The sequence below is a fragment of the Cibotium barometz genome, chromosome 39, assembly GCF_041138505.1.
Source record: "Cibotium barometz isolate CiBa-2024 chromosome 39, ASM4113850v1, whole genome shotgun sequence".
NCBI classification, from domain to species: Eukaryota; Viridiplantae; Streptophyta; class Polypodiopsida; order Cyatheales; family Cibotiaceae; genus Cibotium; species Cibotium barometz.
The window spans coordinates 14,608,025-14,752,203 of record NC_141084.1 but is presented as its reverse complement, the minus strand read 5'-3'; the positions used below and the strand labels follow the sequence as shown (position 1 = coordinate 14,752,203).

At 41.2% G+C, this 144,179-nt stretch overlaps 3 protein-coding genes across 3 annotated transcripts; 1 reads left to right on the top strand and 2 right to left on the bottom strand.

Annotated features, from left to right (window-relative positions):
- The first annotated feature begins 23,808 nt into the window (after positions 1-23,808).
- LOC147615763 (vesicle-associated protein 4-2-like) lies at positions 23,809-26,854 on the top strand. Its single transcript, XM_086778356.1, has 7 exons — positions 23,809-24,154; positions 24,774-24,844; positions 24,926-25,007; positions 25,247-25,356; positions 25,458-25,535; positions 26,058-26,180; positions 26,271-26,854. The coding sequence occupies exons 1-7, from the start codon at positions 23,971-23,973 to the stop codon at positions 26,301-26,303; spliced, it is 681 nt and encodes a 226-aa protein (XP_086634482.1). The 5' UTR covers positions 23,809-23,970; the 3' UTR covers positions 26,304-26,854.
- A 48,461-nt stretch (positions 26,855-75,315) lies between these two features.
- On the bottom strand, positions 75,316-78,543 carry LOC147615762 (pentatricopeptide repeat-containing protein At2g33680-like). Its single transcript, XM_086777898.1, has one exon. It carries the CDS (start codon positions 78,541-78,543, stop codon positions 75,316-75,318), a length of 3,228 nt encoding a protein of 1,075 aa, XP_086634024.1.
- A 25,110-nt stretch (positions 78,544-103,653) lies between these two features.
- On the bottom strand, positions 103,654-132,155 carry LOC147615761 (protein DELETION OF SUV3 SUPPRESSOR 1(I)-like). Its single transcript, XM_086778351.1, has 2 exons — positions 131,933-132,155; positions 103,654-104,037 (listed from the first exon to the last, which is right to left on the bottom strand). Exons 1-2 carry the CDS (start codon positions 132,030-132,032, stop codon positions 103,910-103,912), a joined length of 228 nt encoding a protein of 75 aa, XP_086634477.1. The 5' UTR covers positions 132,033-132,155; the 3' UTR covers positions 103,654-103,909.
- Positions 132,156-144,179: the final 12,024 nt, after the last annotated feature.

Genomic DNA, 144,179 nt, shown 5'->3' with positions numbered 1-144,179 from the left:
GGATCTGGGACTAGCTTGACACGTGCTGGATCCACCTATTCGACGTAAAACCAAAGAGAACGTGGAGTGCCAAACGACTCAACTGTGTGTATACTATAGTATAAAAGCTATGTAAATGGGAGGCCAATCCCCATAAGAGAATGAATAGGATAAACTCACCTGTTTTGGGGTGCCCAAAGCATGATAAGCTCGTACGAGCTTCATGTTGGCCCTACAATAGACCAGTCTCTCTAGTTGAGAGGTGCTCAAACGATTGCGTATCTTTGTATGTATGAGCGAGAGCACTCCAGTTGCGCTCACAAGCACCTGATGAACAATCCTGCACTCCAATTCAAAAAAAGGGCTTCATTCATGTGAGCTCGGCAATTCCCAACAAGCTTCACAAGACTAGTTCATATGGCATAGTACATACATGATATACATACCTGAGATAGCACTCGCAGAGCTATATCTGTAAGCTGTGGAAGACCCTGTCTTCCATAGTTTTGCCACCAAGTAAGAGGAAGCTTGGTGGCCTCTGGTCTAAGAGCAACAGTTCTAGCAAATGAGGGTCCCAAGTTGTTGACCCAGCTGCAGAGCTCCGCATCAATCTCCAATTGCTGCTCCACATCATACATACTATTAATGTACCTATCTCGTAAGGTGAGCAACTCCCTATTATGAAAGAGAAGTGGCGTCTTGTAGAAAGGATGGAGGAATGCAGCCATCCCATGAATGGGGCGACTCATATACCCCCATCGATAATCCACAATAGCCAATATATTATCTCAGGGCTACAAGAGTAAAATAAATAGAGAAGTAGAGTAATTAGTAAGTTAAGACTCAAGAATCAAGATTCTGTATAATCGGCCATCAAGAATCAAGATTTTACTTACCAATTCTGTGTTAGGGATGTACAGGCTACAATATGACTCTTCATCTACATGAAGAGGTGGTACACTAAGCCCAAAGTGGAGCCCTCCATGTCTATGACTCACAGAAGTACAAATACTGGCTGCAAAGCCACTAAGAGAGTTTGCACATCCATCCAGAGGGTCTCATCCAGTATCCGTCTTTGTATGTATTTGGTGGGCTCTGTCTGTGGATGATACATATCTCTCCACTTTGGATCCATAACTGTCTGTAATAGTGGATCTCTCAATTTGAAAAGCTTGTGTAGCACCAAATACATATAGGCAAATTTTGTCTTGGATGACCGCACCATATCTAGGTTGCTGTGGCTCCTAAAGATAGCCAATGCCTGCTGCTTCTTTATGAAGAATGTAGTGATCTTCGTGGCATCAGAAACTATGGGTTCACCCAACTCAGCTTGCCTATGTCCTCCATAAGCAAATCAAGGCAATGGGTTGCACACGGAGTCCACACAATGCGAGGAAACTCCGCCTCCACCATGTCTCCCATTGCCTTGTAATTAGCAGCATTGTCTGTTACAACTTGCACCACATTCTCTGGACCAACCTCAACAATTGCCTGGCGAATATGCTCATAGATAATCTCAGCAGTGATGCGTTTGCTTGCCTTCCCAGCATCCATAGCACGTAAGAAATACGTACCAAGACATGAAGAGACAAGAATATTGATGATGTGTCATCACCATGTGTCACTCCAGCCATCCGAAATGATAGTACAACCAAATTGTTGCCAACCTGCTTTCACTGGCACCAATGCCTTGTCTATCAAGGCCTTTTTCTCATCAAGCATCGTGGTGCGCATCTTTTTGTACTCAAGCCATGACCATGACTCCATGTGTCCAACCTGGGCTATAGCTCTAACCATCCTCTTCCATTGGTCAGTCCTCAAAACATTGAAGGAGATATTGCACTCTATGGGAGTGCGAGCAATCTCCATCTTAGCCACCTTTTGCCTTTCTTTGACCCAAGACTGTGCATGCACACGAGAAGGCAAGGTGGTTTGCCTTTCCATATATGTATCACCCTCATCCTCATCTTGCATGACAGAAGGCCTCTTTCTAGGTAGACGATGCCTGCTCAGAAGAGGCAAGCTGAGATTCATCAACCTGCGTGGATGGACCAGCCAAGTCCCCAAGAAGAGCATCATGAAGTGCATCCTGTGTCTCTTACGTGCCTCTTCCTCTTCCAGTTGCCCCCATGCAGGGAAATTTTCAGCAATCAACTGATCTCTCAATGCTTGTGGCACTCTCTTGCACCTTGCACAATTGTTGGTGGTGCCAATGCCTGTGAGGTGCTTGATGACACGAGTAATTGTACTCGTGAGGGTGAAATTGCAGTACTTGCACTGCCATTGTCGAGTGCCACTACCTGCTTGTCCTGGAGTAGTCACAATGCAAATGACGTTTGTGTGCTCCTTCCAGTATGGGTTCTCTCGCTTCGGCATGATTGCTCTGACAATGCACAATGCCATACAATTTCAATTAGGATTCAGCAATCATGCAATGCATAATATTTAGTGGGCAGCTCAGCTGAGAGGGAGAGGGAGAGGGGGAGAGAGAGAGAGAGAGAGAGAAAGAGAGAGAGAGAGAGAGAGAGAGAGAGAGAGAGAGAGAGAGAGAGAGAGAGAGAGAGAGAGAGAGACTTGAAGGAGAGAGAGGCTGAGAGCTCAGTGCACGGTCCACAGATGGTGGGCTAAGGCTCTGAGAGAGAGAGAGAGAGAGAGAGAGAGAGAGAGAGAGAGAGAGAGAGAGAGAGAGAGAGAGAGAGAGAGAGAGAGAGAGAGTTATGTTGCTACTTTGGGGGCCTGAGCAAGGGTGGGTGGGGAAAGGGGGGCGAAAGCAGAGAAGATGGCGAACAGAGTTATGTTGCTACTTTGGGGGCCTGAGCAAGGGTGCATGGGGGAAGGGGGGCGAACAGAGAAGATGGCGAACAGGGCGAGGCGCCGGGAAGGAGGCGAAGCGAAGGGAAGGCGGCGGCAATAGTAGCGAAGAGAGAGAGAGAGTGCGAATGTAGAGGAGAGAGAGTGCGACTGTAGAGGCCCTTACCGGAAGGTGTACGCCGTATGGCTTCCAAAGTCCAGACGCTATCACAGGCGAAACCCAAAAAAAAAACCTTTATCGCAGGCGAAACCCCACCAAAAAAAAACGTACGGATCGATCCATATGTACGGATCCCTGTACGGTACGGATTGGATCCGTACGTACGTTTTGATCCTACCTCAGTATTACTAAATATCTAACAAATCTCCCTGTAGTACGAATGTGAAGTTTATAGAGATTGTAGATTAGTCTCTAAAAGGGAAGAGGCCCAAAGTTTTGTGGAAGGCCTCAAACTTTTTACCTGATAAGGCTTTAGTAGATCTGCCACATTTTCATGTGTACTGTAATAGATAGGATTGATCTCTCCTACATGGAGTCTCTCTCTGACATAGTGATAATACACTTTAATGTGCTTTGTCTTGGCATGAAAGACAATATTCTTTACAACTACCATTACGTTGTGACTATCAGGAGAATAGGAACAGGGGTGTCTGAAGGGACACAAAGATCCTCTATGAATTATACACATTCAACTATCATAGTAAATGTTGCTCTATCTTCAGCTTCATAGGATGATGTTACCACAGTTGGTTGTTTCTTGCTTGGCCAAGAATATACAGAGTGCCAAAGAAAGAAATTGTTTCTAGATGTGGACTATCAAGTATTGTAATCTCCTTGCCCAATCGAAATCACTGAAGGCCTATAGTTTTAAATCACTCCCTTAGCATCAAACAATCCAAGATCTTAAGTACCTTGCAAGTATCTGAAGATACATTTAATTCCCTGCCAATGCTTAGTACTTGGGAAATACATGGACTTTGAAATTTGTGACAAACCATACTGGATGTCTGGCGATGAGATTAGGCATCCAATAGTTAGATCATAAGTGGTTATATTGAATGGTTTACCGACATCCAATAGATTAAGTTTTACACCAGGTTCCATTGGTGTAGAAATTGGTTTATAACTTTCCATGTTGAAACTCTTCACAGCAATGCATTGGTGCATTGATGTACTTGGACTGGTTAATGACTATACCATCATCTTGTTGTATAAATTGCATACCCAAATAGTAGTGTAAAAGACCAAGATTTGACATCTCAAAATTTGAGGCAAGATTAGCTTTAAAAGTTATAATGGAATACTCATTAGTGCATGTCACTAGCATGTCATCTACATAGAGAATGATAACAAACAAATCATGCTTGTCCTTTTTCACATATAAAGTGCTTTATATTGGACTATTTTGAAGTCCCTATCTAGACAAATATAAAGTGCTTTCTATATGACTATTTTGAAGTCCTTGTCTAGTCAAATAGGCATGAATCTTGTGTGGTACCAAGCTCTGGGAGCTTGTTTCAAACCATATAAAGCTTTATTAAGCATGCATACTTCTATTCTTGACTAAGTTATAGGTAAATCCAACTGGTTGACTCACATGAAAAGTCACCATTCAAGACTATTGGGCATAACCTTTTGCCACAAGTCTGGCCTTGTGAATCTATCAATGGATCCATCTGCCTTTCTCTTGATTTTGTGAAAACCCACTTAGTACCAACAATAGCTTTCTTGCCGAGTGGTAGATCTACTAAACCCAAAGTACCATTTTTTTAAATAGCATTAATTTCATCCTGCATGGCCTTTACCCAATTTGGATATTTTTAAGCCTCTTCTCAGGTTCATGTATCTCATGTAGAGAACTAAGAAATACAAACTCAGTAATATCTATTGATTCCAGCACCGGATCTAGTTCTTTTATTCAAAGGAGCAGACAATTTGCTATCCTAGAAGGTACTTCTAACCCACCTAGGCATAATCCTAGATTTATTGATTGCTAATCTTTCAATGTTTACTATATCTTTTAGCTAACTTGAAAGATCCAATAAATGCTGATCTTTCAACATTTACTGTATCTTCCAGGTGACCTAAAGTTGGTGCATCAATTCTTTGAGCATTTTCCCCTTGAAACAAACAAGGATCAGTAAAATAAGCAATAGATACTAGCACAGGTAGTAACCCATCAAACATATTCGAGGAATTGGCATAGGCATGCTTATTGAATTCCATCAATGGCATAGGCATGCCTATTGAATTCCATCAATGGATCTACAGAATCCTCTATAAAAAACAATATCCCTATTAACAATAATCTTCTTTGTGAGAGGATTATAGAGATGATAACCTTTGCTTTTAGCACTATAATAACCAATAAAAATGCATTTCACTGCCTTGTCATCAAGCTTAGTTCTGTTTTATACTGGCACATGTGTATATGCCAAAAAACTAAAAGTATGCACATGTTTTGAAGAATTGGAATAGGCATGCTTATTGAATTCCATCAATGGATAGACAGAATCCTCTTTTTACTAGTTTTTCTCAAAATAGTGAAGGGGATTTGATATTTCTGGTATGTATGCACCTTGGCTGGTGTTAATATGCAACATTGAGCTTGTTCAGGTGTTAATGCAAGTTATCTACACTTGATTGAACCACTATATTTCAATTTGAAGCATTTGGAAGCCTCAAAAAGTGCACTAAAACAGGGTATTTTGGACTGCGTATGCTAGTTCAATTTGAATGCACTCAGTGTGATTTTCTACATCAACACTGAAGTTGGTTGAGTACTTTGGAGTATCTGTGACACTTATAAGAGTGTGGTTGAGCTGAGGAAGGCTCATTTACAAGATTGGATGTGTGCATAAGGTGCATTTGCATTGAGCAAATATGTTAGACAACCCAGTACTATAGATTGTGGGTGAGAAGTTGGATAGAAAGAACTTCCAGGCATGGAAGTACAAGTCAAAAGATTTTTGAAAGGAAAAGGATTTTGGAACCTTGTTACAGGTGCAAAGCCAAAGCCGGATCTACCCTGACAATGGACGGAGAGAGCATACAAAGTTTTGCATTACTTGTCTATATGCATCTCGGATGCTATACTCATACATATACATGATGCTGAGAATCCCAAGGACGCATGGGATACTTTGGTAAAGCTTTTTGATACAGATACTAGTGCTCGTAAGTCTCAATTGAGACAACAGATTCACAATGTGAAGAGGAAAGGAGGGAGTATTTATGATTATGTACAAGAGATTAAGAAGTATGCAGATGCATTGGCAACTATCAATGCCCCCATGCTTGATGATGATTTGGTAGACATTGCCTTGCGTGGTCTGGGCAAGGAGTACAAGTCTTTTGATACATCTATCTTTGTTCGGAGTATAGGTTTACCATATTTTGATGAGTTGAGGAAATCAAACTCAGTGACCCTTTTCATGATGCATCTACTAGCTATGAAGATCATGGCAGGAATCAGGCTTTCTATTCACAAAGGGGATTTAGAGGCAGGGGGATATCTACATCATGAGGTCATGGTGTTGGTTGTGGATGGCAGGATAGGTCACCACAACAAAATTTTTAGCCTTCATATGGTGCTAGAGGTGGTCGTGGATATTCACCTTAAAGAGGTAGAGGTAATTCTCGTGGAAGAGGACGTTGGCAAGGCCAACAAGCATCTATGAAAAATGTGGAATGCCATTACTGTGGAAAGTTTGGTCATATGGCTCATGACTGTTACCGCAAACAGAATGATTTGAGAGGGGGTAGAGCACAACATGGTGGAAATTATGCAAATAGTGGAAATTTTGCATCAAGCAGTCATGATGGTAGTGCAAATCACATGTTTGCCATGAAACATGTCGTGGGGTCTATGATGACACATGGTGTCAGTGAGATGACATTGGTATATGGACTCTGGAGCATCAAACCATATGACTTGTCATGGTGAATGGTTTGAACATATGAAGCCAATGGATGTGAAAGGCTATGTGGAGATAGGTGATGATTCTGAGCATGCCATTGGTGATGCACAATGGTGAAATGAAGTCTATGTCAGACATCTTATATGTGCCTTCTATTACAGTTTGGCCTCAGTTGGTCAAATGGTTGAACAAGGTTTACAGGTTCGTTTCAATGAGCATGGTTGCTTTGTTGAGGATTTTAAAAATGGATGTAGAGTCATTGCCAAAGGCAAGAAAGAAGACAGGTTATTCAAATTGGATGATGCTGGGATTCCTGAGTTGAACTCGGCTATGTTCTCTAAAAGCCAAAATGTGGTACAAGACATTGAAATGTGGCATAAAAGGATTGGACATGTGAACATACAAAAGTTAAAGAACATGCAGCAAGAGGCATTGTTGGTGGGCTGCCTAGATTTAAGTATGATGGGAGTATGCATGTATGTGGTGATGCTTGCCAATTTGGAAATCAAGCAAGGTTACCATTTCCTAAAGAAGGCAACATGAGTAGCAGGTCACTTGAGATTGTTCATAGTGATGTATGGGGTCCTGCACAAAGCCCATCAATTAAAGGCAGCATGTATTATGTGATATTCATTGATGATTTCAGCAGAATGACTTGGATTTAATTTCTCAAAGAGAAGAGTGAAGTGTTGGGAAAGTTTATGGACTTCAAAGCTTTTGCAGAGAAGCAGTATGGCTATTGGATAAAATGTTTGAGGATAGATGGAGGTGGTGAATACACCTCACATTTTGATCTTGAGAAAGAATGGCATAAGAAGGCAACTAACTTGCAGGTACACACCTCAGCAAAATGGTGTTGTTGAGAGGAAAAATAGAGTCATTGGTGATGTGGCTAGGGCAATGCTCAATGAAAAGAGCATGCCAGACTTTTATTGGCAGAAGCGTGTGCCAGAATGGTGTATGTACTTAATAAGACACCCACAGCCGCCATACATGAAAGTACGCTAGAGATGCGTCTTACAGGTTTTAGGCTAGACATTGGACACCTCAAAGTGTTTGGTAGCATAGCTTATGTGCATGTGCCAGATGAGAGAAGGAAGAAGCTAGATCCTAAGGCAGAAAAGTGTAGTTTTATTGAGTATGCACAGGATTGTAAGGCATATAAATGTTACAATCCACATACTAGGCAAGTGCTTATTTTACGAGATGTGGTGTTTGATGAACCTCTTTGGTGAAGCATGTGGAACCTACATGCTATGCAGAAGCTATTGGGAAAGCATGTATGGGAGAAGGCAATGGATGTTGAGATGGACGCATTGGTCCATAATGAAACTTGGGATTTGGTCGCCTTACCCCACAAGGCAAGAATATCATTGGTTGCAAATGGGTTTATAAGGTGAAAACAGATGGTTCCATTGAGCGCTATAAAGCGCGGCTGGTAGGTAAGGGTTATGCACAAACCCAAGGCTTGGACTATGATGAAACATTTAGTTCAGTTACAAAGATGGGAACAGTGAGAGTAGTCATTGCTATGGCTGTAGCAAATGGTTGGGAAATGGATCAAATGGATGTGAAAAATGCATTTCTAAATGGTGATTTACAAGAGGAAGTTTATATGGCACAGCTAGAAGGATATGTACACCCGAGGTACCCTACTCATGTATGTTGGTTAAAGAAAGAATTATATGGTTTGAAACAAGCACCTCGTGCTTGGAGTGATAAGCTGATATCTTATCTCCATTGGATTCCAGGTTTCTTCAGCAGATTCTTCACTCTATGTGAAGAAAACAGATCATGGGATTGTCTTGCTTGTCATCTATGTGGATGACTTGTTGGCACAGGAGATCATGCTACAGATGTTATGCATGTCAAGAAGGCATTGAGTGGGTAGTTTGATATGAAAGTCTTGGGTGAATTGAGATATTTTCTTGGGATTGAAGTGATCAAAGACCATGCAGGAACATGGTTAGTGCAACACTAATATGCATTGGGTATGTTGGTAAGATATGGGATGACAGGGTATAAGCCAATGAGTACACCTTTGGAGAAGAATGTGAAGCTAAAGGCTGATTTTGGTGAAGAGTTGGATGATCCATCTATGTATAGAAAGATGGTTGGCAGTCTTATTTACATGACTATCACACGACCGGATCTAAGTTATGCTTTGGGGCTAGTAAGCCAATTTATGCAAAGTCCCATAAAACCTCATTTGGATGTAGTGAGACACATTATGCGCAATGTAAAGACCACTGCACATTATGGTCTTCTTTATGAGCATGGTAAAGGCTTGGATGTACACGGCTACACAGACGTAGATTGGCCAGGTAGCTCGTATGATAGGAGGTCCACTAGTGGTTATGCCTTTACATTTGGAAGTGTAGTGGTGAGTTGGAGCAGTAAGAAGCAACCTACTATTGCTTTATCCAGTACAGAGGCTAAATACAGGGGTGCAGCCAATAGCTGCATGTGAAGGAGTATGGTTAAAGAGTCTCTTGGCTGACTTGGGTGAGCCTATTGATGGCAAGGTTGTCATTCATTGTGTGTTAACCTATGACGGACATTGAGACGTACTATGTTTTACGTCATTAATTTAAATATTCTGAGTCATGGGCCGGGCTTGTCGGCACCATATGTTAAGGATGAAGGGATTGGGTGATCGTCGATGAGAGGCGCACCTTGAATATCAGTAGGATAAGGGTTAGGATCGGCCGGCCATGTATGGGCGCCCAAGTGTGAACGGCCAAGTCACCTATAAGAGTCAAATGTAACCCTAAAATCCTCATTCTCATGTGTTGTGAATACAAGAGTGCTCTTGCCTTATCTCCTTGGTTTCCTTCTCCTACGTGTGTGTGTGTGAGAGAGAGAGAGAGAGAGTGAGAGAGCGATCGAGCACTGTGTAGCGGCACGGCGGCGGAGAGGCGGTAGAGCGGCGACGGCGGCTCCTCCTTCACGGCTGCGATGCGGGAATCCTTCAAGGCGGCGGCGGTTGAGCGGTGAGTGACACACCCTTGCATTCTGTTTGAGCTTGCTTTTCTGGTTGTATGCTTGTAGCCATTCGTGGCTCGCATACGGTGCTCGGCAAGTCCCCAGCTACGATCTGTGCGGCAAAAGCGCACATTTTTGGCACCGCTGCCGGGGAGTTGCCCTGCACCAAGCTCCAGTTTGCAGCTCGGGCTGCTGTGTGAAGTTTAATTTACACTGTAGGAAAGGCGACTGTGTGTTTGTTGTTGAGGTATTTTCGTGTCTTGCAATCTGTTTCTGCAATTTGTCTTCTGCATTTCTATTTTTTTTGTTATTTTTCCACTCCGCGTGTGGGCGTGCGTTCTGTTCTCTGGTTTTCTGCGTGCGAGGGGGGATTTCTGAATCCTCAGTAGGCCTGCGCTGTGTGTGAACTGCGTCGCGGCAAAGTATGAACCCTAGAAAGAAACCTTAGAAAACTTACCCCCTCCCAAAAAAAGGAGAAAATTAATTTCCAAAAAAATAAAAAATAAAAAATAAAAATTTATTTAAAAAAAACCAAACGTGTGAAGAGAAAAGATTTTTCAATTGGAAAAAAAAATTTGAAAAGAAAAAACTCCCAATTGATCCCGACCCCGGCCTCGGTCTCGATCTTTTGATATATATATATAGGAGAGTGAGCCTCCATAGCTTTCTTTCAAGTGAGAGCTTATGGGAAGTTGTGCTCTATATGTAGCCCACCCCCCAAGGAGTAAAGTGAGCATGTGGGATAAAGCCCTCACCCTTTCCTCCACAAGCAAATAGGCTTTCGCCCCTTCCCCCCAAGGGAAACGGACTGTTTTGAGGACTACAGGAGCTCTAGATAGGCGAACACGGTGCTGTAAAGCACACTAGGACCCTTTGAACGATACGCTCATTTTGAGCTATCACACACCCTAGTCCAGGTTCGACCATAAGTAAGGGGGTCATAAACGGGTTAAAAACAATCTAAAAACAAGTAAAAACGGGGTGCGAAATACCCAAGAAACCACTTGTGTGGACTTCAAGGGTAGTTACCAACGCACGTAGGGTACCCACGTCACATGCATCTACGCTCTGGTCGGGTGCTGGAGTCTGAGCCACTAGAAAGCGTTTCGGTTTACGCAGGCTCACACCATCCCTCCACGTTGGCATCTTGGCCTTCGGCTGGAACCCAAGGGAGTGCAACCCAAGATCCACGAATAGTGGATAGTGACTCGTTCTCTGACTCAGAAGCCATGGAAGGGCACCTTACCAAGAACCCTGAGGAGACAAGCCAAAACATGCGAGGTTGGGCCCCACAACCCGGATCTAGCATGTTTAGTCGTCTAATAGAGACCTTTAGTAGAGCTACACGCTCTGAGCATGCGACAAGTGAAGTAAATGAAGAAGGAGGGGTAGTAGATTCACCATTCACATCTTATGTAGACCCTACCCTCCCAAAGAGTGTCCATGTGGATATTCTACCCACTTTGTTTAATGAGGGCCCTACTGAGCTACCAACTTCCAATGCTCTTCCTAAAGTAGAGGTCCCTAGAATCCAATCCATAAGAAGTGACATTGCGTCCACTTCAAGAGAACCGTTTGGCACACCAAGTCTGGATGGGATATTTCTCAATGAAAATTGGGAATATGATCTACACACAGAGACTCTAACTGACCTATACACGGGTTACACATACCATGTAGGTTGGTTAGAAGTCCTACGATCTACATCTAGCGCCACTAATCTAGAGGAGCAACAACAAATGATATGTGAGGTTATTCATAGAATTATCCAATTTGAGAGGCAAAATAGGGGAGTAAACTTAGTTTCCACTGGCCCTATGAGATTTTTGGATACGGGCAAGGTCAAACAACCAACCCTATCACAATTGGAGACTCCCTTGGTGAGTCCCATAGACCCTTCGTATGTTGTTTCGCCTGGAGTCTCAATGCAGGTTGAGCCCACGAGCAGTAACTTTAGCTTTCCAACCTTGGCTCAACTTTCTATTAAGGAATCCACAATGCCTACCCCAATGATGAGCATGACAGAAAGCGCACTTGTTACCACTGTAGTTAGTACGACACCACTACCTAGTGGAACAGTACCTACAACAGTGCGTGCCAGTGCCTATCGACCCTATGTACCTATCGCTACTCATGCTCATGTAGCTCCTACGCCTCTTAGTATGTCAATGGCGTATGCTCCAAGCTATTGACGCTCATCGGAAGATAATTGGGGACAATACCTCCAAAGTGTCATGTGGTGTATTCCGCAACCTCATGACGTCGCCCAATTAGAAATCGAAGAGAAGCCGAAACTAAGTCGTACTGCAAGAAGGCGGCAAAACCAAGAGTTAGCTCAGCAGCAAAAGGAGGCGAAATTGAAAGAAAAAAGCCTGGCACAACAAGAACCAGTAGACTTACACCCCGCACGCGAGCATTTCAAATCATTTACCACAGGGGAACGTAAAGTGGTCTACACAAAAGCCCAACGAACGCCTACCAATGGGAGTAGCGGTGTCTACGATGGCCCTGCGGTAGTTAAGAAGATAGACTTAGCAGATCCGGGTGAGGAGTCTAAACCAGTTTTTATTGCTCAAGACCTCACCAAGGCGAAAGAAGCTGCACTTACGAAGCTTCTTAAAGAATTCAAGGACATATTTGCTTGGACATATCATGATATGAAGGGTGTTCCACCCTCGGTGGTGCAACACACGATTCCAATGATTAGCACTGCTAAACCAGTCCAGCAATGTCCCTACCCAATGAATCCTAAGTACGCAAAGATTGTACAAGAGGAAATTGAAAAGCTTGTAAAATGTGGATTCATATACCCTATTGAGCACTCAGAATGGGTTTCTCCGATAGTCATCGTACCAAAGAAGAATGGGAAACTCAGAGTGTGTGTTGATCTCAAAAAGGTTAATGCAGCCACCAGAAGGGATCATTACCCCTTGCCATATTCTGAACATGTGCTTGAAAGAGTGGCAGGCAAAGAGGCATTTAGCTTTTTAGATGGGTACCCGGGTTACAATCAGATCACAATTGCAGTCGAGGACCAAGCTAAAACAGCATTTATCATGGAGTTTGGAGTGTTTGGCTTTCGCGTCATGGCTTTTGGCTTGACCAATGCACGTGCAACATTCCAACGATTGATAAACACGGCCTTTAAGGAATATCTAAGGGACTTCTGTGAAGCTTTCTTAGATGATCTTTGTGTTCATTCCTCTTGGGATGAGCACTTGTGTTTACGAAAAATATTTGAAAGGTGTAGATTATATCGCATCTCCTTGAATCCTTTCAAATGCCAATTTTGGGTTAAACACGAAGTTATCTTAGGGCATATAGTGTCCAAAAATGGGATTTCCATGGACGAGAGTAAAATCAAGCTCATTCTGGAACTGCCACCACCCACCAACTACAAGGGAGTCCAACGCTTTATGGGCCACGTTGGTTATTATCGAAGGTTTATTCTCTTCTTCGTCGAGATAGCTCGACCATTGTATAAGCTTCTCATCGAGTTTATTTGGACCGAAGAATGTGACCGTGCCTATGAGCTATTAAAGAAGGCCTTGGCGAGTGCTCCAATCTTGAGAATGCCTAACTGGGATTTACTCTTTCATGTGTATATTGATGCATCAAACTTTGCTATTGGGTGTGTGTTAACTCAACCTGGAGAACACAAGCTAGACTACCCCATTAGCTTTGCCAGTCACCAGTTGAACGATGCTGAGATGAAATACACCACTACGGAGCGAGAAGGGTTGGCAATGATATATGCAGTAAGGAAATTTCATTATTACCTCCTTGCCACCAAGTTTGTTTTTTATGTGGATCATCAAGCGTTGTTGTATCTGGTAAACAAACCATGCTCCACATGAAGAATCACACGATGGCTATTGATTCTTCTTGAGTTTGATTTCACTGTTGTCGTGAGACTTGGCAAGAAACATGTTATGGCTGATCATTTGTCTTGCATACCTAATGGTGAGGCTCCTACGGGGGTTGATGATGACTTACTTGACACTTCCCTGTTCATGGTGGAGACAATGCCTGAATGGAGTGAGAAGATTGTTAACTTTTTGGTTAATGGCTTTCCACCCAAGGAGCTTCGTAAAGATCTAGCTCGAAAGCTGATCAAAGAATGCGAACCCTATTGCCTGATAGCCGGGACTCTTTATAAAAGAGGAAAGGATGACGTTCTTAGGCGTTGTGCCCGAGAGGATGAGTATCTATACATTTTGCAAGAGGCACATATGGGCGTAGCCGGTGGTCACTTATCAGGAGACTTAACTGCGCGAAAGATCTTACAATCAGGGTATTGGTGGCCCACTATGTTCCAAGATGCATCACTCTTTGTGAAGGGTTGCAATGAATGCCAAAGATACAAGAAACCCTAACGGAAAGATCAAATGCCCCTACATCCGATCAAAGTAAACCAACCATTTGAAAAGTGGGGTTTAGACTTTGTAGGTCCAATTAGCCCAGCGGCCCGCAACACACAATCTCGCTATATTATTGTGGCCACTGACTATATGACCAAATGGGCTGAAGCGAAGGCGACACGTAAGGCAGATGCAAGGACAACAACCAAGTTCCTCTTTGAAAATATAATCACACGCTTCGGTTGTCCTTTTGAACTTGTGAGCGACAATGGTACGCATTTTATAAATGAAGTGATTAAGGAGCTCACAATAAATTTCATGGTATCCCATCATAAATCTACTCCTTACTATCCGCAAGCGAATGGCCAAGCCGAGAGTACCAACAAGACTTTAATCTCTGTTTTGACAAAGACAGTTGAAGCTCATCGCACGGATTGGGATCTAAAGCTTACGACAGCTTTATGGGCCTATCGTACTGCGTACAAAGTGGCTATTAATTGCACATCATTCAAAATGGTATATGGCCAAGAAGCAGTCATGCCGTGGGAATTTGTCATTCCTAGTCTTCGTGTTGCTACTCAAGAGGGTTGGGATGGTAATCCCTTAGTAGAGCGACTATATATCCTTGAGCGACTAAACGAAGAAAGACAATTGACTGTGTACAATGCCCTTGTGGAGAAGGATAGAAGGAAAAAATGGTTTGATCGCCACCTAAAGGATAAGGACATTAAGGTTGGGGATAAAGTCCTGATGTATGGAGTGCGAAACGAAAAGAAGAAGCTCAAATATGCTGGTAAGGGATCATATAGAGTATGTGAAATTACCCCGCAAGGTACCATCAGAGTGGAGACTCTCGACGGAGTTGAAACCATTGGATTCCTTAATGGGAGTAAATTCAAAAGATACTATGACCCCCTAAGCCAAGAGGAGTTATATGCAATCCATCAAAGAAGGCAGCTAAAGAACAAGCTGAGCTTAAGAAAATACAAGCGAGAGTTGAAGCCAAAGAACATCAACAGCGTGCTAGGCGCCAACGAGAAGCCAACTTGGGAATTACGCAAGTATTTTTCGAGGAGGCAGAGGAGGATTCACTGGAATCTGGCCCACCTCTAAGATACCCAATTGAGTTACAGAGTCCTTATGGGGAGGTGCTGTATAATGCATACAAGAGCTCAACACAATTTGTTATCATATGGCGTGTGGTGTCAACTTGGAAAACCACCTTTATCCAAGAGTGCTATCCAAGTTCAAGGTATCAACAAGAAGAAAACCCCTGTCTCAGGAATTTTGTACACTCCAGTTGCCTATGACAAGGGGACCGTAATTCAAAGCTTTTTGGTTATGCCTGCTAGTACCATGGAAGGCACTATAAACTTAGGGCGCAAATGGATGTTGGCCACCAAGTGCAATATCGATTGGGCAACCAGACGAGTCACAACGCAAGAACCAACACTCAGTATGACCGCGCAAAATCCCGCTCCTAAGCCATCGACTCTGGACAAAATGCTGGATAACGAAAAATCACAAAGTCCGGTGGCAAAACCATCTTTGATTGTTTGCCACCCCTCTAACGCTTCAACGCCAAGAGTGGAAACATGCAGGGTGGTCTCTAAAGCTCCGCTTACTATGCCAAAAAACACATACAAATGGGTCCCAAAAGCTTCGTTAATAGCTACTTCCCCTGCTCAATCTCGTTCAGCCACCAAGAAGCCTCGTAAAAGGAAAGCAGCTACCCACCCAAGAAAGGGCAATGTAACATCGCGATGGATCCCTAAAAAATTATTAGTAGCCCAAGGGTACTACGAGGGGAATGACCAGATTTGGGTCCCTAAACATAAGCTGAATCCCTCTACATCACCTGTAAAACCTTGCAAACCAATTGTTGCCACCCCAATGACAATTCAAGACCGCCGTGGTAAGGGAAAGGTAACAGAGTGCTCCGCACCACTTCTTCCAGAGTTAGTTTGGATTCCCAAACGATATCGATCATTACCACCTAGCTCAGGAAGGGGGGAGCCACATGAAGCTTCTAGCTCCTCATGCCAAGCACAAGCTGATATAGAAGTTTCTACATGCTCTACACCTACTCTTGTCAACACCCAACAAAAGACCAACAAAAGACCGATGAGTCTACGTCTCCCTTTGTAAAAGTATCATTGGAAACCATTTCCTCCATTCATCAATGGGAGCGTACACTAACATCTCTGCAATTGGATGTGGCCACAAGGGTCATAAAAAGCTATCTGCCCACATCACAACCTATGACCCGCTGGACAAATTGGTTCCAAGAGACTGCAACATCATTGCAAAAAATATGATCTACCCAAGGAAAGGGGGAGCATGTATTGACGCTCGACATTCTATTGCTTCCTCCCTAACCTTCTCCCCTGACCATGTAATTGCCAAATTCAAGGGGATGTATATATATAGCTTCATACATAGAAAAGAAAAGAGAAAAACAAAAAATAGTAAAAAGAGCAAGAGCACAAAAAGAGGAGAAATATCCGTATCTAATCAAGAACTAGATTGACCTGTCATAAACCTACTGATGCTATATCTGTGGTTGCAGATATGGCAGATGCATGATCATCATATACTTCATCCACTCCCACCTTTGATGAGAGGTATCATCTGTACCTTTCTCAGATATTTCACATGTGCTATTCTGTAATTGAAACTGAATGGGATTATATAGATGTACTAGCTAGAGAGGAAAATGTTGAGGAATTAGAATGGCTAATTCGCCTATTGACCATGACTGACCCCTACTCCGTAGAGGAAATATCCCCGATAGCCCAATGCTTTCCTTTTCCACAAGATGACTATCCTCGCATGGTTACATTCTTGATGAGTTTATGTGGATGGGAAAATGGAAATATCTGACAATGATGAATGGATGGATGAAACTCATGGCACTACTGAGGTTGACTTTATTTATTTGGATGATGCGGATAGAGGCTTAGCCTTAGGGCTAGAGCCAGGACTCTACAACATCCTCTTACCGTATCCTCAGTAGTAGTGTGGTGACTGGTAGGTAGGTTAGTGTTTTCAAGTTTTTTCTAGTTTGGATTCCTTAAACGAGTCTTTAATTTTTCACACTGATGTGCCTCTCGAGGTATAGTGCTTGTTAGTTGATTGTACAGGTTAAAAAGTTTGAGGTGGGTTCGCCTTCAAGTCCTGAGACTGCCGCAACGTTCATCAAAATATATCTACATCAAATTGCAAGCTGTCTCGTCAAATCAAGGAGATCTCTAATTTCAGGTGTAATTCTTCCATGCCCACTCTCTTTAATTTTTTACTGTTCAATTAATTGCATGAACTATAATGCATGACCACATGGAAATTGTCAATGTACTACTTAGTTTTTGAAGTTGCCTGACGTCCTAGTGTGAATCATTAATGGGTTTAACCTTATTGGATATATTCTTGAGAATGCATGCAGTCTTTAGTTAACCTTGGAATACGATTGTCTTAGGTCTAGGGTCAAACCATCTTAATGTTTGACACCTGGCCATGTGTGTGTTGACCTCTAGGACATAGCTTTTACCCCTTTGTCGAAAGGATGCAAGACAAATTATAGTTCAGGAGCGAAGATCAAAAGAAATAAATTAAAAAAAAAGCCTACAATAAATGGCAATACAAGTCTATGATGTGCTTTAATGTTGGCCTATCGCCTTATTGATACTTGGTAGGCGAGGAGTATTCTACTCCAGACCGATGCCTTGGGTGGTTGGTAGGGGGTAGCCTTGCCTAAGGTGAACTAATAGATTCTTGGAGAATGCTTTGTGTTAAACATGGTACCAGGATCGATGTTAGTTTTGCCTTAGGAAGGTCGCCATTGTGTTTCAAAATTGTCACGTGCATAAAGAAATAAAGGCAAAAGGCTCCTGTAACTCTGATGTTTCTTGTGTCCCTAGGCTCGTGGTATTAACTTGTTCTTAGAGTAGACACAGTGTGGTCATCTGTTTATTTATTAAGCTTGGTTATTTTCTTTGACTTAGGCTAGTTATAAACCTTGATTAACCTTTGACACCTTGCCAACTCTTGATTTACTTTCAATAATTTTAAACTCCTGTTAATTTGCTACACTAGCTCATTCATGTGACCCCTTAAACTAAGTTCTCATAGCAGCATCCATTGTGGTCTAACATGCTTGAATTTATACACTTTATATCTTTTGAATTCCAGCATACTTTCACTCTACTTCCCTGTTTTGCAGACGGTCTACCACAACAACCCTATCGAGCTTACCATACCATAGCTTCCGAGGACGGAATCTACATCAGGAAGGGGGGCATGTTAACCTATGACGGACATTGAGACGTTCTATGTTTTACGTCATTAATTTAAATATTCTGAGTCATGGGCCGAGCTTGTCGGCACCATATGTTAAGGACGATGAAGGGATTGGGTGATCGCCGATGAGAGGCGCACCTTGAATATCAGTAGGATAAGGGTTAGGATCGGTCGGCCATATATGGGCGTCCAAGTGTGAACGGCCAAGTCACCTATAAGAGTCAAATGTAACCCTAAAATCCTCATTCTCATGTGTTGTGAATACAAGAGTGCTCTTGCCTTATCTCCTTGGTTTCCTTCTCCTACGTGTGAGAGAGAGAGAGAGAGAGAGAGAGAGAGAGAGTGAGAGAGCGATCGAGCACTGTGTAGCGGCACGACGGCGGAGAGGCGGTAGAGCGGCGATGGCAGCTCCTCCTTCACGGCTGCGACGCGGGAATCCGTCAAGGCGACGGTTGAGCGGTGAGTGACACACCCTTGCATTCTGTTTGAGCTTGCTTTTTTGGTTGTATGCTTGTAGCCATTCGTGGCTCGCATACGGTGCTCGGCAAGTCCCCAGCTACGATCTGTGCGGCAAAAGCACACATTGTGACAACATGAGCAGCATACAGTTGGCCAGGAATTCGGTCTTTCATGCGCGGACCAAACATATAGAGGTCCACTATCATTTTGTCAGAGAGAAAGTGTTGGATGATAAAGTGGATTTGCAGTATGTGAAGACTGAAGAGCAGGTGGCCGACATCTTTACAAAGCCACTTAGCAAGGAGAAGTTTGAGTACTTACGTACTATGTTGGGAGTACATGGGATGAGCTTGAGGGGGAGTGTTGAGAGCTTTGATAGCCCAAGCTCATCTACATCTTCATCTATGGTAGTTTATGAGCTTGAGAGGGGCTGTTGAGATTCAAGCTTGATGACAGCTTATGCCAGTTGCATTATGTGCTGGCGTGTTAGGTAGTAGCATGTGTGAGACATAAATGACCACGTCCAGCTGGTCATAGTGGTGTGGATAGTAGCTAGGGTTAGCAGTGTGTGGACACAACACAAGTAGTGTGTTGTAGCTTTTCTATTATGGCTTTATGCATTGTGTGATATGGGACATGGCTTCCCTCTATGGTTAGGGTTTCAGTAATACATTAGCGTTTGCTCCTCTGTGTGTGTGCTCTCTCCCTCTACCTGTTTTTCATTATCTATGAGGTCAAGACCTCTACCAAGCGCATGTCTTTGGAGGTGCAACAACTTGCGAAGATATTATGTACTGATTCGACTTCCATGCGAGATCACATCAACCAGATGGCATTGTTGCGGAGTCAGATAGCATCTTGTGGCAAGAACATTGCCTCAATGGATATGGCAATCAAGCTACTTGCTTAGTTGCCTCCCAAGTTTGACAACCTGAACTCTTCACTTCTTGCCTCCAATAGGACAGAGGACATCACATGGGAGGATCTTGTTCCTATGATCTTGGAGCAGGAGGCCCGGTTCCTACAAAGAGATGGTGGTAGCAGCAAAGGCTCCAAGGCGTTTACCGCTCAGAAGGGTCGCTGAGTGATTTGTGGCATGGACTACCGAAGTCCATTATATGTGATAGGGATTCAAAGTTTATCGGTCCATTTTGGCAATATGTCTTTAACAAGCTCAGAGTTACTCTTTGTATGAGTAGTGGGGATCATCTAGAGACTGATGGTCAAGAGGGTTAATCAAATATTGGAAGGTATGCTTAGGTTAGGGCCTATGTTTCAGAGACGCAAACAGATTGGGAGAAGTTCCTACCACTCCTTGAATTTGCCTACAACAATCGACCTCATACTGTTATAGGTTTCTCTCCTTTTGAAATGAATTATGGGTGTACACCAATTACTCTAGGTACAATTGGTATTCCCACCAAATGCCCAAGTGCGGCTGAATTTTTAGACATGTTGCAAATGGCTCAAGGAAAAATTCGAAGAGTAGCAGATAGAGTCAAACATTATGTAGATAAGAAAAGATCTTTTAGATCTTTTAAGGAGGCAGATGAGGTATTTTTACTCGTTCCACCTAAATCTACTTCCTTGAGAATAGGAAAGTGTCCAAAGCTCCGAGATACTATGGGAAATCTTAAAAAAGATCGGTGACATAGCTTACAGATGGACTTACCCAGTGGCTATCATGTCCACCTAGTTTTTCATGTTAGTACTGCTAAAGCAATATTTACATGACACTGACAATTTAATTTGATGGTATTGTTTCTTTATAGGAGTAAGAGACTACAGACCATGCCCCCAATTGTATACTAGATCATAGGGAGAAAAGGCTTAGAAATCACATTCTCCAAGAGGAGTATCTGGTTGCATGGAAGGGCCTGCCATTGACAAATGCTACATGGGAGCTAGCTAGTTGCTTATGTCAACATTTCCCTACCTTTATCATCGAGGGTGATGATTCCTATAAAGGGGAGAGAATGTGATACTCATAGTAAAACCTCACACAATCACAAGGATAAGTGTACCAAGGTGAAAGGTAGCAAGTAAACAAATGTAAGCACCCGTGATGACCAAGCATGGCTGGCCAGCATGCAGGGCCATAAGTCAAAGAGGGATGTGGAGCTATGGCAAGTGGCTAGGGGGACTCATGTTCGTGCTCACAGGATCCCAAGGAGGGCTAGGGTCAATTGGGGCTTGGGCTTGGACGAAAAAAGAAGATCCTCAAGGGGATAAAGATTGGGTGGAAGAAAGAAAACTTGCCAAGGAATGTTTCATTTTTGGGGTCTCTACTTTGCGAGATTACGGGGACCTGCACCACCTTGGAAAAGGGTTGTTACAATCCCAATGGAGAGATCATTACTCTCCATTGAGGTCTCTCCATGAAGCCTTGCTTTAGGATAGAAAAATTACATACTTTGATGGGGCTTAAGAAGAGCTTGAGGGTTTTTAACAATCTCTCTCTCTCTCTCTCTCTCTCTCTCTCTCACACACACACACACACACACACACACACACACACACACACACTTGTTGTACATGATTAAAGTTGCTTTTACTTGAAACGTGTAGAGCTTCTTGAAATTGATAGAATTCTTTAAGCATGTAACATGTTTTTTTTCAAAGGCTTGCTTTAGGATAGAAAAAGTACATACTTTGACGGGGCTTAAGAAGAGCTTGAGGGTTTTTAACAAGCTCTCTCTCTCTCTCTCTCTCTCTCTCTCACACACACACACACACACACACACATGTGCGCGTGCGCGTGCGCACACACACACGCACGCATTTGTTGTGCGTGATTAAAGTTGCTTCTACTGGAAACGTATAGAGCTCCTTGAAATTGATATATAATTCTTCAAGCATGTAACATGTAACATGTTTTTTCTTTGTCAAGGTTTGTGGTTTTAATCAATAGATGAACCTTGCATATTTATAGCTTGGTTAATTAACTAGGTCAATAATTTATTAGGTTGGGTGGAAGAAAGAAAACTTGCCAAGGAATGTTTCATTTTTGGGGTCTTCACTTCACTAGATTGGCACCTCCTTAGAAAAGGGTTCTTACAATCCCAATGGAGAGATCATGACTCTCCATTGAGGCCTCTCCACAAAGCCTTGCTTTAGGATAGAAAAAGTACATACTTTGATGGGGCTTAAGAAGAGCTTGAGGGTTTTTAACAAGCTCTCTCTGTCTCTCTCTGTCTCTGTCTCTGTCTCTGTCTCTCTCTCTCTCTCTCTCTCTCTCTCTCACACACACACACACTCATGCACACATTCGTTGTACATGATTAAAGTTGCTTCTACGTGAAATGTGTAGAGCTCCTTGGAATTGATAGAATTCTTCAAGCATGTAACATGTTTTTTTTGTCAAGGTTTGTGGTTTGATTCAATAGATGAACCTTAAATATTTATAGGTTGGTTAATTAACTAGGTCAATAATTTATCACTCTATGTAGCTAATTAACTACTCCCCTCACATGCTAATCTACTTCATTAATTGATTAATGACTTTGATTAGTTATCAACAAATACAACTAATCTTGTCAAGTGACCTATGAATGCCTTGCATTGCCATGCCAACTAAGAAGAAGATAATTACACTAAATTCAAATTAGATATATTTGTTTCACCACCCCCTCCCCAATTACCCCCTCCCTCTCCCTCTCCCATATCTCAACATCCACAAACTCAAACCTTGGCAAAATTAATGTCCATAAAAAAACCTTTGCAAAAGTAAGGTCCACAAAAAAACTACATATTTTTCTTAAAACACATTTTTAAGAATTTTGACCACAACCATAGTAGACCTAGTTAGTAGTGATGTTTGAACCTTATTGACCACTTAGGGTGGTATGATATATATGGTGTGTGTGCCTCTGTGTTTTGAAGTGCACTTGCACCTCAAATATCCCTTACAAAGCTAGCTGTACCTGTTGAGCTTGTTGCTCTTCAATCCATAGTGAAAAGGATTAATGCAATGCTCAATAATAAAAATAAATGTCCAAACACTAATTATGTATAGGCCCAAGATAAGGTACGGGAAAAGATAGGTTTAGCTTAGCCTAGGATTTGTTCAATGTTTAAAAAGGCTTTCTCAATTTGATGGGAGAAGAAAAACGTAGCCTAAAAACTCAAGATTTAGTTTATAAATAGATAGGTTTAGTAAGGCCTAGAAAACTTGAGATTTAGATTAAAGTGGGAAGAAAATGTTCGTTCAAAATTACTCGGGAGATTACTTTATATGAAGCATTATACCAATCCTTTTCACCATGGATTAAAGATGGTTGGAACTTGGACTTAACTTGTCTTGATGTGGGGGTTGAGACAAAAGCTGAGCTCTACGTGCTGGGATGTGAGTTTGATTTGCAAGCGCACCCTCCCCCCAAATGTGGGTTGAAAAGTGTGTGTGAGTCAGTTTGAGTAAAAATCATGGTAATTAAAAAAGAACTTGTCAAAAATCATGGCCAAAAAATAAAAAACTTGTCTTGATGTCGGAGGTCAGAATGTGGCATGTGCCCACTGAGGCTTGATTTTTGATGGGAGTTTTGAACATTTTCAGGTATATTGTGAGTAAGTGTAAGTAAAAAACATGGTAATTAAAAAAGAAGTTATTAAAAATCATGGCCAAAAATGAAAAACTTGTCTTGATGTCAGTGGTCAGAATGTGGCATGTGCCTACTAAGGCTTGATTTCTGACGGGAGCATTGAACGTTTTCGGGTATATTGTGAGTCAGTGTGAGTAAAAATCATGGTAATTAAAAAAGAACTTGTAAAAAAAATCAGGGCAAAAAAGAAAAACTTGTCTTGATGTGAGTGGTGGGAATGCGGCATGTGCCACACTGAGGCTTGAATTTCGACGGGGGTGGTGAACGTTTTCGGGTATTTTGGACGTAAAAAAGGACTCTTGAAAATTATGTGACAGCCCATAAATTACATGTAAATGGTGAAATACTTGCAAAGTTTGTGTGAAGCTCCATGTAGTCCACTAGTTACCACGTCCGCCCAAAGGGGACGGACGCTTCAGTTGACTCTGTTTCAATCACGCAAATTTTCTGTCAAGATCCAAAATTTAGTGTATTGGGTCCCTCTTTTCCCGTCCCAAAGCCCACCAATCCAGTCTTTGTGGGCGCCCAGATTTGTGCAGGAGCAGCCGCAGTAGCAGAGAATGGCCAGGTCCGCCCACGACGCCCATGGCCTCTTTCAGCAGCAGCAAGATCAACAACAGAGCCAGCATGAAGGTGCGCCCAATCCATCCTCCAAGCTCCCCTCCATCGCCGCCATCGCCAAGGCCATGCTGGTCACCAGACGCCGCTTGCGCCTCACTCCGGACAACAGACTCTTCTTTCTCTGTAAGCCCTCCATCGCACTTTGCTACATTATTGAAGGTCTTTCAAGGCCTCGATTGCTTTAACAAAAGCCCCCCAAGGTCTCTGACATGAATTTCAAGAGTTTTCCTAAGGTCTTTATAGCCCACAAATTTTTAAAAGAAAATAATACCATGCCCATGTGATCACATCCCTGTTATTGCAACTGGGATTTGGCAACCCACCTTACCTCACTCCACATATGTTAGTGAGACCACAATCTATCTGTCTGCACATGCAAACGCATGTGTGCGCGCACATATATATGTATGCATGTATGTATATATGTGCATACATGTGTGTCTGCATGAAATAAAAGCAATGTAAGTGAGACCACATATATATATATGTATGTATATGCATAGATACATACATGTGTATATGGATAAAATATAAGCAAGGTAAGTGAGACCACCTCTCTATTGCATAGCTAGCACAACAAGCTTCTGAAGGCAACAAGTTCTCCTGATGCGACAGGATCCAATCCCCTCACAACATTAGCATTTCATGGTTGAGAAGACATAAAGTTTGTGAAAATGGTTGTCTTATTCATGACTGAAGCTGAGCAATGTTCCAGCTCTCACTGCATCTTCTGTCTTACCAGATGAACCTGGCAAGCAGGTATCGAGTGCTGTAAGGATCAAGAATACAAGTGGATCGCCGGTTGCTTTCAAGGTTTGCCAAGGAGTAGACATTTTGGGGGTTTTTCTAATGAGTTTATGTTGATTGGCCTGACAATGGTGGGGTTACTTGCAGTTTCAAACAAATGCTCCAAAGAGCTGTTTCATGCGCCCTCCCAATGGCATCCTTGCACCCGGAGAGGCAATCATTGCCACTGGTAAGGCCACCATCAAAACCATCATCATTGGAATAAGTGAGGCTACGTTTAAAGAATGTTTAATCATCTACATATGAGTTGTCTATGAGTCCCCATGATGTTGCATGTAGTGTAAGGTCAAATCCCTTACAACAACATTTAGGATCCGGTTTCAACAGGCTGCGTCGTGGCCAGTTTTGAAAGAATAACTTGACACTTTCCTGTGTTGAACAGTCCCTATTGGTTGATAATTATTGCAGTGGTGAAGTTTATTGAGATGCCTGAACAAAACCAAGAGAAGAAAAGCAAGGAAAAGTTCAAGATAGTCAGTCTAAAAATAAAGCAAGGAACAGAGTTCACTCCCGAGCTGGTAAGATCAAAGATGCTGTGTTAGAGATTTGTGAAGTTTTCATAAGGATACTTGTGTTGAGTCCTTTTTGGTTTTTATGGGGCTTGGCCATTGGGTTGCAGTTTGAGGAACGAAAGGAGTTTGTGGCAGTAGAGCGAGTGCTACAAGTAGCGTTTTTGGATCCGCAAGGCCAATCTCCGGTGAGCATGCCGTCGATATACTGTCTTAAAAGATTTGTAGATATAAATAAAGACTTCAATTTGCAGCTAGACAAGTTCTTTTAGGGGCACTTCACAACTATCCAAGGACATGTGAAGTGCCCAGGCAACCAGTCTGCATCAAATCAAGGTGGCCATGTGGAGATGTCGGCTTCTTCTTTCACAAAGAGTAAACATACACAACAAATCATGGTGGGCCAATTGGTTAAAGGACTTCCTTTTAAGGCTTAGGCCATAGGTACCATTCTGGTTTGTGCCTACAATCAAAAGTGTCCAGCCTGTCCGCGGCAGACGGGTGTTCCTTTTTTGCTGTCTGTGACTGGGCAACAAGGTGCTGCAGACCATGTAAAGAGAGGTGGAGGTGGACAACAGCTATTTGCCAATTAGTTTGTGCTGTATAGGCAGGGGATGGTGTCTGGGTGGATGCTTGTGAACTCCCCCCTTTGTTTCATTGAGAAAAACCCACAATCTAAAGTGGATTACTTTCCGTGTTTGCTTGTGAAGGAGATTGACAAGTTGAAGAAACGCTTGGCGGAGGCAGAAGCAGCTCAGCAGGCTAGCAAGAAGACCCCCGAGGAAAAGGGTCAGAAGGTTGCAGCTGCAGTTGGAGGCGTTCTAGATGAATGGGTATATGAGATTTGAGTTCTTAAGTTCTCTTTCAGCTGTTGGTTTGGATATGCATTCTCTCACAAAAAAGAGGCTCTCTTGCTGTGGCAGAAGGAACAACAAAAGGAAAAGCGTACAAGGTGATGGTGGAGACTCTTGTTAGTGGCAAGGCTAACCCCTTCTTCCATCATGATCGTTGCCAACAATCTGCTTGATCTGCATGACTTTCTAGCGATTTGACCCAAGTTAGTTTGTGATCAAAAAAGTTCACGATCACTATTGTACAAAAAGACTAGTCATGTTAACAGCTCAAATTGTATAAGGGCCCAGGGGGCTTTAACTGACCCAGAGTGAGTTTTAGCTCCCAAAACCAGTGTAAGTTGGTACTTGCTGCAGCATCTTGGTGAAACAGAGGCTGTAATGTGGTGCTGGCTCACGTGCACATAAGAATTGAAGGAGAGGATTGGTTGACAACTAATATACTCATTCATGTACATGCCAGGAGTGCTTCCAATGTGGCTCTGGTTCACTTTGCTTGAAACGGTGGTTTTCAGCATCAGTAACTTCCTTGATGTTTGTGCAAGGAGTGTGTGCTAGCTCCAGCATGTCCATGTTGGTATTAAAAAACTGAAACAACACTCTTCTTGTGGAAATGGTGTTGATTCTGAGTTTTATTTGGAAGGATTATGTTTCTGAGAGAGTGGAGTCAAGAATGTAAAGGTTGTTAGGCTATTTTAGTGTTTTTTGCATGGAAGTGTGACAGATTTGTACTAGGGCTATTGATGAAAGTACACGCTTTTGAGGCTTTCTACATTATGTAGAGAAAAGATGGTGTGGTGGGCTACCTACTTGGAACTTTGGAAGGATTCGTTTGTTGCATCTTTGTCTGTTCTGACCTTTGCATGTAAGTCATTCTCTTCTGGCTTGAATTTGGAAGTTTCTTGCATGTTGCCACAAGATTGGGCTAAGCACAGGTGCTCTAGATGGTAGTGTAGTAGTCCACATAACAATGGTGGAATTGTGATGATTTGCAAGCTTAAGGTAAGCTATACACGGTGGTGTGTACAATCCCAATACCCCTTCAAGCTAGGCAGGTGATGGCGGGAGGACAGAAGAGCATCACAGATCTCTTCAGCCAGGCTCTGGTCAAGTTTATTGACTTCCGGGTCACAAAGCAGACATGCCCCTACATTCAGGCACACCATAGTTTTTTTGATGGCACCTGTGAGACAGCTCTAAACATGAGGATGCACCATAGTTTTTTTGATGGCACCTGTGAGACGGCTCTAAACATGAGGATGCTTTGAAAGAGAATGGTGGGTCAAGTTCTAGTCAAGTTAGAACTTGCCCAATCTCAGAGAAAGATTCAGGCAACCAACCCCAAATGTTACCCAAAACGAGGTATGGGGAAAGATAAGGTGTTCACTGAAGGCAATATGAATATGAATTCCGAATGTGTCACCGAAACCACCCAAAGATGAATCAGACAGGCAGGAAGTAGAGCCTAACCACATTGCAAGGAGTTAGAGTGTATGCACGTGAGGCTGTGTAGCATCGACCACCCGGATACTCCAGCATTGCCTTCCCCGTTGCCTTCTCACTGGATTCGTAACTGCTGGCTCCACTCACCACTACCACAGGGATGGTTTAGCATTTCGATGTTAAGTGTCCCGGTCATGAAAAGAAGATTATTAACTCAAGGGGTATCAAGAAAGAGTAGATTGTCATACTCCAAGGAAGATGGTTCTAGCAGTGTTCTCACTATGGAGTTTTGTCCGTACTCGGGACTAACGATTCTTGGAAACCCACCAAATCTTGCATAGGCCTGTAAACCTGACCATTCCAGATAGATTGTTTTCTTCTTCAGTTGGGTCTAGAGACCTTTCCAGTAGCCAATTAGACCAGGAGGCACTATATTGCAAGAGCCCTTGCACCCATCTAATAATCTGAGCCCACATTCCTCTCAAGGTTGGGCAGCCCAAAAGCAATGTAGTAGATGATCTTCCAGAGTGGCTTTGAGTCCGCTGCATGTGCGAGCCATATTCATCTCTCTTTTCTAAATTCTCTCTTTTATTTTCCAATAATTTCTAATATATATTTTGTGTATTTATCTAATTAACTATAGTGTACTGTTTTTTTACATTTAAGATAATAAGGAAAAACTATGTGGTGAGGAAAGGCATAGAAAACAAAGATAAGTACAATGTTTCATGTTATGCAACATGGTTTAAAATAAGAATATCAACACTGAAAGTGTTTTTCTAAGATGGGAAAGAGCATGTTCCTTAATGTTTATAAATTTAAAGAGAGAAGTGAGCGACTTCTTTGTAGTATACTTTATATGCTCTCTTTTTTCCATACAATTTATAGAGAGTGTATATATAACTTTTTCTATGTTGATAGTAGTTGATATGAGTTGATAATTTTCTTGATGCACATCTCTTTTCCATGCGCACGATTTTCGTGGCAATCTCCATTGTCTTACACATGGGAGTTGTTCCAGCCATGGTGTTTATGAATGGGCATGATACCTTTGTGCATGGACCTCTATGCGGGCTGTTCTAGCCACGTTGTTTATGAAGGGATCTTTGATATATATTTCCCAATTGCAAATCAGAGCATGAACCCACCCAGGCAATGAGGTGAAAGTATCATACTTCTCAATACCAAGCTTGAGATTACAGAGTAAGTTGATAATGTTGGGCAAGAGTAAGAAGCAAAGAGCCACCATGTACAATTTTGTAATATATGTATACTTTTTTCATATCATGTGTAATATGAACAATAAGTTTATATACTCAATTATTAGATTTACAAACTTAAGAAAGAGATTTAACAATAAAAACTTAGATATTCTAAGGTTACATAAAAACACTACGATCACTAAACACACATAGAATGTTAGACTGATGGTTAAAGTGGGTATAAGAGCTTAGATTTAAGAAAAGCATAATAGTAAGGCAAAGCTAAACCCTCCGTCTCTCTCTCTCTCTCTCTCTCTCTCTCTCTCAAGCATTAGTTGAGTTGGATAGGGTGTTAACCTAATTTTGGATTAAGAAAAGCACTCTCTACCATATACAAGAGTAGCAATAAGTGTCGTGAATACACTATAAAAGTTGTAAACATTGTGAGAAAAGTTGGCCAATGACCACGCTTATTAATTAGTTTTGGGTACCCAAATGCGAATAAAGCTGAGTTGTATATGAGATACCTTTCTCATAATGAAAAGACACAATACCCCTTTGTGCTAAATAAGTTCTTGCCATCTCCTTGCTCTTATTCTTGTGTATGTATGTGTGTGTATAAGAGAGAGAGTTGAGAAGAGATGCTTGCTTGCTTCTAGTACATGTGCCTTTCTATGCTTTGTGAGAGACAGTGTAGAGAGAGAGAGAGAGAGAGAGAGAGAGAGAGAGAGGTAGTTGTTACAGCAAGAGGGAGGCTTGGAAGCTTGGAGATAGAAACCACTGATGGAGCTTGGAGGTCATAGAGATCCTAAGCTCGGAAGCAAGGCAAGTATTCCCATGATGGTTGTTATTTGTTTTTATATGTGCATGAACGAGAGAGTTCTTTACGGGGCAAAAAGCCATAGCATTTTTGAAACCTTTGTCAGGGACTAATCTTGCTTCTTCCTTCATCTTAGAGTACTTAGCTTCTTCCTTGCATGGATAAAAATATATATTTTTAATTTTGTTGGGAACTAATCTTGCTTCTTTCTTCTTCTTAGAGTACTCATCTCCTTCCTTGCATGCATAAAAATCTACATTTTTAATTTTGTTGAGGTTTTGTGTGAAGACTTGAGTGGATATGATTGTTGTAGAATGATGAAATGTATGGTAGAAGTTTAATTTTTTGTTATTTTTAGTTGAAGGATTAGTTTGTGAGTACTTGGGAAGCTTGGAGGAAAGTAATCCAATCAAAATTTTTGTTGATTTTCTTTGTATTTGTAGCATTTTCGCTTTTCCACATGGGGTGTGTTTTTTAAAATTTTTTACAAAATAAAAAAAATATTAAAAATCTTGTTGTTTGAGTCTTACTAAACATTTACTTACCTTATCTATGTTAAACAGACTTAAACTGCACCTTTTGAGCAGGTAAAAGCAGGTTTGGGACTTCCAAAAATTAGATCAAAGACAAAATCGATTTCAAGAAATTTATGCCACAAAAAAGTCTCAGAAATTATGCCGTGATTTGAGGGACTACCTTGCCAAAAACATGAATTCTTATTCTTGAAACTTTATCCTCTTATCTTGAAAAACATTTGATGTGAAAAACCAGAGTTTTTCACGATTGTGACTATCCATAGTTTTTCACGCGTGACTATCTCCTCTAGATACTCTTGCCATGAATTTCTTAAGAAAATCATGCTAAAATAATTTCATCTACTGAGGTTGTTAAGGTGGTTACATGATCTAAAGTGATTTTTTAAGTTTATTGCAAGTGAATTTGATCCCAAAAGATGAAAAATTTGGTGTAAAAAATTTGGTGAATTTAAGTTTATTGCAAGTGAATTTGATCCCAAAAGATGAAAAATTTGGTGTAAAAAACAGAGTTTTTAACGACTGTGAATCAATTGAGAAAATCATGTTACAATTATGTGATCTATTTGGATTGCTAAGGTGACTAAAAGTCAAAGCCTGGCTATTAAAGTCCACTAGTAAAGATATTATACTCAAAATATTAAGTCCATCTCACATAAAAAACCAGAGTTTTTCATGGCCATGACTCTCTCAAGTTATTCACGCATCACGTGTGACTATCTCCTAGACATTTACGTTGTGATTATCTTTTGAGTTAGCTCAATTATGTATGGTCCATGGAAAGAGTATTAATTCATGTTATCACCTTGAATTTGAAGGATAAGTGAAATTTTTAGACGTAAAAAATGAGAGTTTATCACATTGTGAATAACTCATCCCTTGGGTAGCTAGAGGCTCATAAATAAAGAAAAATTGGGTCTAGACAGTGAAATTTGGCCTCCTGAAACATCTCTACATGGCACTTGAGATATAGAAAGATTTTAGGAGAAGAAATTGGTCTAGATGATAATGCATCTAACTATCAATAATGTTTCTACTACAGATGAATTGGATCTTGTACTTTGCCCTACACATCAAAGTGTGTTTGTCTGAAAAGGTCTAAATTTAAATGAAACTAGTAGTGAAGAATCCATGGAAGAAGCTCAAATGATTAATAAGCAACTGGAGGAGAGGGTTACAAGCTCCCCCACAATATCCGATAGTTTGTTAAATATTACCGAAGGTCTATCTGGATTGCAGCCGGATATGGATCAACAAGAGGTTGACTCAACCAATGAGGGTCGTGCAATGAGAAATACCCAAAGGTTCCCCAACTAGAAGAGGATTTATGCAAGTAGCACCAAACTTATAGACATTTTTATAGAGGGAAACCTATACATCCCAAATCTCTTTCACTCTTAAGATTAAAAGGGATGCACATGCATCACAAGGACTTAAGAGACCTTTTGTTCATGTCAAGAACCTTCTTGCTCTCTAGCAACAAGGAATCATAGTGCTAGTGGTTAACCACTTGTCTTGGATCATGGAAGTCCCTTGGAGAGGCTAAAGAAGCCAAGTGTGTCAAACAATCACTCTTGTTTAATCCCTTCCTCTACTCTCTAAGCAACTAAGTAATCCTTCCAAAAGGTAATGGGTAAACTAGAAAGCTTAAACCACCCTCTTCTCCAATCATGCTCCATCACACTCTCACGCAAGCAAGCATGCACATTCAATACCCTCCATCAACACACATAAGCATGCACCCTATAACTAGCAAGAAGGTAAGAGCTCAAAATACAAAGAAAGATTTGCACTTGAGAAATGATAGGATTCCCCCATTTACATTATCAAAAGTTGCATATATACAAAAGGGATTTGCCCGACTGCCCAACTTAAGTGGGTGCCCAATTCCTGTCTCTACCCATATATACAAGGCTTGTGGCTGTTGGTTAGATTTGATACATAATGTGAATACATCTTAGGCTAGAGGCAAGGACTTTGGGTGTATGGAAAAGATTTAACAACCCCCTCCCTCCCCCACTCCCTCCCCCCCTCCCTCCCTCTCCCCCCCCCTCCCGCGGACCTATGCTTCTATCCTCAAAAGCTCTAAAAGATGGTTATAATAATGTAAGGATCTCCACTTTATCTTCATGAGACAATTGCATCAGGTGAAAATGTTACACTGCCTTTAAATGTTAGATTGGTTTACCATTAATGTAGGTGAACACAAAATTATAGCCTAAGAGGATGAACTCGGAAGTAAACATGTCTTCAAAGGCTTGCATCCGAAAATTGGATCGTGGTAAACAACCCATAAATTTGGAGTAGGGTGTGCCCGAGATTGATGTCAACGGTGAGGCCATGCACATGAAATTCATCATACGTGTGCCACTACATGGGTCCCTTCTCATCTTTGAAATCCTATAAACATGTATTGATTGTGTCGAGGAATTTGATGACGGCCTGGATGGCAATGTCCAAGGCATCTTGATATGAGTAAATGAAATGAACGATTAGCCCACATATCCATTTCAGTCGGAAGCATGCCAAACGGTGGTGACTTAAAATTCAAGAAATTAAGGAGGAGAGGATTGTTCTTCTTTCTTGCTTCATACTCCTTCTAGTGCATCCACTTGTGTAATGGCATATATATATTTCTTTTAGATGCAAAAATGGTGGGAATTACTCTTTTGGAATAACATAAAAAGAAACTTTCTTTTTCACAAAATTCTGGAAAATTTTGCCATAACCTTCTTTGTATGGCTGATCATTTCTCATTTTTATCATTCTTTATTTAGCTTAAATTAACCCAAATTAGATTTATAGAACTCTAATCTACATAATTTTTCTAAATTCAGAGAGTAAACAATAAAAAGAGTTTAATTAATCCTTTAGTTAATCTTTCTAGGATTAAGAAAGGCTGGAATGTAAAGAAGAGAAGGGGTGGCCTTTTCCTCAAGGCATAGCATTTGAATTTAATTCAATCAACTGTAAAACATGAAAATCAAGAAAACCATAGATTTAAAATTAAACAAGTAAGAAAATTAACTTACATAGAGCTTGTAAGCTCTCCTTTGGCTTGAGGGTTCTACTCTTGTTTGAAGCAAGAGTGGCCACCAATTCACTTTGGAGAGGATTAGGCCAAAAACAATTGAATTATTAAAAAATTCAATGTAGATGGCTCAGGAGACAGGAGCAGAGTAACAGTGCATAAACACCATTAAGCTTTTACAAAGGGGGAGGCTTCTATTTATAGGAAAAAGTGAGCACCTAACCAAGCAAATTGGTTCTAGAATTTTCCAGATCAGTTTGGTCAATTTTTGACCATTTTTGGGTCAGTTCAGCTTACTTTTTGGATCTAGTTTTGAAATAGGAGAGAGGAGAGATGAAATATCTCATTTTATTGATTAAAAATTGGGGGTAAAGATGAGAAAAAGGTGCCTACTTCATGAGGGGAGATCCCCACACTGAGGTGTCAAAATTCAGTTTTTTAATTGTTTTCTTTGGTCCTTAGTCCACTCTTCATCTTATGTGAGCATTTACTCATTTTTTGGGGGATTTTTCTTTTATTCTTTAATTTATCTCCTCCCTACATTTGGATTAATCCTATTGGTCCATAGGAACCTTAATCCAAAATTTTCAAAAAATCTGGACCCTTAGGCTAAGGTCTTTTGTGCACATTATAATTTATTTCTAATGCACCTTAGGAATTTCTTTTTGAACTTCTGTTTCGGGGGAATTTATTTTAATAAGAAGGGATATTTTTCCATCCAAAGATATCTAAAAACTGAATTACCTCTCTCTAGAACATTTTCTCTCTCTCTAGGCCAAAACAGGTAGAAACAAGATCTTTTATTATTATGAAAAGGGGATTGATTACAAGGGAAGAAACCGGACATCTTGAGGGGCTGGGGAGGAATCTTACATCCTACCCCACTTAAAAATGTGAGATGTCCTCATCTTGCAAACTAGAGGACAACTCTTTCTCTTAAGATCCGAATTGATTCTGGGGTTCCTTATAGTCTAGTCAACCCAATAGAATCCGGGGATAAAGATCCCTTATATAGAACTCATCATCAGATAACAATTCATTCAGATCATATCATTCATATCTTTAACACAATAATGGTCCATTAGACTAAAATTTCCATCTGAACAATCCTCCATGGGAATTTCCATCTGAACAATCCTCCATGGGAATTTCAATTATACAGATTTTTAATTTGTCAACCCTTAACTTGATCCACTGGGTCAAGTGTTAACCGTAGCAATCTGTCAGCATAATCCACTAATCTCATAGTGATTTGCTGAAGTCATTATCGTCATTCCAGTTACGAACATCATCACAGAGACTCGTCCCTTTCATCCTCATTGTTTTTGCTCAGCTTATCGCTTTTCAACCAAAATTTAGGAATCATCATTTTTCAATCAGAATCCAAATCAACTCATCAGTTCTCAACCAGAGTTTTAAAATCACATCAACCACATTCGAATTCATCATCTGGATAACATTTTTGCTTATAATTTCAAGGTCTTAGATTTACTCGTATTTATATACTGCCAGTAAAGAGCTGCAGTTATACCCTCGGTATATACGGGTTAGTCATGGTCCTTGGAATTATAAGGTAAATACCATCATGTCTAGGCCTCAAGCAAGTCACGGATTCCATGCAATTGCGGTACTTCTATCTAAAGACCCAATTACTAATTTATGAATATCAATTTGTATGAATTTCATCACACAATTCCAACCTTTTACTGTTACTTCATAAAATTTTGACATTTTTGGCTTCTCTGTTGATCCACTTTAGCCAATTTGCTTTGATACCAGCTGAAAGATCTCGGTCCCCTCTGCGCAACGAATTCAGGGGTGCTAGCAGTGGAAGTAGCACTTCTTGCGCGGGGTAGGGTCCCTCACTCGGGGCCTCGCCCACAAATATCCGGACAAGAGACTACTCCCTCGATTCTTCCAAAAACCGAACCCGAAAAAAACTTCCCTCGCTCGGAAAGCACGGGCGATTCCTCTAGGATATTTTTACTCTAACGTAGTCAAGAGCCTTAACTAACTGAACTGATCTGACCAAACCCGTAAGTATCATAGTCAGATCAAGGAAAAGACTTGCACTTGGATCATAGAGACCAACGCTTTTTTCCTCATTGAGAGGCACAGCCGTTGATTCTTTTCCATAGAACAATTTTTATCCGGGACTTACTTCATCTATCATACCATAACAGAATTGAGTCTCATTTTAGGGATCCATCAGTCCACCCTAACCCCATCCAGACCCATGAGTTAGCCAACCACCCAACCACTGTAGTGATGGGATCCAATTAGGACTTTGGCTAGGTTTTGTCCGGGGTACCAGGGAAAGAGTTCCCAGGCCCCCTAGTTGGATATTCATGCAAACTTAAAACTAGTCACACCACTTACACACCCAATATGAAATTGCCTTTTTCACAGATTCAACTGTCTTTAAAACAATCATTTAATGAAATCATAGTGTCACTGATCATAATCCTCCAAAATCTCCGGTTGAATCCTAATTTCCAATCATTCCTTCATCAGCGTACCTATGGCATCATTTTCAACAAGAACGCTCACCACCTGTCCACTCAGGGGCCTTTTCGATGGTTCCTAAGGGGTGGCCTTTTCCTCAAGGCATAGCATTTGAATTTAATTCAATCAACTGTAAAACATGAAAATCAAGAAAACCATAGATTTAAAATTAAATAAGTAAGAAAATTAACTTGCATAGAGCTTGTAAGATCTCCTTTGGCTTGAGGGATTGAGGGTTCTACTCTTGTTTGAAGCAAGAGTGGCCACCAATTCACTTTGGAGAGGATTAGGCCAAAAACAATTGAATTATTAAAAAATTCAATGTAGATGACTCAAGACGACAGGAGCAGAGTAACAGTGCATAAACACCATTAAGCTTTTACAAAGGGGGAGGCTTCTATTTATAGGAAAAAGTGAGCGCCTAACCAAGCAAATTGGTTCTAGAATTTTCCAGATCAGTTTGGTCAAATTTTGACCATTTTTGGGTCAATTCAGCTTACTTTTTGGATCTAGTTTTGAAATAGGAGGGAGGAGAGATGAAATATCTCATTTTATTGATTAAAAATTGGGGGTAATGCCGCTAACACAAATACCGGTTGCTAAACCAATCCTAGATTTACCTAGCAACAACAACCACCCCCCATAGTGGTAATATTGGACCTTCACCTGTGCCACTTGCTCAACTGCTACTAACACACATACCAGTAGCTAGACCAAGCTTAGATTTACTAGAACCAACCACTCCCCATATTGATAATATGGGAAATACACCTATGCCAGGATAGGGCTATGGATGTGGAATGTATAGGGTGCTTGGCGTGCCCTTACCACCACAACCACCAAAAATTACTCTGATTAATCAATTCTTGGTTAAAGAGCCATTGGAAGAAAGTGAATATTCGTGTGAGTATAAACTTAATCATGACTTTTATAAGGAGCCACATGATATTGTGCTTGACTTTTACATTATACAAGGAGCGATGCTAGTGCCTGTGTTTTAAACCCTCCATTCAGTGGGAAGGGGAGAGACATGAACAAAACTCCTCTAAGGGCCCCATTATAATGTCATCATTGCCAAGGACCTCATCAAGTAGCAGAGTGCCTACACAAATTGGTTATTTTTGCTTAGCAGAGAAAGCTCCACAATAAGACAACGACTCTTACATTCACATGTACAAAGTATGGAGTGGACCATCTAATAAAGGACTATCCATACAAATCAAATGAGGAGGCAACAATTTTCATCAATATGCAAACAAGCCTCCATTCAATAAGTATACAACCAAGACACATTATAGCATCATTAAATGTGCTAACTCATGCCTAGGTCCAAATAAGGTGGATGTTCACTAGTTATTGGCCTCCACCTCTAAAAAGGGTGGGAGATGACCAAAGAAGGTAGGTATGGGTGAGTCAATGGTCCTCATCTAGGATGATTCTAAATGAGGATACTACAAAAATGGGGTCAATGGGTTCTAGCCAAAAGAGTGTTTCTATACCCCTAAATAAATGGCCTTGGAAAAGCCAACAACCCCAAAGGGCATGAGAGAATATCCCACACCCTTTTCAGCATTGGGAGAATATCCCAATTCTGAAAAGGAGATTAAGAAACTTGAAACAACCAAGGGATTGATTAAAGATGCCCATGGAAAAATTGAACAAAAACTAAAAAGCAATAAAACCCTTGAGACAGTGTACCCCTAAGAGGTGTTATGGCTCACCAGGTGAACTGCAATTGTCGTGAGGATCTTTCTAATGGCCGAGCTTGTAACCCTTGAGGTCTCCAAGCTCTACAACTCCTTGAGAAGCAATTCCACTACGCCTCCCACGAGCATTGTCACACGACTGCGTTGCACTACGGGTACTCATCCCTCCTCTCACCTCACTTCACTCACACATACTCACTAGCATGAATTAGGGAGAGAGATTGGAAAGAGCAAGATGCAATTGCACAATGGGAGAGTCTGTTGTATTATGAGAGATATTCGCTTATATACATGGCCATAAGTGTTCACACTCAAATTGTTGCCGACCAGGCACTTTAGGCTCATAAAAGGCCTAATGCTATAACAATGACTACTCTCATAATATATCCATAAAGTAAATCACTTAGGACTTCATCCTAACTTGCTACCATTATGACCCTTTGGCGGTGTGGCCGTGAAAGGTGCGACCGTGAAAAGGTCAGGCGTGAGAGTATGGCCGTGAAAAGGTCAGGCATGAAAGTGTATGGTCATGAAAAGGTGTGGCCATGAAAAGGTCGGGCGTGAAAGTGTATGGCCGTGAAGGTGTGGCTGTGAAAAGGTACGATCGTGAAAAGGTCAGGTGTGAAAGTGTATGGTTGTGAAAAGGTGTGGCCATGAAAAGGTGTGACCGTGAAAAGGTCGGGCGTGAAAGTGTATGGCCATGAAAAGGTCAGGCGTGAAAGTGTATGGCTGTGAAAAGGTGTGGCCATGAAAAGCTGGGACCGTTTGAAAAGGTCGGGCATGAAAGTGTATGGCCGTGAAAAGGTTAGGCGTGAAAGTGTATGGCCCGTGAAAAGGTCGGGCATGAAAACGCAGTTTCATGAAACCGTAATTTTTGTGAAAACACAGCTTTCGTGAAACTGCAGGTCGTATTTTTAATCATTTTATTATGATTGTTTGGTTTTTTTTGGGTAATTTTATTGAATGATGCATACGTGAAGGGCTACAAGTCATTTGTTTTACCAATTAATGTGTATATTCTCAAGATGTCACGATTCGTTGAAAGAACACAAAACAAAACAAAAACAAAAAAGAAAAGAAAAGAAGAGGATCAAGATCCCACCTCGAAGGGGATAGTAGAAGGCGAGCTCGAGAGATGCACGTTGAAGCGATTCGCACATGATCAGACAATGCATACGATGCAAAATGACGAAAGGAGGAAAGAAAATCGAATCTATAATGCAGTTGTCGGATAGGGTGGCTATCTTAATGAAGAATGCCATGTGGCGCTGTGATTGGCCCATAAAAAAATACCGTTTCACGGCGTGAACTTTTTCACTTCGTGAACCTTTGTAATTTTGTTTATGGTTTTTGATTTTATTCACGGTGTGAACAATTTTTTGCAGTTTCACGTGGAATGCATAAGATCGAATACTTCTCATTTTTTCCTATATGCTCAAGTAGTCAAACATGCACATGATGAGTGAATGATACTTTGCTTACCTCGTACCCATTTGTGTAATCATTGAATACCTTTTGTTTTATTGCTATGAGAACCAAGGGGTCACCTGGGCACTTTTGGGCATTTGTTGATGCAGTCGTTTTAGTTCCATGTGGGAGTTTTTTATTGGGCCTTCCACCCAGTTGAACAATGTTGTCACTGTGCCTGGTTGTGGAGGGCTTCTATCTGCATCTCCTTACTAAACTTCTTTGTTTTTACCTTTAGGTTTCTTGTTCAGTCTTGTAGCCAGAGTGGGTACTTTTGTTGCTTTGGCAATTCCCAACCCATTTGGCTAAGTTTTCTTCTTCCTTCGCACAAGGGTTGGCGTGGTTCTTGCTTGAGTGTTGCACGCTCTTACCACCCTCTTTTTGATGATTCGAACTGTTTGTGGTATTAGCCCTGAGTGGGGTTTGGGTACCCATATTTCCGTATTGCCTTGATAGTATCCTTCTGCTCGTAATAAGTCCCTTTAAACCCATTGCTTACAGAATCCTTGAGGTCTCTTCGGATGCTTGGAGTCCTGCCAATCGGTTTGAGTCAGTAAGGTCTGACTTTTGAATTGTTTGCAGGTTCTTCTTGGTGTCTTTATATTATTCATGGTGTCTTTCTTGTTTGGTTGATCTTTAAGTTGATTCTTGGGCACCCACTTCTGTGTACCCTTAGAAGTTGGGTATTGTGGGGGCAAGCTTCGCGGAACGGATGCTGGTTCTATTCTTTGAGGTGTTGCCACTGCACTCGTTGTTTGTTTATCAGTTATGATGTGCTTTCCTTTGTTTGTCAAATTCCATAAGGGAATGGACATGACCTTCTCGCCTATGCTTAGCAAGGCTATTCTTTCTTCCCATTGGATATTGCATTTACAGCACAGATCCAAGATCGTCCTAGAATCATCTCTTCTTCCATGGAACTTGCAAGCATATGACAAACACCTTCCCAACCAAGGAATTATTTCTGATGGAAATGTTAACATTTAAATATCCCTCAACTTTTGTGGTTATCAAGTAAACACTACGAACTTGCGCATTAGTGGGTTCAAGGTGTGGTTTATCTAATGCTACCCAAGTTTCATATGAGATCAAGTAATGACTTGAACCCATATCTATTAATGCAATGCTTGTTGCATGGCCTTTAGCTGCTGTAGTAAGTCCCACCTTGAGTCATGCTGGCTCAATGTTTAGTTTCCCTTGGTCCAAAAGGGTCATAGAAGCCATGTTGACATGTATCAGTCTTTTGTGCAGTAATTGTTTGTTGGCTTTGGCCTCCCTAGCCTTAGCCTCTTCTTGTGCTTGCTTGATTTTTTCTTTTGCAAGAAGCTGTTTCTATTGTTTTAAGAGATGTTCTTGCAAGAGTATCTGTGAGATCCCCGTTCCCACCGAGCAACGGATTCGGGGTACTAGCAGCGCGAAGTAGCACTTCTAGCACGAGGCAGGGTACCACACTCGGGGCCTCGTCCACGGATATCCGGACAAAAGACGAATCCGTCGGTTTTTCCAAAACCGAACCCGAAAAAACTTCCCTTATCCGGAAAGCACGGGCGATTCCTCCAGGATAACTTTTTACTCTAACGTAGTCAAGACCATTAGTGATCAAACTGATCCGACTGCACCTATAAAGATACTCAGTCAGATCAGGGAAGAAACTTGCACTTGGATCATTGGGATCAACGCTTTTTTCCCCATCAAGAGGCACAGCCGTTAATTCCTATCCATAGAACAATTACTATCCGGGACTTACTTCATCTATCGTAATAACAGAAATTGAGTCTCGATTTACGGATCCATCAGTCCAGCCTAACCCCATCCAGTCCCATGGGTTAGCCAACCGCCCAACCACCACTGTAGTGATGGGATCCAATTAAGAATTTGGTTAGGTTTTGTCCCGGGTACCAAGGAAAAGAGTTCCAAGGCCCCCTAGCCGGAAGTTCATGCAAACATAAAACTAGTCACACCACTTACACACCCAATATGAAATTGCCTTTTTCTTAGCATCAGCTAACTTTAAAACAATCCTTTAATGAAACCATTATGTCACTGATGACAATCCTCATAGTCTCTGGTTGAATCCTTATTTCCAGTCATTCATTCATCGGTATACTTATGGCATCATTGGCAACCAGAACGCTCACCACCTGTTCACTCAGGGCCTTTTCCATAGTTCCTAGCTCATAGTAACCGGCAATATATTCATATAACAGAATGGAATCTCCGTGGAAGATCAGCAAGATCAACCCACAGATCCATATAAAAGAGCCATGGACTCATCCGTTAAGGACCAGCAAGGTCAATCAACCAGATCCATGCCCAGTTTCAGAAAACAACTCTTATTCCTTGTTCCAATATCTTCCACGACGCACGTGTGGGTATCTTCGGCGACCCAGAGCCCGAGCACTGTATGGTCAGCACCCTCTAGGATCCTTCGCAGGTGACCTAGCGCTTCACTCATAGGCCGCTTCCTTGGTCCCTCATCCACCATACCGGAAGCTCACCATTTAAATCGAACCGAGGCTGGTCAAGACCTCGGTCAACCTTGCTACGCGAGACGTCCTCCATTGACTCTCCATCAGCAGTTGCAACTTTAACAGTTAGGTCTTCATGACCTTAATCCACAAGACGGTCAAAATGCTTCCCCAGCATTCTTGACATAAAACAGTCATTTACAAACAGTCACAAAATACAGTTTCTAAATCGAACTCTCGTCTTTCCACATTATTCCTCCTTAGTCCACATTACTTATTCCACATTCCATTCAATGTGTACTCATTCTCATCCATTTCCTTATATCGACGACACATTAATTCACATACACATTCACATTCACATCCATACATCCACATCTACATGCATACATCCATTTTTACATCCTCATTTATACATTCACATCCCATATCCACATTCATACATACACATCCATATCCACATCCATACATCCACATCCACATCCACATCCACATTCACATACATACATCCACATCTACATGCTTACCTCCATTTTCACATCCTCATTTATACATCCACATCCCATATCCACATTCATACATACACATCCATATCCATATCCATACATCCACATCCACATCCACATCCACATTCACATCCATACATCCACATCTACATGCGTATATCATTTTTCACATCCTCATTCATACGTCCACATCCACATACATATATCCATATCTGTATCTACACCCATACATCCACATCCACTTCCACTTTCACATGCATACATCCACATCTACATGCATACATCCATTTTCACATCCTCATTCATACATACATCCACATCCGTATCTACATCCATTCTTGCCCTATCACAACCCATATACATCTTATCCCATCACATACACTTCTTACCTCATCCCATACACATCTTATCACATCTTGACTCATCTTATCACTTCCTAACTCATCTCATATGCATCTTATCACATCTTATCACATCCCATACACCTCTTATCACATCCTATCACATCTCATACACATCTTATCACATCCTATCACATCTCATACACCTCTTATCACATTCTATGACTTTTCATACACATCTTATCACATCCTATCACTTCCCATATCTATATATAGAATACAGGAGAATTCTTATATAAGATTTCTCTACATATTTATTTATGCATAAATTCCATTTAAAAGGAGACTAACACTTTCGAAATAAAAATCAATCTTTTATTCATTTTAAATGAAAACGACACTTTTGAATTAAAATTCAATCTTTTATGCATCTTCCTATGCATAAATTCAATTTGGATGAGAATAACACTTTTGAATTGAAATTCCATTCTTTTATGCATCTTCCTATGCATAAATTCAATTTGGTAGGAATTACACTTTTAGAATAAAAGAATTTCTCTTATGCATCTAAGTTATGCATAAAATCCATTTATGATGAAAACCACACTTTTAGTATAAAAAGAATATCTTTTATGCATACCTCTATGCATGAAATTCAATATAATAAAAGTAACACTTTTACAATAAAATAATAAACTTTTATGCATACCTCTATGCGTGAAATCCAAATATGATAAAAGTAACTCTTTTATAATAAAATAATCAACTTTTATGCATACCTTTATGCATGAAATCCAAATATGATAAAAGCAACACTTTTATAATAAAATAATCAACTTTTATGCATACCTCTATGCATGAAATCCAAATATGATAAAAGTCACACTTTTATAATAAAATAGTCAACTTTTATGCATACCTCTATGCATGAAATCCAAATATGATAAAAAAAACACTTTTATAATAAAATAGTCAACTTTTATGCATACCTCTATGCATGAAATCCAAATATGATAAAAGAAACACTTTTATATTAAAATAATAATTCTTTTATGCATACCTCTATGCATGAAATCCAAATATGATAAAAGAAACACTTTTATATTAAAATAATAATTCTTTTATGCATACCTCTATGCATGAAATCCAAATATGATAAAAGAAACACTTTTATATTAAAATAATAATTCTTTTATGCATATCTCTATGCATGAAATCCAAATATGATAAAAGAGACACTTTTATATTAAAATAATAATTCTTTTATGCATACCTCTATGCATGAAATCCAAATATGATAAAAGTAACACTTTTACAATAAAATAATCATCAATTATGCATAACATAAAAATCAATTTCTCCATGATTACAATAAATTCTTTCAATTAATCTAGGATGATAATCCCTAGAATATGGTAGGAAGTTCTCTTTTCATGCTTTGAATAAAATTATTTTATGTGTAATTTTTATAAAAATTTTGCCATAGCTCCGCTACTATGACTGATAAATCTCAATTTATTTTGAAGGATAAAGCTTATCATTAAGAAAATGATTAGAATGATCTCTAATTGGATCATTAACCCAATAATGGGTTGAATCATTAATATTCATGAAATACATAAACTAAAAGCATAGAAAAAAGCCATTAATTTGACCTCAAGCATAGATTAATCTTGGATTAAGGAAAAGCTTTATGAAAAGCTTTATTTGGATTGAGAATGGGTTATGAGTATGACCATTTCTTGAGTGAGAGAGAGAAATTACATAAAAACCATTAGAATTAAGCATAAATAAAAATTTATGTAATTTTTAACTATCATTAATCAATTAACTTCAATAGCATTCATCAAATTATGTAACTCTTCACTACCATTCATCAATTAACTTCAATAACATTAAAAAACCATTCCAATTAAGCTTCTCAAGCTTAAGAGGGATTGAGAAGAGAGAAACATTGAGAAATTATAGAAAATGATCAAAATTCACTAATTACCTTACAAATTGCTTAATTCTTTGTTCACGGTAGAGGCCCCCAACCAATCAATTGGTTAAGTATGTTGATGGAGCCACCAATGGGGATTGAAGAAAGAGGGAAGCTCCAATTTCTTCAATTTGGAGAGAATTTTAGAGAATAGTAGAAATTAGCATTATTTCAGCATAACTCTAGTATAGTAAAATTCTTCTATTTTTTTTTCAAAGGATTCATGTTCTATTTATAGGAGAGGGAAGCTCTAACCAAAGCTAACTAAATTCTAGAATTTTCCAAATTCAGTTTGGTTGAATTTGGACTAGATTTGGACCTAGTTTGGTTCCTTTTTTTATTCGGTTTGGTTCCATTTTGATTTGGTTTGGTTCAAGAGAGAAGAGAGATAAAAATATCACATTATTTTTGAGTTTAAAACTCATTCAAGCATGTGAAATATGCACCTCCTTTAAAGAACTCCCCTTCCTTACATATGTGTCAAAATGGAATCATTATACCCAAAATATCTCATATTTTTAATATTGCTCATAGTTTTTTACTAATAAACCTTGTACATTTTCAACTCTTCATCTTGTGTGAGCATTTACTCATTTTTGGATACCCAAAATATCTCATAATTTTAATATTTCTCATAGTTTTTTACTAATAAACCTTGTACATTTTCAACTCTTCATCTTATGTGAGCATTTACTCATTTTTGGATACCCAAAATATCTCATATTTTTGATATTACTCATAGTTTCTTACTAATAAACCTTGTACATAGTCAACTCTTCATCTTATGTGAGCATTTACTCATTTTTGGGTATCTTCTTTTACAAAATTGGATTTATCTCCTCCCTACACATGGATTGATGCTATTGGCCCATAGGAACCTTAATTGGACCATAATCCAAAAATTTCTGAAAATCTAGACCCTTAGACTAAGGTCCTTTATACCCATTTCCAATTAATTCTAATTGCACATTGGAAAATTCTTTCTGAATTTCTGTTTCAAGGGAATTCATTTTAATAAGATGAGATATTTTTCTATCCAAAAATATTCAAAATCTGAATATTCTCTCTCTAGAATATTTTCTCTCTCTATGCCAAAACAGGCAGAGACAAGATCTCTTATATTTCTGAAGAGGGAATTGATTACAGGGGAATATGCTGGACATTTTGAGAGGCTGGGGAGAAATCTTACATTCTCTCCTACTTGAAAAACGCGAGATGTCCTCATCTCGCAAACTTGGGATAATTTCGCAAGATGCACGAACATGAGACTTAGAGAAAAATTTAATTAAGATTAACCACCAAATAAAAAAAGTCTCAAAGAGAGTAAGGGTCAAGACAAGAACAAGATTTAAACTTTATTCATTCTTGGAACATATACAGTAAAGATAGAAGAACTCTTTACACTTCCATAAGTCCGTCCATCATATGATCACAAAAGCAGCACTCACAAGCTGCGCACGTATAAGGTAACTCATCTATGGGCTTTTGTGGAAGAGGCGTGTATCCTTTTGCGTTCAGCATCATAGATATCCATTAAAGTTGGATCCTCTTCCTTGTAGTATGGTATTGTCAACTTTTTGTCGTTGACCATCATGATGACTATATAGCTAGAATTCAGCCTTCCAGCCTCTACATGCTGGGAAACACCTCATCGTCGGCCACTCGCGAGAACTCAAGCCAGCCTGTCGCCCTCTCAGGCTCCATCGCTCGATCCTCCTGCCCCTCAGAGGGATGTCTATGCACTAGGGTTAGCTAATTCACCGCACTAGCCTGGGCTCTCAAAACTAGACAGCATCACAATCTCTCACCTCAATCGACGAACCTTATTCTCCCAATGGTATGAGGGATACCTTGGGCCAATCTTGGGCTTTGCTAAAACGACGATGTCTGTCTACACAAGCACGAAACGGAGTTAGTGTCGAAGCCAGGAAAAACCTGCACTCTTTCTCTTAAAGATAACAATTTCAATATAAATCATTGAATACAGCATCACTTTGAATAGTAGCTTCATACATTTTTTTCAAAGGAAAAGATACACATCTTCTTTCTTCTTTTATTGACATTAATATTAAAGAAAAACTCTTTTTAAAGATAACCAAGCTAACCTGGCCACTGATTCCTTGTGGTGCTTTTGTAACGGGAGGGCTGGAGCCGCATTAGGAGCATCTTCTCTAATCTCATTGTTACGGGCTCCTCTCGAGGTAATATTTTGGCATTTTTGGGATGGGGCCATCCTAAACATCCCCTTGTAGTGCTCGTTGTGCTGCGGTCGCAATGCTTTAGTTGGATCTCGATTCCGAGATCGTTTGCTCACTCTATGGGCCAAAAACTATAGTGTGTGCAAACCTTCTCTAAGGTAGAAAACCTCTTACTAAAGTCCACGCAAATGAGGGGAGATTTGTGAGATGTCCTTAAGGAAAAGGCAAAAACATTTTGAAGAGTGGAGAGGGTTGTTGCTGTAAGTCTCTTCACACCGCCGAGGGGGGGGGGGGGGGTAAAGAGCTAAGGACACTCTCCTCTCATAAGGGTGGCTGGAAATGGGCTTATCTGAGAGTTGGGAGATTTGGAGAGAATGAGGGGAAGGCCGCAAGGGGTGACTACAGGTATAGTACAATGACACATAAGGATGGTATGGGTTGGCGGTACGGCCTTAAGCAGGGTATACTCTACGCAAGAATGCGTGCTGACCATGGAGCAACTCGGGGCTTTATATAGCTGTGGGGTACGGGTGTGGGTGCTGAGAAAAGTATGGTTGAAAGGACCATGTACCATTAAAGTGTGCCGATCAATGGTCTGCATGGGTTTGAGGAAAGGTACGGTGGTGGTGCACAGGCAAAAGAGTGGTACGCATATACCCTTTTGGTCGTCAGAGGCAGCATGGATGTCCACGTGTGGCGGTGCATGGACCATACAGTGGTGGACGATCGGCCTTTGGTCCTTGCACGGCCATTATACGGGTGCCTTGGTGAGTGTGTACGATCCTTTTTGGGCCACGGGACCCCCAAATTTGGGGCACTGTCCTCGATTTGTGTGCTGGATTCCCCAGGGGGTGAAATTTTTTTTGGATGCTGTAAAATCTTATAATAGGATAAAATTACGCACAGATTCTAAATTTGGACTCGAAATTTGAAGATTCTAAGTAGAAATGGCTCGTTTAATAAAATCACTGATTTTTACACCATAAAAACTCATAAATTCATCTATTACATGGACATTTTTTTATTAATGAAGATGGGCATGCTACACACATTGTGTCAGACCTGGAGGCCCTTCTAGTGCCACTCCACAACCTTACTAGTGTTTTATTTGTAGGGATAAGTGGATGGAGAGGCAACGTGTATTTGGTGTGTCATGGGGCTTATCTTATCGCAAGGTAGATAGGCTACCCAATGTTAGAGATGGAGGTTTAGACCTTTTTGTCGATAGGCAGGGAGTGTGACCTAGGGTGGGGAATCCCCTTTCGATTTATAGGTGTTTCCACCATGTTGTGGTGGCAGTGTATATCTATAAAACTGATATGTCGTTGCCTACGGGAGAATGCCTAATCATTGATAGATCCTATTATACTTTGTGAAATAGTTTTATGCAGAGTTTGTTTTGGGACATGAGGTGGATTGCACAAACCACTGGCCTAGTTGTGGTGGCGTATGTAGGACTAGGGTCCCATAAGACCTCCATTAGCCCTTCACACAACTTAGGGGAATCCCATTTTTGAGCCCTTATCTAGTGTGTGTCAAGGCACTAGGTTTGCACATTGGTACAGATATGTGTTCAACCTACAAAGAGCATCCAGCATGTGGTGCAGCTTTCAGTACAACTTATTATCCAGAGATAGATGGTCAGACTGAAAGAGGGAACCAAGTAATTGAAGATATTCTTTGGTCATGCTGTGGGGCAGAGAGCCCAAGAAGTGGTTAAGCTACTTACATCTAGTGGAGTTTGCTTACAATGCCTCATATACAAATGCCTCTTAAATACAAATGAAAACCATGTCTGCTTCTTCAAACACTCTCTCTGATCTCTTCTTTTTGTCAGCATACTGCTTTTGTCTATCTTGGGTAGCCTTAATATCATTGTGGATTGCCTGCATTTGCTGCTCCATATCATCAAGCATCTGTCTAGACATCTCGACCCTGATCAATGGGTCGGACCAAGTTAATGGTGTGAGGCAATCTTGTCCGTACAGAGCTTTGAATGGGCTCATCCCGATACTTAAGTGGCTCAACTTCTACTGCCAATCAGGCCACCATCCAGACCATTAGTGTACAGCCTGGGAATATCACACCACTTAACGTCACAAGAGCCCAAGCTCAATTAGGAGACAAGGGAAAGAACCAAGTGGATGAGACTATTTCCAAAACTGGCCTCGCGGGAGAAGAGTGAAAAAAGCGGGTAAGGGTGACAAAAGGGTCACAATCCAGGATGGTTCCGAAGAAGATACAATCTTCACCAGATCCACCCAATCGAAGGAAGAGGGGTATCAAAGGATCAGTACAAGGGGTCAGACCAAGAAGAGCAAAGAGAGCAACCAACAACTCATAAGGGGGTCGGTGAATACCCCAATGCACGAGGAAATAAGAAAGCTCGAAGACGCCAGGGCCTTAGTCATCGAAGAGCGCCACAACGGCTTCATGAAGCGGGTCAGGGATACAGTTTATCCACGAAACGAGCCAACCACCAGGGATAGGGAATTGGATGTTCCCACCCCAATTCTGGAAGAAACAAAAGAGATTTCCCAAGCAAACACACTGTCTAGAATGTTTGAGGAAAATGGGTTGGGGGAGTCCATCCATTCCTTCCCTATGGAGGAATACGAGACACACACATGGGAAGAACCCTCTATCTCCAAAGAACCTAGAGACATAGGAAGTCTTGCGGCTATGTTGTCCACGCCTGTACAAATGCCATTAGGGAAACTATTACGTAATTCACCAACCCTATGGACATATGTAAAAGAATGGTTAGAAAGCAGACTAAAGCTAGCTGGCTGATACTATAGATGAGGCTCTGCCACCTCTGGCAGAAAGAACCTTGAGACATACAAGGAAAACCCGAGTCGTTAAGACACCAATTAATCAATTGGGACGCTACTACGAAAGCGATGAAAAAAATGCTACAATCCCGATTCATCATAATGGGTACTAGTCATCATTGGCTATCCTGGATGGTGGGGCGGGGGTTAGCATCATCACAAAACCTTGCTGGGAAAATCAAGGGAAACCTAATCTAAAAAAAGCAGATCTAATTGTTAAAATGGCTGACGGAACGTCTTCGAGGCCCATTGGGCTTCTAGAGAATGTTAAATTCAAACTCTTTATGTTTTGCTATCATCATACATTTGTGGTCATGGACTTCCTATGCCAACCTGATTCGTATGACATAATATTGGGGAGACCCTTCATGAGGGAATCCAAATTGGTGCATGATTGGGCCTTGGATCACGTGTATGTACGTAGGGATTCGCAAATCTTAAAGATTGATATGAAAACATGGAAAGCACACCCCATGGAGGGGTAGTTGTTTGGTAACGATTTGATCGCAATGGAACGGACCACCTTTATATAGATATGCCAACCCTCGGTGGGAGATCCCAAGGATGAAGAGGAAACGAAAATGTAAGCGTCACTTCCTCCTCCAAACTTCAGTGAAAAAAACTGGATGCATGTGTTGGCCCACCATTGATGTAATGCAACCTAGGGGGACCTAGTATGTGGAATCTAGAACCGTTCCCATGACCTCTATCTGTATGGTTAATTGGCAGACCATTGATGAAGAATCAGAAGAGGAGACATCGAGTACAGAAGGTACCATAGCACAAAGCCGAACCAGTGCTCAACGCCTCAGACAGTGGTGAAAATAGAAACGATATATAGCTCACCGAAATTCCCTACTACTACAAAGAAAACCCACGGATGCCCAGTGGCTGAGATACCTTGAGGCCACTAAGGTACACGATGAGTCCTCAAAGGATTGGGGTGAGGAGTTCAGTAAGATATCGCTGGAGGGAAGACACAAGGAGAAAGTCGTCCTTCAAGATCTAGAAACACCCAAGCTTACAAAAGTTGGGCACCGTAAACGCAATAACGCCTTGGCAGGAGCAGAACGTGAGGCTAGAAAGATAATGGCTAAAACCAGGAGTGAAAAAGAGGACAAACCAGACTTGCTCTCAGTACTCGACCACTTCAAAACCTATACAGTTGGTGAATGAAAAGTGGTCCGACTGACAGCAACAAGGGTAAAGGACGATGGATTGTACACATCATACGATGGCCCGATAGAAGTCAAGGAAGTGGATATTGTGGGACCAGGGGGGAGGAAGCTCGTCTTCTATACATTGCTAAGGACTTGGCTTCGACTAAAGAGGATGAGCTCATTGCTCTCCTCAAGGAATTTAAAGATTGTTTCACTTGGAATTACAAAGATATGAAGGGGGTACCAGCTGAGGTAGTATAGCATACGATTCCAATCATGGAAGGGTCGAGACCAACCAGGCAAAAACCATACCAGATGAATCCTAAGTATGTGGCAGTTAAAGGAGGAAATAGACAAGCTCATTGATGCAGATTTCATCTATGAAATCAAACATATGGATTGGTTGTCACCAATCGTGATAGTGCCAAAAAATAATGAAAAACTTAGAGTATGTGTCGATCTTAAAAAGGTCAACGAAGCCACTAGGAAAGACCATTATCCACTGCCTTATACATAACATGTTTTAGAAAGAGTGGCTAGGAAAGAAGCTTACAGCTTCTTGGATGGATTCTCCGATTACAATCAGGTGTCCATAGCACAAGAGGACCAGTGCACAAGACAACTTTCAATACGATGTGGGGGACATTTGCATACAAGGTTATGCCGTTATGCCTCACCAACGCCCCAACAACCTTTCAATGGTTGATGTGCACAGCCTTCAAGGACTACTTACAAAAGTGGTTAGAGGTATTCATTGACGATCTGTGTGCACACTCTTGATGGGGCAGACCATCTAACCTGCTTGAGGAAAGTTTTTGAGCAATGTCGATTATATCGTATATCCCTGAACCCCTTGAAGTTTCAGTTTTGGGTCAAGCATGGTGTGATATTGGCACACATTGTCTCAAAGAATGGTATATCCACGAATGATAGCAAGGTCAAGCTGATATTGGAGCTGCCACCGCCTACCAACTACAAGGGTGTGCAAAGATTTATGGGCCATGTGGGGTAATATCGCCGCTTCATAATTTTCTATGCTAAAATAGCCAGACCCTTGTACAAGCTCCTCATTATCTTTGAATGGACTGAGGAGTGTCAGGAAACATATGATCAACAGAAGCAAGCATTGGCTAGCACACCAATTCTACGACCCCCAAATTGGGATCTCATATTTCACGTGCATATTGATGCATCAAATTTTGCTATTGGTTGCGTACTAGCCTAGCCTGGTGAGTTTAAATTGGACTATCTATTCTGGTTCGCTAGTCTCATCAAGCTGAATGATGCAGAGGTGAACTACACTACCACCCAGAGAGAGAAGGATTGGGCATGGTTTACGCCATCAAGAAATATCGACATTACCTCTTGGCCAACAAATTCGTATTTTTCGTGGACCATCAAGCCTTACTATACCTGGTGAATAAATCTTGCACCACGGGGAGAATCACACGATGGTTTCTATTATTGTTGGAATTCGACTTTACAGTCACAGGGTACGAAAGGAAAGACAGTATGTGTTAGCTGATCACATGTCAAGAATTCCAAATGGGGAACCTGCAAAACTGGTGTTAATGATGATCTACCTGATGCTGATGCTTGTTTATTCAAGTTGGACATGGTACCTGAATGGAGTGAAGAAATCTCAGAGTATCTAACTTATGGTTTTCTGTACCTTTGAACAAAGATAAAATGCGACGATGGCTTATCAAGCTTGCTGCACCTTATCACAACTAATTGCGGGAGAGCTATATAAGCTAGGAAAAGATAATGTGCTCAGAAGATGCATTAAAGAAGATGAGTTCATCACCATATTGGAAGAAGCTTATTTAGGGATAGCAGGCGAGCATTTTGCTGGAGAAATCACAGCTCGAAAAGTGCTTCAAGCAGGACTATGGTGGCCTATGTTAGGAGACACCATAGAATTTGTCAAAAGATGCAAAGAATGTCAACATTCAACAAAAGGAAAAGATGCTGCTAATCCCTATTATTGTAAGACAACCATTCGAGAAATGGGGGATAGATTTTGTGGAACCTATTAGTCCAGCGGCACATCCATCCCAAGCTCAATATGTGATCGTGGGCCACTGACTATTTCACAAAATAGGCAGAAGCCAGAGCCTCAAAGAGAGCTAATGCACGAACAACAACTGTAAAATTTTTATACGAGCAAATCATCTCAAGGTTCGAATGCCCGTTAGAATTAGTCAGTGATCGCGGCTCACATTTTATCAATGAGGTGATTGATCATTTACTTGCAGGATTCTTAGTGATCCATCAAAAATCATCACCTTATTATCCACAGGCCAATGGTTAAGCAAAGAGTACAAACAAGATTTTGTGTACTATCTTGACAAAAACCTTGGAAGTAAATCGAGCAGACTAGGAACATAAGCTGACATCAGCCCTCTGGGCCTATCGCACATCATATAAAGTAGTGACGGGATATACTCCCTTCCGTCTAGCTTATGGTATTGAAGTAGTTATGCCCATGGAATATCTAGTCCCAAGCTTAAGGATTGCCGTACAAGAGCATCTCACGGAGAATGCATTAGCCTGAAAGGCTAATTGACTTGGAGAAACTAGATGAGACCAGATTGATAGCTTATGGTATTGAAGTAGTTATGCCCATGGAATATCTAGTCCCAAGCTTAAGGATTGCTGTACAAGAGCATCTCACAGAGAATGCATTAGCTGAAAGGCTAATTGACTTGGAGAAACTGGATGAGACCAGACTGATAGCATCACATGGACTTATGGTCGAAAAACTACGCAACAGAAAACATTGGTTCGACCAAAACCTTAAGCAAAAAGAATTGGTGTTAATTCAATTCTAGGATTAACAAGAGCTACCACCATTATCTTACATCAAGGAGTCACGGTAGATACACCAAAGGGTTATACATTCAAGATATGAAGCAATAGTGTCCAAAACTACCACTTGGATGCGTGCCCGTAATGGTGTGACAGAGTATTCATGGCGATTCCCGCTTCAAGAGCGTGTGGTAGCAAGTTAGGATGAAGTCCTAACTTGCTACCACACGGAGTATTCATGGCGATTCCCACTTCAAGAGCGTGTGGTAGCAAGTTAGGATGGTGTGATGGAGTATTCATGGCGATTCCCGCTTCCAGAGCATATGGTAGCAAGTTAGGATGAAGTCCATGAAGTCCTAAGTGATGTACTTCATGGATATATTATGAGAGTAGTCATTGTAATAGCATTAGGCCTCTTATGAGCCTAAAGTGCTTGGCTGGCCACAGTTTAAGTGAGTGTGAACACTTATGGCCATGTATGTAAGTGAATTTCTCTCATAATACAACGTTCTCTCCCATTGTGCAATTGAGTCTTGCTCTTGCTAATCCTCTTTCTAATCTCTATACCTAATGCATGCTAGTGATGTGTGTGAGTGAAGTGAGGTGAGAGGAGGGACGAGAACCTGTAATGGTGTGACAACGCTCGCAAAGACGCGGTGGAATTGCTTCTCCAGGAGTTGTAGAGCTTGGAGACCTCAAGGGTTATGACGGCCATTGGAAAGATCCTCATCACAGTTGCGATTCACCAGGTAATCTCTTTTTGGATATGTTTCAAGGAGGGTTAGGGTGAGCCATAACATTTTTGGCATCACTGGCGGGGAGCCATCCCTTGGCTTTTTCCATCGTTTTGCCTCTAATCTACACATGACCCATTGCCATTATCTTGATTATTGGTTTTCCATGAAAAAGATGTGGATTTGATGGTGATTTGTGTGAGATTTGGTGTAGAATAGCTCTCTTTTTTGTTTTTGGAAAAGACTGTTTTTTTCTTAATTTTTAGATTAATTTGTTGTTTTTGTTGTTTTCATGTTCTTAGGCTTGCACATAGTTTGTATTAGGCTTAGTTTGCATCCATTGCATCAAACAATGCAATAGAATGCAATTCTTAGTGAATGTTAGCTCTCTTAGGAGTAGCTTAATCTTTCAAAAAAAAATTTAAAACCATCAAAAAATCCTTGAATTTGACTAATTTCTCTTAATGGACTGGTTTTTATCATTAAGGGTGATTAATCTTGTTCAAAAGGCTAAAAAATTAGAAAATATGTTAATTGGGGTCTAAATGGATCATATGAGTAGTTGAAATTGATGTTTTTGAGTGTTTTGAGAGCATCTAGATGCATCAAAACACCTAATCACATCAATTGGAGAAATTTGAATCTCTTTGCTTAATTTTACCTTAAAAGAGGAGACCATAATTAAGAGTCTAATTAATCTTCTATTTTTTACACAATTGCACAAAGATTAGCATTCCCTTGCTCTATCCAATGATGTGCTCAATTGTGTGAATTAATTAGGGATTAGTGGTTAATTAGAGTCCTTGATTAGTGTAAAAGAGAAAAAAATTAGTGAAAGAATTAATCTTGGATTAATCTTTAATCACTTTTTTACATAACTCTAAGGCTAATGAGCATTCAATGAGTAGATACTCATGAGTTGTCAAAATTATCCATTTTGGGGGTCATTTATGAAGGGTGTAAGGGGTGTCATTAAAAGGTTGACTTTTTTTATTCTCACTTACCTTTTGGAAAAATGTCCATACCCCTTTCATTTTAAATTCAAAAAATATTTCCCCCAAAAAGGAAAACTCGTATTTCTCACAAGACTCCCAAAAAAAAATCCGGCAAAAACTTTTCGACCGTGAAAGAAATTCCCATGAAAATTTATGGTCGTGAAAGAAATTCAGGCGAAAAATTCCAGCCGTGAAAGAAATTCCAATGAAAAACTTCTGGCCGTGAAAGAAATTCCAGTCATGAAAGAAATTCTGACAAAAAATTCCAGCCGTGAAAGAAATTCAGGTCGTGAGAAATTCCAGCAAAAAAACTTGGGCCGTGAGGATTTCCAGTGAAAAAAAATTCCGGCCCATAAAAGAAATTCCGAAGAGAAATTCCGACCATGAAAGAAGTTTCGACGAAAAAATTCGACCGCGAGAAATTCCAACGGAAAATTCTCGCCGTGAGGAAAGAAATTTCTGCCCGTGAAAAAAAAAATTTTGGCCATGAAAAATCAGGTGTAAAAAAAAATCAAATTTTACGTGAAGTCTGGTTCACGACGTGAATTTGAAGTTTCATTACATGAAACTTTGGAGGCCCGTATCTTCTAAACCGTATATCCGATAAAGATGCTCTAGGGCTCATTGGAAAGTTGACATCGAGCTCTTCAACTTTGGACTTGGTCGTCCGAAGTCAAAATCGACCATTTTGGCCTTCGACCAGAGCAGTCTTGGAGAGACGGAAAACTCTCTCTCTTGTAGCAAGAGGAGTACGATCCACACTAAGCTCAATCCAATGGGATTTGCATCCCTTTCGGAGCTAGGGATTCGACCCGTACCGGTGCACAAGAGCTTATCCACAAATGGAGAGAATGCTCATGGCTACCATCACTTGACACTAGACTAAGCATACACACAAGCTCAACTTGTCCTCATTCCTACACACCCATTCATTCACAAATACAAGCAAGAGGAATACAATCACTATGCACTCAAGCAAAGAGAAAGACCTCACTCCACTCCTATCTTCCTACAAGCATGCATACATTCAAGCATCAAGCTTCCATGAAAGCTTCAAATCAATCCATGTACTCAAAAATGAAATACTAAAAGCATGCATAAGAGTAAAATGATTAGAGAAGAGGATGAGAAAGACTCATGACATTGCTAATGATTCAATGAAGAGATTTACCTCATACAATGATGTAGATGGGGTGAGAGAAGAGTCTTCACCTCTATGGAGAAGAGGGAGAGTAGGTCTCTCAAAGGAGCTCTTGCATGAACTAAGCCCAAAGTGTGTCTAAGCTCTCAAATGAGCCACCTTTTATACAAAAATTCTAGGACTCCCATAAGTCCCCATGTGGGATTATTATCAAACCCTCTCCCACATTCATCTACAAAGTGGAACTCTTTTCAAGAGCCCTAAGTATCGTTTTTGTTGCATCCTGGTATTGATCTTCATTTGCATGCAACACTCCCCCCTTCCTATTTTGCGCACGTCCTCGAGCGCGGTAGTAGCAAGAGCTGCAACAAAAAAACAATTGATACAAGTAAAGTCCTTTATTGATAAAAAGAAAAGAAAAGCAAAATCAGCAATAATAATTACACACGTGAGCATACAAGTGCAAGGCTGATTAAAGTTTTAATGAGTACTAAAAGAGGTGAGTAAAAACTAGTCAAAGTGAGACTTAGGTAGTAGATAATGCTATGCAAAGGCCAGTGTCTTTGTACACCTCCGGTTATGACCGCAGTCTCAATGTCCTATCAGTATGTAAGTTACTCCTAAGTGGCAACCCTACTCCTAAGTATGAGCAAAGGTGATTGGAGCTCTCTCTTGTTGTTTTTTTTTTTTTTTTTAATATGTGTGTAGAAGGTGATAAAGATTAAGGTTCTATCCCCATGAGACCCGAGCAATGGCCAAGAGACCTCTGCCAAGAGAATCTAAAGACCGCTAAGTATCTCAAGGGCGACAGACCCTTTTTCTTTCTGTTATGACCTAAGGAGTACCCCTTGAAGATGAGGGCATCGGTTTCGAGGGCCCATAGTGTACCCCCGAGTCCTACCAACATCTATCAAGGCGATAGATTCCTCAAAGTTCTTCTTCTGAAGTTTTTAGACATCAGTGTTCACCCCATGGAAACCAAGGCATCGGCCCCAAGGTGCTGAAACATCCCCAGGTCCTACCAAGCACTTCGCATGGCGGTAGACACTTCATGTCGCAATTCACCTTGTATATATATTTTTGTAGGGTATATTTTCATAAATTTTTATTACTCGTAGCACCTAGCTCATATCTAAGAGATAACTACCACTAGGGATAACTAATATACCTTGAAGACATAAGTACTTGGCATACTCCCTTGGTATATATCCTACACTGTCTTTGGATAGACATATCTTTTACTAAGTCTTCTAAGACTCTAGAATTCACTCACCATATTTTAACTACAAATCAAAAACTCAAACCAGCCAATATTGTGTACATGCAAACCATATATTCGAAAGATAAGAGCACTTAAAGAAATAAAGATTAAGATTTGCATACACCTGTTGTAGTGCCCTGTTGATGTTGTTCGTTTGCCTTGAATAATTGCTGATTTTGTGCAGATTGCTTCTCCTTGATCCCTGTAGGCGTATCATATCTCCCCCCTTCCTAATTTGTGTGCACGATAGGTGGACTGTAGGGGCGTATCTGATGCTCTTCTTAAGCTGAGATCTCTGCACAAAGTTTTATTAACAAACAAAGAAAAAACAAAAGAATAAAATTTGTTAGTGGTGCCAATCACCAAATATAGCCGAGGGAAAAAAACCCAATGGGAGAAAAGTGCCCTGGCTTGTCGTTCTTATTGTGGAGTCGTTGAACTTACCCTTGCGCTGGTGGTGGAGATTATCTCAAAAAGAACATAATCCTTTAAAGGCGTACGGCACCACACTATTCAAACATTGATCTACCAAAGAGCTTTATTTGTAGTGCTAATGCCTTATCTTTGGTTTTAGGTATGTCCTTCTTGGGTGGGAACTTTATCAATTGTCTTGGAATTTGAGCAAGATAAGAGGATGTAGGCTTTGAAATGCTAGAATCTATGCTCAAATGAGACTCCTTTGGAGTTGTCTTAGGTACACCAGTTAATGGTTGAATTGTGAAACAAGGAGAAATAGGGGCAACAGTTGTTTCAATACATGTTTTAGGAAGATCAACACAAGTGGATTTGTAAGTGCTATCACAGCCACCTTTCCTTTCTTGGGGAATTTGTGTTGATTTCTTTTGCACCCACTGATATGGGCAATCAGGGGTGACTCTTGGAATCTTTTTGAAACACTCTTTTACCTTTAGCAATCCTTGGCATTTTGGAAGCCAAATTGATGTTGCACCCTCATAATAACCTTGTGCTTTAAGAACCTGTTTTGGGACCCATCGAGTAACAATCCGAGGTTTGGGTTTGGAAATGATGTGCTTCTTAAGAGGCTTAGCAACTGGACTAGATGGTACAAGTTTGTACGCAGCTTTGGGTAGCCACATTGATAATTCCTTCTTACCTGGCCTTCTTTGAGCAGCAACTAGAGTAGTTGGAACATGCCAGCCATGGCCCTTACTTGAGTACTCATCAATTATCCACATCATTTGTGTTGGAGCTTGTGTCTCTTTCTTATCAGCATCATTAACAGATTCGAGTGTTAAATTCTCAACTGAGACTTCCTCGACATGCATAGCTGTTGTTTTGGATGTATCCCTATAGTACAAATGATCTAGAAGAGCACATGGTTGTACCATTCGTATAGGTATAATGTCATATCCATCTGAGTCACAAAATTGAATTGGCTTCGGTAAAGCACATGTCGATAATGTTGCAAGGACATGACTCCATTCTAATGGATCAATTAAATGCTCAGGGAAGGGTTGTGGAATGTATGCCTCATCTGATACACTTCGATTACCCTTAAGTCTCTCAGTGTTGAAATCCCTACAGGAGGCTCCACACATCCATAGATCTTCTCGCCCATCTGACAATGTAATTTTTGAGCCCTCAGATGAAGCAGAATCAAACTCATCTATTGGAGACCTAGTTACATCACGATATGAGTGATTCCTTAGGTTGACCCTTGTGATGACAGAATCATGTCGGAGGTACAAGTAATTGTATCCCCAATCTTGAATCATTTGAAATTGTCGCATGAATGGTCTACCCAATATCACTTCATAGTTTGGATGCTTTCCAAAATCCACCACTGCAAAGGTATGCTCATATTCAATCCCACATGTGGTGACCAATATGTTCTCAAGCAGCCCAAGGGGATGTTCTAAGCTTCCATCTGCTAGCTGCAAGCGCATCCAGGTACTCCTAATAGCTGGTTTGCCCCATTTCTCCCAAATGGACCTTGTCACAATGCCCACTCCTGCACCACTATCAAGTATTGCAGTTGAAGATACTTTTCGCACTTCCAATGGGAGGGTAGCATTTCCCTGATCGTCTTCACAAAATTTTCCAACTTTGTTGATAGGAACTGGCATTACATGCTTTGTCTCAGGGTGTATAGTACACTCATGGGGACCCTTTTGTAGCAATACCTGCTCTGACAAACATGTGGCAATATCATTCCACAACTCAGGTTTAAGCTTTATCAACTCAAGCAAAGGTAAGGTACAAGCCACTGGTGCAGACAAAATAGCTTGCACCATACTCATATCTTTCTCCTTAGTCAACCTTTTATGCATTGAGGGTATCCTCAAGGTTTGAGAACAGTTCTCATATTCTCCCAGATAGGATGGTAAGGTTTTCATTGTATGCTTACTTCTAGGAGAAACAATTGTTTGAACTTCCTCCTGGATGCTTGGGTGTCTAAATTTGTTTTCCGAGTCTCTGGTAAAATCCACCTCAGAGAATGGAGGCGAACTAACAGAAGACATGTTTTCATTTATTTTCTCATTTACAGCGGCCCACATGTCATTTGCCATGTCCTCATTAGCATCAATAATTTCATCATTGCATGGGAAGACCAGGCTAGGTGATGGCAGAATTTCTTCTTTCAATGGAGTGTCAATTGGTGCCGATCTTTCGCTTTGAGCTTGTGAAATGAACTCACTTTTCATTTCCCGACTTGATGACACTTCTGGTATGGTTTCTAATGTTGGCTTAAGAGAGGTTGGGCCCCGAGGAATAGGTGGTGGTGGTCCCTCAAGTATTGACTGAGCTTCCCTAATGAGTTGCTGGTGTACAGCTAGATTGATCTTCTCCTCACGAGGGTTTGGGTATTCTTGAAGCTTTTTGGGTAGCTCAGATAAAGCTGCAATGCGACTTCTATGAGCATCAATGATGGCCTCTAGAGTCTCATTTACTTTATCCACAAAAACAGAACCCCCAGAACTATCCTCAGTCGTACTAGCCTTATCTTGTTTAACACTAGGCTCAGGTTGAGGTTGATGTTCCTCACGCACTTCCTGGGAAGTAAAAGTTTTATCCCTTATGTTTTGTTTAGAGGTTTCCTGAGAACTAGAAGTGGATGCACTTTTAGTTTGTTTGTTTCGGTTCTTCTTCCTCCTAGTGGTTTTTTTTCTACTAAACTGTAGGGTTTTGTCCACTAGATTTGTCTTTGCGTCCCTAGTTCGAGGTGTCTCATCAGTTTGCATTTCTGCATTTCGTGTTTGTGATCTAGTCATGACTCTAAGTGGCACGACATCCTCATTCTCAGATGAAGGTGGTGATGGAATTGCCCCTACAAGGTTAAGTGAAACCTTTGGTTGAGAGGTGCCTTCCTCATGTGGTTTCAACAGACAATCCTTCGGGAAGTGTTCGACACAACACCCCAGACAATATCTTTCTATTGGTGGAAATTGTTGTGCTGTTGTATTGGATCTAGATGCTTGCCTTGAGCGATGTGGACAATCACGAGCCCAATGGGGTTCTCCACACTCATAACAGGGGCCCATTGGTTTGGCCTCTACTTTCCTTGGCTGCCATTGACCTGAGGGGCCTGGAGTCCTAGGTTGGTAGCCGCCTAGCAACATTAAAGAGTTTTGTTCCCCTGGTTGAGTCTCCAGTACTTGGCTTGGGTATATGGGACTTTCAAAGATATTATCCTTGGATGAATATGATACATATTCTTCTTCCACATAGCCTGGGTTTACCAATTCTCTACACATATTTGAATTGTCGTAGTCGACAACCCTCACAGGAGCAGTCCCTGGAGCAGGAGGTTGAGCACCAAGAACAGGTCGTGCTTGTTCTTGTGTCATCGGTGGCTTACGTTCAAAATTTGTATATTGTTGATACATTTGTGGAGCCACTCCACCCCTCGGCTGCTCACGTTCCTGTCTCATTCTCGCAATGCGAGTACATTCCTGTGTGGTATGAGTAAAGTTCCAAGCACAGGCTTGGCACCACTTTTTCGTGGGTTGGTTTGTGACTAGAGGAGAAAAGGTATTACAGTCCTCTGTTTTATGGTCACCGCCACATGCTCCACAAAGATGAGGACCTGTAGGAAGCACACTCCTCATTCTCTGCTGCTGTTGTTGTGGCTGCATGGGTGGACGATAGGTCTGTCCCAATCTCCGTAGTACTAGGTTAGCTATCTGATCTGGATTTACTAGCGCGCTAGACCCTGAACTTTGATCATCACCCCATTGATTTCTAGGTTTCACCTCAGGGCCAGAACCATCTTGGAACTTGAAGTTATCGGTGAAATCCATAGCATCATGGCAACACTCATTGAAACTTGTATGCTTCTTTGCATAGAGATGTGTATGCAGTGTTGAATTTTTGAGGCCTTTTAAGAAGAGAGAAATTAATCGACTTTGGGCGGGCTTCTCATCTTCTGGGCAACGATTAATGTACTGCTTCATTCTATTTACACAGTCTCTAACACTCTCATTCTCTCCCTGCTTGAAAGAGTAGATGTGTGCTACCGTGTCATGTTGAATTCCCATCAAGGAAAAAGCAGCAATGAATCTCTCTTCCAAAACTCGTAAAGAAGTTTTGTCAGAAGCTTCTAATCCCTGAAACCAAGCAAGGGCTTTTCCTTCAAGAGTGAGTCCAAACCCTTCTATTTGAGTATGCTTATCAGCAACTTGCTCAGCTCGAACTGCTTGCCTAAAAGCTGCTACATGATCGTATGGATCTCCCGACCCTTCATATTTCTTTACCAATTTCTGAAGAGTTGATGGTCTTACTTGTCGTGAATACTCATCATAGGGCCTACGGCCTCTCACTCTCAGTGGAAATTGTTCCTCTCCTTGGAAAGATGGTCCACATGTTTCCAAAATTGGTGTGGGTACCCTATTACCAGCCTCACCAAACCCCTCCAAAGATCTTGTCACCCTCATTTCAGGAGGTGCACTTATAGGAAGCCGAGTTGGCTCCCTTCTCATCCGATTGTCATAGTGGGAAAGATGTTGTTGTGGTGGTGTGACCTGTGGTCGCACATTTGGTGTAGGACGATATCGTGGTGCTAGAGTTGGGCTACTAGCAGTGGTCCACCTAGATGTTGAGGGTCCCTCTCTAGTGAACTCTCGTAGGGGAGGAGCAACAGTTTCTCCAAGAAAGGCTGTCTCTCCTGGTTTGGCTGTATGTGTTGAGAACACTTCCATGAATAATGGTTGTCCTTTCCACGTGAGTTCCCTAATCTCTTTCCAATCTAACGTTCGATATTCATTGGCCCATTTATCAACTATTCTGTTCATGTGTCCTGCACACTTCTCAATTACCACTACATAAGCTAGAGGAAGATCCAGCTCTGGCGATTTAGTTGTGGCATAGTATCCCTCTAACGAATCCTTATAGACCTCTTGAAGTTGGTCATCCTGTAAAACCTTTGTCACAGGAATTTGTCGTACAAACTCCCATTGACTTTCAGCCCCCTGATCCAATTTGCTCTTGCCTTTCCTATCCTTGTCCAAATTTAGATCTACAAGAAGTAAATCATCTCTGGTGGATGGCTTTGAGGATTGGGCATTGGATGGTCCAGGCATGTCCGGCTCGATAAGCCAGTCATCTCTAGACTCTTTTGCTCTGGAAAGTTGTGAATAGTCTAACAACTCAGTTTTAGAGAGCTCCCCTAATTTGTCTACCTTTTCCGGATGGTAGGTGACTTCATAGCGAACACCATCTCCACCCATGTACATGTTACCCTGGTCATTGACTAGAGGTGCTCTATCAAGTTCTGAGAATATGTCGGCTATCTTAACAAGATACCGTTGTTGTGGGTCCCTAAAGATCTCAGCTCCTTGAGCATTTGTGTAGACATATTGGAGTCGCACATTGAATGTTAACCCCATGGTGTCGGCCTCAAATGGATTAAAGGATCGTGTGGGTGTCCTATTTTGGGCTCCGGGATAACTAGTTGATGGCCCTAGATTGTCCATGGACAATGAACTAGTTGTTCTGGAGGAAAGGGTATCGGATTGGGATTCAGAAAGGGTTTCAGCAATATCTGCCAAATTTCCTACTGATTGGGTCCCACTTTCTTGCGTAGGTACTCTAGAAGGTGCCCTAGGCCCTATGGCAGAATCTACAAGACGTCCCGACCGCAAGTGCATAAGGACAAAATTTTGTTTTGGTTTTTTTATGTGTTTTTGTTTCGTTTTGTTTTTTGGTTTTTGTGTTTTTGCTTTTGTTTTTTTTTTTTATAAAAATATATATATATATGTATATATATATATATATTTTTTACCCTACCTAACCACTAAAGGCAACTAAAAAGAATATGTGTAGTGTACTATCTACCCTATTTTTTTATTATTTGTTTTTTTTTAAATGTTTTTTTTTTTTGAAAATGATTTTATGTTTTTATGATTTCTACTTTTTTTAACACAAAAATTATGAATCACACTAAAAAATACTAATTATGCACAAAGTTACAAAAATTTAAAAAATGCAAGTTAAACTAAAAAAATTAAAAAAAATGAAGAACTACAAAATATGCAAAAAATAATAGACTCCTAAAAAATCAAAAAATTTTCTTTTGTCTTCTTTTGTTTTTTTCCTCCTTTTTTTTTGTTTTTATTGTTTTTTTTTGTTTGTTTTTATTTTTATTTTATTTTATTTTATTTTATTTTTTTTAAAATAAATTTCGTGCCAAAAAATATGAGTTTACTAATTATGCATCATTTACAGACTTCTAAAAAAATAAAAAATAAAAAATGCAAGCTACCTTAATTATGCAAAAATTTAAATGATGAACAATGATTTCAAAATAGAAATTGTTTTTTTTTTCTTTTTCTTTTTCTATTTTTTTCCTTTTGTTTTGTTTTGTTTTTATTTTTATTTTATTTTTGTTTTTGTTTTTAATAACAAAAAGTTAAAACAATGCAAATCTAAACTAATTATGCTAAAAATTACAGAAATGAAAAAATAAAAATTATGCAAATAATATGGACTCTTAAAAAATAAATAATTTAATTTTTTTAAATTTTTTTAAATTTTTTTTATTTTTTTAATATTTAATTGTTCTCTTTTTTTTCTCTTTTTTTCCTTCTTTTTTTTTAATTCTTTATATATATATATATATATATATATATATATATATATATATATATATATATATATATATATATTTATTGTTTTATTGTTTAATTTTTTTATTATATTTTTTTTTAAAAAAAATACAAAAATCATGAAAATTTAAAAAAAACAAAAAAAAACAAAAAAAAACAAAAAATCCCACTAACCTTATCTTTCGCACGCCGTTCGCCGGATTTGCCGCCGGCTCCACGTGCCTCCTCACCGCTTCGTCTTCCTCGCCTTCTTGCCTTCTTCTGCTCTGCAGTCCGTAACCAGCAGCAGCCGCCTTCGCAGCCCCTTCTCCTCCTCCTCAACTCACTGCGCTCAAGCCAGCCAGCTTAGCCCGGCTTCCCTTCGCCTTGCTGCTGCTCTTTGGCGCCTCCACAACTGCAGCTGTTGCGCCCGTTGAAGACACTGTCCGGCTGCTGCTTGCCACAGCCCACCCAAGCTACGGTCTTTGTCCGGCTCAAAGGATACAGTCACAGTCGGCCCCTACAGTTTTTTTTCTTCGCCGGCTTGCGCTCTTCGCCCACAGCAGCCGACGGCCACCACCTGCTTGCAGACGAAGCTACCGCCTTCGGCCACCTCCACTGCCGGCCTCCAAAGCCTTAGCGAAACTATATATATATATATATATATAGTTTCCTTTGCTGCTCTCCTACAGCTTAGCGCCTTCCACGATGCTCGTCAGCTCTCCTCTCCTCCTTTCAGCCTCTGCGCCCGCGCCAGCTTTGCCCCCGCCTGTGCTATCGCCGCCGGCCACCTCCACTAAAACCTTAGCAAAACTATATATATATATATATATATATATATATATATATATATATATATATATAGTTTTCTTTGCTACGCAGCTGCCTTGCTTATGCCAACGCCGCCCAATAGCCTGCACCACTCGTTAAAAAAACGATTATATATATAAATATAAATGTTTTTGTTTTTTTTTTTTTAAAAAGCCGTCTTCTAACTGTCCTTCGAACCTCCACGGCCTTTCCAATGTAAAATATATATATATATATATATATATATATATTTTCTTTGCTGCAGAAGCCTCCCCAATGTATATATATGTGTATAAATAGAGATATATATATATATCTATTTATTTTTTCTTTGCTGTAATTATGGAGATGCCTCCCCCCACGATAACAACACGACAAAACATCAAAAGAAAGGTCGCCTCCAACACTTCCTATCTCCCTTCTCTTTCCCTCTCCCCTCTCATCCTTAAGCGGACTTCTTGCTTGGGAGTCTATGGGGCTTGCATAAGCTATGGAAGAGCTTAGCAACGCACCTCTTTTCTTTTTCTTTTTTTACTAATCACGTGTTAACGAAGAGCATGAAAGAATGAAATGACAAAAAACAATGAAGGTAAGCATAATGAACGGTACTTGAAAAAGCATAAAAGCAATGAAACATAAAAAACAATGCGGGAGAAACCTCAACCGCTCAATGGTTAACCTTATCCACTCACACCGGGATCACACACCCAAACTTAACCTAATCACTCAATGGTTTTGCAACCAAAAGAGGAAATAGTGGTGGTTTCCACACACTCTCAACCGGATTTGAGTCTTCTCCCCGGCAGCGGCGCCAATGGAGAGACGGAAAACTCTCTCTCTTGTAGCAAGAGGAGTACGATCCACACTAAGCTCAATCCAATGGGATTTGCATCCCTTTCGGAGCTAGGGATTCGACCTGTACCGGTGCACAAGAGCTTATCCACAAATGGAGAGAATGCTCATGGCTACCATCACTTGACACTAGACTAAGCATACACACAAGCTCAACTTGTCCTCATTCCTACACACCCATTCATTCACAAATACAAGCAAGAGGAATACAATCACTATGCACTCAAGCAAAGAGAAAGACCTCACTCCACTCCTATCTTCCTACAAGCATGCATACATTCAAGCATCAAGCTTCCATGAAAGCTTCAAATCAATCCATGTACTCAAAAATGAAATACTAAAAGCATGCATAAGAGTAAAATGATTAGAGAAGAGGATGAGAAAGACTCATGACATTGCTAATGATTCAATGAAGAGATTTACCTCATACAATGATGTAGATGGGGTGAGAGAAGAGTCTTCACCTCTATGGAGAAGAGGGAGAGTAGGTCTCTCAAAGGAGCTCTTGCATGAACTAAGCCCAAAGTGTGTCTAAGCTCTCAAATGAGCCACCTTTTATACAAAAATTCTAGGACTCCCATAAGTCCCCATGTGGGATTATTATCAAACCCTCTCCCACATTCATCTACAAAGTGGAACTCTTTTCAAGAGCCCTAAGTATCGTTTTTGTTGCATCCTGGTATTGATCTTCATTTGCATGCAACAAGTCTCAAAATTCGATCTGAAAATTGAGGCAAAACATCCCAAAAACCATGAAAAATCATAAAAATTAGCATGAAAACGACGACAAGCCATATTCGAGCTACTTTTTGAGGGTCTAAACGACAAAATCACGGATGACTCGGGGAAACAAAGTTGTGGTACTCCAAAAATACTACAACTCCCTCATACAAAGTCAAACCCTCAAAAACGTGCTGCGAAACAGGGGAAAAAATCTCGAAATTTTTTTTAAATCTTAAGACAGTGATGGAAAATAGGTTTTAAGACCGCCTCTTCCATATGGGAAGTTCCTAGCATACACTTTTTTTGAAAAAAATATCTCAGAGGTCGTTCACGTGCGTATAGTGCCTAAGCTAATTAGGGTAAACAGACACCCGTTTGATCCAACGAAGAGTACGCCAAACTGTGATTGCTCATTAAGGAGCATTTAGGCACTCTAACATGGCCACGATAGAGGGATTGCCAGTGATCACACAAGGACTGAATCCAATGGCTGGCATCTTCGAGCCATTGAGATCTTTGCCACTGCCATTTGATTGTTGTTTTACATTTCTCTCTCTTTCTTTATAAACCCTAGAAGTAAGACCTTGGCCAATCCCACATGCTGAAGGTTAGAGAGTTTCATCGGGGACCCCTCCTTTGCTCTACCACTTATTCGGAACAAAGTGTCATGTACAAAGTGGGAAGGACATAGCTTCTTCACTTCCTTAAGTGCTAGGGGATCTCCCTCCAAACCTTCTTCATTTGGGATGTCCTCAAAGAATTGTGACAGATCTTGCTCGCCAAATCGACGAGTCTCCTCTTGTAGTATGCATTGGGACTCTGAATGATCTATTTCCTCAACCTGTGGAGGTCTATATCATTTGCAAGCTGCTTCAGCCACCATTTGGTTAATTTGTATTCACAAAGAAATATAATTGATTTTATTATATTTAACAAAAAAATCATACATAAATAAGCAATTAATATGCAGACAATTTAGAGACAATCATATGTAGATAAACAATTGAATATTCGAGACAATTGAAGGACACATAATCACAATAGTCTCACACTTAAATTTTTGAGACAATTTACACTAGAATTGCCATTAATATTCGAGACAATTTAGTATAGTCACACTAGTCACACTTAAATATTCGAGACAATTTAAAGATGCCTAGTCACAATAGTCACACTTGAATTTTTGAGACAATTTACACTAACATTGCCATTAATATTCGAGACAATTCAGATAGACTTTTTGAGATACAAGTTTGAGATATATAATATATCCATGTTACTTGTAAATACAAGGCACTGTATGGATGCAAGCATGAGATCTTATTAATGTCTAGCCTAGTTTTTTGGGCTCCATGCATACACAAAGCTAAATTTGCTGATGGCCTTGATAGGGGATATATTGACATCCCTAATTGCATGGTTTTGCTTATTTGAGCGATTAATGCAGCAACTTCATCATTTGGAAATGGCTTTAGAATACAATCAAGCAAGCACTTGATTTGGAAACTTTGAGAATATACATCTTGGGCCTTATTGTAAGGGGGAGGAATTGTAGAAAAGCATTCAGGCGTAACATGTTTGTATTTTTGTTGCCACTCTGTCTTTGTGGTCTTTCATTTGGAAGCTTCAAAAAATGCGATGTGCTTCATGTGCGTGTTGCCCACTGCCAGCCCCACATAAACATTACCTGTGCTCTCACCAAAATGAAAAAGAATATTCCTGACATGCAGATCATTATACAGGAGATCCTTATCATGTATGTACTCAAGTGTTTCCAAAAGGCCATTAATGATTTGTTGAGTGGTCACAAATACCCCTTACGGGTGCTAGGGTGAACACAACTAGCTTTTTTTCAAAAAAAAGGATAAAAAGAAAAACAAAAAGCAAAAAAGAAAAAGCTTCGTAATTATACATGCTAATCAGTGTACATGTACACTAATACACATGCTAATCAGTGTACACATACACTAATCACCCTAAACCTGCAAAGCATTATCAAATTGCTCTCTCTAATCACTCTCTCACTCTCTCACCGAGCCATTGAAAAGATCGATCGACTAAGCTTTCGATGGCTTATAATGTCAGTTTTTTGATCGATATATTATTGATCGATAATTTTATCGGTCAAAAAGAAAAAAAATGTTATTCGTCTAACGACAAATAACTCGTGTTATTTGTACTAAATCCGTATAATGCTATGTAGGTACAGATCCTCAAGTCTACAAACTCGTCAATAGCTTATTCATCCACACAATATAGAAAATGTCAATTCTTTATTGGTTTTGTACGACATGTTGTACATAAACATCGTTGTTGCAACTGTGAATGATGTCTTATTGCAAAACCCTAACATGCGTTGCTCTCATCCTATTTCTCTCTTTTTTAATATGAAAAATAAGATCATGACACAATCATAAACAATTGCTAAACCTAGTCACTTGAATATTCACAAACAAATATGTTTAGTGCACTACAATGAAATCTTCATCGACACCCTCCACTATACTCTTTTGGGATCAATACAAACAATGTTCATGCCTAATTTTTGTGCTACCATAGCACAATCTCCACATCCAGCATAAAGCTCTACTATCACTTGCCCTTGCTTTACATGACGCTTCAATAGGCTATCCCAAAAGTCATATCGATGCTGAGATCCACTTGCAAAGAAAACATCTCTCTTAATTCCACCAAAAAATGTAATGCCCTTATTTTGAAGCACAAAAATGTTAACTACATACCTCGCCATGTGATACCATCTGGAAGTTTTCCCTAGTGCATCATGTTGTAAGGATCAATGATATAATTAGGTGAGAAAGGTTGTGTATGGTTTTGTCCAACTATGCTCGTGAAGGTAGTAGAGCGATGAGGGTATGTATCTGCACAAGAGTATGCGATGATTTTTTTGTAGCAAAAAGTGATGCTTAATGGAAACCTCTATGGTTAGTGTTTCTTACCTCTTGTCCAAAGGCCTTTCCAATCTGCATTGTACATTGCACATTCACTAGGGTGTCTAAGGAGAAGCCACAACGCTCGACTTGTGGTATAATGGTTGCCACTTGATACACAGTACTGATGACAACAATAGAGCCATTGTCATCTAAGATGCTCTTAAAAATCTAAAGCAATACAGGCTCCTCTCTATCTATGCGGTGTCAGAATGACAAACACAAAAAACGTAAGCACGACATACACACAACATATACACAGTAACACATATAGTCTTAATGAAGGGAAAATCATCTCATCACTCACATGTGTAGAGATTCTATGGTTGGACAATGTCATCAGGGTAGCCATAAACAGAACCTCCTGTGGGCAACCTCACTACAATACAATCACACGCTGTGCTTGTATTTGACACCTTTAACAATAAAGGTTATATCTCCCTCTTTGACCTTCTGCAACATATCAAAGACATGTACTAGCTCCTGTGGACACTCCTGGTTTCAGAATTGCACGGCGGCCTACCTTCAAAGGATCCCCAATAAATGCCCTCATCTTTGTAGAATGATGTCCAGCCACACCATGTTGAGTAGAATTACACATCAATTGTCATTACAGAATATAAAAGACACACCTTTACAATCCAACACCGAGGCTTCTATAATGGTAGAGGAACTAGCACTTTAATGTTCGCTCAAAACGTCGAGGACTAATGTCATGGTACTACGAGACACTCTTACATTTTGTAAGTTCATGCACCACACAAATACATTACATTATCATTACTAATGAGTAAAATCATACCTGGCAAATTCATTTGGATTGGGGTCAGGTCACCCATGCTACGTGGATTGATATGGCGCAATGGGCTTCAATTCTTCCCAAGCTTATCTGGATCCATAACTTAATCTATGTTAGTATCCAAACAATGTAACAATAATACCAATGAACCATAAGCAAAGGAGTGCCCTGCCTGTGTTGCTGCACGACAACTTTTGGAGTTGCCTCGATCTTATGAGTGCTATTATCAGAATCGCTTTCATCACATTTTGATGGAGAGGTATCAGAGTTGTCCTCTTCCTATAGTGCCTTTCCTTTTTTCTTTCCCTTAATTACATCCCTCTTTGGCACTTTTCCCCCTTCATCATCATTATCCTTATCATCATCACCTCTTCATCTTCATCATCCCTTTCATCTTTCATAAGACCTTTTCCCTTGCCTTGAACATGTGATTTGTCACGTAGACTTCTAGGCTTCACAATAGAATTCACGATTCGAAAAGATATAAGAAACAATATTTAAAATAAACTGAAATATCTAATTGTATAGCTCATACCATGGTTGATTACTTCACTTTACAGGCTCGAGTATACATCTCCTTCTCACTCTTGAAAAATTTTCCTCTTGGAAAATTTTCCACTTGGAAAGTCAAGGAACAATGGGCATCTCTTGTATATCCTTGCATCCCAAAGGTCATGAAGTGGCTGCTATGTATACATATTGCTCTTAGGTTTTGGATTGCACCAATCTTTTAAGATTTGCAGGCACATCTAGAATTATATCTCTCTGCATGGCACTTACAAATCCATCTACACATTATTATTTCCATTTAGTTTACAAATATAAGAGTACAACTAAGTAGTAAGTAAGCTTTGTAGAATGTTATGCACCTAAACACAGCATGCTCGGGTAGCCTTGACGATAGTAGGAAGATAACTTATCACATCGTCTAGAGTCTATGATAGAAAACCAGCCACGCAAGAAATAAGGTAGGAGATTAAACTTTCCACCCACTATTCCTTTAGTTATATAAGGTGGTCAACACAATGCAGAGGGAGAGATAACTCAAGAAGAGGTGTAGGAAATTGTGGAGAGTGACATATACGACTCAATGTGGGCTATACGTTGAATATCTCTACATAGCAAGATAACTTGTTGTGTAGAAAATTGTGGAGAGTGACATACACGACTCAATGTGGGCTATACGTTGAACATCTTTACATAGCAAGGTAACTTGCCAAGGATGGTCAGGTGGCCAAGATGGCAAGTGCAAAAGAGCATCAAGAACTACAGGCAAGGTGTTCCAACTCCTTCTTTCTATGGTATGAGAGAATGGTTTGGGGAGCAAAGGCATCAGTTCATATGGTTTTGTAACAGCAACCGGCGGATCATACTTGGAGAGTATGTAACACCATGTATCAATCATCTGCTAGCCCCCGATTGTTTGGCCAATGGGACGAGGTACAAACCTGATTGTGGATGAGATCTGAGCATTGGAGGCTGGTGGGTTTGTGTTGCAAAAGGGACTACGTTAGGAAGCAATTGATGTAGCCATCGGTCAACAAGGTACAAAAGTGGCATATCGGATATGGTGGCCAATAGAATAAATTCGGCAATTTCAACAGTCTTTGAGCATTTGGTCATTAAAGTCGGGAAAATAAAAGTGTTTGTAATTGAGACCCTTAGCGGAGTTATGGGTACATTTCCAAAGAGACGGAGAAGCCTCTACTAGAGGAGTTAAAGAATACAATAGCCAAAAAGCGCATAGATGTAGGAACCACAAATAGTTATGGTATGTCATCAATTGTAAACAATGTTTGATTGCAATAGCCCTTATAAGAACATAGTTGTCTTTAGCCCGAGAGGATCATGTAATAATCTTTTTGGAATAAAGTGGTCTCAACTATAGATCGCCTTGTCTTTTGTATTAACTGCCTTATCAAATTTTTGGTTTGTTGTTGTTTTGATTAATTAAATGAAATTTCAAGTTTGTTGTCATGTTTTGAATATCAATTATGATAGAAGAGTTGTATTTCGAAGTTGTATGTGAATGAACTTGATTTTATTTGTAATTGAAAGTGGTATTTTCGATCCTAAGGATGTGATGTCGTCATGTTCTTCTCTCTCTTACTCTCTCGCTCTCTCTCCCTCTTCTTGTCAAATAATTATGCCATGACCTCAATCATAATTGTAAAAATATTGACCTTAATAAATTTACATTCTGCATTGTTTCTTATAAAACGGTATGCAAGGCGTATACTAGATATCTTGCCTAGAATGAAATTATCTTGTATGTATAATTGTATACATTATTCACCTTGTCAATTATACTCGCATGCAATGATATAAGGTCACATGCAAAGACATACAATGACATACAATCACATGCAACACTATGCGAAGGGCAAGTACCATGAAATGACATGCACATGTAATAATATCCAAATGCAATGTCATGCCATGCCATGCAATGCAATGTATTGTAATGGCACATACATGCATTGACATGAAAAAGGATAATAAAGAGAAGGCAATGTCATGCAAATGCAAAAATACAAATATAAAAAATAAACTCACATGTAATGCTATGCAAAGTTATGTGAAGATGTGGGAGAGATAGAGACAAGGGAGACAAAGGGAGAGAAGAACAGATTATGCATAGGGAGGGTGGGACAAGGAGAGAAAGAGGGAAGAGGGTGGGAGAGGAGAGAGGGGGAGGGTAGGAGAGTGAAAGGAAGGGAGAGTGAAGGAGAGAGAGAGAGAGAGAGAGAGAGAGAGAGGAGGGAAGAGGGTAGGAGAGAGAGAGGGGGGGGAGGGAGGGAAGAGGGTGGGAGAAGGAGAGAGAGGGAGGGTGGGAGAATGAAAGGGAGGAGAGCAAAAAACGAAGGGGGGAGAGAGAGAGAGAGAGAGAGAGAGAGAGAGAGAGCTACCAAAGAGAGCGAAGGATAGAGAGAGTTAACAAAGAGAAGGATAGACAGAGTGAGAGAGGGATAGAGAGAGAGAGAGAGAGCGAGAGCCAAGAGAAGGATAGAGAGAGAGAGAGAGGGGGGGGAGGATAGAGAGTGAGTAAAGAGAAGGATAGAGAGAGTGAGAGGGGGAGAGTGAAAGGGGAGATGAAGGAGAGTGAGAGAGGGGGAGGGAAGAGAGTGGGAGAAGGAGAGAGAGGGAGGGTGGGAGAGTGAAAGGGAGGGAGGGAGAAAAGGAACGGTGGAAATAGATAGAGAGAGAAAGGAAGGAACAAGGTTGGTGGTGTGGGCTAGGCTAGGCGGTGGTGGGCGGAGACGGTGGTGGCAATAGTTAGAGAGATTGTTCAAGTCGAGAAAGGTAGCCAAGAAAAGCTCCCTTCACCAAGCTCCCCCAAAAATCACAGTCACATCTCGGTAGCTCTCATTGATCTACTTAAAGGTGTTAAGACTCAGAGGCAACATATTATTCAGATGATCCCTCCGCGTTTACAAGCTTTCAAGGACCTTAAGGTTGCATTATTTGAGGCTCCTTGCATTAGTCTCCTAGGATGACCCATTTCACGTAATCACCGATGTGAATAACATTGCAATTGGAGCGGTCTTGCAACAGAATGGGCATCCAGTTGCTTGCATGTCCCATAAGCTAGTCCCTGTAGAAAAGAACTACTCGGTCTATGACAGGAAACTCCTTGCGGTGATACAGGTTCTGAAGCACTGAAAACATTTTCTTTATGGACGCAACCTTGAGATTCGCACAGATCACCAAGCTTTGCATTGTCTTCAAACGATGCCAAGTGCGAATTGGAGTGATTGTCAACACTGTTGGCGCCAAATTTTCCAACAGTTTGGTGACATGATCAAATGTTTTCTGGGTAAGGCCAACCCAATGGCCGACGCCTTGAACACGAAGGAAACCATGTCCCATATCCAATCCACACAGATGGATCTTGCTAGTACAAGACTAGATAAAATGAAGCACAAGTACATGGATTCCATGGAATTCGATACTCAACGAGAACAGGCATTGTGCAGGAAAGAAACTGTGTTCCACATCCAATCCACATAGATGGATCTTGCTAGTATATGACTAGATGAAATGAAGCACAAGTATGCGGATTTCATGGAATTCGGTGTACTGAGTGGGAATAGGCATTGGACGCCATAGGACCATGCCATTTTTTGATACACGATGGTTGGCTTTTCTACGAAGGTCGCCTTACGGACGACCAGACGGAGATTTATAATCAATTAGCATTCGACGTGCTGAAGTGTTATGTTCATGGAAGAAATAGTTTTTGCCTTTAGTTCAAGCTGTGTTGAAAGACTCTTTTTCTTCATCTATTGCAAGACTCCATACAAGGCAACATTTGGAAGACCATTCCAATCTTTTTTGACCAAGATGACTTTTTGAATGCCTATAGCTAACAGGTTGACGGAATCTTACCAAGAGATCTTGGAGTCTATGAAAGACAGGTTGCCTAAAGCACACACGGCCTATACCCGACATGCCAACAAAGACAAAAGAGATATGATCTTCTAGGAAGGAGACTGGGTATATCTTAGAATCATGAAGCAAAACTTGAAATAGGTAGGCAAGCGATCCCAAAGTTATTATTTCGGAGCTTTGGACCCTTTCACATTCTAAAGAAGATCAACAAGGTGTCTATGAAGCTAAAGCTATCTCCCAGTTGGCCGTGCATGATGTGTTCCATGTGAAATACACCAATCCTTGGTTGGGGCCCTTCAGAGAGTATTTGGGACCCAATTGGGTGTACCTTGTGTTTGTTCTTCTTCTTCTCTCTCTCTCTCTCACCCTCTCTCTTGCACTCTTATCTCCGCTACACTGTGTTTGTGCAATCGTCAGAAACCAAGGTGCTGAATATTCATTATCAAAGTATAATCCTGTCTGTAAGCTCCGCATGTTACAATCCTTTTGGACCTATTGTTACTCCCAACTATAAACTCAAACACAATGTTCTTAACTTCAGTGCAGGCCATACAATGCTTCTTAGGTGGGTTCCCTGATTCTTTCAACTCTAGTATTCTATCGCTGTCCTCCCATAAAGAATGATCAGCTAAGATGTTTGACAAAAGCACATAGCCAGAAGCATTGGTTTGATCCATTTCTTGAACTTGGTCAAAGGATAGGCGTCCTGACTCTACATTGCCATATGTTCGGCAATTCGTGAGCAGCGACATCCATACAATAGCATCTGGTGAAATAGGCATAGTGTGGGCTAACTTTAAAGCATCCTTCAGCTTCCCAGCACGCCCAAGGACATCGATCATGCAGCTATAGTGTTCAATATTGGGGATTATACAGTGATCTTCAATCATGGATTTGAAGTATACAAAAGCCTCATCTAGCAGGCCAGCATTACTGCAAGCACCCAAAACACTGGTAAATACCATGTCATCTGGCTTCAATCCTTCCTGCAGCATGGCCTGAAGGCATTGTGTGACTTGCCAGAAGTTTCCATAAGAGGCATATCCAGCCATTATGACACTCCACGACACCACATCCCGATATGGCAGCTTTTCAAAAACTTGCCTTGCCTCCTCTAGATCCCCACATTTAGCATACAACTCAATAAGAGCACTGCCAATAGCCATGTCAAGCTCGAGCCCACTTCTTCTTACCTGTTTATGCACTAACCTGCCACGCCCTACAGCTCCTATGCTAACACATGCTTTCAATGTGCACAAATACGACACTCTAGTCGGCTGTATCCCTTCCTGCTGCATTTTTTCATAGAGCTCCAGAGCAGCAAAGCCATGCCCATGTTGAGCATACCCCACAATCATTGCACTCCATGATACAACATCCTGGCATGCCAATACATCAAACATTTTATGTGCTTGTGCTAAGCTTCCACATTTGACGTACATGTCAACAAGGGCATTTCCAATTACCTTATCTGATGCAAACTTACTTCGAAGAATCAAGTCATGTATTAACCTGCCTTCCTGTGCGGCTCCTATGTTACCACATGCTTTCAAAACGCATACAAATGTCGCCTGATCTGGGTGGACACCTTCTTGCTGCATATCCTTAAAAAGTGCAAATGCAGGATGACCCTGCCCATGCTGGGCATGTCCCCCAATCAGTGCACCCCAAGACACTACATCTTTGCTCGGTAAAGTACTGAACACCTTGTGTGCTTCCTCTAGGCTCCCACATTTTGCATACATGTCTACAAGGGAGTTCCCTACAGCTGTATGTGATTCCAGTTCACACCTAATGATGTGGTCATGTATCAGCTGGCCCTCTTCAAGGGCTCTAATGCCCCCACATGCTTTCAAGGCGCTCAGATACACAACCTTGTCTGCCATTATGCCCTCCTGTAGCATTTTGTCAAATAAATCAAGAGCATGGAGACCATCGTCATTCTGAGCAAACCCTGCAATCAATACACCCCATGTAACTACATCTCGACTAGGCAAACTGTTGAACACATTGTGTGCCTCATCCAAAGTCTGGCATCTAGCATACATATCAACAATAGCATTTCCAACGGCCACATCTGATTCCAGATTACTTCTAATTATTTCATCATGAATAACCCTGCCCTTGTCTACAGTTAATACACAAACACAAGCTTTCAAGATGCATATGAAAGTGACTTTGTTAGGTTTTAAGCCCTTAAGTTTCATTTGATTAAACTTTTCAAAGGCAACCTCAACATGCCCATTGTCGGCATAACCTGCGATGATGATATCCCATGACACAGCATCATGTGTTGATAGCCTGTCAAACATATTGCTCGCCTCCTCTAGGCTACTGCATTTGGCATATAAATCAATCAGAGTATTGCCAACCATCACATATGAATCAAGGCCGCTATGGATTACCTGGCTGTGGATTAATCTTCCCAGGGCTAATTTGCCAAGACTGGCGCATGCTTTCAAGATACACAAAAATATGACTTTGTCTGGCTTTATGCCCTCATGTTTCATGTTTTCATATGATTTGAGGGCAGAAAGACAAAGCCCATGGTGGATGTATGCTGACATCATAGTGCCCCATGCCACTACATCTCTGTTCGACATCTTGTCAAACACTTCACATGCCTCCGTCAGGCTTCCACATGCAGAATACATGTCAATAATTGCACTCCCAAGAACAACATCCGATTGAAAACAACCTTTCCCTATCTGTCTATGTATCAACCTGCCATGCTCTATGTCACCTATGGTGCTACATGATTTCAAAAAGGACACATAAATGCCTCGATCTGGTTGTATGCCCTCTTCTTTTATTTTCTCAAAAAGTTCAAGGACAAGGGCATCATTACCATACTGAGCATATCCGGATATGATCGCCCCCCATGACACGACATCTCGATTGAAAAGTCGATCAAAAACTTTATGTGCTTCTTGTAAGCTCCCACACTGTGCATACATGTGAACAAGAGAGCTTCCAATGGCTAGGTCTGAATCAAGCCCAGTGGCTACAATCTCTTCATGTATCAATCTACCTAGCTCTATAGCCTTGATGCTTCCACATGCTTGCAAGGTGGACAAAAATGTGACTTTGTCTGGCATGATCGTGCCATCTTGCTGCATTATACCAAACAAATCTAAAGCCTTTCCATATTCTCCAAGCTTGACATGTGCTGTGATGATGGCATTCCATGTATAAACATTAGCTATGGGAAGCTTAAGGAATACCTGATTTGATGCTGGCAAGCTACCACACAAGGCAAAGAATCTGATGAGATGGTCCTTTAATACTGCAATGGATTCAAGGCCACTGCTGATGATGAGGCAATGGACTCTCCATGCTGCTTCCAGGTCTTTCTTCTCTGTGCAATGCTGCAAGAGATGGTAAATTGGGTCTCGGGAAAGAATGATGGTGTTAGGATCCAAGGAGGCCAAGACCTCAAATGCCTCATGTGGGCGATTCTCCTTGCAGAGCTTTGTCAAGGCTTCTTCTAAACCTTCGACATGGTAGGAAGGTATGGGCCGTCTTGTAGGTATTGTGGTGACACCACGCCTTGGCGGCAGGAGGCCTGTGTTCAAGCGGGTATGCAGACCTGTCCTTAAAGGAGGTGATCGAGTACCCGCTCGGACTTGCCCACTGCGCATCAGAACAAGCAAAATTCATGTGTTCCATCAAAATTTGGCGACAGTTTGAGCGACTGTTGTAACTTGTCTAGATAGGCTAGTGTGCCCCTTAAATGATCATACTTGGGTACTGTGGCACTCTTTGTTTGATTTGAAGAGTCTAATTAATTGTGCCCAATATATGGCACCAAAATGTTTTTTTGTATTTTAACTAAATATATTATGTGAGATTTTCAAAAATAAGAGTGTTTTTTAAGGTTTCATTTTAGTATGTAATCATTAATGTTTGAAGAAGTCTATGAAATGATGATCCTCATATTCTCTCTATTAAAGGCAATAAAATGATGACCCCCATATCGTTTCTATTTGCATACATTAACCCATATGTTTTCTATTTGCAATCCCTTTAGAACACTCTTTGGACCTTAATAAAAAATTTTCTAAAATTATATACCCCTACGCCAAGATGTCCAATTCATATATTCAATTAATTTCTAATGCACATTGGAAAACTCTTTTTAAGATATTGTTTCAGGGGATCTCTTCTTATTGACTGGGAGAAAATTCTTATCCAAAAATATTTAAAAACTATATTACCTCTCTCTAGACCAAAACAAGGGAAAACATTGTTTTCTTGCATTCTGAATTAGGGGATGATTATAAAGACTGAAGGGGAGGTTCTTACATCTTTACATCTCAAAAGCTAGAGGGAGGAATGGTATATCCTACCCCACTTAAAAAACGCGAGATGTCCTCATCTCACACAACTGAAGGATAATCTTGGTAAAATCATCTTCTTACTCCCATGGTGGTACTTAATTCCAAAAATCAAATTCCTAACAGAGAGAGCTGAAGATTTTAGACTTGATCATTAATGGTGCCATAAATCTATCCGTCCTCTTTCTTCCCCACTACATCAGCTATTGTGGGCAGTTCATGCTGTGCAGCTATCTGGGATGGGACTCTTTCTTTTCTTAGTCAAGTTTGTTTTTCCAACTTAACAGACACTCAAGAATCTTAGGTGAAAAGACCACTTTATTTATAATTCAATTCCAACTTTAGATCCAACTCATTCTAAGGTTCCTTAAAGTTTGGTCAACCCTCTCAGAATCCTGGGATAAAGATCTATTTAAGGGAATAAAATAATGACCTGCATATTGTTTCTATTTGCATGCATTCACCCATATCCTTTCTATTTAAGGTCCACAATTCTCTATAAAAAGCCTCAAAGGGCTCACTCCAAATGAGTAGAGGGAGGGAGGGAGGGAGAAAGAGAGTGGGAGAGGGAGGGGTAGAAGAAACTCGTCTTCTAAAGTTGTATTAATTAAATGCCACATCAGCGACATTTAATTAAAGCATATCAAATAAATTGCCGATTAGTCCAACTTACAATCTCCCATAGTGATCGCCTCCACTACTTCACAGTTACCAAGAAGAGGAAGATGGAGTTTGGGTTCTCTGCGGAAAGTATACCTGCTAAACACAAGTTTCACTCACCACCTAGATGTGTAAGCCTTCTACTTAACACCCTCTCTTGTGCTAGACTACCTTGTGTTGCATAACCCTTCAAGTCGGCCACATTCTCTTGCTCACATCACACTACTCTAACAACTCATAGTAAAACAGACAGGACAAGAGCTAACAAAATATTCATTTTTTATAAAGCTTACCCAATACATGGACTGTCTTTTCCTCAGTTCATAAAGGAGATGTAGCCTACTCCAACTTTCACCTCTAAGGGTCGAGTCCCTTACAAAACACCCACTATGAACTAAATAGGTTACAACCTCTGCCGGGGCTATACCTACTCCAACTTTCACCTCTAAGGGTCGATTCCCTTACAAAACACCCACTATGAACTAAATAGGTTACAACCTCTGCCAGGGGCTATACCTCGATATCCACATTGTCATGATATCTATATTACAAGCAAGATCTTTCGAGCTACAGTTTATCGAGGAAGGAGAGATAGTTCTCAACAAAGATTTTCCCTCGCCTTGGGAAATGGACGGAAAGAGAGCACTCAAAAGAGATCTCTGCTCCCTTGGGAAAGGAAGGGAGATGTGCAAGCCATAAGTAGCCCAGCTCAAGGTGGAAACCATGAGTAGCCATGAGATGTGCGATCCATGAGAAGCCTAGCTCAGGGTGGCCAATGCTTGTTTTGTGAGTGCATAAACCGTCGGTGGATTTTGGCTATCGGAGAGAAGGTCGAGGGAACTCGAGTGATGGTGAAGGCGAGGGACAGAGAGCGTAAAGAGCACCAGCATGATGGCCGACGACAGCGGCCAATGAGGTCGAGGAGCTTGGTGAAGATAACTAAAGACTAGGATAGAGTATTTCATAGCTATAGATGATATACTTAAGCACCCCTTAACAATGAGGGTTAGGAAGACTAATAATAATGCTAAAAATACTTAATCCATGAGGTTAACCAAAGAGTGGGGTATTTATACAAAAAATGTAGGGCTAGGGTTTTCCTACTTAACCCTAACCCTAACCACCATGAGCCCACATTTGTCCGCCCAAATGATACAGAAGAAGAGACCCAATAACTATCTAAATGAGACCTTAACAATGAGGGTTATTTACATAGTTGTAGATGATATAGTTAAGCACCTTAATAATGAGGGTTAAAAAGACTAATAACAATGTTAAAAATAATTTATCCATGAATATTAATACTTGAAAGAGGTTAACCAAAAATGCTAAAAGAAGCATAAACCAGAGTACAAGAGTAAGCCAAGACTAGATTAAGCCAAAATCATCTATTCACATGAGTGGGGTATTTACACAAAAAAGATAGGGCTAGGATTTTCCCACTCAATTCTAACCCTAACCACTATAAGCCCACATATATCTGCTCAAATAATACAAAAGAGACCCAAAAACTATTTAAAAGAGACTTGTTTGATCTCTGGGGTTTAAAACGTTTCGCCCTCCTTGATGAAAGCCAAAATAGACAATAGGTCGAACAAGCCTTAACCATGGCAAACTTATACCTAAAAATATATGTCAAGTGTCCCACATGCAACCACCATGCTAATCCATAAACTCCATCTCATGATAGCTCCTTACATTAAAACCATATCCTCCAAGCTATAGAATTGAGAGAGAGAGAGAGAGAGAGAGAGAGAGAACCAAAAAGGGGAGGAGAGTTTGAAATTTTTAAAAAGTTGGGGTGAGTGGAAAGTTTTTAGGTTTTGGCGTTGAGGTCAACATTCTCCTTGATCTTTTATACTATTGTTTAGCTTAAGACCATGTTATTATTCTCCAAGGCATTTTACCTTTTCTCCTTCTTCTCTATAGCTTTCAAACTCTTCATGATGACATCTTTGTGGGTAGCCTCAACTGCTTCCAAGTTTGCTTTTAACTTTTGTACTTGTGTGGATGCATCTTTTACTTGCTTCCAAAGGGCGGCGTTACGGTCGTGGAGCATATGTGTTATCAGGAGGTGGCATCGCCAAACCTTTTGTTCTTGCGCCCACATTGCATTTGTGCTTGATTCTATCTCCAGCCTAGCCTATGGTTGGTTGAGCAGCTCGTCAAGTCCTTCCATGGTCTCCTGCAAGAATTGTTGATAGTCAATGTTCTGCAGGGAAGCTATAGCTGGGGCAGTCTTTCTTCATCTTCCAATCTTCTCCTCTTGCTTGGACTTGATGGCTTTGGAGTTCTTTGTCATTTACTTGCTTCCATGGGGGCCTCTAGTTCCTGTGTACTAGGGCTGTGGCCGCCTCTACATCTTTTCTTTCCTCAGCTTGTATTAGCGTTGCTTGTTCTGGAGCTGTCTCTGTTGGCGTGTCTGTCGCGCCAGACTTGATTCTTTGAGAGGAGATAGGTCTGTAAATATGAGTTGTGTTGGGCTTGTTGAAGGAGTGATTTGTTGTCGGGGTTCCTATGTGGTATGGCTAAGAAGTGCCTCTTGGTAAGTGCGAATTTTTGTGACCACTTCCTCCTCTAGTCTTTGTGACTCAGCAACAGCAACATCTGTAAGCACTCCCCTCATCTTCTTATATGTTTTCTTCTTGCGCTCGTTCTTGATCTGGTTTATGATCTCCGTGGTCTCCATCAAGATAGCTTTCCCTTCTTGCACAACTTCAGTTATTGATTTGGCCTGGTCTCGTAATAGTGCCAACTGCATTTGCTCCTCTGGTTCGGGCTCCTTTGGAGGCCTTTTTGTTGCTACGTGATTGAGAACCTGTGTGAGGAGGTATGGGTTACATATCTTCGATTGGTGGGATTTCAAGTAATTCTCCATCTCCTTATGTATATAGTATGTCTAATCATCCTCTTTCTCCTCATGTACTTTTGCAATCCGGTTGAGAACGACTCTGTTATATCTGTCCACTGGCTTTACTTGCATCATCAAAGACATGGCCCTGCAAGCTTTCTCTGTAGCCTCATCTTGGATATTCTCGTACTCTGCACCATTCGAATTGTATAAATTCTTCAAGGAACATCAAGAGAAAAAAAATCAAAACAAGCACAAAAAATACATGAATATAGAAGCATGCAGGCAAACCTATATCTCTTGCTTTTCTTTTCAATACCCTCAAAGAAGTACGAGCGCTAGTTTCAGGATCTATGTTCTCTTTGCCTATGGAGGACCCATTTTGAATAGGTATGGTGACAAAGTTCAGAGCTTGTAATAATGGAGGATGCAAAAGAGGTGTGGTGGTGCCAATAGACGACCTAGTCTGGGGTCTCCCTATGGAGCCCCTATCAAACGGCTATCTCCGAGGTGCCATGGAAACATAAACAAAAAACGCACAAATATGTATTTGAGGACTGACCTACACAACCGCCTTTACCTGTTGTGCTATCGAGATGCATGACAGCAACCAATGGATAAACAACTAGAAGCAACCAAACAAAAAACAGACCTTGACGAGTCAAGGAGATCTATGTCTTTGCCTGCCCGTGCTATCCAACAACAAGGCTAAAAAGCCAGGCAAAGAGGAGGAGGGGCAGGCCAATGAAAGTAGGAGGCAACATAAGAATGCGAAGGCACCAGCATGAGCAAACTATTAAAGCGGAACCTCCCAAATAAACCACGGGCCTATGAAAACAACCAGCCCCTGCAAACTACCAACAAAAACCAACGCCCCTGAAAATCGGCTTCAACCTTAACCTTAATAACACCTTCGACCTTAAGGTTAATAACACCTTGCACCTTATAAATACCACCTAATCTAATTAATTAATATGTGTACAAAATTTGGTGCCCATATTAACTCTTACGTTCATGGGCATGCAATATTGAAGCATCCCACTTCATGTAAAGAATAGAATAAAACATACTCATCAATATTTATCTTTAGAGTGTGAAGCAATAAAAATCTTTTTAAAGTGTGAAGCAAGCTTCGAACATAGTAAAGGATAAAACCTACTACCTACATTTCGGAGTATCTTTTAAGTGTGAAACAAGCTTCGAACACAATAAAAGATGAAGCCTAAACCTAAACTTTTATCTTCTAAGTTTGAAGCAAGCTTTGAACACAATGAAAGACAAAACTAATTTTTGTTTTCTAAAATATATGTACAAGTGTGTGAAGTAAACTTCGAACACACGTACACATATATCTAAACCTATATCTAAGGCTCTTTTACTTATTATATTAGAAATATTTTTAATTTTCTAAATTTAGAAGCACTACCTTGGAAGGAAGTGCTTCCTTTTTTAGCTTACAGCCTTCAAATATCGAAAGTCATCGTGCACATAGTACATTGGGAATGATGTACTATTTTTATATAGTGACTTGTTTTAATCAATAATATATCGATCGATAACTTTATCAATTGATAATATATCAATTGATAAAGTTATCGATTGATATATTATGGATCGAAATGTAAGGGCCTAAACGTATAACCCAAAATACGTGATGTGTCACCATATAATATGCCCATACAAAGAGGGAAAACATATAAAATGGACATTATTTGCGTGTAAAACAAATCTCGTTTAACGTATAATGCAACTTAGATCTGTATGTGAAACATGAGTTAAGTATGCTATGTTGAGAAATGAGAAGGGAATATAGAGAGAGTGAGCAAAGAGAAGGACAGAAAGAGTGAGAGAGAGAGAGAGTGTGTGTGTGTGTGTGAGAGAGAGAGAGTGAGAGAGAGAGAGGGAGGGAGGGAGAGGGAGAGCAAAGAAGAGGGTAGAGAGAGAGAGGGAGGATAGAGAGAGTGAGAAAAGAGAAGGACAGAAACACAAAAAGGGTGAGAAAGAGAGAGCAAAGAGAAGGGTAGAGAGAGACAAAGGGAGAGGATAAAGAGAGTGAGTAAAGAGAATGATAGAGAGAGTGAGACAGGGAGAGGACAGATGTTACCATATTATAGTAGTGATGTGTGTGAACACACTTAGGACCGCCGGGGCACTTTTTCCCTCACTAGGAGGTTTTTTCCCCCGTGCATTGTATATACGCCCATTATCTTCTAGGGCTTGTATCTTTCATTTTTGGCACTCATAATACACTACTGTGTTGTGCTCAAGCTTCCTCATCTTCTTGAAGTTGTGTGTGCATTCCTGCAACCCTAATTCCAACAATTGGTATCAGAGCAGGCTTCCTCCTCCCGGGCAGCATCACCGGCACCTGCCGCTTCATCTCCTCCGATTGCGACGAGGTTTCACGAGCGTCTGCAGGTTAGTATATGCCGTGGGAGAGCCCACTGGGCTTGGTCATTTCAGAATTTTGATCTGAGGTCATTTCGCCCTCCGTTTTTGCATTCCAAGTACTGCGCAGGCAAAATCGTCCTACTGTGCAGATTTTCTGTCAGGATTAAAATCTGCAGGACAGGTGCCCATTTGTCTGTTTTGGGCTGTGCTACATAGCACAGGTCAATTTTATACAGGTTTTCCTCTTACAGACAGCATTTACATCTAGTAGTACAGTCATTGGCCATGGCTGACAACAATGATGTATTCCGCATGTTGGCTGCTGAGGATAAGTTGGATGGCACCAACTATCCATTGTGGGCATATATGATGCGACATGTATTGGTAGCAAAGGGGTTATGGAACATTGTGCAGGGTATTGATGCACGTCCTATTGTGGCTGGGAATGCTGCAAACACATCAGAAACAGGTACTGTTGATGATGGTGCAGGCACAAGTGCTGTAGCAGCTGTTCGAGAACCACCACTTTCAGCAGAGCAGATTCGTTGGGATGGTAGAGATGCGCAGGCTCATGCCTTGATTGCGCTGTCTGTCAAACGTACCATTATCCCACATATTCGCTCCTGCAGGACTTCTAAGGATGCTTGGGATGTACTTGCCACATTGTATCAGGCAAGAAATGAGGCTCGTGTTGCTTATCTCCGAAAACAGTTGGAGAGTGAGCATATGAACGAAGGTGATTCTATGGATAGCTTTTTGACAAAGATCAAGGATTTCAAAGAGCAGCTCATTTCTGCAGATGAAATCCTGTCAGACAGTTCACTTGTGCAGACTGTTTTGAATGGTCTACCAGATTCTTATCAGGGTTTTGCTTCCACTCTTCGCTTGATGATGAAAGGCAATCCCAATGCCTTATCATTTGAGGAGTTAGTTTCTGTTTTGCTGCAAGAAGACCAGTCAAGGCAAAACAGGAATATTATGCGTGTCGCAGATCAAGCTTTCGTTGCTAATCAGAGAAGCGGGAAAGGTAAAGCTGGCTTTTCTTCTAGTAAGCAGAAATCTGCAAATGCTGCGCAACCAAAGAAGGAAGACAAAGATGAGAAGAAGGGTGACAAACAGAAGACATTTTGCAAGTACTGTAAGGGAAATGATCATGTCATCAAAGCGTGTCCTAAGCTGGCTGCGAAAGAGGCTAAGAAGAAAGAGGCTGGTATGGCTGTTGCAGATGCCTCTCCTTCTAACAATGAATCTGCTAATGTTGTGCTAGATACAGAATGGGCATTCAATGCGCAGTGCAGTTATGACCCATCTTTGCATGACACATGTATGTCTGCAGTAGATTCAGATGTATGGTACTTTGACAGTGGTGCCACTAAGCATATCACCTCGCAGCGCAGTTTATTCACTTTCCTTGAGTCTGCTCCCACAGGGAATACTGTCACTTGTGCCAATAACTCCTCTTATCCCGTTAAAGGAGTTGGACAGATTGTGCTGAATGTTGCAAATGGCAACACCTTTACACTTTTTGATGCATTGTATGTGCCAGGGATCAAAAAGAATCTGCTGTCAGTCTCCGCATTTGCCAAAACAGGTTTGGTTGTAAAATTTGTGGATGACAGATGTACTGTTCATGATCTCTCTTGTGGTGACATCATTGTAGCATCTGGTTCACTATGTCGAGGGCTGTATAAGCTCAATATGGATGGCAAATGTGTAGAGGATTCAGCATGTGCTATTATGGATACGCAGGCTATTTCAAATGCAAAACTGTGGCATGCACGTTTTGGTCATCTGAATTTTGCAAGTTTGCTGCGCCTGCAGAAATCTGAAATGGTGTCTTCTTTGCCTAAGCTTGAGGCACCTGTCAAGCATGTTTGTGAGGGCTGCATATTGGGTAAAATGCAGCGTGCTTCCTTTCCCAAAGATGGATCAGTGAGAGCTGAACGCAGATTGCAGCTTGTTCACAGTGATGTTTGTGGTCCCATGCAAACTCCATCATTTGGAAACTACCTTTACTTCGTGACTTTCATTGATGATTTTACCAGGCATGCATGGGTATATCCTTTGAAGGCAAAGTCCGAAGTGTTTTTGTGCTTCAAACAGTTTTTGGTTATGGCTGAAAATGTGTCAGAAAGTAAGATGGGCACCCTCCGTTCAGATCGAGGGGGGGAGTATATGTCTTCAGAATTTAATGCATTTCTGGCTGAGCGTGGGATAAAACACCAATGTACAGTGCCGTATACACCACAGCAAAATGGTGTGGCTGAGAGAAAAAACAGGTCTCTCATGGAAATGGCAAGATGTATGGTTAAGAGTCAAAGTCTACCACATGGTTTTTGGCTTGAGGCTGTCATGTGTGCCACTTATGTACTAAACAGGTGTCCCACCAAAGCATTACAGGTTGTCACTCCATATGAGGCTTGGCATAGCCGCAAGCCATCTGTTGGCCATTTACGTGTTTTTGGTTGCCTGGCATATGCATTAGTGCCTGTGCAACATCGCAGAAAATTGGATGACAAAGCTGTCAAATGTATTTTTGTTGGATATAGTGCTGAGAGCAAAGGCTATCGTTTGTATCATCCACAGACAAAGCGCATTTTGGTTAGCCGTGATGTTGTATTTGTGGAAGATGCAGTTCAGCCCTTGGTTTCATGTACTAAGGAGACAGATATCAGCTCACGTGATGTCTATGATACATTGTTGCCTCTTTTCAGTGGTGCACAGTCAAGTGCAATACCTCATGAGGCAGTTTTTCAGCCTATGCAGGTTTTAAATGATGGCACAGATCAGCCTATATCTGATGCAGATGTGCATGATGCACTTGAGGATGAGAGACAAGAGATTGAGGGCTCTAGGAATATGCCTAGATGGCTGGTGCAGACTTTGCGTGACAGCAAGTTGGATGCCCCTTTGTCTAGTCGCACTCGTTCTGGCTCTCATGGTGCCTCTTATGCGTCAGATTGTTATGCATTGGCTGTTTCTAGTATGTGCGATGAAAGTGAGCCTGTTTCATTTGATGAGGCACAAAGTTCAGAAAATTGGATGGCTGCTATGCAAGCAGAATACGATGCTATTATGAAGAATGGTACATGGTCTTTATGTGACTTGCCCCCTGGCAAGAAGGCCATTGGCACTAAGTGGGTATACAAATTGAAGCGTAAGCCTGATGGCACAGTGGATCGCCATAAGGCTAGGCTTGTTGCAAAAGGTTATGCTCAAGAGAAGGGCATTGATTTTGATGAGACTTTTGCTCCCACATGTCGTATGACCACTGTTCGTAGCATCTGTGCATTAGCAGCTCATAATGGTTGGAATGTACATCAGCTGGACATAAAGACTGCGTTCTTAAATGGAGATTTGCATGAGGAGGTGTATGTATCGCAGCCTCGTGGTTTTGTTCAAAGAGGGCAGGAAAACAAAGTGTGCAGGTTAAAAAAGGCTTTATATGGTTTAAAGCAAGCTCCACGAGCTTGGTATGAAAAAATACATGCATATTTGACTGCACATGGGTTTCAGAATAGTCCAACAGAAAGCACTTTGTATGCTAAACGTGTGGATGGTGTACATCTAATCATTGCTCTCTATGTCGATGACATGCTGCTCACAGGACCAAATGAGATTCATATTGCTGATTTTAAGGCTGATTTGAATGCCTCTTTTGAGATGTCAGATTTGGGGCATTTGCATCATTATTTGGGGATACAATTTAAGCAGTGTGATGGAGGTATTGCTTTGTGTCAGACAAAGTATATTGAAACATTGTTGCGGAGATTTGGCCTTGAAGACTGCAAGCCTATTGCTACTCCAATGGAGACAGGTTTGAAGTTGAGTCTTCATGATGCTGGAGATCACTTTGATGTCACACTCTATCAGACAGCTGTTGGTTGCCTCATTTATGTATGCATTACGAGGCCAGACATTCAGTTTGCAGTCTCACAGGTGAGTAGATTTATGCATAGCCCAGGCATTAAGCATTGGCAGGCAGTGAAGCGTATCTTTCGCTATTTGAGTGGTACTCGGCATCTTGGGTTGTTTTATCCCAAGGGGGATCATTGCCGCCAGATTTACATGCTTTTTCAGATTCTGACTGGGCTGGTTGTTATGACACACGCGTGTCCACGAGTGGTTTTTGCTTCATGCTTGGAAGCTCATGCATATCATGGTTGAGCAAGAAGCAGCCTACTGTGGCCACTTCTAGTTGTGAAGCTGAGTACAGGGCAGCTTTCACAGCTACGGTTGAGTGTGTGTGGCTCAGACGCCTTATGGCTGATTTGGGTGTTGGGCAGCCATCTGCCACCACCATCTTCACTGACAGTCAGAGCGCATTGGCAGTTGCGCGGAACCCAGTGTTCCATGCTCGTACGAAGCACATTGAGGTGCACTACCATTATGTCAGGGAGAGACTCTCTGCAGGAGAGATCAGTTTGGCTTATGTGCCAACACAGGATAACCTTGCAGACCTTTTCACAAAGGCTCTGCCTCGTGAGAAGTTCGAAGCTTTTCGCAAAGCTTTGGGCTTACTCCCTTTTGTGGATTCGTCCACATAGCTAGGCACTTCCCTATACATGAGTGCTAGCTCTTGTTCACCGCATCACTCCAGGGGGGATTTGTTACCATATTATAGTAGTGATGTGTGTGAACACACTTAGGACCGCCGGGGCACTTTTTCCCTCACTAGGAGGTTTTTTCCCCCGTGCATTGTATATACGCCCATTATCTTCTAGGGCTTGTATCTTTCATTTTTGGCACTCATAATACACTACTGTGTTGTGCTCAAGCTTCCTCATCTTCTTGAAGTTGTGTGTGCATTCCTGCAACCCTAATTCCAACAACAGAGAGAGCTACAAAAGAGAGAGAAGGATAGAGAGAGTGAGCAAAGAGAAGGGGAGAGAGAGAGAGAGAGAGAGAGAGAGAGAGAGAGAGAGAGAGAGAGAGAGAGAGAGAGAGGGAGCCAAGAGAAGGATAGAGAGAGAGGGGGAGGATAAAGAGAGTGATTAAAGAGAAGGATAGAGAGAGAGAGAGAGAGAGAGAGAGAGAGAGAGAGAGAGAGAGAGAGAGAGAGCCAAGAGAAGGATAGAGAGAGAGGGGGGAGGATAGAGAGAGTAAAGAGAAGGATAGAGAGAGTGAGCGAGGGAGGGAGGATAGAGAGAGTAAGAAAAGAGAAGCATAGAGAGAGTGAGAGGGGGAGAATAGAAAGAGTTAGCAAAGAGAGAGAAGGATAGAAAGAGTTAGTGAGGGAGGATAGAGAGCAACTAAAGAGAAGGATAGAGAGAGTGAGCAAAGAGATGGATAGAGAGAGAGAGAGAGAGAGAGAGAGAGAGAGAGAGAGAGAGAGGGAGGAGGAGGAGGAGGATATAGAGAGTGAGAGAGGGAAGGAAGATAAGAGGTAAGAGAAGGATAAGGATAGAGAGGGAGAGGGAGAGGGAAATGAAGGAGAGAGAGGGGGGAGGATAGAGAGAGCTACCAAAGAGAGTGAAGGATAGAGAGAGTTAGCAAAGAGAAGGATAAGAGAGAGAGAGAGAGAGAGAGAGAGAGGAGAGAGAGAGAGAGGGGTGAGATAGGGAGGATAGAGAGAGAGGGGGGAGGATAGAGAGAGTGAGAAAGAGAAGGATAGAGAGAGTGAGAGGGGGAGAGTGAAATGGAGGGAGCGATAGGGAGATGGAGAGTGAGAGAGGGGGAGGTAAGAGGGTGAGAGAAGGAGAGAGAGGGAGGGTGGGAGGGAGGGAGGGAGAGGAAGGGATGGTGTTAATAGATACAGAGAGAAATGAAGGGGCAAGGTTGGTGGTGTGGGCTGGGCGGTGGTGGGCGGAGATGGTGGTGGTAATAGTTAGAGAGAGATTGTTTAAGTAGAGAGATAGGGCAACCAAGAAAAGCTCCCTCCACCAAGCTCCCTTGGTGACCCTCCCCCTGAGATGTCATAAAACTTGTTAATGTGGGTGGAATATGCTTGGGGAATTCCCACAATGACGAAATGTCATGTCATTTTCGAATTCTCCCAATTAAGGATTTTTGCCACCTTTGTAGGGTCTAATCGGATGCCTTTGGCACTGATTATATATATGAGTAATGAACCTCGTATAGATAAAATTTCAATTTTTTTTCATTGAGGTAAATCTCATTACTTTCTAGTAACTTCATCACTTTTTCCACGTCTATACTTGAAAAAAACAGTATGTCATCTGCAAAGATGAAGATACGCTTGCCTACCTAAAAACCAACATCATCATGTAGATAAATGTAGCTAAGGCATTTGTTAAACCAAAGGTCATGACCATAGTGAGGCTTGCTCAGTTTGGAATGCAGTTTTAGGGATGTCCCTATCCATAATTCGCACCTAATGGTATCCACTTTTAAGATCAATCTTGGAAAACACCTTCGCTTCATTAAGCCTCTCTAAGATATATGATGGTATCCACTTTTGAGGTTAATCTTGGGAGTATCAATGTGCTTGCTTTCTAATTTCTACAACCTTTGATTTTATAGTTAGTGGATTAGTATTTTTAAGGAGGCTCTTCACAAAGCCGAGAGGATCCATCCTTCTTTTTCATGAAAAGGATCAGGGCTGCAAATGGAGACACACTAGAGCGTATGAAAAAGATTGCAGTAGTTTGTGGAGTTGACGATCCAACTCCATCTCCATGGCCTTAAGGGCTCACACGATAATCCAAGGCATAGGGAACTTGCTCTTTATTCGTCAGCTTGTTGAGCACCTGATAATCTACACAAAGCTGGGAGGATCCATCCTTCTTTTTCACAAAGAATCAGGGCTACAAATGGAGACACATTAGAGCATATGAAACAAATTTTGCAGTAGTTCGTGAGTTGATGAACCAACTCCATCTCCATGGCCTTGCTCACACAATATGGAAACTTATTGGGGGTTCAAGACCTAGGAGGAGTTCAATTTTGTGGTCCTCCGGTCTAGGTGGGGGAAGTTTAAGAGGCTGGTTATCCCAAAAAGAGATCTTCTAGAACATGTCACGCAGGGCCTAGTACTTCTCTGAAGCACTCATCACTGTGTGGGTGGTCTAAACATAGATCACCACATAGTGTGCACTTCCATTTAGCCTATATATGGCTAATGGCCAAAAAGTCACATATCCCTAGTTCACAATTAATGATCATGGGAGCCTTTGACACATTTTGAGGGAACCAATCAATCCCAAAGATGATTTGTACACCTAAAAGAAGGGAAACCATGAAATCGCACACAAATTTTGTGCCCTAGATGACTAATTGGCGAGCTTCAAACTTAATGCTTGTTGTCATGACCATGCTGAATCCCTCCATTTTCTTATCTATTCAGGTCAATAAAAAATGGGCTCACCAAGCAGCCTGTTCCATGATCACATCCTCTTTACTACTGCTATCAAACAAAGACAACTCTTTGGCCACCTATGTAGCCAAAAGTCTTTAGGAATTCATTTTGCTCATACTCCTCATTGTGGTTGCCCTTTTCCTTATCTTTGAGCTCCCAACAACTGATAATGGCACCAACTGCAAGAGTGAGAGTTGGAGGACTAGTGACAACCCGGGGGGTTGGTGTGGGAGGCTGGCTCACCATGGAGGCTATCCAGGATGGGGTGGTGGTCTGAGAAAGGGTCTTCTTAGGGAAAGCCTTAGAAGTGTGTCCTTTAATATGACAATAGAAACATCGCCCCTCCTTGTATTGTTCATGCTCTTCAAGACTAAGCTTACCACTTGGCTGGCTAGAGTCTTCTGGAGTAAAGGCAAGGTTTATTGTAAAAGAGGGAAATACTAGTCTAGAATAAGTGGAGAGCAAGAGGCATGAAGGAGTAAGAGTATTTTCCAAATTTTACATGTGTAGTAGAGGGGATAAGGGGGTGCCTAGCTCTAGAGGCTTGCATATGCACTTGCACATGGGTTATGCCACTTTATCTACCCTTGTCCACTACACAAGGCCAAAATTTGGGACAACCCACACTTCATTAATGAAGGGGTACCCAATCAATAAGTTTTCTGTGCTTTTTGTTCTTCATCCTCATGTTTTTAATGTAGTGTGATTTGCACCATTTATATTAGTCATAAAGCAATTGGTATTTCATGGATTTGACCAAAATAGTTATCTCCAACAACACACATAAGATATAATGTCAAGCCCAAATAGGTTTATGTGGACACGCAATCGGGATTCTCAAGTATCCTTGACCCCATGGGCATTCAAACCCAGGCAACATCCATAACACAATTTACTCTCTCTAACTAATCCTCCTTCTTGAAAGGAATGTGGACTTCATTACATGAAGAGAGTGTTGTTAAGGGGCTCTCTTGCTGGCAAGGTTTGGGTTATGAAAGAGAATATAACTTAGTGGCATCATTCATGACAACATATAAGGATAACTTGTTGTCCTTACACCTTTTAAGGGAATCCAAGTGATGGGTCTCATACAATGGACCAAGCTTTCACCCATTAGGGCTCCCCCATCCAAAGATGTACCTAGAAGGATGTCAATGGTGAGGCTATAGCACATGTAAACTTGCATTGGCATTCCTCCAATGGGTGAGTAATGTTGAGATGTCAAGCTCAACATGAGCTGACACTCACGAGGCACCTGCATGACCGTTTGACATTTACATCACTGGCGGGTTTGGTAGCTAGCACCGACATATCTTCGCCAAAGATTCTACAGCTGGACTACACCGACTTGTGGACCACCGACTTGTCCACATCTACCTACTCCTTTTAGCGTGTTCACATTATGGACCACTTGTATATACTCTATTATATTTGTTAGTAACTTTATCTTCTTGGTAGACCTCTTTTTGTTGTGCGAAGAAGAAGAACAATTTTCAGCCTCTCACCTTGTGTGTTCTCTTCTAGGGTTTGTGTGAGTGTGTGTGTGCTTGCAAGAGCTCAAGCTCTCTTCTCCCCTGCATCTTTTCATGGTATCAGAGCCTAGTTCATGCTAAGGGCTGATGAGTGGCAAGCAAGAGAAGCGCAGGAAGCGGTACAAGGGTAAGAGCTTCATCTACTCTTCCCCCTTTGTGTTGGTTACTACACCCTTGTCGGGAGCTCTTCGGGAGGCACTGGCTATAACGAACTCCGATTGAGGAGCTTTCTTCGGAGGAGCAAAGCTTAGGGCAACTATACTATTTGTTGGATGACACTTTTTGTAGCCAAAAAACGTGTTTCGGGAACATCTGGACCTCCGTTTTTTAGTTCGCATGCGTTCAAGGAGGCACTGCGGGGTAAGTTTCGATTCTCTATAGAACTTTGTTTTTTGGAACTGCAGGAAGGGCGATTGGTTGAACAGACATTGTGTGTACTGCAAAGAGGTCTCAAAGTTTCCATTGGGTGTATGTATGCAAATTGAGGTCATTGGTTGTGACAGTCTGATGTAGTTTAGTACCACTGCCCTGCAGAAAATACACCAGTTTGTGCATGTCAAACAAGAGTGCTGTTTTTTGGTAAATTTGTGTTGCAGACAAGATATCAAATGATAGAATAAACTAGATTGTTGCAGAGAAGCTTGACAAAAACAACTTCCATGCTTGGAGGTTTAGATTAACAAATTTCCTGATGGGAAAAGGTTACTAGGACTACATTGAAGGTGAACATGAGTAGGCACCGGATACCGGAGATTAATCCAACTACTACAGATGTAAAAGAGTTCAAGTATTGGAATCAAGGAGCAAGGAAAGTCATGTATTGTCTTTTTATTAGTATACAAGACACCATGATTAGGCATATACAGGATGCCAAGTCACCTAAGGAGGCATGGGACACCTTGGTGAAGCTGTATGAAACTAACACCAAGGCACGAAAGATCCAGTTGAAGAATGAGCTTCATACTATGGAGAAGAGGAATATGTTTGTGAATGATTATGCCTTAAAGATCAAGGGAATTGTGGAATCTTTTGCATCAATTTTCTGTTGATGATGATGATAAGATGGAAGTGTGTCTACATGGTCTCGGGCCACAATACAAGGCATTCAAGACGTCTATTCAGACCCGGGAGAACATTCCCAACTTCACAGATTTGATGTCAATGCTAATCATTGAAGAGAAGAACTTGGGTGAAGATCAACAGTCTTCACAAAATCAAAACAGTTTCAAAGCAGTAGGCCTTCTACACAAGTGCAAGTAGAGGACGAGGTAGAGGTCGTGGACGTGGCCAAGGTAGTGGCCGATGAACAGGTAATCAGAATTATGGTGAGTAGCAGCAACAGTCCTAGGATTCACAACAACACACAGGTGGAAGAGGCCAGTTTAGAGAGGCAAGGGGAGTCAAAGAGGTTGTGGTAATTGGCAAAGGCAACATAATGATACACGAGGGTGTTTTTACTGTGGTAATCCTGGACATGTGCAGGAGACAGATTGCTATAAGAAGCAGAGTGACATGCAAAATGAAAAAGTGCAGCAAAATAACTATGCATCCTCTAGCAGAAATAATGAGGATAATGAAAGGTTGTTTGTTATGCAACATGTGGTTAATGGTGTGTCTGAAAATGATGTAGCAGCATGTAAAGATGATGTATGGTGAGTGGTTCAAGGAAATGAAGAGTCTTACGTAAAGAGCTAGAAAAAGCCATTATCGGGAGTTATACTTATAAATATTTATTTCAAGTTAGGCATAATACATTAGAAAGATATCAAAGACAAATAACAAATTATTTTTTAAAATTAGAAACACATTATTCTTGGTGATTTTTGTGAAAGGGAAAATTTTGAGCTAGTGTAAGTGAACATCCGAGCACCTAGGTGTATGTTGTAACTTTAGTCAATTAGACCTTATTAATAAGGGGCCTTCTTTTAGGAACATTCTCAAGAGGCTTGCTTGCCCATTCTTAGCCATGTGTCTCCAGAAAGGGTAGAATGCTTCTCATCTCACCTTCCTACCATCCCCTTTCCATGTGAGACCACACCAACCACCATATGGCCTATTTGGAGAATACTCCTCTCTCTCTCTCTCTTTTTCTCTCAATTATAAAATTAGAGAGATTTTTCTTTTAAATTAAGTCAAGAGAGTTTAATTAATTAAGATTAGAAATTATCCATAATGATAAGGGTAAGCAGAGAAGTAAAATTATGTGAATAAGCTATTCTTTATCAATTCCTTGTTAAATCTAGGTTGCTTGTGAGAATTTCTCTCATAGAGATTCTCCCCTTTCCTTATGTTTTCTTTATTATTAATTAACTTAAACATCCCAAGCTCATCTACATCTTCATCTATGGCAGTACATCATGAGCTTGAGAGGGTCTGTTGAGATTCAAGCTCGACGTCAGCGTGTGCCAACTATGCTGTGTGCTGGCATGTTAGGTAGGAACATGTGTGAGACATAAATGACCGCGTCCAGCTAGTCATAGTGTGTGGACATTAGCTAGGGTTAGTTGAGTGTGGACACAACTCATAGTGTGTCTTGTGTATTATGGATTATGGCTTTATGCATTGTGTGAGAAGGGAGATGGCTTCCCTCTATGGTTAGGGTTTGCAATATACATTAGGGTTTTCTCCAGTGTGTGTGTCTCCTCTCCCTCTACCTGTTTTTCATCTTGGTATATCAGAGCCTGGTGCTCTCTATTAGGGTTTATGAGTGAGTGAGAGAAGAGGGAGAAGAAGCTGTGAAGAAAAGCTGTGAAGCTTGCCATTGATGGTGTGAAGCTTGGAGCACACCGATTTCTATCAGATCTAAGAGCTTGGCCTATCGGTAAGGTCTACTAAACACCCTTGAGTGGATTGTAGGTGATTCAAGCAGAAACAAAGCAAATTAGGGTTGCCCAAAGCAAAGGAAAATTCTGGTTTTTTGGAAGCTTTCCATTGGAGCTTGGAAGCGGTGATGTATGGTGAAATAGATGCAAATCTACATGTATATGACAAGGATGAATGTATTGGCAACTCATGTACAAGCCCTACAACTGATTTTGGAGCAAATATGATGCATTTGAGTGATTGAAAATCACTGGTTTTGAAGCCCTCACAAAACAGAGAAAAAGGGGTCAACTTTTGATGAAATTAAAGCAAGTTTTTGGCAGAAATCAATTCATTGATGGGTTGTACACTTGCATTGGAGTGTTAGGCAACATTATGCACCATCAATTGCTACTTTAATTAGTCCAAAATCCTTCAGGAGCATGCGGCGTAGCATCTACAGAGAAACAAGGCAGTTTTTCACATATTTTGCTAAGTGGAGGCCAAATTCCACTTGTGTGCTTGATAAATCCCAAAATTGCCTTAGCAATTGGTTGGAACATACACTTGAGAAGAAGGCTACATGATTTGTTGGAGCAATTATGCCTTATGGAGCTGGGAATGAGCTGATGAAACAGGCTGTCTACTGTGTTCAGTGAAACAGAGTGTGATTAATTGACTAATTACTCTCTCATATTAAACAATTGGTCTAATTCCTTTTACATGGAGTTAGTGGACATCATTGCTAAGCTAATGAATGCCTGGTCTCTCAATTTGGACAAGGATTGAAGAAATTAGAGTAAATTTACTACTGGTTTTTTTGGTTTTTAAAGTTTTTCTCAAAACAGAGAAGGGGGTTTGACAAAATTGGTATGTACACACCTTGGTTGGTGTTGATATTCAACATTGAGATTGTTTAGGTGTCAATTCAAGTTATGCACACTTGATTGAACCACTACATTGCAATTTGAAGCCTTGGAAAGTGCATCAAAGCAGAGTATCTTGGACTGCGTAAACCAATTCATTTTGGATGCATACAGTTTGATTTTCGACATCAAAATTGAAGTTCATTGTGTACTTTGGAGTATCTGGAACACTTATGGGAGTGTGGTTGAGCTGAGGAAGGCTTGTTTACAGATTTGGAATTGTGCGGAAGGTACAAATTGCCTTCTCTAGGAAACGGCAACCTCGCCTGCTTTCCAAATTGACAGGCTTCACAAACATGCATATTTCCATCATACTTGAATCTAGGTAGCCCACTAACAATGCCTCTTGCCTGCATGTTCTTTAACCTTTGTATATTCACATGCCCAATCCTTTTATGCCACATATCAATGTCATGTACCACATTTTGGCTTTTAGAGAACATGGTTGATTTCAACTCAGGAATCCCAGCATCTAGCTTAAACAACCTGCCTTCTTTCTTTCCTTTGGCAATGACTCTACATACATTTTTGAAATCGTCAACGAAGCAACCATGCTCGTTGAAACGAACCTGTAATCCTTGTTCCACCATTTGACCAACTGAGGCCAAACTTTTTGTAATAGAAGGCACATACAATACATCTGACATAGACTTTGTTTCACCATTGTGCATAACCAATGATACACTTCCAATATGTGTGATAGCATGTTGGGTATCATCTCCTGTCTCCACATAGCCTTTCACATCCATAAGCTTCATATGCTCAAACCATTCACCATGACAAGTCATATGGTTTGATGCTCCAGAGTCCATATACCAAGTGTCATCATTTTCAGCATTTGTCATCATAGATCCCACAACATGTTTCATGGCAAACAAGTGATTTGCGCTGCCATCATTACTGCTTGATGCATAATTTCCACCATGTTATGCTCTACCCCCTCTCAAATCATTTTGTTTGCGGAAATAATCACATGCCATATGACCAAATTTCCCACAGTAATGACATTCCACATCTTGCATAGATGTTTGTTGGCCTTGCCAACGTCCTCTACCACAAGGATTACCTCTGCCTCTCTGAGGTGTATATCCACGACCACCTCTAGCACCATATGTAGGTTGAAAATTCTGTTGTGGTGACCTGTCCTGCCATCCACAACCATTACCACGGCCACGTGATGCAAATCTCCCCCTGCCTCTAGATCCTCTTTGTGAGTAGAAAGCCTGATTTCTGCCATTATCATCATGGCTAGTAGATGCATCATGAAAAGTGTCACTGAGTTTGATTTCCTCAACAAGCAAGAGTGAAACCAACTCATCAAAGTCTGGTAAACCTGTACTCCGAATCGAGATGGATGTATCAAATGACTTATACTCCTTGTTGCCAAGACCACGCAAGGTAATGTCTACCAAATCATCATCATCAGGCATGGGGGCATTGATTGTTGCCAATGCATCTGCATACTTATTTATCTCTTGTACATAATCATGGATGCTCCTTCTATTCCGTTTCACATTATGAATCTGTTGTTGCAATTGAGACTTGCGAGCACTCGTGTCTGTATCAAACACATTTACCAATGTATCCCATGCATCCTTGGGATTCTCAGTATCATGTATGTGTATGAGTATAGCATCCGAAATACATATAGACAGATAATGCAACACTTTGTATGCTCTTTCTGACCATTGCTTGTGAGCTATAACCTGTTGCTGTGTAGGTTGTCGGGGTAGTTCCGGCTCTGGCTCAGCACCTGTAATAAGATTCCAAAAACCTTTTCCCTTCAGAAAACTTTTAATCCTGTACTTCCATACCTAGAAGTTCTTCCTATCCAGCGCTCCAACACGTAGAGAGAGGGAGAGAGAGAGAAGCATTGGCTCAATCGGCCCTAGTGGATCCAGCACCCCAACTAGCTGAACCACAACAAATCCCATTAGACTTTACAATCAAGAGTCAGAGAACACCCAGCCTACACAACCCTCAAAAGTAGCACTTGAAAAACAAATGTATGTCATAGTTCCAAACTCCATAACGAATCTAGAACCTTAAGAGACACACAATAACAAAAACAGAGCCATTTGTGCCCACCCATGACAAGCAATTCCGATACAACCTGCTTTGTGCATGTAAACATGCTAATAAACAAGAATGTCCATGATATGTGTACCATCACTTTGATGTCTGAAATGCAAAATTCTACCTTTCTAATGCTTGGACAGGTCACTGATGTAACCCTAAACGTGCCATGAGTTCTTGGTTACATAAAAACCCATGAGTACGTATTGTAATATTGGATTCCTTGTCCATTTTGTTTGAAACCTCCATGGTGTGGAATACTACTTCTTGACTTTCTTTTTTTGACGTATAGAACAAAAATTTAACTGAGATGAGATTTAGAAAGCCCTACAATAAAGTAAGGATATAAAAATAATATTTAAAGAGATCTCTAAACAAATAATATACAATAACCTTTGTATGTCTTAATGCCTTTGCTATCCAACATAGTATCCTGTAGTTTTACCAATATAAATAAAGCTCCAAATCCAATACAACAATAATGTCAAAAATATCCTTGTAGAGCAATGAAAGAGAACTCGTATTTTACCAAATAATTGAAAGAACAAATGTGCACTTAACCATTATAAGAGCACTTAAATGTTGATATAAATAGATGAAGGAAAGTTTCATTACTTGATTTGTTATGATTCAAACGTAAAATTGACCAAGGAAACAATTGAAAATATTTTTGAGAAAGCACCACAATACTCTTATGTATAGGGCTTGATATACATAAAACAGTACTCAAATGAAACAGTATCATATCTTTCTACCAAAGAAACTTTCAAAAACCAAGCTTTCAACCAAAATAATAGATAATTTAGAATAGGAAAGCAACATTTGTGCCTCTCCAACATAAAACTATCTTCTACATCAATGAAGAAAGTAATGACAAATGAAAAGTGGGCCCATACCTTTCCCCTTACTCAAAATCTTTGATCAATGAACTAGTTTGCAAGGAACATCTTCTAACCACGGTAATCTATGAATGTCTCGATGTCTTGTTGTCTAAACTCGCTTAAAAAAATTCATTATGTGTTAAATTTGCACAAAAACAAAGCAAAGCATGAGGAGGTACGACTAGATCAAATTTTGCAGCCAAAAAAGTGGAAAAGTAAAAGAGGAGAGGAGGGAAATGAAATTTGTAATTAAATTTGAACATTACCCTTTTACCATTTAGATTATTTTAATGTGAGGACAAAGAGATACATCTAACATTTCCCTCTTTTTTTAATATGTGAGCCCCAATATTATATAAGATATGCTTGATCTTGCAAGATCCTGTTTCATAAGATTCCAAAAGATCCATGTAAAATCTAAAATCCAAGCCCTCTCATTAGATCAAAGGACTCATTTTTTTTAATATTTTCTTAAAGAACCCTTTTTTAGTCTAGAAATTCGAACCCCTCTCATTAGATCAAAAGGACTCAACTTTTTGTAATATCTTCTTAGAGGACCCTTTTTTAGTCAAGAAATTCCCTAATGTCAAGATCTCTAAACTCTTCTATTGTCTATATATTGTGTCTCAATTGGTTCAAACCTTAACATGAACCTACATGCATGCTATAGCATCGATTTTATGCAAATTGTGAGAATTTTTTAATTAAAAGAGTTCACCACTATTTTATTTTATAGGTCACTTGACTAAGGGGTGACTTGTTCTTGTTCTCATTGTCTTAGGCCCTATACCTTGTCCAAGTTGATTATGAATCCTCGAGAATTATTATAACTTGGGCTTGGTTATGTTGATCATTTTGTTGTTTGAATTGTGTGTGCCACATTAATAGTCCATGAGATGATGTGCATGGTAAGGGGAAATAATTTGTTGATCATTTTGTTGTTTGGATTGTGTATGCCCCATGAGATGATGTGCATGTTAAGGGAAAATAAATTTTTATTGTGTTTGATTTGATACCAATACATGGATCCTTTGAAAGGATTAGAAGATGATAATTTGTGGCAATCAACTCTAGGGATGAGCAATCTCATGTTCCTAGAGTCTTGTCAAAGGTAGACTTCTTCCAAAAAAAAACTAAACATACCTTCCAAGTTTACAAATTGAGAGTATATACATTTACTTAACAACAAACAAATGTAAGCACCGAAAAACACTAGAAAACGTTTTGTGAAGATTACAAGGATATGAAGAAAAATATCTGAAAGAGTAACTCCTAAAACAAGAAACGTAGCACATTATGATTTAACGCTTAAGTGCTTCAGTCAAATGAGAGAGCCGAGAGAGCAAGGAGGGCAAAGATGGAAAGATCCACATGCTAGAAATGAAGGCCAACAGAGTTGGCAATAACTACAATCCAACCAAGCCCCCAGCCAAGTGGGTGGCAAGTTTCAAGAGAGAAGCAGCCACTCCAATGCATGGGAGACTGTAGTTGGGCCACCTGAAGTGGGAGGAAAAGTTTGGGTTGTCGGATGGAAGCAACTAGTTAGCTCAAGTAACATGGCATGGCATTGATGAGGAAGTAAGTGACATGGCATGTCATGGCATGGCTTTGCTTAGCTTACTTAAGAGACTCTCTCTCTCTTGTGCACACAATTCACTTGTTGAGTGAGAGAGTCTATACCAACTACAGGATGTTTTTTTTCGGCATTGGGTCCCATAATTTTGCTCGAGCTTGGTACCTTGAGCAATGGGTACCTTTTACTACTTAGTGCCCTCACTACCCATAATTTTGCTTGAGCTTGGTGCCTTGAACAATGGCTACCTTTTACTACTTAGTGCCGGCTCACCTGGCATGCATTAAAACATTTGCATTTATGATCTGAATTACATGTGATTTATAAAGAATGCATCATTAGTTGTAAGGTAATGGGTTTCAAAAGAGTCGAGATACTCTTGGGTGAGAATCCAACACTTACTAAGGAGTAAAATCAAATATTAAAGAATGAAAACATGTATAGAACACTTCAAAAAGAAGTGAAGAAGGGAGAGGGGAAAAGGGGGGGCTTGTTGGTTTTGAAAGGAGGATCAGATCAATGTTGGGAGGAAAATAAGTTGTTTACATTAAGGACATAATAACCTTAACAAGGTTAAAGGACATCAGGGATGGAAGACTTAACTCATACTAAGATTGATTTCAACTTTAAGGTATGTAGAAGACTTACTCAATTCAAGAGTCATATCGATCTTTCTCTGGACTTGGGCATGCCTCTTAATGTTTATCGATTCAGGGGCTTTTAGTATTAAGATAGTATCTTTTTTTAAATGGTATACTTTCACTTGATTAAAGAAAAGAAGTGACTCAATGCTCGATTTAAGGGTCCATTATAGAAGCCACACCTAATGTCTTTAATTTAAACAAAATCTTTATTCAATAAAACCAAGTTCTTTTTAAGGCAAGAAAACATACAATAAAAAAGCTGCACATCCCACTACTTTTATCCCCAATTTTCATGTGTAACATGGGGGAACATTGGGGGTTGTGGAGATCTTGCACACGAGGAGGATGCACAACACGACAAGGTCCTAGAAGGCTTGGCATCTATCATGGGAGGACCATTGGGAGCCATCTATCATGGGGGGACCATTGGGGTCATTGTAAAATAAACACGACTTCTGGTCCCTCCAGTTCTTGCACACTAGAAGGATCCACATGACAAGGTACTAGAATAACTTTAGAACTTGGCATTTACAGCTATCTATCAAGACTGTTGCCTGAATCCTACAAAACCTAGGATAGTCTTCAAAATCTGTAGCTACAAACCAGTGATACTTTCTATGTGATGCCAAAGAGGCTTCTTCACCCTCTTTCTTAAGCAATGGTTTCTATGCAACTGTGTCAACCTATCAGCTCTTAGAAGCTAGGTTCAACCACACAAAAATGACAAAACAAGCTTCACCAATTACGGTATAGGCCTCAATTCATACAAACCAACAGCTTTTCATTAATTGCACTCGATTTGCCAAAACATACCTCAGTCCGTCAAACACCACCTTGGAAGCTTTGCAGTTTTAAGTTCACCAGCTCAGTGGTGCCCAACATTAGTTTCTCATAAACGGCTTAACTCCAACTTCACATATCAATTCAAAGTACAGAAAATTTAAGACTGGCCCTTCCTACATGATTTCATAAACTATACCAATATCTAACAACGCAGCTCCAAGCAGCCCCACCACCTAGCTCTCTGTCTTTTTTTCCAACTCTTTGCGCAGCTGCAGAGAGAAATCATCATTCACATCATCATCATCCCAATCATCTTCCCATTGCTGTAAAGCATCCTTTTCTTCCTCCTTGTCATCCCATTCTGCAAGTGCATACAAGTGGTAGTTTAGTCCTAGCCGAGAGAGAGAGAGAGAGAGAGAGAAGGCACCAGATCACCAACTTATAGGCACCTCAGATGCATGAGCCCATGTACAAAGATATCTAGGTGAGACCATTTTGAGCCATATTTAACAATGAGACAAGGTGAAGGAGTGTTGTGAAATTAAGGCTGCACTAGCTAGAAATGGACTAGCTTTTTTTTTTGGGTCAAAAAGATCCTAAAAATAAAACCATATAATATCCAACTTACCCGACAAAGAACCCGTCTTTGCTGCAGATTTTTGTTCTGTTTTACTACTGGTGGGCACATGAATATTTATAGTCTCTCTCTTCTTCCCCTTCCCCTTCCCCCCCCCCCCCCCCCCCCCCCCCCGCGAGGCTGTTCACATGCTTAGCCCCCAGCCAGAGTCTGGCTGTTCTAAGGCTCCTCAAAACTCTTCAGAGATGGACTAATACTGCTAACATTGTCCAAATTCTGGTGTTTAACTTCCATCATCTGCCACATAGGCCAATGCCTCCTGATATCCTATATTCTTCTCGTGTGTTGTGCTATCTTCCAAGATGTACCTCTTCAAGATTTTGGTGTGTAGAGTAGGTTAGCTTAGATTTTTCTTTTCTTTTACAACATTGGTATCAGAGAGTGGTATTCCTCTTCCCATAGACCATCGTTTTCTGCTGAGAGACGCCAATCGCATCCAAAGCGGAGCCGCTTCAGAAAGCGGCATTTTGTTTTTTCTGTGCTATTTGCAGAAGTCTGCAGGAGATTCTTCTGTCCCCCATCGCTCTGCGGGCCTTTTGGGTCCCACACACCCTTCGCACTATCCGCTCACTCACCTGTAACTACTCATTGAGCAAAAACAAAATCCCTGATGCCATTATTATGTTAACAATTGATTCAACAGAGACCAAAGCCAAACATTACCTTGTGGCATTAAAGCCACTTATTTGATGGGATGTTAACACCCAAGCATTCAAAAGGCTTTACCACCTTCAAAATATGTGACAAGGGGGGCAAGGTTTAGGTCGATTATTATCTTTGTTTTCCCAACATTGCGACAGAGAGAGAGAGAGAGATTTTAAAGTTTTGCGGGAAGTCAAATGTGATCTATGGGACCAATACAAGTGCATTACATCCCTCAAGGACTAAGGGTCCATCATGAGCCTTGTTTATGTTTACCTGTTGTAACTTGGTGTACTAGGGTGCCATGTGGGCATTCTGCATAATGAGTACACTTAGGATACCTTTTTGATGGGCATTGAACATGTTGTGAGCCCTTGTCTAGGGACAATCCGTCGGGCACTGTCTATCTAGGAGTCCCGCCAGAGATAGGTGGTCATATATAGCGCACTTGCAAGCTGTAATGTTGTAGAAGGTTCTAGGCGCTCAGATGCATGGTCGTGTATCCAGCACACCTATCAGGTCATTTAGGAATTTTAAGGTCTACTTGTGTGAAAGCCTATTTCCGTCAAAGGCCACTAGTAAGGTAAGGGATGGCCATGGTAGTGTGATGGAAGCATGAGCAAGGTTGTGGGAAGCCTATGGGCACCCATTGGGTGCCAATTGACCAAATCGTGAAGGGTAGTGTTGATTAGAAGGAGGCGCCCTTGTCTGTCAGTTTCAGCAGGCTGACTTGCACATTTGCTTGGTATATATTTATACCTCATTTATACTTCAGCCCACGGGCAAGCTAGAGAAGGAGAACACAAGCTCTAGAGGTCCTGCAAGCATCATCATTTTTCAGTCCTATGTGAGAAGAGGAAAATGTAGTCATCTTCAAGTCAAGGAAGAAGGGTGTATTCTCCATCTCTCTTTTTCTTTGCTTTTATCATAATCAGCAATTAAGGCATCACTAATCACGATCAAGAAGACTTTTGCTACGCTGCATGTAACAATGGTATTAGAACTTTGGTGCTTGGCCAAAGAATTCAGCCAGTTGTTTCAGGTGTTCTCAGCTTTCCTACCCGGGACCCCAACCCACCCTTCCTCATTGCGAAGAGATGAAACCCTTGCCATTGCTTTAACCAAGAGGTGGTGCAAACTTTCTTGTGGATGGTTTCCTTTGCTTCGGGCTAGAAAGTCTTGTGGATTGTTTGAACTTTTCGAACCCAACCTTAAAAGAGAGACTTACAAGATATTCTTAGCATTTGTGTAGCAGTAATTAATGCATTCTTGGGTAGATTTGGCTCACCTTTTATGTGATCCCTCATGCATAAATTGTTAAACATGCGTTGCGAAGGCGATGAGAGGCTTCTTTTGTGCATGCCATTCTTTCCCTAGCACAACATCAAAACGTGCTAGTCGAGTAATATCAAAGTTGAGCTCCTCAAAGTAGGATTGAATGGTGAGACCAAGGCCTACAACCTCTTGATCCCAAGCCTTTGTTCCTTTGCCATCTACTATATTGATATGGTGAGGGTTGAGTTTTCAACTTTAACTTCTTGACAAGTTGAGAACTAACCGCATTATGACTAGGCCCGTGTATACCGAGCTCTAGTCATAATGTCATAGTGTCGAAAACTCAACTCTCGCCATATCAGTATACAGTTGAGCTAGCAGATGGCAAAGCAACAAAGGTTTGTCAATAGGTTGGAGGCCTTGGTCTCACCATTCAATCCTACTTTGAAGAGCTCAACTTTGATATTGTTGTGCTAGGGAAAGAATGGCATGCATGGAAGAAGCCTCTTATCGACTTTGCAACGCATGTCTATCAATTTATGCATGAGGGGAGAATGCATTACATAAAAGGTGAGCTAGATCTACCCAAGAATGCATTAATTACTGCTACACAAATGCTAAGAATATATTGCAAGTCTCTTGTTTAAGGTTGGGTTCAAAAAGTTCCAAGTGTTATAGACACACATGAAAGTGGAACTCCAAATTATAATGCCACAATCTTTGCAAGAGAAAATTCTGACGGAATTTTATGATGTTTTCAAATCTTACTTGTTCTCTTTTTTGCCTCCGCGTAGAAATGTGGAGCATCAAATAGAGCTTGTGCTCGGTGCACTTGAGGTCAGTAGACCTCCGTACCGGATGAGTTTGGTGGAGGAGGAGGAGGTGTCGAAGGTGATTGAGGAGGACCTAGTGAAAGGACTCATTTGCCCCAGTTTCTCATCATTCGCTTCTTTGGTTTTGCTAGTTAAGAAGAAAGATGGTTCTTATCGAATGTGTATCGATTATAGAGCCTTGAATAAACTCACAACCTCTTGATACTTGTTTGCATACTCTTGAATTGTAAGATTCTTTTGAGAGATAAAAACCCAAGTATCAAGTGTTCTACTCTACCTATCTTGTGGCACAAAATTTTGAATAAACATATCCTTAATTTCTTCCCAAGTATTTGGGATTACCCTATCCTTTTGAATTTTCCTCCACCAACGATGAGGCACATGCTGTAAATTATATGCAGCATGCTGGATTCTAATGTGCTCATCTATGATATCACGTAAAGTAAAACATTGCTCCCACTTCGAAAGCCCACTGATCTACTGCATCAACCGTGCAAGAAGGTTAAGTGCCAGTGTACTTTGGTGGTTTCAAATTCCTTAGTGCAAGTTTTGGCGTTAATCCCTTTTTCGGAGCACCCTCACAATTACCCAAGGGATGGGTATCCGAAGTCGGCAGTTGACGTACTACAACCTTGTAGGGCTAGATACAAACTTGCCTCATGGATGGGGCAGGAATCAAATCATCATAAGGGAAGACACACTTCTCCTCCAGCTGGTTGCTCTGTGAGGAGAAAGCTATCTCATACCGGGGGGGGCAACCACACAGGTGGTCTGTAATGCCAAATGGGGTCTCCGCCTCTATCTGTGAGGAAAGGGCCAGGCCTCCAAAGCCTCAAGAAAGCTTCCTGCCACTTCCGCATGCGGTCAGAACCTCCCTGTAACTTCCCCCACTGATTGCGGAGGGTGTGAATGATATCGAGCCATATACCCCTTATGGTCTCAATGGGTACTCGATGGCCTCGTTGCATCTCGCACACCAAATTTGCGAGGCTACAATGCTACTGCAACTCTCCCATCTCTGGCATGAGCTTGATCACCAGTCGCCTGTAGGTGGGGCTGTGATTGATACTACTGCAATACGATGGTAAGAGACTTGAAGGGCTAGCCCTCCCCCATCCTCCTCATAAGCCCTGACCACTCCAGCCTCTGTGGCCCATTCGACAGTGCCTCAAGTAATGATCCAGGTCGATGCCCTGTCCATAGCAAAGATGCGAAGAATTCGCTGCCAAATCTGTTGAGCCTTCGGGCAATCCCAAAGGCAATGTCGCTGAGACTCCTGAGGGTGGCCGCACCGAGAGCAAGCTGTTGGCCGACCTCCAATTGCCAGCCAAGTACCGACCGCCAAACCCTTGTGTTCCATCAACCAAAGAAAGAGAGTGATCTTTCTAGGCCGAAAGCTATTCCAAAGCCTCTTCAAGAAGCTTGAAAGTGAGCACTGTGATAGGTCCTGAGACTGCCAATGTGCTACTGTTGTTGGTGTGCCACCTATCTCAGGCATTTGGATCCTGTGGCCTATCTTCATGTCTATGCTCAAGTTCAAGCTTCCATGTCCAAGCTTCATGTTCCATGTCCAAGCTCTATGCCCAAGTTCCATGTCCAAGCTCTAAATTCACTCGCTCATCCCAAGCCTTGTCGATGATGAAAACCCTAGAGAAGCTCTTTTTGGCAAGAAAACTGATATAAAACCTGTTTTAATGGTTTTTGGGCAATGAAAACTGTCATGGCCCTGTGAAAATGGAACAGCACAAGTGTGGGCATAATGTTCTAGTTCCCCCCTTCACACCTAGGGATGTCCATACATCATTCTCTCTGTCCGGGCACCCCAAGTGTGAATCATTTAATATTTTGGCTCAGCAACCACCAATATTTTAATGTTATATGTGTGGTTGCCCCTAGGCCTTAGTGGCTAGGGAACTTTAATAATTATTAAAGTTGGGGCCCTAGGACAAGTATGGAGAGGGGGCAACTCCACTTTTGGAGTGCATGCCTCTCTCACTTCACTCTCTCTCTAGCTTTTGGGAATCGTGCAAGAAGGAAGCGTGGAGAAGAAACGTGGGACTAGTCGGCTGCTATAGAGAAGTTTGGCTGCTGATTACTGTGTGCTAGAACAGGCCGTACAGCACTGTGGAAACTGCCCGTACAGTCCTGTACGACAGCAGGTACTGTTGCAGGCTTAGGCGGCGGTTGTGGAGCAGGTACAGACTGTTGCAGGCGGCTGCAGCTGCAGTTTTCAGGCAGCACAGGCTGGTACGACTGCAAGTACAGTCCTGTACTACTGCTGGTACACTGTACGGACAGAGCAGGCGCTAGACAGGTGCTGGACAGAACTGGAACTGGCGGCGCTGACTGGCTGAGCAGGTACAGTCGGGTACAAAGACTGTTTTCAGGCAGCACATGCAAGTACAGTGCCACGTGGGCTGCTGGTACAAGCTGTACAGTCAAGTACAGTGCTGTTTTTCTGGTCTGTACAGACAGGTACAGCACTGAGATGTATGCAGGGAGGAAGGTACAGACAGGTACACCCACACGTGTGAAGCAAAATTGTTGAAACAAGTGTGCAAGTACAGACTGGTACAATCACTTCCTCCGGTGCAGATCCACGAGCTGATTTTGGTAAGCTCTGAATTTGTTCATCTATCTCTCTTTCCATTGGCTTATGTCTGTTGCAGATTTGAGCTATCTGGCCCCTTGTGAGAGGAGGGGTATGGCAGATTGAAAAGGGTGGAGACAGAGATTGAACAGTGAATGTATGTTGTGCTGAGTTGTTGAATCATGTGCATGAGATATGCGCGATGTATGCTCAAGGCTGTCCTGCTGAATAGTCTTGGCTGATCAGAGGGAAGCACAGAGTGTTGCTTTGAGACACAGATCTGTGTGTGTGAATCCTCTGTGCTGAGAGGTTTTGTGGGCTGTCAGATTGGACATACAGGTGTATTCTCTTGGCTGATTTTGTTGTACTCAGCCTTACATATTTTTGAAATTGAATAAAGAAATGCCGCAAGGGGCGCCAATCTTTGGGGCCAACAGGTGTCGTTTAATTTTCAGATTTGGGGCACTCTAGCTCCAATCCAATTTGTTTTCATATCTAGACTACAAGTGGAAGGGTGACTGCTAGTCTACCGCACTTTGGTTTCTACCAGAGGCCGGTTTCAAAAACCTCCAAAAACCAGTTTTTACGGCTTTTTGAGCAATTTTAGGGTTTTGGGAATTTTTAGGATTTTTGATTTTTTTTTGGGGGGGGTCCGTACAGCTGTACAGATCCCTACAGTTGCATAGAAAGATGGTGACATGGCACTGCAGTTGCTGGAGGCGCTCTGAAATCAGCGGGTAGTGAATGATTTGGTTCATAGATGATGATGAAGAAGATAATCTGCACGCTTGAACAAAGATGGCAATACGATGAAAAGGTTCTTCTTCAACATGATGCTCAAGAGAGGCTCATGCTTCTTTTATACTTGGGAAAGCCTTGCTTTTTGCCAAAAAGCCTTCATGCTTTGCTTTTCTCTTTTTGCCTTTGCTTTTGCTCTTTTTACTTTTATTAATAAAATATTACTCAACTTTTGGTGCTTTGTGCCTTGCTTTTTGGCCTTACAGCTGCTTTTAGCTTTTTGGTTCGGCTCAACCTCCTCTTTTCAATGGTGTCCTTGGCTCGCGGTCAACCCTATTTGACTTTTTGATTTTTCTTGCTTTTTGACCAAGAATCGTGCTTTTTCTTAGTCAAACCTTATGGACCCTGTCTCCATGTCTTCTTCCACCTGTCTGGCGTCCGGGCATGGGTTTCATCATGTGAAATAGAGTTAGGAGGGCCAAATAGTTACATTTTCTCTCTCTTACATCGCAGTTGTTCTCAAATGCGGACCCCAAGTGTTCCAAGTATGTACATATCTTCCAAGTTATGTTATGTTGGTTGAGTAGAGAAGAAGAAGATAGAAGAAAATTCAGCTATCTATCTCTCTTGTGTCTTGCTCTCTCTTGTGTGTGTGTGTGTGTGTTTGCTTGCTAGGGTTTGAAGTTCTCACTCTCCCCCACATTCTCTTTAACTCCGTAGGCGGAGTGTGGGTGCCTTTGATGGCTTCGCTCTGCATCGAGCTCTCTAGATGTGCCATGTGGCAATGTTGCTACAAATCTCCCATCTCTGGCTTGAACCACGAGTCCAATGACCAGTAGATGGGGCTGGGACTGGCATTGTCGAGATGCGAAGGTGAGATTTGTGAAGGGCTAGCTCCCCACCTTCCTCCTCATAAGCCATGACCAGCTCGGCCTAAGTGGCCCAAGCGACAGTGCCCAATGTAATAGTACGGGGTGAGAGGCGCCAGTGTCCTGTTGCCACTGGAGTGCCCTCGACCTCGGGCATCTGGATCCTACGGCCTAGCCGTGTGGTGTATGCAAAGAATGGTGTATCCGGAGTCTCCTCATTATTTACAGGATTACACTAAGTCCACTCCCTCGGGTTCTACTGGAGGCACGTGATGGGCCAGCTCTCCCAAATCCATAAACGCAAGAATCTCTCCTTGGCTACCTTGGCCGTAGGTGGGTCTACGTGCCACTCATGTGCATGGAATCTGATCACCCTCACTCTCTGTAACACGCATCCCTTGAAGTCTTCCAAGAGGGACTATGCTAATTTGGCATGAGAAAAGTGAGCAATGAGAAGCTCGCGCCATGAATTGCCAGGAGAATATCATGCTTGGTCTCCCAACCATTGCGGAGGAAGAGGGTTAGGGATCGGGGCCAGCCACTCTGGAGGAATGGCAGAGTCGATGTCGGGGTTGAGTTAGTCTCTGCTTTGGATCCCACTCAGGCCTCTCTCCTGAGCCATTGGGGGAAGCTATCTGAATGCAAGCCAATCTCCAAGAGACCTAGCAGGTCCCGTGCTCAAAGCTCCCCAGGATACGTGAGGCTGAGGCCCTAGCATGCAATCACTAGGTAAACGGATTACGGGGTTCCTCATTACCACACTTAGGAACGTGCCAAATCTTACCTTGGAAGGAGTCATAGCCTCCTTGAAGGAAGAAGAATAAAACATTAAGAACAAAGCCGAGGGGGACAGCTCTTTCTTCACAAAGAACTTCAAAGGTATAAAGTGTTCCCTTTGTGGTAAGAAGATTGCTATTCAAAGAAGCCTTACAAACATTGTGGGAAAAACAATCACAATGAGAAGAATTGCTTTCACAAGAAAGCAGAGGCCAATGTCATACAGGAAGAAGAAGAAACCTACCAAGAAGATGAAAACTTTGCAGAGTATGAAGACTCATGGGCCTTTTAAAGGTCTACTACACAGAAGGTGTCATGACCCTGTGAAAATGGAACAGCACAAGTGTAGGCATGGTGGTTGCTGAGCAAAAATATTAAAAGATTCACATTTGGGGTCCCGGACAAATGAGAATGATGTGTGGACACTTCAGATGTGAAGGGGAACCAAAACATTAATGTTTTTAATGTTTTATTTATGGTTGCCCCTAGGCCTTAGTGGCCCCTAGGGAACTTTAATGTTTATTAAAGTTGGGGCCCTAGGATAAGTTTGGAGAGGGGGAAACTCCACTTTTGGAGTTACACGCCTCTCTCATCCCTCCCTCTCTCTTGCTTTTGGAGACTCGTGCAAGTTCTCATGCGTGGGAGAGAAGTTGGTCGGCTGAACTGTTTGGCTGCTGTTTTTACTGCTGTTTTCTGTGCAAAGCTGGCCGTACAGTCCACGTGTTGCAAACCGTACAGTCTAGGTGGAATTTGCCCGTACAGAACTGCTGTTGCAGGTACAGGCTGCGTTGACAGTAGCTGAAGACGAGTACAGAACTGTTGCTGGTACAGTTACACGGACAGGGCAGGTACAGGCGGCGCTGGACAAGACACGTGCAGGTTGCGTTGACAGGTACAGTCAGCAGGCGGCTGCTGTTGGGTACTAACCAGTACAGTACAGGCACCTGTGGAGGCTGTACGGACAGGTACAGTGCTGAATTATTGACCTATACGGACAGGTATAGCATCTCCAGTTGCAAGCAGAGTATTTCTAGAGCTTGGTTGGTGCAATAGTCAAGTGGTTGCAGGGGAAAGAGTACAGACAGTCATTGTCAAGTGCAAACTGGTACGAACTGTTCCACGGGTGCAACACGTGCTGACTTGGTAAGCTCTGAACTTGTTCATCTACCTTTCTTTCCATTGGCTTATGTCTGCTGCAGAGTTGTGCTATCTGGCCCCTTGTGAGAGGAGGGGTGAAAAGGGTGGAAACAGAGATTGGACAGTGAATGTATGTTTGTGCTGAGTTGTGGAATCATGTGCATGAGATATGCCAGATGTATGCTCAAGGCTCTCCTGCTGAATGGTCTTGGTTGATCAGAGGGAAGCACAGAGTGTTGCTTTGAGACACAGATTTGTGTGAATCCTCTTTGCTAAGAGGTGTTGTGGGTTGCCAGATTGGACATACAGGTGTATTCTCTTGGCTGGTTTTGTTGTACTCAGCCTTACATATTTTTGAAATTGAATAAAGAAATACTGCAAGGGGCGCCAAGCTTTGGGGCCAATAGGTGTCGGTTTTATTTCAGATTTGGGGCACTCTAGCTCCAATCAAATTTGTTTTTATATCTGGACTACAAGTGGAAGGGTGACTGCTAGTCTACCGCACTTTGGTTTCTACCAGAGACCGGTTTCAGAAGGTGGCTTGACTATGTCAAATCCCCACGGATCCCCTCGTGATCGATCTTGGTTCGAAACTCGAATCCTGCAAACAAACGAACAACAAACAAGCAAGGGGGTGCAGGCCTGACTCACCTCCCAACCTTGAGGGCCGTGGGCAAGCCCACAGTCTTGGTTGTCCCCACCGAGCCACGAGCTGAGCTAACTAGGTTGACGTACCGACCAATCTCCTCCTCGTGACGTCCCATACCGCCACGAAGCTGCCCTCGCGGGCCTCGAGATTGCTGCCGGCCTCGGCTGCATAAAGCAGGTGCACGTCTGCACTAGATCCAGGCTCCAAGACCATAGAGCTCTCACAAACTCGCGAGACTCTCTATATCAATAACTAACCTTGGCCACCCTTTTATAGGCTCTTGGCCGGTCATCGGGCGTCCACACTTGGCCGCCCGCCCGTCCATACTTGGGTGCCCGCCCGTTAGTATTTCCCTAACTCAGCTCGTCAATCAGCCTGCCTAGTTCCAAGCTTCCCCAAGCCTCGAAACTAGTCTTACATGCGTATAGCACACGGTAGATACCCACTGTGCACATGACATACTCCCCTTCCTCTAAGAGCTCACTCCTGAGCTCACTAAAAAGCCAGGGTAATCTCTCTGAAGAGAAGTCAATGTCTCCCATGTAGCGTCCTCCTCAACACGATCCTTCCACTTGATCTTGTATTCCGTGATAAGCGTATGATGCAATCTTCGTTCACGAAAGCCAAGAATCTTTTCAGGTTCGTGCGGAACAAATGTCATGTCCTGGACATCTATAATTTCTTGAGGAGTAACTAACTGATCTGCTCCACCCAGTGTCATGAGAATATATTTTAAGTCCTCTAGAAAAATATTATTCATCCCCTCTTGAGTAATTTGGGGACGCCTAGATTACTCTTGCGTCATGCCGGCTAGGTTAATATCGTGGGTGACACCACTATAAATATTAATACGTGCGGTATATGACGTATGTTTGAGGCCACCTATGATTATTTCAGTTAGGTTTGTATGGCAGGGTGATTCCTGGGGTACTTACGCTTGGTAGTCATGAGTTGGTGATGATTTGTGCCTGTTTAATATTTGTGGGATTAATTTAATAATTAATTGGGCTTATATTTTCAGGTGATGAAGACTATGGGAATTGAAGAGTTTACTTTGGAAGAAATGTCTTGGATCATCACATTTCATTTTTGACAAGCATAGTAGCTTGTAATCTTATTAAATGATTTTTCCATTTTGAACTTTAGGAAAGATACATTTATTTTTGTGGAATTTATTAAAGCCTATGGCTTTACCCTAGTCCCAATTTGACACTCTATTTTTGTTAAAGAAGAGTGCCGTGCTCTCTAAAAAGCACATCTTGTATTTTGGGGGCTATGGCCTAATTTTGGTGAAAAGGAAAGCTAATAAAGAAATACTCTTGTGTGGGGAGAGGCCACGCACAAGAGGAGGGAAGATTGCACCCAATATGGTCTTTTTGGAGCTAAGTATTTTTGTTTAAGTGTTTAATTTTTCAATTGCTTTGATTTAGTTGAAGCTTACAAGCAATGGTTTTTATGATTGAATTAATTCTCTATCTTTCCACAATCAATTCCTAGAATAAGATTCCGGTTGCAGTGGTATCAGAGCTTGGACTAGGAGATTTGTGGAGAAGGTAGGAAAGGGCTTCAACTTCTCAAAAATCAAGAAAGTGCAGGAATTTATCGAGTGGACAGAAGGATGTTTTGCAGGTCTTTACCCAAAGGTCAAAGATTCAAAACTAGATCTACTCTCAAACCCACTCACCACCCTGCAAAACCATCCCTCTTTATCAAAAAGCGGTTTTTCTAAATTCTCTGTGAAATCAGAATCTGACCGTATGGATGAAATCCTCATAGCTAAAAACCTCACGGGTAACTCTCAGAAATCAGAAAGCTTCAAGGTTGGGCAAACCTATAATGGATGGAGCAGATTCAGCATGTAAAAGCCATTAAAAAAATTCTCCAAAAAGAAAAACAAAGAAGAAGCGCACGGCGCATCCTGCCGGCGCAAAACGGCGTGGAGAAGTGATATAAAAAAAAAGGGTTTAATTCCAAAGCCTAATCTCTCCATAATCTTAATCTCTCTAATCCTTCTCTTACTTTTCCCAATCCCCATGCAAGTCACATCACTCCTTTTTGAACCTCTACTTTTCCCAATTTCCAAATTTGAGGAGAAATTCAAAGGTTTTCCAATTCTGAAAATTTCTGGCTGCAGAAAAGTGATTTACAGGTTTTAAAAAGCTTGAAAATTGCCTAGAAAAGGCTAGAAAATTCCGAAATCACTTCTGAAAAATTCTGAAAATTTCAGAAAAATATTACAGAGTGTCGGCAAGGTTTACAGGATTGTTTCAGCAGGTTTTCAAGTGCAGAAAAATTATTTCATCAACAATTCGACTAGCCCAAGACTCTTGAATCACGCGGAATCGTTCGGGATTTGTTTGAGGCGACGAGAATTCAATTCAGCCATTGAACAACGTCTTGTTCAGCTTCAACCAAGATCGAATTGCGGGAGAAAAATAAGATAAGTACTCATTTTTGCTTTATTTATTTACATCAAATAAAGTAAAATTTTATTTATCTACATCATTTGCACAAGCACTATGGCAGATTTGCCTATCTCGCCATCAATTCAAGAGCAACTCCTTTCTTTACAACATCAAATTGTAGAAGAAAGAAAGAAGCGTATTGAATTGGAGAGACAGCTCTCAAATCGTAAACGCAAGCGTGATTCTTCGCTATCTTTTGATGACGAAGATGACACTATTCAAAGGGCTGTAAATGCTACATTGCAAGCACAAAGATCACAAAAAGAATCCAAGATTAGTCGGAAAGCTTTCACATTTCAAAATTATGATGGAAAGAAGGATGCTAGGGTCATTTTAGCTTGGCTTAGTCAACTAGATGACTATTTTTCTGGAGAAAAATTTTCAGAGAAAGATAAGATTAAATGTGCAGTCAATCATATGGTAGACAGTGCAGCTTTATGGTGGAGTGTAATTAAGCAAGGTCGTGATAAGCCAGACTCTTGGAAAAGATTTCAACGGCTGGTTAAAAAGCACTTTTTACCCTCACAATTCAAGTCCAAAGTTAGGCACCAATGGGACACTTTGCATCAATTGGAAAAGGAAACTATGTCACAGTATGTAGAAAAGTTCTGGAATACTTTATTACAGGTGCAGGTTGTGGATAGAGTTAGTGAGAAGGATCAAAAAAGGAAGTTCATATCGGGCCTTAGATCTACCATTAGGGCCGATGTGAATATGTTTCGACCTCATTCACTATCTTCTGCAATATCCTTGGCAACTAATTCAGAACGTAAAAATGGTTTTCCTAAAGAGATTAAAGCACATGAGGGTACTTCTTCTAAACCATTTACTAAATCTTTTTATGCTTCAAAGAGGATGTATAAACCAGGTCATGACAAAGGCAAGGAAGAGGCTAAAGGCAACATGAATACCAATAAGAAAGTCAATGGTAGCAAACCGAAGACATCGCCTATCAAATGTTTCAAGTGCCACAAAGAAGGTCACATAGCACCGAATTGTCCGGAGCGTACCAAGAATTCAACACCAGCAGCAGCAGCTCGAGTCAATATGATTGAAGAAGACGACAATGAAGAAGAATCATTCAAGCAAGAGGGTAATTCCGATCCAGATTACTCAGAACAGGAAGGTAAACCTCATGTTCATTCTTTGCTTAAAATAAAAGGAACGATAAATGGACATGAAGTTCTTATTTTGCATGATGATGGTAGTACACATGATTTCATTTCTGAAAAGGTACTTAGAGCATTAAATCTTCATTCTTCACCTACGCATTATAAAGTCAAAGCAGCATTTATTGGAACAAAGTATAATTGCATGCAAGTAGTGAAAGATTTGAATTTATGCATCAAACCTTTAACAAAAAAGAGGGATTTCTTAGTTGCACCTTTACAAGGGGTAGATATAATTTTGGGTATGCCTTGGAGACACAAATACAATCCTATTATTGACTATGACACTCATAGTATTTCTCTAAGGAAGGACAATGAAAATATTATCCTCCAGTGTCAAGTCAAAGGAGAAATGAGTCCTTTGTTGAGTCACACTCAAGCAAAGAGAGCTCTAAGAAAAAGAGACAAGACTTATATGGTATGGGTTAACCAGCTTGATGCTGAGTTGGACACATCCAAAAGACCAAAGTTTGATTCTTTTATCTCCAAATTTAGTGACTGTTTCATGGAAGATCTGCCTCCAGGATTACCTAAGTCTAGGCCTGAGGATCATAGCATTGATTTATTGCCTGGAAATTCCCCGCCTTGTAAAGTTCCCTATAGAGTCAACAATTTAGAGCAAAGAGAAATCCAAAGCCAAATAGAAGACTTGCTAGAGAGAGGCCTTATTCGACCTAGTAGTTCACCTTTTGGAGCTCCAGTACTTCTTGTTAAGAAGAAGAACGGAACTTACCGAATGTGTGTAGACTATCGTGCATTGAATAAGATTACTGTCAAGAACAGATATCCTATTCCTAGGGTAGATGATCTTCTTGATAAGCTTAGAGGATCAAAGGTCTTTAGCAAGATTGACCTAAAGTCTGGGTATCATCAAGTCCGTATGACTCAATCTGACATTTTCAAGACAGCTTTTAGAACCCAAACTGGTCATTATGAGTTTTTGGTTATGCCATTTGGTTTGACCAATGCTCCAGCTACTTTCAGCCGTATGATGAATCGTATATTCCTTAAGTTTCAAAGTTTTGTTATAGTGTTCTTTGATGACATTCTTGTTTTTAGCAAGGATCGACAAGAGCATGAACAACACTTGGAACAAGTGTTCAATCTTTTGAGAGAAAATGAATTGTATGTCAATCCTGAAAAGAGTTCTTTCTTTCAAGAGGAGATTGAATACTTAGGACATATAGTATCGGCCGAAGGAATTCGTGTAGATCCTAAGAAAATTGAGTGTATTGCTTCTTGGCCTACGCCTAGAAACATACATGATCTTAGATCTTTTCTTGGCTTATGTAGTTATTATAGGAAGTTCGTCAAGAATTTTGCTTGCATTGCCAATCCTTTGACTGAACTCCTTAAGAAAGCTACAAATAGCACTATCTTAGATATGCTTAGAGCCTATGTTTCCCAGCAACCTAGTGCATGGGATAAGTACATACACCTACTCCAATTTGCTTATAATAATACTCCTCATACTGCTACTGGTCGAGCACCATTTGAGATTATCTATGGAAGAGCATTGCCTATTCCGGCTACTAGACTCTCTCATAAGATTGAAGCAGCCGACCAATATGTTAGAGACTTTGATCGCATTCTATCTGAAGTGCGTGATTGTATCCAAAGAGCTCAAGAGAAGTATACATCTCAAGCAAATAGGAAGCGCAAAGATTTTTCATTTCAAGAAGGTGATTATGTACTTTTGAGAATTGAAAAGCGTCGATTAAAGAGTGTGGAAAAATTCCCTGCAGTGAAGCTAGCGCCTAGATATTATGGGCCATTTAAAATCCTTCAAAAGATTAATGATGTGGCCTATAGACTAGAGCTTCCATCTAATTGGAATATCCACAATTCTTTTCATATCCATCTCTTGAAACCTTTTCGAGGAACACTTCCTACTCACCCAACATATGAGGAACCACCTCTTATTGAAGGAGAGGAAGAAGTACTAGTTCCTGATGCAATCATTGACCAAGAGATAACAACAACAAGAACAGGTAATCAATACTTTAAGTATCTTTTGACTTTTAAGAATCATCCTCAAGAAGATGCTAAATGGATGCCTGAGAAATTTTTCCGAGTTTACCCTGAAATTCTTCATTCTTTTCAAACCCAGCAAATCCGCAATTGAGGACAATTGCAAACTTAAGCAAGAGGGATGTCATGAGAATATATTTTAAGTCCTCTAGAAAAATATTATTCATCCCCTCTTGAGTAATTTGGGGACGCCTAGATTACTCTTGCGTCATGCCGGCTAGGTTAATATCGTGGGTGACACCACTATAAATATTAATACGTGCGGTATATGACGTATGTTTGAGGCCACCTATGATTATTTCAGTTAGGTTTGTATGGCAGGGTGATTCCTGGGGTACTTACGCCTGGTAGTCATGAGTTGGTGATGATTTGTGCCTGTTTAATATTTGTGGGATTAATTTAATAATTAATTGGGCTTATATTTTCAGGTGATGAAGACTATGGGAATTGAAGAGTTTACTTTGGAAGAAATGTCTTGGATCATCACATTTCATTTTTGACAAGCATAGTAGCTTGTAATCTTATTAAATGATTTTTCCATTTTGAACTTTAGGAAAGATACATTTATTTTTGTGGAATTTATTAAAGCCTATGGCTTTACCCTAGTCCCAATTTGACACTCTATTTTTGTTAAAGAAGAGTGCCGTGCTCTCTAAAAAGCACATCTTGTATTTTGGGGGCTATGGCCTAATTTTGGTGAAAAGGAAAGCTAATAAAGAAATACTCTTGTGTGGGGAGAGGCCACGCACAAGAGGGGGGAAGATTGCACCCAATATGGTCTTTTTGGAGCTAAGTATTTTTGTTTAAGTGTTTAATTTTTCAATTGCTTTGATTTAGTTGAAGCTTACAAGCAATGGTTTTTATGATTGAATTAATTCTCTATCTTTCCACAATCAATTCCTAGAATAAGATTCCGGTTGCACCCAGTACTTCCTTAAGTCTACTGACATGAAATACAGGATGAACTTTGACATGAGAAGGCAAATCCAATTCATATGCAACTGAACCAATCCGTCGTGTAACACGAAATAGTCCACAGTATCTAGGGGACAATTTCGGAGATCTACCTGTCCGTAAAGTCTCGGAATCTTTCGGAACTCGCAAATACACCATCGTTCCTTCAGAGAACTCTCTAGGTGAACGATGTCTATTAGAATAAAACGTGTCTCGGTCTTGAGCACTTCTAATAGATTACTTTGCAACTTGTAACATTTCCTGCATATCTTGCAAAAAATTACGTGCTGCATCATGCTGAAGTCCTGAGAATCCTACTGTAACAGGTGATCTTGGTTGAAAACCGTACATAAGCATGAAAGGACTAAACCCTGTACTCGTATGCTTAGTACTGTTATATGCAAATTCTAACATAGGAAGATAATCCTCCCATGAACTTTGTCTTTTGGATACATATGCTCGAAGCATATCCTCCAAAATCTGATTCACTCTTTCAGTCTGGCCATCAGATTGAGGATGATCTGAGGAACTCAAATTCAAAGTTGTTTCCAACTTCTCAAAAACAAGTTTCCAAAATTCACTCGTAAACTTAGAGTCCCTGTCACTGACTATGTCCTACGGTAACCCGTACAGTCTAAACAATTGCTCGATAAACTGCCGAGCTAATTGCGTAGCTGTAATATTCTTCCGGGTCGGTAAAAATCTAGCCATCTTTGTCAAGCGATCTACCACAACCCAAATAGAATCGTGGCCTTGATGTGTTCTTGGCAATCCGGTAATAAAATCCATGGAAATACTTTCCCATTTATTACCTGGGATTTGCAAAGGATGCAACAACCCAGCCTGTCTAAAGCGTTCAGCTTTATTTGCCTGACAAATCTGACACTTGAGAACATAATCTTCTACATACCCTTTCATCTTCGGCCAATAAAAAGTGTGTTTCACTAAAGATAGTGTCCTGTGTACCCAGGGTGTCCAGCAGAAGGGGCGTCATGACACTCCCTCAGAATCTTGAACCTAATGTCCGGGATCTGTGGTACACAAATTTTGTCATTACGGAATAGTAAACCATTCCGAATCATTCACTGACCTCCTGCAGCCTGAATGGTAGACTACTCAGTCACCGAGTCTTGGTCAATCAATGAGCTCCCGTCCTAGATCTTCTGCCAAAATGGACCAAAATAACTATCAGTCCTGCAAAGCCCTCTCAATGACTGAAATAAGTCAGTAGAAATCTCGGTGAACGACAAAGTATTCACCTCTCTAATCCGACTAAGCGCATCTGCAATATTATTCATGGACCCTTTCCGATAACGGATCTCAAAATCAAAATCTTGCATTAACTCTGCCCAACGAGCTTTCCTGCCTCTCAAATCATCCGCATCACACACATACTTGATTGACTGATGATCAGTCAATACCACAAACTTGGAGCCATATAAATAATGTCTCCAAACCTTGAGAGCATGAATCACAGCATAAAGCTCCTTCTCAAGGGTTGGCCAACGAGATTGAGTGTCGTCTAGCTTTTTACTTTCAAAAGCAACTGGTCTACCATCTTGAAATAAAGCAGCCCCGATAGCATAGTCACTCGCATCAGTTTCAAGAACATAAGGCCGACTAGGATCAGGCAATGCTAAGATAGGTGCTTCCTTGACTTTATCTTTCAAAAGTCTGAAGGCCATATCCAAATCGTTATTCCAAGTGATAGGCTGATTGGACTTACGTCCACGACCTTTCAATAAGTCGGTCATCGGTAGTGTGAGCTGAGAGTACTCCCGTACAGATTTCCGAAGAAAAACAACAAAACTGAGAAAAGAACGAAGTTGTTTCACTGTTCGCGGTATAGGCCAGTCCAAAACCTTCTGAACTCGGTCATAGTCAATGCTCAATCCATCTCTAGTGATCTTGTGTCCCAAGTAAATGATGTCGGTCATAAAGAACTCACATTTACTGAATTTAGCATATAGTCGATTCTGTCTTAAAATAGATAAGACAATCGTGAGGTGTCTGACATGATCCTCAAGAGTACGGCTATATATCAAAATATCATCCAGGAACACCACCACAAATTTTCCCAAATGTTCACGAAAAAGATCGTTCATCATTTGCTGGAAAGTGGCTGGAGCATTGGTTAACCCAAAAGGTAATACGAGAAACTCGTAATGGCCATACCTAGTCCGAAAGGCGGTTCTTTCGACATGCCTTTCATGAATACGTATCTGGTGATAACCAGTACGTAAATCTATCTTCGTGAAATATTTCGCTCCAGCTAACCGGTCAATTAGGTCATCTGATCTAGGGAGAGGATAACGGTTCTTAATAGTCAGCTTGTTCAATCTCTTGTAATCTATACACATTCTCCAAGTATTGTCCTTCTTTCTCCTAAGCAACACAGGTGCACCCCAAGGTGATTTACTTGGACGGATCTGGCCCATCCTCAAATAATCTTCGAGTTGTTTAGCCAACTCATCTTCCTCAACTTGGCTCATCCTATAAGGTGGAATACTCACAGGATGAGCACCAGGGATCAAGTCAATACGATGATCTACTGCCCGTTCAGGTGGTAAACCCGATGGCAATTCCTTAGGAAATACATCTTGAAACGAATCAAGTATCTTCTGTAATTCTTTGCTTTCAAACACACTTAATTCATTCACATCCATGGAAGGGATGAGAAAAGAAGAAAGTGAAATCAATACACAATGGAAAGCAGTATACAAAGAAGAATCCATTATATTTCCAAAATCAATAGTATTTACAAGAGGTCCCTGAGAGGGATGAATACAATTACCTAAGATACTATACTTGGTGTCCCTATGCTGAAAAGAAAAAATATGACTAGACCAATCTATCTGGACATCAAGAGTCTTAAACCACTCAATCCCTAATAACAAGTCTACATTTTCCAGATGCATAACATAGCATTCCAGAGTATCGTTGTAGTCCTGAATCTGGATTGGAAACATCTCCACCTTGCGATCCCAAACTTGTCTGCCTGCAGGTAGACGTACCTCATAGGTATGGTCGCTGAGTGTCGTATCAAGACTCAATTTCTGCACAAGTTTGTAGTTAACAAAGTTATGCGAACTGCCAGGGTCTAACAGAATGTGAATTTTATGGCCATTCACTTCTCCATAAACTCGGAGAAGATCATGCATGCCAAATACTTTAGAATTGAACAGACAATCAGAACAAGTACTAGGGCGAGAAAGTACAGTAATTGACGTACCTGTCAAAGACAACTGGTTAGCTGCCTTTGGCTTGGGTCCTGCGTTTGACTTGGTACCCTTTTTCTTCGGACACTCATTACGCATGTGTCCTTTTTCTTCGCAGATAAAACAACGTCGTTCCTTCTTGAGCTTCAAAGCCCTAAGGAGTCGTTTCTTCTTCGCTGGTGTCGAACTGGAATTCTTCGAAGGTTGGTCCGAAGACTTGCCTTCAGTCGTGTTAGCCATAGGTGCGGAGAACTTTCTTTTATGCTTGTTCCCCTGCTCGGTAACGGGTTTCGACTTGGAAGAGACCATCGTATCATCATAGATACGAGCTGAATGAATGGCCTCATCCAATGTTTTGCATTTGTTATTTTTAACCTGTAATCGGTACGAGTCAGGTAAACCAGCTACGAAAAACCCCAAAAGAGTAGTGGGATCCATCTTTGTAGCTTTCATCTGCAAGTCACGAAATTTCTGGAGGTAGACCTCATAAGTGAGGTGCTGCGAGGTCATGGTCAAAGCTGAAAACCGGACAACAACATCGTAATCATCCTCTTTCTTGAGGAATTCTTTCTTGAAAATGTCTTCGAATTGTGCCCAAGTCGTTGGCTTTTGGTTCAGTTCCTTCCACCAAAGCAAAGCTTTGCCGGACAGGAAACCTGCTGCTAACTGTATCTTCTTTCCATCATCATATGGATGAAACTGAAAGTGAACTTGGCACTTGTGTAGCCAAGTGTCCACGATCTCCTTGATTCTCTGCTTTTGCTCGCCCCCGAACGGTTCCGGAGTAATATTGGGGCCTAAAGCTGAAGCCAAGGTATCCATTCCCGAGAAAGTAGAGAGGGTAGTGGTCAAGAGAGCGATGGAGTTCTGCAAAGCTTGCATTTGAGCGTCGATTTGTGCCTGACGTTCCGACGATTTAGCTTCGAGAGCTACTTTGAACTCTTGGAAATCTGATTTTGACACAAACTCGTCAAAAAGATCGGCATCAGTGCCTTCCGTAGCCGGCAAGCCTTCGCGTTCCACGAGGGGCTCCAACTCTGATTCTTGGGTCGACATCGCGAAGAGGGTACGTGGAGAGAAAATTCGATCTTTGCACAACAAAAGTGCGAGCGAACTTGAGAGCTTGAGAGCTTGAAAACTTGAGAACTTGAGAACTCGAGAAGTCGAGAGATGTGTGGCAAGAAGCCCACTAGAGGGGTTTATAAAGGTTTCCCAAAAGCCAAAAAAAAACTCGAAAAGCTAGGCTTAGCTTTTGCTTTAGCTTTTGTGTTTTTTGTTTTTTTTTTTCCTTGAATATATATATATATATATATATATATATTCTTTGTTCTTAAAAAAATAAACACCTTGAAAACCTTAGAGAGGGGGGATTCTTTGAAAATTTAAAAAAAAATTTAAACTCCCCTAAAAAAACAAAAAACGAAAGAATAGAGAAAAAAAAATCGAAATGCTTTCCTTGCGTTTTGTTTTTTGCACTTCCCTCCTGGATTAGCCCGATGGTGTTTGCTGACGTGGAGAGCTGGCCGTTGCTGCTATCGTCATGGCTGCCGGCGCCAGAATTGTCGCACCAGCCTGTATGTGAGCCTACGCCAGCCGGATGGGATACCTGTGCTGGGCCGCCTACAGGGCCTGGCTGGGCGCCTGTGTAGGCCTGGGCGCTGCCCGCCTGGCCTGGGCACCAGCCCGCCTGGCGTAGCCTAGGCGCCTACGTGGCTTGGCTGCCTGGCCGCCTGGCGTAGGCCTGGGCTCGCCTGGCTATGCAGGCCTGCTGGCCGCCTGCAGCTATAGCCTAAGACACCTACCATCACGGCTGCCCTCACACGCTGACTGCCAGCTTTATCGACTGCACAGACTCGACTGCCAATCGCCTGCTCACCATCGTTCAATCAGCATGCCACAACTGCTTCTTTCTCTCTCTCTCGTTCAATCAACGAAAAGCAACGTGCTTTTTCTCTCTCTTTTTTTTTTCAGTTTTCTCTCCCTGCAGTTCATGCGTATGCACAACAATTCACCTCTTCTTTGCAAAAGCAATCAACCCTATTAAAACTACCATCTCCCATCAACATGGGGTTCTTTGATGAAGGAAAAACACATACAAAATTGAAAACTGCAGTATGCACAGAAAAAACAGCAAGCTTTTTTAACACATACCGTTCTTTGACCTCTTCTTCTCTACCTACCGACTTGCTCGTCCACGAGGTATGCTCTGATACCACTGTCAAATCCCCACGGATCCCCTCGTGATCGATCTTGGTTCGAAACTCGAATCCTGCAAACAAACGAACAACAAACAAGCAAGGGGGTGCAGGCCTGACTCACCTCCCAACCTTGAGGGCCGTGGGCAAGCCCACAGTCTTGGCTGTCCCCACCGAGCCACGAGCTGAGCTAACTAGGTTGACGTACCGACCAATCTCCTCCTCGTGACGTCCCATACCGCCACGAAGCTGCCCTCGCGGGCCTCGAGATTGCTGCCGGCCTCGGCTGCATAAAGCAGGTGCACGTCTGCACTAGATCCAGGCTCCAAGACCATAGAGCTCTCACAAACTCGCGAGACTCTCTATATCAATAACTAACCTTGGCCACCCTTTTATAGGCTCTTGGCCGGTCATCGGGCGTCCACACTTGGCCGCCCGCCCGTCCATACTTGGGTGCCCGCCCGTTAGTATTTCCCTAACTCAACTCGTCAATCAGCCTGCCTAGTTCCAAGCTTCCCCAAGCCTCGAAACTAGTCTTGCATGCGTATAGCACACGGTAGATACCCACTGTGCACATGACAGACTACCATTGTACTCTTGTGGGCTTGGACACTGCGTAAATATCACACTTGACATTATGGGGCCGAAACATGAGTTGGTAACATAATGTCCAGGTGCATCCTCGTAGGGGCCGAAACATGAGTTGGTTTCTTGTAATAAGTACCTTGAAGTGAAGAGGCATGCATGTGAGATGGAGTACCATGTGTAGTAGAGGCATAGTGAGAGGTCACTAACACCTCTCCCCTCTCATGATGTACTACAGATTTCAGCTTTGTAGAAGTCGCTCCAAGAGGGTTTGGACTAGGTGGCTTCTTAAACTTAAGCTCTCCCTCTTTTCCCTCCTTTACATCACCTTGATTGATGAGGAAAGAGTGCCATCTCTTGGTTTGACAGCCAATTCTAATGCAACAGTTTCCAATGCATCATTCACAAAAGCTGAGTACCTTTGGGCATCCAATACTTAACTCTTGGATCTTCATGCAAACTCTTCAATTGGGCATCTTTCTCACATAGCTGCCTCTTGACATTTCCATCTCAACATGCATGGCATCTTACTCATTAGTGTCTTGCACGTTCTCTTTACCACGAGACGGCTGTCCCTCAAACAGTCACCATGTGTTGGGATTTAGAGTCGTATGTGTGCTTGTCCATCTTACTCATTAGTGTCTTGCACCTTCTCTTTACCACGAGACGGCTGTCCCTCAAACACAGTCACCATGTGTTGGGATTCAGAGTCGTATGTGTGCTTGTCCATCTCGTGTCCACCATTGTGTAAGTGTGTTTGTGTGTGTGTGTGTACATTACTCACTTATGTGAGTAAGTGAGTTAGTACATGTGAACCACCTCTTGTAGCCACCTAAGTGTTTGTGTGTGTAAGCAATGATGTCATCAGTTAGCTATGTGTCATTGCCCCATGGTTTGTGTGTTGAGAAAGATAAAGCATTTTGCTTATAAAAGCATTGTACCTTGTAGGCTTCAAGTCAATTAATACAAGCATCATATTGAATGTGCAAATATAGTCTCTTGAGCTTTGTTCTCTTATCTCTCTACCCTTCTTTCATTACTACACACAACAGCATGATTCAATTTGAACCTCCATAGCTTAGACTCTGCATTTGCTAACCCTAATGATACCCACAAATGATATTAGAGCGAGGCGTCGTCTCTACTGTCCTTGTGATGCTAGCTTTTGTGGGTGGCGCTAGTGTTGGGCGCGCCACCTCAGCCTAGCCTCGGGTGGCGGCGCCACAGTTGTTGGCTTTTTCAGGTGTCACAAGTGTGGAGAGAACCAATGGCGCCCCCGCCTCTCTGCTCCACCGTCGCCCTGCTCTCATCTGTTCACCATTTTGCTACTATAGTTGCGTTGCTCCAGCTGCTCTGCTGCTGCAACGGTTGCCTTCTCTTGGCTAGGTCATCTCATGCACTTAACACTCTTAAGTTGCTCGCTTCATCACCTAAACACTCTCTGAACTGCTTCTACAGTACTCAAGTTCCCTACTGCCTCGTCTTCCAGTTCCTCTCTCGGCAGCTCCATGGCTCCTTGGTTGAGCCACTCCTCTTTGTGGTGTTTCTCCCTAAGTCTCACCATCCATAACCATGGACCTTCATAGATCAGCAACCACATTCGAGAAGTTCCTTGGCAACAATTTCCCAACACGGTAGACAAAAGTTAGACTCCTGCTCATGAGAGATGGAGTCTGGAGTGTTGTCAATGGCAGAGAAGAGGCCTGAAGGTGCAGCTCGACAACACCTATAGTGAGAGCCTCGATAGAGAAGAATGATTAAGTGCTAGCACACATCGGTCTACGGCTTGCCAACAATCTCGTTCATCATGTCCACTTTCACAAGGTTGCCGAAGAGGTATGGGACAATCTTGAAAATCTGTTCGGGATCAAGATTAACAATTCAAAGGTGTTTCTAAAGCAAACTATAAAAGTAGCATGAGCCTCTCTTGAGCATCAAGTTGAAGAAGAACCTCTTCGTCGCGTTGCCATCTTCGTTGAAGCGTGGAGATCATCTTCTCCATCATCCTCTACTTGATCATGAACCAAATCATGGAATTTTTCATCGCTGCTCGTTGATTCATAGTGCCTCCATCAATTGTTGTGCCACGTCATCACCTGTCCGTACAATTGTACGGATCCGTACAATTGTACGAAATTGCACGGACATGTACAGAACTATGCGGAGCTGTATGGAATGAAAATTTTAGAAACCCTAAAATTGCTCCAAAAACCCTACAAACTGCTTTTTAGAGGTTTTTATCGTCTGAAAACCATTCAAACAGGTTTTATATCAGTTTTCTTACCAGAAAGAGCTTTTCCATGGTTTTCTTTATCGACAAGGCTACAGGAGTTGTGGAGATTACTCATGGAATGAGTGATTGATACTTGGACTTGGATTTGGAATTGGACTTGGACTTGATCATTGGATTGGAACTAGAGCTTGGACTTGATCATTGGATTGGACTAGAGCTTGGATTGGAAGTGGAACTTGGACTAGAACTTCGATTGGAACTAGAATTTGGACTTGGACTTGGATTTGGACTTGGATTTGGATTTGGATTTGGATTTGGATTTGGATTCATGGTTATCTCCGTGGTGTGCTTGGCATCAGAGATCTTGTCCCTAGACATAGACATCGACATCAACTTGGATATACAACATCGGCATATGTGTTTGTTTTGTATTCATTGATTGTATTGATCTTGGCTAGCGTGCCCGTGGATTGTTCTTGAATAAATTCTTGAAAGGAGGCGGGACTTGTTCCCCGCTCAGTGTGGTGTATTGTGTAAGATCCCTATTCCCTTCTCTCTCCCCCCTCTCTCTCTATATCTTTATCTCTTGGACACGTGGTTGAGCCTGTCACTGCATGCCCCGTTGGGCTTACAATTTCCATGTGTATTGAGTCAATAATGGGTTCTTTGTCTGTCTGTGTAGTCCCCCAAAATTTGATTGTATCTCTTGTGTGTTTTTGTCATGTCTGTTTTGAGTAGAGTGATATAAGTTAAAGTCATGTGTGGTCAAACTTCATTTTCAGGCTTGATTGTGATCTGTTCTATCATGTCAAGTATGGCCACTGTGATCTTTTGCGTCACGTGGTGCCAACGAGCCCAAATCATTGTGTCTATTGAAGGTCTATCTTGATACATCTCCACCTTCACTCTGAATAGTGTTTCTGTGCGTAAGCAATGATATCATCAGTTCATAGTTACCACGGAACGTCGTTCCGCCTTCCTGGAACGTCGGAACGCCGTTCCGGGCGAAGGCACGTTCCCGGAACGTCGGAACGTTCCGCAAAAAAAATAAAAAAAATTTGGGGAGGTGTGTTTTGCTTGCAGAAATGTATGTTCATGTCTTGGGGGAGCAAATATTAGGAAGCATATTTGGCTATCCGTATACAAAAAGTTACATTTTTTGTGTCATATGCTGACATGTCATATGACGTGGCGTTCCGCGACGTTCCCGATCCGCTCCCGTTCCCGTTCCCGCTCCCGTTCTAGCATCCGACGTTCCCGGAACGTTCCCGTTCCGTGGTAACTATGCATCAGTTAGCCACGTGTCATTACCGATGTTGAGAAAGATAAGGCATTTTGCCATAAAGACATTGTACCTTGTAGGCTTCAAATCAATTAATACAAGCATCACATTGTATGTGCAAACTTGAGCTTTGTTCTCTTATCGCTCTATCCTTCTCTCATTACTATACACAACATCATGATTTAGTTTGAAGTTTGAACCTTCATAGCTTAGGCTCTACATCTCCTAACCGGTCTCTCTTTACCGTGGGACTTTTGTCCCCCTCACGTGCAAAACCACCTTGAAATACATCAGATAAGTTTTCAGCATGGTGTTTTTCGACTGCATGGATTCCATGGTGTGCATCTTCAACAACTTGTTCTTCACAGGCTTGCCTTCTTGAATATGCATTCACTCCACTACCTGTATGGTTGGCCATAATGCTTCAAAGCACTAATAGTTAGTGTATGCTGAGCTCTAATACCTATGAAATATCTCCGGACAAGGTTGAACACAATCTTGTCTCACATTGAAACTAATAATACTAATAAACAAGATGAAATAAAACCACCAAATAAGATAGCAATGCTGAAATTTAGATGACACAAGCAATAGAACCGAAAAGGGTTGACACAGCTTGTAATATCAAGGATTTCTCTCACGATACAAACTTCATGGGCATCTTTTGTCATGCAGAATGCTCCTTCCAAGAAGCTATGCTCCACTTGCATCCATACACAAGCATGTGTGCCAGGACGAGACATAGGAGACCTTAATGGTCAAGCATGTGGATGTAGAGTGTCTTTAAGGCGTTGGGCTGTTTGATTGTGATTAAGTTTTATGTATCGTTTTTATTGATAAGGTTATTAAAGTCTATTAAGATAGCCTTTGAAAACCGGCCACCAAACAAAACTTGAGGCACACAAAGCTGCTGCTTTCTGATAACGAATCACGCCCTAGTTTGCGTAGGAGAGTACTGGCTCTGCAGACCGGTTCATGATAGCGCCAGCTGTGGGGGTTGACTGAGGAGAAGCACTACTGCTCTTACTTGTTTTGTCTGCTACAGTGTTTTGGCTGTCTGGAGAGGATATGTGAAGCTGCCTCTTTGAATGGTTCAACCGCTGCAGGTTTTGAAAAATGGTGCTTTCTACAGAGCTCTCGTCGATTGAGGCTTCATAAGCCTTCTAATAAAGATTTATAAGAACCTTCCTTTGACTGTTTTGTCTCATAATTGCAACAGGTAGGATCGAGGCAAGTTGGTCCACCTTTAAATCATCAATGGTATCTTAGATTCTAATTATTCAGTGCCTTGATCGCACAAGTTTTGTGATAAACAGGCACCCCTAAGAATGATATAACAAACATAGAGAATGCAACTTTGAGAAGACAAACATATGTTATCATATTTTTTCAGAAATAGCAACGATATGTTTCAAAAATCTAGCACAAATCAGCGCTGCTAAAAGCAAACCATCCTCCGTATAACTACATGTACCTTTGCTAACCTAACAACTTATGTTACGCCCTTTCTCTTTCTCTAAGCTCAAGTTCTCCATGTGTAAATACAGCATGGGCATATTAGCCGCAATCTAATGTAATCACCAAGTTAGTAGACCCAATTGTCATACACTTTCAAGGCCACTCATTCCTGAGGTCTACACTCTCATGGTCAGCGCAATATTTCAAGTGAGCCTTTCGAAATAAAGCATCCTCTAAACTTCAATGGCCAATCCAAATATTAGGACATGTCCATGTCTTATGGTTTATCTGAACTAAACCTCTTGTAAAAGTGATAAATCTTGCAGACATACATACATACACATACATACATATACACACACATACGCATACATTTGTGTATATATGCATGTATATCTGCATCAACATCATTAAACAGAAAGTGGTTGGGAGAGAAACCAAAAAAGAAAAGAAACACCTTAACCTATAGAGAGAGAGAGAGAGAGAGAGAGAGAGAGAGAGAGAGAGAAGGACACCTACCTTCGTTCTCAAATTCTTCAAACTCGTCATCGTCTTCGAAGAGATCGAGCTTGGGGTCTTCTGCAGCAGGGGCTTCTTTTGCAGGAGTTGGAGTCGCCATGGCAGGAAAGCTTAGCAGGCAAAGAGAAAAAGCGTACAAAAAAAGAACTTTCCTTTGCACACCGCGGTATACACCCTGATGATGGGTGGGCGGGCGAGCGGCTTCGCGCACAAGCGTCCGGCGGACAGGCACCGAAGCAAATCACAATGAAACCATAATTTGGAAGAATTACCAATATATATTAACCATTAATATCAATCCTTAATCTAATTCAATAAGGTAAGACACTATAAATTTAATTAACACAAAGTCTCCAATATATCAGAAATCACCCTATTCTTCCATTAATATATATTGCCGCTTTTACTTTCTCAACAAATGGGAACGCAGCTCGTCGAGAGAGTTTCCTCTATCAAAGTCTTTCATGAGAATCATCCAAAATCAATAAAACTGGCAACTCGAGGTTCAACTTCTTATCGAGTAGTTAAGTTTTCCAAAAATCGAGTAAAAATAGTTCACGCCATCAAGCAAATTATAACGAAACTCTTCCAAAAAGGATTTCAAACAAGCTAAAGCAGCACTTTCTATCTCACAAGAGTGTGAACGAGAGCTAGCACTCATGTATAGGGAAGTGCCATGCCCGAAGTAGATCAGTCCACAAAGGGGAGCAAGCCCAAAGCTTTGCGGAAAGCTTTGAACTTCTCATCACGAGGAAGCGCCTTTGTGAAAAGATCGACGAGGTTATCCTGTGTTGGCACATAGGCCAAGCTGATCTCTCCTGCTGAGAGTCTCTCCCTAACATAGTGATAATGCACCTCAATGTGCTTTGTGCAAGCATAAAAAAATGGGTTTCTCACAACTGCCAATGCGCTCTGACTGTCAGTGTAGATAGAGGTGGCAGACTCCTGTCCAACACCCAAGTCAGCCATAAGCCGTCTGAGCCACACACACTCAACCGTAGCTGTGAAAGCTACCTTGTACTCAGCTTCACAACTAGAAGTGGCCACAGTAGGTTGCTTCTTGCTCAACCAAGATATGCATGAGCTACCGAGCATGAAACAAAAACCACTTGTGGACACTTTTGTGTCATAGCAACCACCCAATCTGAGTCCGAAGAAGCATGTAAATCTGGCGGCAACAACGATCCCCCCTTGGGATAAAACAACCCAAGATGTATGGTGCCACTCAAGTAGCGAAAGATGCGTTTAACTGCCTTCCAATGCTAAAACCCTGGGCTATGCATAAACCTGCTCACTTGTGAGACTGCTGAAACCCTGGGCTATGCATAAACCTGCTCACTTGTGAGACTGCAAACTGAATGTCCGGCCTTGTAATGCATACATAAATGAGGCAACCAACAGCTGTCTGATAGAGTGTGACATCAAAGTGATCTCCAGCATCATGAAGACTCAACTTCAAACCTATCTCCATTAGAGTAGCAATAGGCTTGCAGTCTTCAAGGCCAAATCTCCGCAACAATGTCTCAATATACTTTGTCTGACACAAAGCAATACCTCCATCACACTGCTTAAATTGTATCCCCAAATAATGATGCAAATGCTCCAAATCTAACATCTCAAAAGAGGCATTCAAATCAACCTTAAAATCAGCAATATGACTCTCATTTGGTCCTGTGAGCAGCATGTCATCGACATAGAGAGCAATGATTAGATGTACATCATCCACACGTTTAACATACAAAGTGCTTTCTGTTGGACTATTCTGAAAACCATGTGCAGTCAAATATGCATGTATCTTTTCATACCAAGCTCGTGGAGCTTGCTTTAAACCATATAAAGCCTTTTTCAACCTGCACACTTTGTTTTCCTGCCTTCTTTGAACAAAACCACGAGGCTGTGATACATACACCTCCTCATGCAAATCTCCATTCAAGAACGCAGTCTTTATGTCCAACTGATATACATTCCAACCATTATGAGCTGCCAATGCACAAATGCTACGAATGGTAGTCATACGACAAGTGGGAGCAAAGGTCTCCTCAAAATCAATGCCCTTTTCTTGAGCATAACCCTTTGCAACAAGTCTAGCCTTATAACGATCAACACTACCATCTGGCTTTCGTTTCAACTTAAAAACCCACTTACATCCAATGACCTTTTTACCAATAGGCAAATCACACAAAGACCATGTACCATTCTTCATTATAGCATCATATTCACTGCCATCTGGCTTTCGTTTCAACTTAAAAACCCACTTACATCCAATGACCTTTTTACCAATAGGCAAATCACACAAAGACCATGTACCATTCTTCATTATAGCATCATATTCACTTTGCATTGCAGCCAACCAATTTTTTGATTTTTGTGCCTCATCAAATGAAAGAGGTTTTTTCTCTTCACACATACTAGACACAGCCAAAGCATAACAATCTGATGCATAAGAGGCATGCTGAAAACCTGAATGAGTACGACTAGACATAGGTGCATCAATTTTACTATCATGCAAGGTTTGCACCAGCCATTTAGGCATACCTCTAGCCTGCTCATTTTCAGCCCTATCCTCATAAATTACATCCTGTAAATCTGCATCAGAAATAGGCTGATCTATGATGTCGTTTGAAATCTGCATAGGCTGAATATTTGCCTCATTAGGACTTACATTTGAATTCCTACCTGTAAACAGAGGCAACAACGTATCAAATACATCCCGTGAGCTCACACCTGTCTCTTTGGTACATGATAACAAAGGCTGCACAGCATCTTCCACAAAAACAACATCTTGAGTAATCAAGATACGCTTTGATTGCGGATGATACAATTTATAACCCTTGCTCTCAGCACTGTAACCAACAAAAATGCATTTGACAGCCTTATCATCCAATTTTCTACGTTGTTGCATAGGCACTAAAGCATAGGCCAAGCAACCAAAGACACGCAAGTGACCAATAGAAGGCTTCCTGCCATGCCAAGATTCATATGGAGTAACAGACTGCAAGGCCTTAGTGGGACACCTGTTGAGTATATATGCAGCACACATGACAGCCTCAAGCCAAAACGCATGTGGCAAAGCTTGGCTCTTGACCATACATCGTGCCATCTCCATAAGTGACCTCTTTTTCCTCTCAGCAACACCAGCTGAGGGATATACGGCACTCTACATTGGTGTTATATCCCACAACTAGCTAGAAATGCATCAAACTCTTTAGACATGTACTCCCCCCCTCGATCAGAATGGAGGGTGCCCACAGTACAATTGGATACATTTTCAACCATAAGCAAAAATTGTTTGAAGCACAAAAACACTTCGGACTTTGCCTTCAGTGGATATACCCATGCATGCCTTGAGTAATCATCAATGAAAGTCACGAAGTACAAGTGTTTACCAAATGACGGAGTTTGCATAGGCCCACATACATCACTATGTACAAGTTGCAATTTGCGAGTGGCCCGCACAGAACCATCCTTTAGAAACGTAGAACGCTGCATTTTGCCCAAAATATAGCCTTCACAAACATGTTTCAATGGTGCCTCAAGAGGGGGCAATGAAGCAACCATATCAAATTTCTACAAACGCAGTAAACTAGCAAAGTTCAGATGACCAAAATGAGCATGCCATAATTTTGCATTTGAAACTGCCTTTTCATCAAAAACTGCATTGCTCAATCTTCCACACACTTGTCATAAGAATTGAGCCTATACAGCCCACGAAACAAGGTGCCAGATGCAATAATCGTATCACCAGAAGTCAAATCATGAATAGTACATCTGTCATCCACAAATTTGACTACAAGTCTAAGTCTAGCAAGCGCGCAGAGACAGACAATAGATTCTTCTTTATCCCTGGCACATACAAAGCATCTGAAAGTGTGAAAGCATTGCCATTTGCAGCAATAAGCATAATTTTACCAACGCCCTTCACTGGGTAAGAAGCATTATTGGCACATGTGATAGTATTCCCATTAGGGACAGCCTCAAGACAAGTGAACATATCACGATGCGAGGTAATGTGCTTTGTAGCACCACTGTCAAAATACCATACATAAGAGTCAACAAAAACTGCCAAACATGCGTTATGTACAGATGTCATCATCTTCCTGCATAATCTTCGATTCTAGCTCTTTACGCAGGTAAGAGATTTTTGCCTCGTTTTACGACCTGCATACAAACCAGCTAGAATATCCCAAGCCCGTTTCGCTATTTTAGCTGAACGAATATGTGGAGTGATGTTACGTTTGACAGAAAGTGCAATCAAGGCATGAGCCTGCGCATCTTTACCATCCCAACGAGCTTGTTCAACAGTGGGAGTAAAACAGCAGCAATAGTAGAGCTGCTAGAACCTGCAACATCCTCAATAGATCCTACATCCACAGAACCTGGACGTACATCCATACCTTGCACAATGTTCCACACTCCTTTTGCAACCAAAACATGTTGCATCATGTATGCCCAAAGTGAGTAGTTGCTGTCTCCATCCAGTTTGTCATCAGCAGACAACATGCGAAATACATTATTGCTGTTATCAACCATGGCCACACTGACTGAAGCTGATGCAAAAGCTACCTGTAATGAAGCAAAGACTGAATAGAAAACAACTCGTGCTATATATAGCACGGTCCACAATAGAATACGTATGCCTGTTTTGCAGAAAACTGCACTGTCGAAATTTCTGCACAAAGTGACGAAAACACATGTACAGAACTTGTAATGCAAAAATGGAGCCCGAAATGACCTCAGATGCAAATTCTGAGAACGCAAAGCCCTACGACCTACCTACATAGTATAGGGACCTGCAACAAGCGCTCATGAAAGCTCACCTCAATCGGAGAACGTGAGTCAGAGGGTGCTAGCGGCGTAGCCCTGGGAGCTGATGCCTGCTCTGATACCAATTGTTAGAATTAGGGTTGCAGGAAAGCACACAAAGCTTAGAGAAGAAGAAGCAAGAATGCACACAACACAAAGTCTATTAGATTGTGTCAATGTACAAAAGATATGTTAGCCCTAGAATGATGGGCGTATATACAAGCCGGGGGAAAAAAACCTCCTAAAGAGGGAAAAAGTGCCCCGACGGTCCTAAGTGTGTTCACACACATCACTGCCTATATATATGGCAACAGCTAGTTAGTAAATGTATAGGCAGTGATGTGTGTGAACACACTTAGGACCGCCGGGCCACTTTTTCCCTCTTTAGGAGGTTTTTTCCCCTGGCTTGTATATACGCCCATCATTCTAGGGCTAACTTATCTTTTATACATTGACACAATCTAATAGACTTTGTGTTGTGTGCATTCTTGCTTCTTCTTCTCCAAGCTTTGTGTGCTTTCGTGTAACCCTAATTCCAACACTAGCTTCTTTATTCCTCTAGTGAATCAAATACGTCCACAACATCTACTTAATATAACCAATCATACATCTACCCCTCGTTCTATCGAATTACGAAGATGCGATCGACATCAGAAAGGGGGGATGTCATCCTAGTTTAGGGTCAACAAGGTTTGCCACACCTAACTATATGCCAAAGCATGAGTAACCTACATCAAATATCAAGTATGGACACACCAAACTCATGTACAAACAAGCCATGAAGAAACAGTGTCCAAATCTCAAACTTGGATGGGTGCTCATAAAGGTATGATGGATAATGAATGGCATTTTTGCTCCAAGAGCATGTGATAGTGAGGTAGGATGTGCGCCCTAGTGTTGTAATGCATCAATGTATTATGAATGTATAAGCAATCGGCCAAATAGAAGCTTTGGATGCCTGGCTATGTGTGAACACTTATGGGCATGTAGATAAGGCAATTTCTCTCATATTGCAAGAGGACTCTCTCATTGTGCAATGGATATTTCTCTCTTGATAAAGCTTTCAAATATTCTCTCTAATGCATGATAGTGAGTGTGTCTGAGTGATATGACGAAGAGGAGGGAGTAGTGTTGTAGTGCAACACAATGGTGTGACAACGCTTGCGGGAGAAGGTGAATGGTAAGCTCCCCATATCAGTGTTGAGCTTGGAGACCTCAAGTGTTACGAGCTGGACCACCCATCGGAAAGATCCCCATGACACATTGAGATGAGTAGAGGTGAGTGGTTCCTTCTTTGTTATCCCTTGGACTTAACACCAACCAATTTCGTATATAAGGTCTTATCCACAAGGTATGAGGTGTCTTTGATAGATAGCTTTAGATCAACCTCCATTGGGGTACCAATTGCATTGCATTGAGTCATGCCAAATGCCTTGAGTATCTCACTTACATATTTTTGTTTTTGGGAGATGAAAATATTATCTGGCTTCTCCTAGAATAAATAATGTATGAGTCCAAGATGTATCATCTCAAACTCTGGACTAAGCATCTATTATGTTTGTGAGATCTTTTGAGGTGATCCCCTATCAAAATGAGGTCATCTGCATAGAAAACAATGACTATATACTTCCCCCTACTCATAATAAAAAACATACAAATTTTTAGCTAAATGGATATGTTAGAGACCAATACTCACAAAGAAAGCATCAATCTTTTTGTGTACAATGCTCGTGGGGTCTGTTTTAGTCCGTAGAGTGCCTTTCATAACATGCAAACATTGCTTTTGAAATCTTTAAAATCGAGAACAATGAACCCCAGTGGCTATTCAACATATACCTCCTTCTTGAGGTTCCCATTGAGGAAAGTAGATTTTATATCCATTTGGAGAACAATCCATCCCCCTTGCATTTTCAATGCAAGAACAGTTTAGATTGTGGTTAACCTAGCTGTAGGAGTAAAAGTTTCCTAAAAGACAAAACCTTTGAGACGACCAACCATGCCTTGTATTTTTCCAAAAGTATCATTAGATCTATATTTTGCTTCATAAACCCACTTAGTGCTAATTACCTTATGCCTTGGAGAACGATCTACAAGGTCCCAAGTATGGTCTTTCAAGGTGGAGTCATATTATAATTGCATGGCTACTACCATCCACTTTGGATCCTTGTGTTTAAACAAAGGTGGTAGGCTCCTAAATCTTGAGTACCTCTGTCATAATAGAAAAATTCACAAGATTCTCCCAAGCCATGTTTCTCTTCTAACCTTGTGGATCTGCAAACATCTTGAAGCGTATCCTCAATGGGTTGTAGGTTTTGCTCCATCCAAAAGTTGCATGTCCCACTTACCTTTTTGTGACACCTCATGCTCTTGTTCTTTATCTTCAAAACCCATGTCCATAGGAAATGGGGTGGGCTATCCTCCATTAAAATGCAAGGAAGTCCATGTTACATGTGGAGGTTGTGTTGCTTTGGTGGTTTCCTTGTTACATGATAAAGAAGGAAGCAACTCCTCCTCCATCTATCATAGTTGTTCCTAGAATTATACTCATAGGAAGAACCTCCAAGTGCAATTGTACTCATCTTTCTATATATTAACGTGTTTGATTTGAAGAGGAGCCTTGGCCCTAAAACTTGTCTCTTGTGGTGGAAAGGATTTTCAATGCTGGCTTACCCATCACGCAAGCTTCACATACATCTAGATTGTGGAAAGGGTTTTCGATGTTGGCTTACCCATCATGAAAGCTTTGCATACATTTGGATTGTTAAAAATTGGTGGGGTAAATTCCCAACAACTAGCTTACTTTCTACATCTCTGAAAGAGTTTGCATATTAAGATGCCCATATCTCTCATGCCAAAGTTTATTGGTACACCCAAGCCAGTTTGAACTACGAACATCAAAAGCTCATACAAGTTGTTTCTTTGAATGTCCTGTGTCATCCCCACATTAAGAATGACTGCACTATTCTTATTCCTTTGAATGCCCTTTGCAATGACCTTATCATCCCCATCAAGAATTCCATTTATAATGACCTTATCAAGAATCTACACCATCCTCGCCAAAGTGACCATCCCCATCAAGAATTCCATTTATAATGACCTTATCAAGAATTACTCCACCGTCCTTGCCAAAGTGAACCCATAAGTTAACTGGTCCATGGATGATGGTTGAGAACAGAAAGGAGGTCTATCTTCATATCTGGAACCTAAAGAACATTTGAAAGACTTTTTGTAAAACCTTCTTTAGATATAAGTGAAATAGTACTTGAAACTTTTATTGGGCACTTTGCATCATTCCCCACTACCACCATGATGCCATCTCCCAAGCTTTAGGGAGGAATACAAATCCTTACAACTGGTTATGTGCTTAGAAGCCCCATTATTAATGATACAAGAATCATCAAATGCTACAACATTAGATGTCTCACTGCATACTTCTTCAATAACAACAAGCAACTCTATTTTTATCACATAAATAGATTCTTCCTTGGTCTTTAGAATGTCATTCTTGGCATCTTCTTTCTTTTTACTACATTCTTTGGTTATGTTTCCTTTCTTATGTATAGCATTTAACCTTTTTCTTTTGATTTGAAGAATTAGAATCCTTACCCTATTTCTTTTTGCTAGCAAAGAAGTCTATTCGGCCAACCATTGTAACTTTGCATCCTTATCTCTTTATTCTAAAGCAATGAGTTGAACTTGTTAAATGTGAGAGGAGCAGGCCTGACACCAACATTCAAAGATACAACCAAACTATCATACTTAGGCAACAACAATACTCTTAAATAGTAACAAGCGAGATCTGAGGAGAGCACACTCATGTAGATTGTAGCCATCTAGTCATGGATATCTTTGGTTCAAGTGAGAAACACCTCCACTGTTTCAACTTCATTCAGCTTCTCTTGTTGTGAAGCTAATTTTTGAGATTTTGAATCCTTGAGGGATTTGTGGTCTCGTACTAGCTTTGCAACAAGGCCCATGATTATGTAGAGTTGTTTTGCAACAAGGGCCATGATTATGTAGAGTTGTGGAGACATGTTAAGCCATGGTCAACACAGTATCTTCCCTGCTAGTGATGATGGTACATAGAGCATCTGAATTTCTTTAACTCCAAGCCTAGACAAGGTTGGTAGCAAGTGGTAGAGGATATACCATCTACATCCCTTGTTGGTGTGGTGGTGGTTGGGGGTGCACATCAACACCAATGAAGGCAGTCTCCCAAATCTCATAAGAGAAAAGAATAGCCTTAAGATTTAATTTCCAATGAGGATAATTGGTGCCATTTGTTAAGATGTTAAGCTCAACACGAGTTGACACTCTTAATGTGCCTAGGTAATTGTTCCACCTTTACACCACTAGCGTATTTGGTAGCCAACATGATGAATCTTTACCAACAATCCTATGGCGAGAGAGAGGAAGTTATCGATGGTGAGGCCTTGGTGCAAATGTTCTCTAGTGCATGAGTATGGATATGTACTCATGGAGAAGTTACTACATTAATTTAGCCAAAAGACTAGTAAGCAATAAGCTTAACAAATATATAGTGGCTATTGTGTGATATGGCTTAATCCATGATGAGGCTTAAATGTGAAAGTGCAAGTTGTTAAGCCGTGAGATGGAACTCCGTGAATTGTAATTCCATGATATGGAATTCTGTGAATTTGCAGGTTTTGACTTGGAGGTGTTTTTTTTTGGGGTCTTCTAGGTCATGACTTGCAAGCAACAGCTTCTTGTGCGCTCATTTCTCACTACTAGAGGGGTCTTCTAGGTCTTCTAGGTCATGACTTGCAAGCAATACTTCTTGTGCGCTCATTTCTCAGTACCAGAGAGGTGACAAGAGCATTGTTATTTTGCTCTTGATGTGCTCCTAAGTCTCCGTAGGTTGCTCTTGAATTTGTTGCTAAAAAGATGTCGAGGCAATAGGGAAGACTTCTGATTGTTTGCTTGAATATACAAGCTCTTATGTTGGTGCTGAATGCACGAGAGTGATGGAGGGATTTGCTTGCTTTTGCTTGGGATTCATTCTTGTCAAACTATAGGTGAAGTTGTTGGGGTTAAAGTCAGTGGTGAGGTTTTCTTCACGTTGTTCGATTTTGGCAACCATATGTACATTATGTGTGCTATGTTATATGCACATTATGTGTGCATATACTAGAAGGCTAACCCACATTAGGCTTGTGAGCATGGGAGCATGGGAACAAGCTCTAGTGGAGCATTGGTTAGGACTAACCTTAAGGATTAAGGTTAGGGTCAGGCATCCAAGGGTCACACATGGGGAATGGAAAGTCAAGAGTCACTTAAGGGCCCTCCTATATAATAGGGACATGGGGCACACTCAAGGAGGCTTGGGGGCTTGGAGGCTTATGCTATGGTCTCTTGTGTAGAGGTCCATATCTACTCATCTACCATTTCACACTATAGCTACATGCTATTGGATTGGAGTTATACCTCTTGATGGTATGGAACATCAAGGTAGAGGTATGATGTATTTCATTTATAATTCATGTGTGCATCCCTTGGGCTTGGGAGTGGTTGGGTGGTTGAGTTTATGCTTGATTTATGCATGTTTATGCATAACAATTATCTAGAGAGATCTTAGGGTTTTAACAGTGGTATCAGAGCAATCTCTATTTAATCGTTGTTGATTTCTTTTGAAGTAAATTTTAATATTTACTAATAAAAATATTATTTTATTCATTTGTATTGATGAATTACACGTGGATCGTCGATATGGCGATTCAAATGTGTGTTACTTCAATTCAATGGACGAATCGACGTTGTGGGGGAATTCCGTGAGTTTAATGTTATTTTTTTCTATTTTTTATGGTTTAAAATAAGCATTAATAAAAAATTTTACAAAAATACCACATATTTTATTATGGATATTTTTGGTAGAATGGATTTCCTAAATTTTGAAAATTTTTAGGAAAATTTTTCTAATTTTTAAGGAATTTTTTGAGCATTTTTATGATTAAAAAATATATTTTTTTAATACATTTTTACGAGTTTTTCCGTAGATTTGCGATCAAATTTCTATTGATTTTCTACTAAAATTCAGTAGGGGGACAGCGTGTTGATGCATGAAATGCTCTCTCGTGTGCGTGGGGTCCTCTTTGCCTCTCAAATCTGATTTTTCCTTCTTTTTTCCGTGAGAAATTCTCTTAAAAATAATTTTTTAAACATTAATCATAATTAATGTTAATTATGATTAAGTATTATTTAATTAAAAACTTTAATCAAAGATTAAAGATAATCCCCTCTTAAGAGAGAGAGAGAGGGGAGGAAAGAGAATGGAAGGGAGAAGAAGGAGAGGAAAGGGGGAGAAGAAGGAGAGGAGGGAGTTTTTTTTACTCCCTCCCTCTCTCCTTCCTTGCGCGCAGACGGCGGGGGTGGGGGCTGCGCAGCAGCCGACAGAAAAAAAAAGCCCCCCCTTAAAAAAATCAAATCCAATAATAAGCTTAATTAAGCTTATTTTTATTTTTTTTTATTTTTTTAAAAATAAGTTTTTTATTATTAAAAAAAGCTTTTGATTATATTTCAAAAAAAAGCTTGAAAAAGCCAAAAAATTAGTGAGAAATTATGGGATGGGAATTTTCTATCTATTATATCACTTTAGCAATACAATATTCTCCTCTATCCCTATTATTGTGCATTTTGAGTTTTAAAGTTTTGTGTATGAAAGATCGTACTTTGTGTGAGTTTTCTCACACATTGTATCTTCTTATATGGTATTAGAGCTCCAACTCAATGCATAACTTAATTATTGTCCTAACAGTCCCTTAGAGAAATGGCAACTTCTACAAGACCCCACCCACCACCATTTGGTATTGATAAAAAGCTTCATGGTGAAAAGATTAGGGGAGGAGAGAGAGCTTGAGATCTTGCAAGCACACACAAACTCATAATGGATAACACACACACGCACACACACACACTTATAATGGATAATACACACACAAAGATGGAAGGCTAAAATCTTCTTCTTGTTTCTCTCAAAAGAGGTCTACGAAAGATAAGTGAAAACTAACATAAGTACTAGAGTACTATGTACAAGTAATCCATAGTGTGAACATGCTAAATAGGTGAGCTAATAAGATAAGTATGCCATAACTCATTTAGACTAGGTAGGTGCAGCCCCCACCCCCGCCGTCTCTGCGCAAGGAAGGAGAGATGGAGGGAGTAAAAAAAACTCCCTCCTCTCCTTCTTCTCCCCCTTTCCTCTCCTTCTTCTCCCTTCCATTCTCTTTCCTCCCCTCTCTCTCTCTCTTAAGAGGGGATTATCTTTAATCTTTGATTAAAGTTTTTAATTAAATAATACTTAATCATAATTAACATTAATTATGATTAATGTTTAAAAAATTATTTTTAAGAGAATTTCTCACGAAAAAAAGAAGGAAAAATCAGATTTGAGAGGCAGAGAGGACCCCACGCACACGAGAGAGCATTT

Coding starts and splice junctions, on each gene's coding strand:
- LOC147615763 (XM_086778356.1), top strand. CDS start 23,971: ATGGCCAGGTCCGCCCACGACGCCCATGGCCTCTTTCAGCAGCAGCAA. Junction 25,008..25,246: donor AGAGGCAATCATTGCCACTG/GTAAGGCCACCA, acceptor TAATTATTGCAG/TGGTGAAGTTTATTGAGATG. Junction 26,181..26,270: donor GAGGCGTTCTAGATGAATGG/GTATATGAGATT, acceptor TTGCTGTGGCAG/AAGGAACAACAAAAGGAAAA.
- LOC147615762 (XM_086777898.1), bottom strand. CDS start 78,543: ATGCGCAGTGGGCAAGTCCGAGCGGGTACTCGATCACCTCCTTTAAGG.
- LOC147615761 (XM_086778351.1), bottom strand. CDS start 132,032: ATGGCGACTCCAACTCCTGCAAAAGAAGCCCCTGCTGCAGAAGACCCC. Junction 104,038..131,932: donor TGAAGAATTTGAGAACGAAG/GTAGGTGTCCTT, acceptor ATGCACTTGCAG/AATGGGATGACAAGGAGGAA.